The sequence below is a fragment of the Barbus barbus genome (genome assembly GCF_936440315.1).
Source record: "Barbus barbus genome assembly, chromosome: 45".
NCBI classification, from domain to species: Eukaryota; Metazoa; Chordata; class Actinopteri; order Cypriniformes; family Cyprinidae; genus Barbus; species Barbus barbus.
The window spans coordinates 810001-912500 of NC_136723.1; the positions used below are offsets into that span (position 1 = coordinate 810001).

Genomic DNA, 102500 nt, shown 5'->3' on the forward strand with positions numbered 1-102500 from the left:
GCCCCCAGGTTTATATGGTTTAAACTATCTGACACAAACACATTTACCCCTGGGCTTTTTCAACTGAAAGAAACTTGCACTGATATATCTTAAAATATGTAAGTGTAATTGATTCGTCTCAAGATGCACATCAGTTATGTTTTTTCTAAGGCACTTTTTTTCTTTCTTTCTTTTTTTTAACCTACTTAAATGTTCTAACTGAGCTATGACCTAATCCTGGATTAATGTAAGGCCTGTTTGTGAAACCAGGTCTCAGTTAGCCTGAGTTTGTATTAAATCTTTTCAACACTGAGCTGATGAATATGTGACTGTACCAATGCTTTCAAATGGCGCTTGAGTTCATTGCTGCTGTCGCCTTTCTCTTAATTTAAATTACAGTTACAATATAGCCATATTTTATATAATCACATTTTCAGTGTTTTAAGAGATGTCAGCGAGCAGCTCTAGCTCAGATGATCCAGTGATCCGGATTCTTCTTCTGGGGAAAGCTCATCTGCATGAAGCTGAAGTTTGTGAGGGTAAAACACAGTAAATCACATGCACCTGCTTCTCTCTGATCTGTCCAGATCTACTGGATCCAGATCTGAATAAAGAGCAGCTGGTCTCTCAGCACAAGACTGTATGGACCAGCTGTTCAATCTAAAATTCATAACCTCAAATGTGTTTTGCAAACGCTCAGGCCATGTCAGATCACACACCAAGGATCCTGTGGAAATCAGAGGATTGAGTGTCTGTTCATAAGCGCGCCGTCATATCGCAAGGAGGAGAGTCATTCTGCTCTCAGTGACTGAAGGCTTCACTACAGATCTGATAACGTGTATGTCATGCGTTGTTTCAAATATATAGCTCCTTTAGGTTTGACTATTAATATTTGACGTTATTAAATCAATTAAATGTTGCTGCTTGAGATTTGGCCCTCGTGATCAGATCGCTCATATAATCTGCGTACATTAGACAATTTTCTCAGGATTAATGTAGTAAAAATAAATAAGAGGGAAACTAAGATTTTGGAAGAAACCGAATGTTTTTCGTTGGGTGCTTGTCTAATGTAGTAATGTTGGCCTAGAAGAGACTGGGGTGGTTGTCATTGCATTTGCTTCAGCATCTGAGACGCTGTCATCACACTATTAGAGAACATCAGTTTGCATTTCATGCTTTTAATTCATTTATCAGATGGACTGCATTGTAATTTACGTTATGGAACAAAACCATTATTGACGACTTAACGGTTAAATAGTTTATTAGGCCTCTACTATAAAGAGTAATAAAAAATGAATAATATGTAATGAATATGATGCTACGCAGTAAGTTATTGTTTGTCATTCTTGATGTTTGATCACTGAATGCAGGGAAGCGCTGACAGATTTTCTGTCTATAGGCAGAGTGAGATTAAAGCAATACTTCACCCAAAAATCACAGTTCTGTTCTTCTGTGGGCTTTTCTCTGCTTCTCCTGTCAAACCATGACTTCATGACTAACTTAACCCTGAAGATGAGAATCTTTTGAATGCACATCAGTACACCTTTCCCACAAATGTTTCAATATTTATTGTAAGAAAACACTTTAAAATCTGTCTTTTTTTGTCAGCACTGGCTCATGTCTAACATCACGGTGACGTGTGGAGAGAGAGATCTCTGATCTTCGTTGTGCTTCTGGCATTTCTCTGTTTCTTGCTGCGGAAAATGATCTTTAGGTGAGTCTTTAATTGTGTCAAAGAGAGTTTAAAATAGTGATGAAAACTAAAGGATAAGAGTATCAGAGAGTAAAATATAACTTGATTTAACTCCTTTAACTGAACATGACATCTGATTAAAGGTTAAATCAGTGGCCTAAACTATCAAATCAATAAAGAGAAAATACTTTGAATATAGCAGTGTTCAATAATCGGTTTCATTCTGTTGTCCGAGGGTCTTTCAGCGCAGTTCACGTCTTTCTCTCAGTCTGAATCACTCTGAATCACATCAGCACTGAAGTTTCATTAGAGATGCTATCAATCTGAACCTGCTGAAAAGTGATGCCATTTTTAACAGAATACTGTTCCTTACTTCCTGCATAACTAATAAGGAATTATTGAAGAACTAACAGGTAATGATTCATTAACTCATTACTGTTAACTTCTAAGGAAGATGTGTTAACTAATCAGTATGTAATTTTATGATTGTGTTAAGTAACAATTAGCTGCTCCATAACTAATGTATTCTTTAATACCTCCTGAAGAACTACTATTAATTATCTCCTAGTTCAGGTTCAAGAAAACTAACTATGAGGTACCTACTAATGAACAGTCATTCAGTCATTGTGACCCTTTCATATAAATGTTATTAGCAGTAGTAGCCGTATGGAAATGCAATACATTAGAGGTTTTGCCTGTGTAGTGAATTGTTTTGTGAGTGTTTTGTAAAACGTTGGAAAATACCAATTTAAAATGAGGGGAAATATCATTATCAACAACGTTGTTTGCATTGCGCTCCTCTGTTACTTGATCTTTTTATTTTGGGGCGTCAATCTGTTAAATTACTTTGTTCTTGTGAGTGTGGACCATAATTTCTTATACAGTCTTCTTTTGTCGTTTTATTTAACATTCGTCACCGATGGGGAAAAGACACAAACGTTTCGGCTACAAAGCCTTCCTCAGTGTGTAAAACATCCCTCCACCCACTTTTCAAATCACCAATTATGTTGACGTCGTCACTCATTAACCAATGTTGAATCACCACAATCATTAACACATTTCCTTTTAACTACTAGACAATTTTAACAACTAGACATTCTTCCATCTTAGAAACATTGCCAAGCTTCGAAGCATGCTCCCTGTTTCTGATGCAGAAAAGCTAGTTCATGCATTCATGAGCTCTAGACTGGACTATTGTAATGCACTGCTAGCTGGTTGTCCTGCATCTTCAATAAACAAGCTACAGATAGTCCAAAATGCAGCGGCTAGAGTTCTTACCAGGTCAAGAAAATATGATCATATTACCCCAATTTTACAGTCTCTGCACTGGCTACCTATTCAGTTCCGTATCATTTACAAAATATTATTACTTGCCTATAAGGCCCTAAATGGTTTAGCACCTGCGTACCTAACTTGTCTTCTATCACGCTATAATCCAACCCGCTCCCTAAGGTCACAAAACTCTGGACTTTTGGTAGTACCTAGGATAGCAAAGTCCACTAAAGGAGGTAGAGCTTTTTCACATTTGGCTCCCAAACTCTGGAATAGCCTTCCTGATAACATTCGGGGTTCAGATACACTCTCTCTGTTTAAATCTAGATTAAAGACACATCTCTTTAGCCAAGCATTCACATAATGCATCTTATAATCTTGTACTGCAGTTATATCTGATCAAATGTGCATTATTATTATTCTTTAGCTTGGGTTGAACAAATCATTTTTGCTTAGATGGAACAGCAGCTACGCTAATTATGTCTCTATTTGTTTCTCTGTTGATTAACATCCCGTGGTAACTAGGAATGACAGAAGCTTCAGTCTGGATCCAACCCTTAAATGATCTGAGATGACCGAACACCTGAGAAAAGATGATGCCAACCCCTCAGAGGACCTCAGAGGATGCCAACGCTCAGACAACATACAGAATTACCACATTTTGCCATAAGTTCAATATATTAAGGTTCTGCAATATATAAATATATTGTGGAAACTTAATTTCCTGTAGAGCTTCTTTGTAACGATTTGTATCATAAAAAGCGCTATACAAATAAACTTGAACTTGAACTCCTGGGCCAAATACTCAATGTCCTCAATTTCTACACAAGAAACGATACAACAAATGGAACCATATGAAGGTAAATTTGGTGCAAAACAGCTGAGTGTCTGTGACAGCAGAATCTGTAGAGAACACTCACACGTGTATCAGTAAACATGAAGCACAGACAAAAGTCACAAACTTTGATTATTTCTCTCTCCCACAAACACAACCCAACAGTTACACGTTCTCAGATCCTTCATTGCAGAAACACAAATCCAGAAACTCGTACTCTCACATGTTGTGCTATTATTGCTGCAGTGAATCTGGATAGAAACACATTCACACACCTGCAGTATCTGAATTCCTGCAATGAGATTTGCACACTTGTACAATATTTACTTATTTCCCTCCGATGCTTTTTCGAGCACAAACACAAGTACATAAGGACAACTGCTTGAATCTGCTGCTAGAGTCTTAACGCTGTTTTTCACCTGCAGATGACTAGTTTCTCCCTTCAGAACCACATATCTGTACAGATGCACAATCACTTTTGCTCCATTTGTCAGAGACAACAGAGCACTCTTCAGAGATCAGAGGATTTCAGACAATCAGAAGAGAGACACTGTATCCGGTGTCTGTTATTTTTTATAGTTCATGTTTTTATGTTCAAGTGTGTTTTGAAACATCATTACGGTGATTACATCAGCTGGTGAGTTAAGTTATAACATCAGTTTACAGAATTAATCAGGGAAGCAGAATAATTCTGCATGCCTTTTTATCTCAGGTTATGTCAGATGTTACATAACAGCGAGCTAACGTGAAAATAGTAAAGAAAAATGAGTTAAGACACACCGCTGTTATGTGCATCTTTTGTATTTTATTGTCAGGTTTTAGTCTGTTGGTAATGTCTCTGTAACGGAGGTGTAATAGTCTTTTCTTGTGATTGAATCATAGAGGTGTTAATAACAGGTGAGTAAGCTGCCATATATTATCAGAATTAGACACTGGCTGCTGCTCAATAACCCACAGAACGGCTGTAGAGGAACAGACTAGCCATATATAGGAAGTTTGGCTAACACATATTATGAATGTTGTTTATTTTAATATAACCTGTAAGATCTGTTATTGTATGGTAGTTCTCTGACCATAAACTACAGTAACACTGACAGGATTGACTCTGTTACAGGAGATTGCTCCGAGCACTAACAGGGATGCTGACTGTGAGGGGCAGAATCATCAAAAGGACAGCTGTCAGTTTTATTTAAATTAGGTAACTCAAAGTACATTTGATTTTACATTATATTTACATTCCTGCATTTGCCAGATGCTTTAATCCAAAGCAACTTGTGCTGCATTATATACACATTTTGAGTTAAGTTACCCAAACAGTATTTTTAATTACTGCTTTTTTATTATTATTTTCTAGTTTGTGCTCTGGATCATGACATCTGCAATACATTCCAGTTGGAGGCTTCTTCTGTGATAGCCATCATAACAGGGATAACATCAACTGGTAAATTAGCCGAATTAATTAAACTAGTTAAAGGTTTTTTTGTTTGTTTTTAAATCGCTATCCATTCCCTGGGAGTCAACCCCATTATTCCAGCAATGTAACACTATGCTCTCAATGTCAAATGCAGAAACATTAAATCATGCATTCATGACCTCGAGGCTGGATTATAGTAATGCTTTATTGGGTGGTTGTGTCTTTTAATGCTGGTTCAAAATGCAGCAGCTAGAGTTCTTACTAGAACCAGGAAGTATGACCGTATTAGCCTGGTTCTGTCAACACTGCACTGGCTCCCTATTAAACATCGTATAGATTTAAGATCTTGCTAATTGCTTATAAAGCCCTGAATGGTTTGGCACCTCAGTACTTGAGCGAGCTCTTATCACATTATAGTCCTTACCGTCCGCTACGATCTCAAAACTCTGGCCATTTTATAATACCTAGAATATCAAAATCAACTGCGGGCGGGAGATCGTTTTCCTATTTAGCACCCAAACTCTGGAACAATCTACCTAACACTGTTCGGGAGGCAGACACACTCTGTCAGTTTAAATCTAGATTAAAGACACATTTCTTTAACCTGGCTTACACATAATACACTATCACATTTCTATAATTCAAATCTGTTAAAGGATTGTTAGGCTGCATTAATTAGGTCAACCGGAACCAGGAACACTTCCCATAACACACGATGTATTTGTTACATCATTAGAAGAATGGCATCTACGCTAATATTAGTCTGTTTCTTTCTTATTCCGAGGTCACCGTAGCCACCCAGATCCAGACTGTATCCAGATCAGATGGTGGATCAGCACCTAGAGATGACCTCTACAGCCAGGACACCTAGATGAGCCCCAGAGACTGATCCCCAGTGAAGACCCTGGCTGAAACCGCCTACTTCTCTACTATATAGTAGGGGAAACGCAGTAGGTGAACGAATAAGTATGTCCGAAACCTTAGTATTCATAGACGAGTAGTCGAGAAGTTCCCGGATGTCCTACTGCTTCAGCCCAGATTCTTGAGTGTTCATCCGATGGACACTTTTCTATCCCAGAAACCCCGCGTGAGAGGATACGTCATCATCACGTGACGGAGATCAGCGACGGTGTTTACAAATGTGAGTATTATCGATCAAAAACATCTTAAAATCACATTTCTTGAGCTACTGTATAGTAAATAGTTGATTTGCTGAAGGTGTAGATGCTAGACAGTAACGTTACAGTATATTTGTAGAGCTCCAGTAAACACAAAGTGCATTTACATAAACCTTATACATCTTAAAGACCATTAAATGTCTATTTAATAAGAGACAAGAAAATATTCTAAAAGAATATTCAAAGGCTCTCAGTGAGCTGAAAACCTTTCAGTTACTGAAATGAATAGAAATTACACTTAAGATTTAAAATCATTTTTCTTTTTTGTCTGACTGGTTTATATAGGCTGACGGCTATGAGTTGCGGGTCAGGACAACAATGTCTCAGTCCAGTAACTGCTTCAAATCTTGTTTATTGATAGTGCATGAATATTGTGTGGTTATCGTGACGCACACATATGCACAATCGATGTACACTTTGAAGATATAATTCACTCGTTTCCTCTCTAAACTATATAATGCACAGCCGAACTCTCGGTGTTCTACCACTCACTTTTCCGCTCCGTCACCTAGCAAACCCGAGCGCGAACTTTTTGCACAGTCCATTTCAGTCTGAATGATGGGCGTGTTCGGGAAAGTCCATGTTTCGGGGGGATACTTTCTACAGCCGCCCCCAAATTCACAGTGTGAATTTGATCTAGCTAGTCATTAAGAGGGGGTAGACGTATAATTTTGGCAACAGGTCGAATGTAGGTTTTGTCTTTCACCTGTATCTCTGCAGATCTGATTCTCTTATCAGTTCCAGGAAAGACCTGAACGATCTTCCCCACTGGCCACAAAGCACGTGGCAGTTGTTGGTCTGCGATCATAACGGAATCACCAGTCTGCAGATCAGTTCCCTCTGTTTTCCACTTCTGCCTAATCTGAAGGTTTGGTAGGTAGTAACGGATAAAGTGCCTCCAGAAGTGGTCAGCTAGGAGTGGACTATGCTTCTATCTCCTACGGCTTAAGAGATCAGAATCGTGGTTGTTACGTTCCACGTGTGTTTTGTTTTCACTGATCTGTATACGTTGGTGTAATTCGCACGTGTTGGCCATTATGCTCATTGTCTCTTTTTTGTTTCTAGCTCACTATCTCTGCTCGCAGGATTGCTGTGATTGGCCGAGTCGGACGTCAGTCATCATTGAGGCGACGTTCGAGAACCAATCAAAGGCCGTTCAGCTGGTTTAAAAGGGTGGCGTGTTCATTCATGCTCTCTCTCTCTTGTAGCGTGTTGAGCTTTGTGTAGTGACCCGAGGTTCTGCAGCGAACTGAGTTGTGTACTATGTGCTTTGTTTAGATGTATTATGAGTACCCGTTATGTTTCAGTATCTGAAAGATTGGTTATCGTGTGTTTACTCTCCATCATACAGAGGCATTACGATGATCTATGGGAAGATGAACGGTAGGTTAGTTTGCCGCGGTATACTCTGCCCGTAGGGATGTTTTTTCCTCTGTTATACACACTAGGTTAGAGGTGAGCGCCACTCCTTGTACTTTTGTTGTGTATTTAGGTTAGTTAGCGCCGTGTGCGCGAAGATTTCGGTTTCCTTTTCACATTTTACTTTGGTTAGGATTAGGGTTAGCTTAAGGATTGTTTTGTTATATTTTGTTTGTTTTTACTTTGGCGCCACTTTTGTTCTCTTCCCAATTATTAATGTTTATTTATTTTTCTTACATTGTACATAGTGCATATCATTGGTATTTTTACTGGATCTAGTGGCTTCGGCTTTTATGTGAATAAAAATCCAGTAATTGTTTCTCTTTCAAAGATTGTCTGTCATGTTCTTTTACGCCTCTTCACATCTAGCAGCATATTAATATATAAATGTTACGGTACATTCTCTAGACTCTAAAAGTTTCTAACAGTGGTATACAACTTGAGGTAATGAGGCGTCCCGCCGCCCCATCAACAAGATGTTTGGAGTTATTGGGTCTGAATCAGCAATGGCTGAGGAGGTGTATGTAATGGGTTTGGAATTGAGAATACCTTCTATTTCTATAAGGACTGTCCTCAGTACTTCTTCGCTGACTGTCTGGGTGCCGAGTGTAACTTGAAGTGCATTCTTTATAGAACGTATCTCCCTTTCCCAACATCCACCGAAATGGGGTGCACTGGGTGGATTGAAGAGAAATCTTATCTGTTGGCTGGCGAGGTGGGTTTGTAGTTCAGGATGAAGGGTCATGAAAGATTCCCTTAATTCCCTTTCTCCTCCTTTGAAATTGGTACCCTGGTCTGCCAGGAATTCATAGGGTTTGCCACGTCTGGCGATGAATCTCCGTAGAGCCATTAAGAAGGAATCAGTGTCCATGCTGGTAAGTATATCAATGTGGACTGGACGTGAGGTCATGCATTTAAAAATGATTCCCCACCTCTTTTCGTGCCTGCGTCCCACCTTTATAGTGTATGGTCCAAAACAGTCTACACCTGTTGAGTAGAAGGCTGGTTGATGGATTCTAAGCCTGGCGGGAGGGAGGTCTGCCATTCTGGGAGGATGTGGTTGGCCTCGCCACTGTTGACACTCTGTGCATTGCCGTTGGTGAATTTTGACTGCTGCTCGTCCTCGTAGCACCCAGTACTTTCTCCGAAGCTCAGCAAACACCCTTTCGGGCCCTGGGTGATGCAGCCGGTGATCATAATCTTTGATTATCAGTCTGGTAATGGGGTGATGTGGGTCAAGAACAATAGGATGTATGGCGTCTTCTTCTGACTCACTGTACCAACGAAGGCAGCCGCCAACTCTTATGAGTTCTGAGAGATTGTCGAATTCAGGTGCTAAACAGAGCAGTCTGCTGGTTTTCGGCAGGGATTTATTTGATCTTAAACACAGTAGTTCCTCTGCAAAGCAGTTGGTTTGAACTTGGCGCAGGGCTGCCAACTCTGCCTCTTTGTAGTCATCTGCTGTTGGTGTATTGTCATGCTGAATATAGGTTTTTAGCAGATCTGCTAGGGTTGAGTACTGCTGTGGGTCTATGGTTGGCGGAGAGGTGGCTGTTAAACCACAAAAGGCTGACTTTCTCAGTTCGTTGTCATGGTTAGTGGTTGTTAGTGGCTGCATCTCTGACCATCTATCAGGAGTTTGGCTGAGAAATTTTGGCCCGTTGTACCATCTGCTTTCTCATCCTATGTCACGAATAGATCTGCCCTTTGTGATGTCATCTGCAGGGTTATCCTGTGATGGTACATATCTCCAGGCATCAGACTCTGTGAGTTCCTGTATCTCTGCCACTCTGGTGCCCACGAACATTTTGAATCGACAGGATTGTGACAGTAGCCAGTTAAGCACAGTTGTGGAGTCAGACCACAGAGTGATACTATGGATGGGCAAGGTTAGCTCTGTTCTCAAAACCTTAGCAAGCTGTGCGCCAGTCAGTGCAGCACATAATTCCAAGCGAGGGATGGTTTGCTGTTTTTTAGGAGCTACGTGGGATCTGGCGGTAATGAAGGCTACTTCCACTCCTCTCTCTGGGTTTTCAGTTCACAAGTATGCTACTGAACCATAGGCTTGTTCAGAAGCATCGCAGAAAACATGTATCTGCCTTAGACTGGTGGGATGATCAAGCTCTTCACTACAGTAACACCTTGGCCAGCTGATGCACTGTAGATTGTCTAGCTCGTTCTCCCAGGCTTTCCATGAGCTTAGCAGTTCCTCAGGCAATCGAGGGTTGTCCCACTCTCTTTTCTTGTCCCATAACCTCTGCACAATCACTTTAGCTCGTGTCGTGAATGGCACAATGTAGACGATGGGGTCATACTGGCTGGCTAGGACATGATATACAGTATGCTCCGCATAGTTAGAAGGGGGTGGTCTGTGTAGCGGGGTTTATAGGAGAGGGTGTCTGATAAGCAATGACCAAGAGCTTGACCAAGAGTTGACTCCTGTGCGTTCTGATGACCTTCACTAATCCATTGGATGCTGCTTTGAGACTGTGCCTCGACTGGCAGTTGACTGATGACTGATGGATCGTTGCTCGCCCACTGTCTTAGGTCAAAGCCTCCAGAACTTAAGAGGCTGCGGAGTCTGTTGACAAGGTCTTTTGCCATTTCACTTGAGGAAAAACTTTGAAGGCAGTTGTCAACATAGAACGATTTCTCCACTGACACCCGTGTGTCCACTGTCTCACTGTGATCCTGAACATGCTTCTGCAAAGCGAAGATAGCACTGCAGGGACTACATGTGGTTCCGAAGGGAAGCACCTGCCATTCATATACTTCTGGAGGCTTATCTTTCTGTAAATCTCTCCATAAGAATCGCAGCAGTGGTTTGTCTTCAGGTAGAAGGCGTACCTGATGAAACATACCGCGAATGTCGCTGCTAACTGCAATAGAATGTTCTCTGAAACGTAGTAGAACTGCCAGGAGAGAAGGACTGAGCGTTGGACCAGTTAGCAAGAACTCATTCAAATTGTGGCCTTTGTATGTGAATGAGCAGTTAAATACGACCCTGTTCTTCCCGTTATGCTCTACCATATGGTGTGGTATGTACCAGATTTCGCTGGATTCTTCCACTTGTTCAGGGGTAAGTTTAGTGATGTATCCAGCTTGCTGTAACCTGTTCATCTCTTCCTGGTATGCTGCTGCTTGATCAGGTTTCCTTTCCAGACGATTTTCAATTCCTCTTAACTGTGGCAGCACAGCTACTTTGGGTGCATGAAGGCATGGCATATCCTTAGCCTGCAGTAGGGGAGTTGCATAGCGCTGGACTCCATTAACTTCTTTTCTCACTGTTTTCGCTTGAAGAAGCTGGATGGACTCCTGGTCTTGTCGTGACCTTGTCAGCACTTTCTCATTCTGATACGGGAGAATATCCGTTTTCCATAGTTTCTCCACATCAGCATACAGGTTGTCAATGGGTCGCAGACTGGTGAAGAGACACTGCTGAGGGGAAAGTCTGGTGATTATTTCTTGTGCTGGACCCTGTAATGTCCAGCCGAGGCGGGTTCTCACAGCAGCAGGGCCCCCAGATGGGCCTAATCGGACAGGTTCGATGGGTGTTATGAGATGAGGGCAGTCAGAGCCGATAAGAATGACGGGTTTCACCTTCTGAAGGTTCTGTAGTGGCAGGCCAGCAAGGTGCTTGTACCTTTTCTGGAGTACTTGGACTGGGTGTGTGTGCTCTGCTAAACCCAGGCTGTTAGCTGTGAATGCACTCCGTATCTTGAACACCTTTCGAGGGTTATCTATTGAAGACACCGTGAAGGTCACGGCCGCCCCGTGGATGGTCTGTGTCTCTTGCCTGACTGTGCGAAGTGCTAATTCCTCTGGCTGACCCTTTAGTTTCAGCTTCTGAACGGCATCATGAAGAATAATGGTCCGCTCTGACCCATCATCAAGCACAGCATATGCCTCCATAGCTTTGCTGCCATTTCTGAGTAGAACTTTGGTCACTTTTAACAGGATCTTACTGTCACAAGTGGGACGATCAACATATAGTACCGCACTGGCTGGAACGGATTCTTCCGTTGTTTTGCTTTGATCATTCACCTCATGTAGTGCCACCAGGTGCTTCCTGTTACAGGTTTGACAGAGGGATTTCAGAGTGCAGTGGGCTGCCTGATGACCACGTCCACAGCGCCAGCATCTATTTTTGACTTTTAATCCAAGTCACCTTCTGTTCTTTGGTGAGTAGCTTAAAGTTCTCACAATTGTTCAGGAAATGCCTGTTGCTATCACAATATGGACAGTAAGCATTCGCCCTTTCTCCCTTAGCGGCAACTGGTTTGTGTTGATCAGCTGGTAGTACTGAAGTGGCCTTTGATTTCTCTGTTCCAAGGAGAATGGCAGTGGGTCTGCGGGTTTGCTTGAAGTCTCTCCTTATTTCCTTTCTCTGCACTGATGACACTTGTCTGGATTGAGGGGTGTAATCTGCGTGATCTCCCTGAACCCGGAGCTCAAATTCAAGTCATTCTGCAAAGTCTAGTAAGGTAGGAATGGTTACGCCAAGAGGGTGTGTGTACCTCTTAAAACTGGATCTGATATCATGTGGCAATTTGCTCATAAGTCTGGAAACATGTGACCCACACTCCAGCTCGATTGTTCCTTTCTGACCTAGCTGTTCCAACATACTGACCAGAGAGCATACATGGAGCCCAAACAGACGGTGGTCCAGCTTCAGGTGGTCTGTAAGTATCTGATAAAGTGCTCTGTTGCATCCTCAGGCAGAATATTCTCTAAAGCTATCCTCAATCTTGAGAATTCTCTAGGATCAGGAGATGTCAAAAAGGGAATGGTTGGAGCAGGTCCTCTGTATGTTTTATGTAAGAGTGAAGGCTGGTTATACTCTTGTCTGCGATCAGGGCGAGCAGGTGGCATCCGATCATGTGCTCGTGCTGAAGTCTCAAACTGATAAGACGGAAGGCACTGAGAGAATGGAGGATCTCTAGAGTGGAACTCTTTGCTGTGATGTGCTTGTGACGGTACTCTCTCATCAATTAAGGACGCAATGTCCATACTCCTGAAGTTCTCAGTTAACTTGGGGCTATCATCGATCACAGCTGGCTGCAGTTCTCTCGTGGAAGCAAGCGGTGGCGCCCTAATCCGGGGGGCTGGCTTTGGGCGGTATGGTTGTGAAACTGCTGGGCTCATCCCGGGAATAAAGGGCTCTGAGGACAGCACTGGTGAAGTTGCTGGCTTAGATGGAGCTCCCCATTCTGCTTTAAGGCTTTGTAACTCATGGTGTAACATGGCATTCTGCCAGCGCATCTCCTTTAAGGTTGAGATGATCTCTGGGAGCTGACTGGTTTGTCGCCGCAAATCTGTATTCTCTTGTTGCATTGCATGCAGCATAGATTTGAGCTCTACTTCCTCTTTGCCTCGTCCATGCGATGTCAATTCGTCTCTTAAAATCCATTTCTCCTGCTCTGACTCTTGGCTGACAGAAGTCGATCGGGTAGGTCCTGCAGAACTTGGAGACTGTACTCGACTTTGACTAAAAGCTGGGAGTGGCTGTCGATGCACTAGTGGTTCACCAAGCTCATAATCCGTTAAATGAGCTGGGGGCTGAACCCGTCGTCGTGGACGCACAACAGGTTGTTCTTCCTCTGGCTGGGACATCTCCGTAGCAGATCAGCATCCGGCTCGAAGGACCATGTAATTTCTCTTTTTTGTCTGACTGTTTTATATAGGCTGACGGCTACGAGTTGTGGGTCAGGATAACAATGTCTCAGTCCAGTAACTGCTTCAAATCTTGTTTATTGATTGTGCATGAATATTGTGTGGTTATCGTGACGCACAATCGATGTACACTTTGAAGATATAATTCACTCGTTTCCTCTCTAAACTATATAATGCACAGCCGAACTCTCGGTGTTCTACCACTCACTTTTCCGCTCCGTCACCTAGCAAACCCGAGCGCGAACTTTTTGAACAGTCCATTTCAGTCTGAATGATGGGGGTGTTCGGTTAAGTCCATGTTTCGGGGGGATACTTTCTACATTAAGGTTTCGTTTATTTTAATGATTGTAATTTCAAACTAAGCTGTTACAGCGCTTTTCTGATTCTTGATTTCTGTGCATTTGAGGCAGAGCTTTTGTGCTGGAGCAGCTGACAGCGGGATTTGTGGGAAAAACACAAATATAAAGCCTGACTGCAGCAGTGAGGGACGTGATGGACGGCAGAGACAGGTTAAGCAGGACACGGTGGTCTTCATCAGAATAATGCTGCAGAACTGGCTCAGCCGTGTTGAGATGCAGTAGGATGTGGGTCACTGCCTGTAAATACATGATTGTTAGAATAAAGCTTTTTCATGTGTTGTTGACTGGTTTATTTATTGTCATGGTTACTTTTATTTACATTTTACTCATTTGTTCATGTTTCCTGTTGTCAGTAAATAAAATATAATTGTTTCATTAACATATGCATTAATTCATTACTTGACTGAAAATTGAGATGTATTCACCTTGGCTGCATTTGTCTAGAGTACAGTCATGCATAGCTATGGCATATGAAAAAGCAAATTACATTTAGCTTGTTTTACTAAAAAATATCATTAATTATTGGTCAGCATTTATCATTATTATTGTTCATAAGTGTTGGGCAACCAATGCATTCTGAAGGAATCTTAATTTCTAAGTAGTAATATTTACATTTGTGGAGTAAAATCAACAATCCTCTCCAAAGGTAAGATCTTTGAGCAGCTGATTGACGCATGGAGGAAAACATGCTAGGTAGGGTTGTGGATTTATTGATGCTTTGAGATGTTTGTGCGCCTGTCGCTCTTATTTTATTTTTATTATTATTTATTATTACTGCAGAACATACAAGCTCAGGGAAAGATGGTAGTATACAATGAACAATCATAATGACACAAAAAAAAGAAAGAAAATGAATTGGTTTGCGTACATCATAGTATGAGATTATATACACCGGGACAAAAAGATTAAATATATTTGAATAATCATGAAATTAATATAATCATAACGCATTAAAATTGCATTTGTTTTTGTTATTTATAAGCCTCAGGGATGAAACAGAGAGACATTCAACAAGAAAAAGAGGAAAACAAAGGAGATATAAGCCAGTTTTGCATGTGGATGAACGATTTTGGTTTTTTGTAATAAAAAATAATTTCTTTAAGGGTTAAACTGTAGGATTATATTAGTTGAGTTAAAAATATAAAAACTTACACCCACAAGTTGTTGGTTATACTACAATCATAAGGGCAGCCGTTTCTTCAACAAGACCAAAAATTAGCAAATTTCATCAGCATCAAAATATTTACAGATAGATGAATTAAACCTGTCGCTCATATCTTTTGTTTTTGTGCTTGTTATAACGTCATAGATCACATGATAACGTCAACATGGCAGATCTCATTCATACTCAACGAGATTTGGCTGTAGAGTACGTACTCTTTTAGCGCTCGTTAAGTACTTCTTGAAAATAAGTACCTACTCATTGAGTAGCCGGTTTCAGACGCAGCCCCTGTCTCAAAGACGGCCATCGTGACAAGACCACAGGAACCAGAAGAGTCCTCTGCACAATCTGATTCTGCTGCAGCCTAGAATTAAACAGCTGGTTTCATCCGGCCAGAGGAGAACGACACACTATTTCCCTGTTTAATTCTGTAAAGCTGCTTTGACAGTCTGCATTGTAAAAAGCACTATATAAAATAATGGTGACTTGACTTTGATCTACAGGAATGCATTATAAGGAATGGATTATAAATTTAATGATTTGTGATGGATTATCAACTAATTATGCACCTTCCTTGTAGGTGCGTTCAGAGAGTATATCGTATTTTTAATTAATCTCAAAGTGCATACAGCACAAATCTGGCACTTAGGGCAAATTCTGTAAACACTTGTTTGATTTATTTTTCTTGTGCTTGCAGGTTCATGAGAATCAACACTGGTGGCACCAAATGCCATTCAGAGTCACAGATCAGATGGATTTCTGGAAAGAGTGCGCAAAGACAAAGCATCAGCCTGAATGCCCTTGTGGTGTTTCTCATCAGAGAACAACTTTGCCAAAATTACTGAAATTTAACACAACAACACAAACTATTTTATTTCTGTGAAGTCTGTTTTGCCATGCTGCAGATACAGTCCCCTGGGGACTGAGGTGATGGGGGACTCATAATTATCTACAGTATGTAATTAACTGGTTTATGTTTTATGAAGCCTCTGTGAGTTGAAGCAGGGAAGGGCAAACTTGGTACTGGAGGGACTGTCCTGTAGTTCAGCTTTAACCCTGATCAAACACACCTCTACCAGTTAACTTCATTAGGACCAGTGTTGGGCTAGTTACTCAAATAATGCAATTAGATTAGATTAGATTAGATTAGATTAGATTAGATTCAACTTTATTGTCATTGCACATGTAAGGTACAGGGCAACGAAATGCAGTTAGCATCTAACCAGAAGTGCAATAAGCAGAGGTACAGGATATACAGTGCCTACAATGTGTTACATATGTACAGAAATATACAGATAAGGCAGTAGTACTATGGACATAATTTACAAGTTTTTAAATACTATCAGTATGATATACAGATGGGTGATATGAACATACTATACAGATGGATTGTGCAGTAAATGTATGTACACTATGAGCAAAAACTATGAAAATAATTACAAATGGATATGAATAAGCTATAAATTAAGATATATAAACACTAGTGCAATGAACATTGAAAGTGCATAGAAATAAAAATTTACAGTACATAGTACTCAGTGTAGATTGGTTGTTTTTTTTTGTTTTTTTTAATCGATTTAATGATGGGGAGGGGTGAAGAGTTTGTAGTGGTGTGTGAGGGGGGTATCATTGGGCAGAGTTTAGTAGGGAAACAGCTGTAGGGAAAAGCTGTTCCTGAGTCTGCTTGTCCTTGTTCGGAGGCTCCTGAAGCGCCTCCCAGAGGGCAGTAAGTTAAACAGTCTATGGTCTGGGTGAGAGGAGTCCTTAAGAATGCCGCGAGCTCGACGTAAACAGCGTTTTCTCTGGATGTCCTCAATGGCAGGGAGTGGTGTCCCTGTGATGCGTTGGGCGGTTTTCACCACCCTCTGTAGTGCCTTGCGGTCAGCAGCTGAGCAGTTCCCATACCAGACTGTGATGCAGTTGGTCAGGATGCTTTCAATTGCACACCGGTAGAAGTTCCGCTGGATGGTTGGAGACAGGTGGTTCTTCTTCAGTGTCCTAAGGAAGAAGAGGCGTTGGTGAGCCTTCTTGACTAGGCTGGATGTGTTGGTGGTCCAGGTCAGGTCCTCCGAGATGTGGGTTCCCAGGAACTTGAAGCTGGAGACACGTTCAACAACCATCCCGTTAATGTGGATGGGGTCATGCGTTCCACTTTTCTTCTTCCTGAAGTCCACAATAAGTTCCTTTGTCTTGCTGGTGTTGAGGAGCAGGCTATTGTCAGCACACCATGCAGCCAGGTGCTGTACCTCCTCCCTGTAGGCAGTCTCATCGTTGTCTCTAATGAGGCCAATCACTGTGGTGTCGTCAGCAAACTTGATGATGGAGTTGGATCCATGCACAGGCCTGCAGTCATGGGTGTAGAGGGAGTAGAGAAATGGGCTCAGCACACAGCCCTGTGGTACGCCGGTGTTGAGTGTGATGGTGGTGGAGCAGGTGAGGCCTGACCTAACATGCTGAGGTCTGTTGGTCAGAAAGTCCATAATCCAGCTGCAAAGGGAGGTGTTAACACCCAAGTCTCCAAGTTTAGTGGTCAGCTTGGAGGGAATGACGGTGTTGAATGCTGAGCTGAAATCAACAAATAATATCCGTGCATATGTGTTGTTGTTTTCCAGGTGTGTGAGTACCGAGTGCAGTACTGTGCCTACTGCATCCTCAGTGCTTCTATTGCTTCTATAGGCAAATTGGTGTGGGTCCAGTGTGGGTGGGAGGCAGTTCTTGAGGTGTGCCAGGACCAGTCGCTCAAAGCACTTCATAATAATGGGTGTGAGTGCTACGGGGCTGTAGTCATTCAGGCACGTTGGGGAGGAGTGTTTCGGCACTGGCACAATGGATGTGGACTTAAAGCATGTTGGCACCATTGCTTGGGTGAGTGACAGGTTGAAAATGTCTGTGAAGACCCCTGCGAGCTGCTCTGCACATATCCTGAGCACACGTCCAGGAATGCCGTCGGGGCCAGCAGCCTTGTATGCGTTGATCCGGCTCAATGCTGTGCAGACATCTGTGGAGGTGAGTTTGAGGGTCTGATGGTCTCCTGAGAGTGTGATCTTGGTGGCTGTCTCCTTGTTGTTGTTGTCAAAGCGAGCATAAAAGTCATTTAGCTCGTTAAGGAAGGAGACGTCTGTGACCATTGGAGTGGAGTTGCATGGCTTGTAGTCACTGATGACCTGGATGCCCTGCCACATGCGCCGGGGGTCAGAGTTGGAAAAATGCTCCTCTACCTTTAGCTTGTAGCAGTGCTTGGCCTTCTTGATGCCCCTCTTCAGGTTAGCCCTGGATATGCTGTAGGCCTGAGCGTCATCTGATCTGAAAGCAGTGTTGCGGGCTTTCAGCAAGAGCCGCACTTCCTTGTTCATCCATGGCTTCTGATTAGGGTACGTTGTGATCTGTTTCTCTGTTGTGACACTGTCAATGGAGGTATTGATGTAGTCCAGTACAGAGGTGGTATAGATGTCAATGTCCGTGTGAGAGCCACTGGCAGCCTGAGAAGCAAACATACTCCAGTCTGTGTGTTGAAACTTGTCCTGAAGTACAGACTCTGCTCCCATTGGCCACACTTTGATGGTCTTCACTGATGGCTTCACACGGTTGATGAGGGGTGAATACTTGGGGGTGAGAAACAAAGAAAGGTGATCAGACTGTCCGAGGTGGGGGAGGGGAGTCGCGATGTAAGCTCCAGCGATGTTTGTGTAAACATGATCCAAAGTTTGTTCTCCTCTAGTGTGGCAGGAGACATGCTGATGGAATTTGGGGAGCACTGTCTTTAAGTTGGAGTGATTAAAATCACCCGCAACAATAAATGCAGCTTCCGGGTGTACAGTCTGTTGTTTACTAATGGCCGCATGCAGTTCGTTCATAGCAAGCTTGGCATTAGCATCCGGGGGAATATAGGCTGCAGTTATGATGGTGGAAGTGAACTCCCGCGGCAGATAGAAAGGTCTACACTTAACCATGAGAAACTCTAGGTTAGGTGAGCAGTGTTTTCCAACAATGTCAGAGTTCGTACACCAAGCTTTGTTTACATAAATGCACAATCCTCCGCCTCTGGTCTTGCCGGAGTCATCTGCCGTTCTATCTGCTCGGAGCGTGTAGCGTCCGGTTAGATCAATAGCATTATTGGGTATGTCGCTATGTAGCCATGTTTCAGTGAAAACCACGACATTGCAGTCCAAAAGTTTCTTACTATGGGTGATGCGAAGTCGTATCTCATCCATTTTGTTCACCAATGACCGCACATTAGCGAGGAAAATGCTGGGTAAAGAGAGCCGGTGCGGTGTTAGCTTTAGCTTAGCTCTTAGTCCTCCACGCTTCCCCCGCCTTTGTTTACGATCTCGGCGCCGCCTGTGAGCACTTCCGCCCGGCCGAGCAGAGTGCGTTGCAATATATTACTCATTACTAGTTACTCCTTTCAAAAGTAATATTTTTACTTTCTGGCAACAGTAATTAGTTACACTACTAGTTACATTACTGTTTCTTCAAGCCCCACAGAAGTTGTAACTGTGTATCTTACACATAGAACTATTCTAGAATGTTACTAATAACATATTTCTGCCTCATCATTTGACCAAAATCCACATTGGATCGCAGTCAGAAGTTATTACAAACACTCAATAGTGATTAATACAACACTTCTACTTGAATGTCACTATCAATCTCATTAATTGTCACGTGCAGCTTTAAGCTAATTGTAAGTTCTCCATTACATATTTCATTATGTATTTGATCAAATCACATAAGTTTGTAAGAAATGTTAGATTTTTCAAAAAGATGTTTAATTATAGTAATATAATGTAGCACATGCTGATCAGAGGGATGTAATTCATCATTCAGATTCCTGGGCACCACCATCTCTCAGGACCTGAAGTGGGATATTCACATTGACTCCATTGTCAGGAAGGCCCAGCAGAGGTTGTACTTTCTTTGCCAGCTGAGGAAGTTCAACCTGCCACAGGACTTACTGAAACAGTTCTACTCCGCCATCATTGAATCCATCCTCTGCACTTCAATAACTGTCTGGTTCAGCTCAGCGACCAAATCTGACCTCAGAAGACTACGGAGGGTAGTCCGGACTGCTGAGCGAATCATTGGTACAACCCTCCCCACTCTCCAAGAACTGTACTTATCCAGAGTGAGCAAAAGGGCTGGTAAAATCACTCTGGACCCCTCACATCCAGCACACTCCCTCTTTGAACTGTTACTGTCTGGTCGACGCTACAGAGCTCTGTGCACCAGAACGACCAGACACAGGAACACTTTCTTCCCTCAGGCAATCCATCTCATGAACACTCAATAAATAAACGTGGAACACACAACTATAATACATTATCCATTCACCACACTCACTTATTTTATTTTTCTCATTTCTAATTTGCACATCATACTTGACCTGTACATACATAGTCGCCTATATTATATATTGTGTTTTTTTTTTTTTTTGCTGCTTTGTACATTGGTTATTGGCTATTTCTTGTTATTTTGTTTCATTATCTGTGTCCTGTCCTGTTACTGTCTTTCTGTTGCACTGTGGAGCTTCTGTCACTATAACAAATTCCTTGTATGTGTAAACATACTTGGCCAATAAAGCTCATTCTGATTCTACTACTAGTTACAGCAAAATGTAATATTATTACAGTAGCTAAGTTACTAGTATCTAGTTCCCAACACTGCACTACTAGAAGGATACAGGTAGGTGAGTTTTATCAGGGTTGGAGCTAAACCCATTTAATATTTAAACTATAAACAAATATACTGTACAGTATAACAGTGAGTTATTTCAGAAGAAGAAAGAAAAAACCTTTATTGTTTGCCGCTCTCCGCTCCGGAAGAAGTTTTTTCCTCTCTTCTGATTGTCTGAAATCCTCTGATCTCTGAAGAGTGCTCTGTTGTCTCTGACAAATGGAGCAAAAGTGATTGTGCATCTGTACAGATATGTGGTTCTGAAGGGAGAAACTAGTCATCTGCAGGTGAAAAACAGCGTTAAGACTCTAGCAGCAGATTCAAGCAGTTGTCCTTATGTACTTGTGTTTGTGCTCGAAAAAGCATCTGAGGGAAATAAGTAAATATTGTACAAGTGTGCAAATCTCATTGCAGGAATTCAGATACTGCAGGTGTGTGAATGTGTTTCTATCCAGATTCACTGCAGCAATAATAGCACAACATGTGAGAGTACGAGTTTCTGGATTTGTGTTTCTGCAATGAAGGATCTGAGAACGTGTAACTGTTGGGTTGTGTTTGTGGGAGAGAGAAATAATCAAAGTTTGTGACTTTTGTCTGTGCTTCATGTTTACTGATACACGTGTGAGTGTTCTCTACAGATTCTGCTGTCACAGACACTCAGCTGTTTTGTTCTTCATAGAAAGGTCCTGAGCATCACAGAATCACATTCAGTTTCCTCATCAGAGCTCTCCTGGTTTTCTTCCTCTTGCTTGTCCATGTCTCTATCATAATCTTATTCTTCCATGACTTCCATCACACTACAGTACAACTGACGAACAAAAGACATGACCAATTCAAATCCAATCACTTTATCACAATACCATGAACACAAGGGTACAGCTGGCGAAAGTCTTTTGTGCAAACATATTGAATATATAACACACACGGACTCAATACAAGAGAACAGTATATGGTAAATGTTATACTACCCAGAGAACGTGTTATGAAAACAATAAGCACAATAATCACATTAGTGCAATCTGAAGCAGAATAACTGATTCAGAGTCCAGTCAGTGTAAGTGATATAAGAGGTGTTACTGGCAGGAGTTCAGTTCAGTCTGCTGGGGTGAGCACTGCTGGTGAAAACAGGCCATGGCTCGGGTGGCCGGAGTCTCTGATGGTCCTCCGTGTTTGCACCTGGATGGATGATTCATTCAGTGGGGACTCGCACTGTACTATGGGTATTCTCTAGCCATAAGCCGTTGAGTGTACATTAGTTGCATATTCGTTTTTGCAGTGCATTGTGGGATTGAATGAGTGCACTCGAGAACGTCCATATTTAAGAGTATAGGGGCCGATGGTCATCTAGCTTTAAATGCCTGACCAGTAGTGTTCTCACACACAGATCTGATCATATTTGCTATCCCTTAACCCTCATACAAAACTTTTACCATATTTTCAATTTCAATAAAACCGTTTGTTTTGAAGCCTTTCAAATTCCATATCAGAGGTGTCCTCATAAACCATGTTTACATCATAATAGCAATACACACTTCTCTTTATACAGTCTTACTGCAAAACATTTCATTCTTCTCCACTGGATCGAGTCCAGTACGATGGTTCTCCTGATATGAAGTTTTCTGACTTGTGAAATCTTTTATTAAACCTTGTGGTGTAGATTCTCAGACCTGCTCAACTCTCGCCTCATTAACTCCGTCTTCTTGACTGAACGGCACTGCTGTTCCTGCATGAAACCTAGTGCCAGTCCTTTTTATAACGCTTTATATAATATGGATTGCATCACAGTCAGGGAAATAACAGCAATAATGCTGAAACATTCAACCATTTTTTCAGATATACAGTACACAAATGGTTGCCAAATGAGAACTGTTAAAAAAAAAAAAAAATGTAAACCAAACTTTTTGAGATGCAAAGGCTTTACATGTAAGAATTATTAGGCAAATATTCTGAGCACTTATTTCATGCTGTATAACTTAGAAAATGTGATTACAGGTACATAGGACAAATGACTAAAAACCTGTATTACTTGACAAGAACAGCATACAGTAGAGATTTCAATTAACAGCTGAAAATCTTCTTCTTTATTCATCATTGTGAAAGTGTCAATTAACTTGATGACGGTATAATTGATCCATGATTTCTGAAGCAGGTTCAGTCCCTCCAGTGAGCTTGAGTGGACTAAGACACTAGTTTGGATGAAAGTATACATCACCATACTAACGGTAAACTACAGTAGCTAGTGCTTTAGCATGCACTGTACAGACTGAATGGAGAGATGCGCACCACCAACAGAAACTGATTATCATTTCACTTTATTTATATATTGCAATAAAGATGTACAAAGCATTGATACCCTTAACCGTTAAAATGTTAGAAAAAAGCATACATGTGACAAATAACAGTACAGTATATCAAAACATTAGTGTTCCAGCGCCATCCGTCGATCAGATCCACCTCACGGTTCAGCAGGAAACTCAAACCACTGCTCAAGACACATCTTTAAAAGGCATATAAAAGATAGAAATGTGACCAAACACTGAAAAATGAGACCAAAGATGAGAACCTGCTGACTAAACCCAAACAACTAAAGAAAAATAATTCACATAAAACTACTGTAACAAGAAAGAAAAGAAAAAACCCCTGAAATAAATATATTTCTCATAGTAATTTGCTGTTATTATTCCACTCCTTTGATTCATCTGGTTAGGTTAAATGATATTTACAAGTTGGTAAGGAAGTATAGTGTGAACTAGAGCTGGAACTGGCTGACCTCGATGTGGGAACTCGTTTGGACACGCAGCAATAAGCTAACGAGAGAGCATGAAACAGACTTTGGCAACACAATCTGCAGGATGAGAAACGCCATGACATGCCGAGGACAAAGAAAAGCTTCTCCAGAAACACCAGAGAGGTGCTTTTACAGCTCCTCACCGAACGGAAACCTACAGCTGCAGCTAGATCAGGGAGAAACACTCTTCTCTAGATCTACATATAATATACAAGTATCTTAATCATTCAAGAGAACAGGTGATTTAGTCGTGGTCCGGTGACGAGTGCTGTGGCCACACTAACATACAAACACAGAACAGGTAAGACTGTACCGTCAGCGTCACTCACATGCAGCGTACTTTAAATACTACTTTATATTGAGAACTATAAATATGAATAATATATTCATTCTAACTATATCACGTGGAGTATTTCTCAGGTACACAGACGGCAGGGCCTGTGACAGCACAACAGACCGAGCCTGTGAGCAAAACTAGTGTTAGAAACAAAGTCAAAGCGTGACGAAACCAAGACCTGGACGCGCCATATTCAGCCAGAACGCGATGGACACGCAAACACTTACCCATGAGGCTAACGCACCAACACTCCGCTTAGCTATAGCTCGAAACTAAGGCATGATGGGCCATACGACAAACATCCCAGCATTCAATCACAAGAGTCAACCGGACAAACATTCAGGAACAGAACAGAGCGAATCCGCATCGGTTTCTCCACGGCTCTGAAGAAAAACCGAGCGAGTCTCCAACGCTAACGATGAACCCGGCACTCAATCCTGAGTTTAGATGCACGATTTCAACGAGTCGCACGCAGTCCATCTGCATAGAGGAACACATCCGTTTCATTCAGCACCAAATACATTCTTACAGCTTCAATCCACACACTAACACATCTCGAGATCTCCGGTGAAACGCACTGAAACAGCCCGACCTCCATCTACAACTCCAGACTGCTTTATAACACGGACAGAGTGTGAAGATGGGAGGACTTTCTGGTCTGGAGAACATTCTGCTTCAGTCGATCAACAAGCCAGAGAGTAAAAACAATCATCCCCTCATCTGTTAAGGCAAAGGTCTGGTCTGTAGCAGGATCTGTGATTTAAGGGCTTCGCTCTTATTTGGTTGATTATTAGTTTGTCTGAAGGAGAAAGAGCTGTCCGATCCTTTCAGACGACACTCATCAGCCTCTCTCCATCACACCAAAATCCACTCGACTGCACGCTAGGGAAAACTAATATAGTTCTGTTAAAGTTAGGACTTTTTTACATCAGACTACTTGAAAGATGATTGTAAATCACCCTGTAGTTCAGGTCGATCATTGAACACGGAGGGACGCTGCGCTAAACTCCACAACTCATTCAATGCTTAAAAGGAAGACGTAAAACTCTGAAGGAAACAAAGAAAACAAACGGAAAAAATCTGTCTACAAAAAAGTGAAAAAGTGTTTTCAAATGCGGCACGGTGGAAACCTCAGTCCACTCGCGTTAAAATGTGATAAAATCAAGGAAGATGTACATTTAAAACCCAATAAAAACAAGCAGCCTACATCTATTTCGTTATAAATCACCAGTCAGGGAAAAGTTTAAGAATTTAATCTGATTGCACAGGAAGGCACATCCACAAGGCTATAAAAAGTGTTGCAAAGAATCGTGTTTTTCTTCAAAGTGAGAAAATAAGAAATGAGGTGATTATTGCTTCATCAAGAGCAAATTATAAAAGAGAGGGAAAAAAAAAAAAATCCACAACTCAAAAAGTTGTGACAGTCATAGTAATGATAACAATGATAACAACAATCAGTGTAACAACGTGTGCTCAGAAACCTGTGAGCTGAGGACAATAGAAACCGCCAAACGATGATCTTTCCTGTAGAGCGCTGCGGCATGGAGTCCGTTTGTTTCAGCTCTGTGAGAAACGTCTATCAGCATCATTAAAATCATCATGGTCATCATCATCATCAGTCTGAGGTGCTGTGCTCGTCGGAGAGCGCTCTACGAGTAGAAGGTGAGGACGCTCTGATGGTTCCCGCGCACCAAGAGGATGGGCGGCAGGTCTTTGGATAGTGTGTCCAGCCAGGCCATGTAAAGAGCGCTGGAGACGGCTCCTTTCCTGGCCAGCGGCATGCTCCTGTTACACCACAAACACAATATCAGAGCTGGCTGGAAACACCTCTCAAACATCACTTCACTCTCAGGACACACTGAGCAGTGTGATATAACAGTCTCTCTCTGACAGTCACAGCACTTGACCAGTAGGTGGCAGTAAGTGACAGTCTTTAAGAGTCACTGGTGTCTGTAACTTACATGACGATGAGGTTGGCTGTGCTCGAGTGCTCCTTCAACAGCTCGTTCAGTCGGATCTGACGGTTACTCTGAGGAAACAAACAAATCAATTAACAGGAAGACTGAAGTCTCTGTATCTGTTAGCAGCTGAGAAAACGAGCTCTACAGACAAGCATTTGGAAACCGGAAACAGAGCATCTACATTGCTCATGACTCAGTGGAGTGAAATGAAGGTGTCTAGCTAGTCTTGGACTTAGCAGAAAGAGTGACATTTTGTCAAAAGACAGAGCAGCCGTAGAGCCATCAGCCCTGAGCAAACATGACCTCAGTGAGAATCGTGTGCTGCTCTGGTGCTGTTGGATACGCTCAATCACTCTGCTCTTCAACAGAACTCACAGCAATGTGCTACTTCCCCTGGTTCTGTACTCATCTTTAAAACTTTGCATTCATCACTTGTGGGGTACCACAGGGCTCAATTTTGGGTCCTTTTTTGTGTCCTCTCTTGGCAAACAGCCAACTTTATGCTCTTTTCTAAACCATTACTCAAATGAAAAAGTGAGATATTTAAATCCTATAGGAGTCAGTTCGGAGAGCAGTTTAAGATTTTACCATTGATTTTAAAGGATTTACATTAGAGATGTATGATTTTGAACTAAGTCACTAATGTCTTATAATATATAATTTATTCTGTTAAGTGATCATGATTTCTGTTTTGGCAAAATTGCCAATGAGGAGTGTATTTCTAACAGCACAATGTGCCTCAGTGTTGCTTTACATTGCACTGCATGTTTTGATTAAACAAGCAACATCAACACTAGCATTTAAAGGTGCTGCAAGAACAACACTGAACTGCTGAACTGCTCATCATTGTGTGACGAGGGCCAGACTGAGAGAAGAGCCAGGCTGATGCTCTTTCAGTGGGACAGGACCTGATGAACACGCTCCTGGTTTTTATCCTAATAACTGAAATGCCTTCCTCAAATGATCATCCGAGAGGTTCACATATTTTGCCCAGCAACAATGTTTTTAAATTTATAGAGTAGGTTTATTTGGTAATAGATGATGAAGAGTCCCTTTGTCTGGTTGTGAAGCAAAGGCTCACACTCATTGATTTAGCGAAGCTTAAAAGAGACTCGCTTATGGTAAAGACAAACCGTTGTGCATAATGCAAATTCTGTTGTTTCTGCACTGGCTCCATGGCTCCAAACACCACAAAAACACTCTGCTTGTATGATCAATTTAGTTTTAGAAAAGCCGTTTTATATTTTAGAGAACAGAATGGAGGCAATAGTCTGGAAACACAAATATTCCTCTATACTCGTTTTCTTTTTTTCCAAGCTTATTCAGACCTGGAAATTACTCTAATCAAATCCCATACCAGCGTGAGAGCTCCTGTACTCATGTGCTGTGCTTTCTCAGCATCTCTGCTTTGATCGATCATCTTTAATGTGCTTCATGAATGAATGTGACTGGAGGTGTGTGTTGAGACCTTGGCTTTGTAGAGCTCCAGCTCATTGTCTGTGATTCTCCAGGGCTCTTCGCTCTTCAGCTTCTCAGCAGCTTCCTGCTCCATGTCATCTTCTCTCAGCTTATATGGCTCGATCATCTGAGCAAACTCTGTCAAACTGAACAACAAACACAAGAGGTCAGTGCTGAGAACGCTGAAGTGGAACCTTCCCTCAGAAACATGCTAATAGTGAAAATGGACAAAATGGCGCCGCTGATGGCAGCTATTGTGCGTTGCTCCTCAGTGTTTGTATTGTTTTTGTTTGTTTTTCCTGTTTTTTGTTTTTCAAATAAGATCAGCTTTACCAGGGATGATCTGCTGAACATTCGGCAGAACACACCACAAAATCTTCTACCGGTTTTTGATTTTTCTGACGTTTTGCTGGACATTGTAGTTGGCGGAGCCGTAGCTCTGGTCAAACACTACAGGAGGCGCAGACGGGGAAAGAGAGCCGGCGCGCTCGTGAAGCTTCGTCAGCGCGGATTTAGAACGGCGTTACCTAGCATCCATCTGGCGAATCTCCGCTCTCTACCCAACAAAACGGACGAACTCCTTCTGCTCTCCCGGACAAACAAGGACTTTTCTAACTCTGCTGCTCTATGTTTCACGGAAACCTGGTTGAATGGCGACATACCGGACAGCGCGATCCATCTGCCTAATTACCAGCTGATCAGAGCAGATCGGGACACAGAATCAACGGGGAAATCGCACGGCAGCGGGACGTGCTTTTACATCAATGAGAGGTGGTGTACAGATGTAACTGTGTTAAAGAAGATGTGCTGTTCAGATCTAGAAACCCTCTTCATTAACTGCAAGCCGTTCTATTCGCCGCGGGAGTTCTGCTCGTTCATTCTCGTGAGTGTTTACATTCCACCGCAAGCGCACGTGACCACAGCTCTACAGAAACTCACTGATCTGATCACAGAGAGTGAACAACAACACCCGGACTCTGTTTTAATCATTCTCGGGGACTTTAATAAAGCAAATCTCTCCCGTGAACTGCCAAAATACAGACAGCACATCACATGTCCCACCAGAGACAGTAATATATTGGATCACTGTTACACAGCAATAAAGGATTCATATCACTCGGTTCCACGAGCAGCTTTAGGACTCTCTGATCACTGTTTGGTTCATCTTATTCCATCCTACAGGCAGAAACTTAAGTCTGCGAAGCCTGTATTAAGATCTGTTAAAAGATGGACTAACGAAACAGAGCGGGATTTACAAGCCTGTTTCGACCTGACTGATTGGACTGTTTTTGAAGCTGCGGCAAATGACCTGGACGAGCTCACAGAGACTGTAACATCTTATATCAGTTTCTGTGAGGACATGTGCATTCCTACCAGGACTCATCTATTCTACAACAATGACAAACCATGGTTCACTGCCAAACTCAGACAGCTCCGTCAGGCCAAAGAAGATGCTCACAGAAAGGGGGATAAAGTCTTGTACAAACAGGCCAAATACACACTGGAAAAGGAGATCAGAGCGGCAAAGAGGAATTATTCTGACAAGCTCAGGAACAAATTCTCTTCCAGCGATCCGGCTTCAGTGTGGCTAGGATTAAAGGACATCACCAGCTACAAAACACCACCCCCCAGCACTCTGGAGAATCAACACCTGGCAGACGACTTAAACGAGTTCTTTTGTCGTTTTGAACGATCACCCCACACCCGCCCAGAACACCCCTCCACACAACCATTCACACCTCCAGCAACCCCTCTCTCCCCCACATCTACAATTCAGATCAGCGAAGACGATGTGTGCCAGGTCTTCAGGAAGAACAAAAGACGGAAAGCACCTGGTCCAGATGGTGTGTCACCAGCCTGCCTAAAAATCTGTGCTGAGCAGCTGGCCCCCATCTTCACACAGATCTTCAACAGATCACTGGAGCTGTGTGAAGTCCCCTCATGCTTCAAACGCTCCACCATCATCCCCGTCCCAAAGAAACACAAAATTACTGGACTTAATGACTACAGACCTGTGGCACTAACGTCTGTAGCCATGAAATCATTCGAAAGACTGGTTCTGGCTCATCTGAAGGACATCACTGGACCCTTACTGGACCCCCTGCAGTTTGCCTACAGCGCAAACAGGTCTGTGGATGATGCAGTCAACATGGGACTGCACTTCATCCTGCAGCATCTGGACAGACCAGGGACTTATGTGAGGATCCTGTTTGTGGACTTCAGCTCTGCTTTTAACACCATTATCCCGGAAACCCTTCAAAATAAACTAACTCAGCTCTCCGTCCCCACCTCCGTCTGCCAGTGGATCAACAGCTTCCTGACAGACAGACAGCAGTTAGTAAAGCTTGGCAAATTCACATCCAGCACTCGAACCATCAGCACTGGAGCTCCTCAGGGCTGCGTACTCTCCCCACTGCTCTTCTCCCTCTACACCAACGACTGCACATCTAAAGACCCCTCTGTCAAGCTCCTGAAGTTTGCAGACGACACCAAACTGATCGGCCTCATCCAGGACGGTGACGAGTCTGCTTACAGACAAGAGGTTAAGGAGCTGGCTGTCTGGTGCAGTCTCAACAACCTGGAGCTTAACACGCTCAAAACTGTGGAGATGATCGTGGACTTCAGGAGAAACCCCCCTGCTCTCCCCCCACTCACCATCATGAACAGCACTGTGACTGCAGTGGAGTCATTCAGATTCCTGGGCACCACCATCTCTCAGGACCTGAAGTGGGATATTCACATAGACTCCATTGTCAGGAAGGCCCAGCAGAGGTTGTACTTTCTTCGCCAGCTGAGGAAGTTCAACCTGCCACAGGACTTACTGAAACAGTTCTACTCTGCCATCATTGAATCCATCCTCTGCACTTCAATAACTGTCTGGTTCAGCTCAGCTACCAAATCTGACCTCAGAAGACTACGGAGGGTAGTCCGGACTGCTGAGCGAATCATTGGTACAACCCTCCCCACTCTCCAAGAACTGTACTCATCCAGAGTGAGCAAAAGGGCTGGTAAAATCACTCTGGACCCCTCACATCCAGCACACTCCCTCTTTGAACTGTTACCGTCTGGTCGACGCTACAGAGCTCTGAGCACCAGAACGACCAGACACAGGAACAGCTTCTTCCCTCAGTCAATCCATCTCATGAACACTCAATAAATAAACGTAGAACACACAACTAATTCATTATCCATTCACCACACTCACTTATTTTATTTTATTTTCTCATTTCTAATTTGCACATCATACTTGACCTGTACATACATAGTCGCCTATATTATATATTGTATATTGTGTATTTTTTTTTTTTTTTTGCTGCTTTGTACATTGGTTATTGGCTATTTCCTGTTATTTTGTTTCATTACCTGTGTCCTGTCCTGTTACTGTCCTTCTGTTGCACTGTGGAGCTTCTGTCACTATAACACATTCCTTGTATGTGTAAACATACTTGGCCAATAAAGCTCATTCTGATTCTGATTCTGATAATCGGGGTGGGAATCCTGATCCAAATCATGGAGCCATTTCAAAATGATCTAATGTTTTTTAATCGATCACTGACGTCAAACAGAAGATCGAGAGTTATGAAATCAGGTGTTAAACTGTGATCTGTGGCAGACAGGTCACGCGCCTCTTCTGAACTCTGTGGAAGCGGATACTTGCTCAGAGGTTTTCTAAGTAACTGCCAGGCATTGTCTGTGCACATCATCCAGCCATGGTTAAAACTAAACTGAGTACATTCAGATTTTTCTAAGAATTATTATGTATTTCTGAATGGATTTTCCCATGCTTTTAGCTAACAAATGAATGATTATGCAAAATGCAAAACTAGCCCATTCCACAAACAATTAACCGTGCAGCAGTGTTGAGGAGGGAGCTCATGTAATGAGATTAGTGTGGTGTGTTCATACCCCTCGGAGTTGGGCTTCGTGTTGATATCACCCAGGACCGTGATGTCAGAGAAATCGATCCTGAACTTGCTGAGCAATGTGGCCATGCTAAGGACAGAACAGAGTCTCATTACATATTGCATGCATTATTTATTATTGCCTGATAAATATTAACCACTGCCTCCTTGCATTGAACAATTATACGGTTCCTCAAATGCTCCTGAAATGTTTTGTGCAGACGACTGGAGGATCCAGCGGCTCACAGACCCATGAAACTGAATCTACACACGTGCAGCTGAACATGCTCACGCTTTCTATGAAGACCTCGCTGCTGGAACACGTCTAATTATAGCTAACAAAGGCTCTGGCAGCAGCTGCGGAGGACAATGGGAAACATTTGTGTCTCACACACACACACAATACCTCCACGTGCATTCAGTGCGAGCGTGAGAGAGAGACCTGGCATACTAATACCATCCACAGTCCGGCTCATCTCAACTGTCCGAGAGCCCAGGGCAGGCTACATATGTTTTGGCATTGTCTAAATTTTTTCCTTCAGCTATAATTCTGAAACAGAGTCATTACAGCATTATTTAATTGTATTACGGCTGCAGTACGTACACTCTGCGGTCATGGTCGATTCGGTTGATCTTGCCTCCGATGAAGACGCGGATCTTACAGTCCTTCCATTTCTTCTTGTTGGTGATCAGATAGGGGATCAGTAGAGTCAGACCTGACGCAGATGAGGTACAGATTACAAACAAGAATCAGCCTGGTCTAGCAGCAGAGGATGCATCACTGTTGCAGTAGTATAAATCACATGTACTGTACCAAACATGAAATAACAGATAGCAATATAAACATCATAACTAGAGGCAAGTTCCTGAAGGAAAGGCCTTAAACACTGACAGCTGTGACGTAAGAGCAGATGAAATGCTGCAGAGCCACTTCACTGCTGTCATGAGAAGCATGAGAACTAACACAACGCTGTCTTATAGCCGCTTTAAAAGCTATAAAGTTAAATAGAGGAAGACAAGAGCTCATAGAGATTTGCCTTGTAAAACAGGAAGCTCTGGCCTTCTGCTCACATCGCCCTCAAGACACTGACGCTCGCGTCTAAAACAGCCTCAAACCTCCACACTCATCTGCATCCCACCCAGAAGCACATCATTCAAAGATAATAAAGTATATGGACATATTTAATAAGTTAGCTAGTGTGATGAAAAGTGTGTTTAAAACAGAAATACTGTGCTGTCAGAACTCGACAGCAGGCGTTTCTCAGCGTGAAAGACACTCAGGACAGCTACAGAATTGGCACTTGGCAAAAGATAACCATTTGTACTTGTTTTTTTAAGTCTTGTCAGTTCAAATGTGTAAGTGATTGTAAAGCGCTGAAGTGAGAGGAGAGCTCAGCACTCGTATGCTGTCTGACAGGTTTTATGTGCTCTCCGAGAGAGAGAGAGAGAGAGAGAGAGAGAGAGAGAGAGAGAGAGAGAGAGAGAGAGAGAGAGAGAGAGAGAGAGAGAGAGAGAGAGAGAGACAGAGAGCTGTCTGTCACACGGAGGAGCACTGAGAACAAGAGTCCTCTTCACAGCTCACAAACAAGTGGCCACAGTAAAAACATGTATTCATGTGTAAACAGCCAGATATGTCTGAAATGACTGAACGGGTGACCGATATCAGACGTGTCAGTATACTGAATATGTGCATTAGGTCTTTACAGCAGCAGGTTTATTAGGCTGCTGTCACTTTTTGTTAGAAAAAAACTGAAATTTCATTGCTAAAAATAATAAATTGTATGGCAAAGCACAAGACTGACATACACTATATGGACAAAAGTATTGGCACCCCTTCTATTCAACAGGTTCGACTATTTTAGTAATTTCCATGAGCACCAATCTTAATGTTTTAGCATATAGTGATATTGTGTGCTTCTAATTTTATAGCAAGTTAAGACAGGACCTTTTTCTATTCTAACATGACATTGACTCAATAAGTCATTTCTTTTTGAACCTTGCCTTATACACAGAGGCAGTGTGGAAGAACTTGACTGGTCTGCAGAAACCTCTGGAGTGACTTTAAATGCTTGAGGCAAGAACTCATCACCAAACACCAAAGACTTGTACATATGGGTACAGTCATGTTAGAAACTTCCAAAACTGTTGCAACAGAGATGGAAATACATTTTTAAATACATGAATTATGTTTCCATCTTCGTTAACAGTTTTGGAAGTGCCTTTTTCTGTTCTAAAGAAGGGGGTGTTCCAATACTTTTGTCCATATAGTGTACATGTATCATTATCATGACAAAAAAATGAGTTACGATCGTAAAATGTAAAATAACGTTTGGGGTGATGTTTTATTCATTTATTTACTCCAATTGAAGGCCCTATGACCCAAGACAGAAACGATAGATATTACTCAATTCACGACAAATGCAACAAACTTAATGCTTTTTGTCACACAGAAAAGCACTTGATTGTCATCATTTCCTCACCCTCATATCATTCCAAACCTGTATGACTTACATTCTTCTGTTGAACACAAAAGATTTTGTAGAATGTTGCCAAACCATTTTTATTTCCGTGAATTTCTCAAATTATGTTCCACAGAAGAAAGAAACTCTTACAGGTTTGGAATGATATGAGGGTGAGGAAATGATGACAGTTCTCATTTTTGGGGGAATCTCCCTTTAAGAACTTTATTGTTTGTAAATAATATGTACCTAATTTATATAAGACACTGATATTTATCTTCAATCAGGCCCTTATTGAATTAACATTTTACTTCAATTAAAATTCATTAGAACTAAACATCTAAAGAGAAAGAAGTATTCAGAGTTTAACTTACGAGTATTAGTAGGATGGTGGTCACAAGAAGTAAAACCATGGTCTTCATTACCATGGTTATATGGTTTTTAAAATAATTAATAACTATAAAATTTGTAAAAAAAACAAACAAAAACTAAACATGAAGAAACTACACAAACCAGCTGCTACGAAATTAAAATAGCTTATTCCCCAATATGTAATAGTACCATTTATAATAAACACACAGTAATTTAATGAAGTTAATAACTGTACAAATAGCCTATGGTGCTGAATTGACAAGCCTATTGGCGTTTTCCAATTTACCTCATTGTCCTGGCTGTTTTCAGCCAGCATCACTACAGAACCTTTAATATTCTCATATCACACGACTGTATAACAATTCTGTGTCACATCTGATCAAGCGTCTTGCTGTTTGTCTCTTATAAATCGTGGCAGAAGCGCGGCGTTGTTCGGTGACTGATCCCGCTCTGCGGCTGGCGGATGCATCAGGGAGCACTGCTTCGTGCTTTTGGAGTATTTGCTTTATGCGGTTTCGCTTGCGCTGTAATTTAAAAACAGCGCCTAATATCGGGGAGGACTCCTTCGTTTCGGCCCACTATTTGAAGGGAATGTCCCGATGGCCAGTAGGCGATCACGGGTCCCCCAGACCTCTGGGCCCTATGCACTCTGTCCCTATCCCCCACTAGCGACGCCCCTCTCTTGAAGATGCAATTGCATGGGTTGAGGTCAAACTTTTCCCCCCACAGGCAGCTCTGGGGTTGTTCCAGAAAAAGGCTAAACCCCTTACCCCGCTTACATTTCTGGAAGCATAAATTGAGGTTATTTCTGAAGTACCTTTCAGGGTAAGTGTTTTCAGTTTAGCGTGGCTCAGATGTGACAGCAGAGATTATGTGTGAGTATTTTCACCATGTTGCATACTATCCCCCATTACATTTGCTTTTCCATCATATTTTGGAGAACAGAATGAATTTTCCAATACAACAGAACCAAATCGTTTCCACTGACCTCCGTCATCAAAGAGCCACCAGACGTCGATGGTGCCCTTGCCCTGCTTCTGCTGGAACTGCTGACTGGCGTCCAACAGCCGCTGATCCGCCACATTCAGGGGAACCGTGGGGCTCCTCTTCTCTGAAACACAAACACACACTCAGACCGCAGACCCATCTCTCCCAACCCCTCAGACCCATCAAACACACAGAAGAAGGGAAAGAGACTGAAGCACAGTCTTCAGTGTGAGAAGCAGCCCTGCAGGAAGACACCGAGTATTAGATCACAGACAGGAAGTGACATCGCCGGAGCTGAAACACACGCTAGCACACGTAAAGGTCAGAGGTCAAATCAGCAGAGACACTCATGAAAGCAGTGCATCCTAAACCGCCAGCGAGAGAAAGTGCATGCAGGTCAGAGACAGACGAGAGTGAGAGAAATGTCCTGCCTTTCTTCAACAGCGGCCGAGTGTAGGCTTTGCCATCCTCATCCTCATCTGGATCATGTTAGAAAAACACAAGAGGTTAGAGTCTGCTAGCACTGCAATGGGAAACATGTGCGTCAGTCAAACACAAAGAGACGCTTGTTCTGCTGCAGTTTACACACATGCATTAACACACACACTGATGACATCACACCGCTCAAACGACAGGACCGCTTCACCTGACTGCACGGAGGACGATTACCCAAAGAACATTCGAGACCAGTGACCCATTAACTAACTGTAGCTGGAACTACCTGCGACGGGAGGAATCTGCTGGACACTGTAGGAAAATAAACTGGCCAGATCTCTTGAGCTGCAGAAGGCATGGGGTCACATTAGTGTTGAACTGCTCAGGAAACATACTGACACTATACCAGAGAGACGTGCTGCTGTAATCATACCAAAATATTACAGTTCAAAGTGGAAAAACACAGTAAGATGGCGTCTCTGAGCACAACAAACATCTTACTGTTTCATGAACATCATGAAATTAAATCATGTTTTGGAGGCTTTTTTGGGGCATTTGGTGCATGTCAGGTGTTCTAATAATTTTGGCCACTGCAGTATATGACTGAAATCTGATCATACTTACCAATTGTGTGTTATAAATAAATAAAAGTCATGTGAATACGAACGTAGCTTGTACAGATTTGTAAAAATCATATTTCATGTCAATGTCTTTGTAAATAAAGGTTGTGTTGCAAAGTGCGAGTAGAAAATGATAATAGACTGCTGCGACCGGCGAGAGACGGAAACACCTCCTGCTGGAAGACATCTGCAGAGCAAGCCGTGTTAGCTTAGCATAGTCACACTAGCACAACATCACTGCTGTAGAAACCAGTGCAGATACATTGAGTGACCACCAGCTGAACACATACCATGTGGATCAGATTCCAGTCAGATACAGAGACTTGGGCTGAAAGAGTGACTGCTCAGGACATCAAAACACGCTTCAGAGATAAACTTTCACATGTTCTATCATGTCGAGTGGTTTGGCAATCTGGAAAATACAAGCCACTGAACTCTTCAGGTGTGGTCTAGATCAACGGTTGTGAACAGGTACACATGGACATCGAGATTTTAATTGATTCTCATTTTTACAGAAAAATATACAGATTCTTAAAATCCCAAGAATCGATTAGTCTAGCCTTTTTTTGAGTTAATGAACAGAACACTGAATAAACGACAATGAGCTTTGTTATTTTTGAAATGAAACTCAGATTTCACATTCTGTCCATTGTATTGCCATATTCTACAATAACAGTCCTGTTCAATGTGAGTGACAGATCTGAGTTTAAGCGTGCTCTGCGCTTTAATAACAGTTTCAGCACGATGTAATCACACAATTAGTTTCACCGCGCAAAAGACGTCTGTATACAGCTTGTAAGCAATACTGTGTGTCCGGTCACGTCACATTTATCAATACTGTGACCAAAAACTCGTTAGTCAGCTAGAAAAACTTACTCTAGAGAGGAGCAGTTCACTAAATAGCTATATGCACCATATAAGAGTCATTATCATTCTACTGTGCAACAATATGTGTTTGAATAAACCTGTCAAGCTCACTTCAAACAAAGCAACCAGTTAAATATATTACATATGTTTATAAATATTTATATTTCAAAAAACCAATTGGAGTAGAAAAATTATTATGTAATTTAAATAAAAACTTAGTATTATAACTTCAATATTATAAAAACTTAAGGGTAATTTAAGTGTTTGTATACAAATCAGTTCATTTTAACCATCAATATTATAATCATGTAGTACCAACTGACTCTTGTATGTTTTACTGCATTAGTTGAGACATTTGTTTTTTCCTGAGAAAGTTTGGCATGTATTGTGCCTGATATACACAAAATAATCCAAACTGAATCTAAATCTAATCGAATCACAAGCTTGTTAAGCTGTTCTCTCATGTGCCTGACCCCTGCTGATCGTCGCTTGCGGCTATATTTGTTTTTTATGGTTGTTTTCTCAGCCTTCAGAGGGCCCTCCAGTGTCAGATGGAGCTGAGAGGTCGGTACTTCAGACCTCGGAGTAATTAATCATAGACGCACTCGTGGCGTTCCCAGCCTGGGCCCTTCGGAGAGCACGCGTCGCTTGTGCTGTGCTGGGCAGATCTATTCAGAAACACATGAGATGGCATGTGAAGGGTTTCGGATGAGAGCTGGCTCCAGAAGCACACGCTGGATCAGAGGGCCACAAACAACCACCTCCCCTTGGAGCAGAAACATTTCACAAAACCCCTGGGAAATACACTCATCTGCCTTTTCACTTCCAGCTTTTTCTAGAACAAGAGAAAGCACAAGCAACCAAACTCAAAACACTGACCTTTCTGGACGGCCGGGCTGTTCTGGGCACTGGTGGCTTTGGAGGAGGGTTTGGACGAGTCTCCATCCGAGTCTTTGGTCATGTCCACTGAAACCACCACATCCTTCATCGCTGAAGAGTCATCTGCAGGAACAAACGGAAAGTTCAGCACCGATCTGAGGTCAAGGTAAACGCAAATTTAGCATGAACGGCAAGTCCACTTGATGACCAACAGTAAACGAGCTCATTTCATCCAGCCGAACACTACGGTCCACCATGTGTTTCACAGGCTTTAAAGGGTTAAATACTTTGTTCCCATGACAGGGCATGTAAAGCAATATTCTACTGGTGTAGTTTGTCACTAGTGAACGGTGATGCCTTCATGATAAAGCAACAGCACTCAGAAGCATTCTTCAAATTACGCTCATTCTTTAACGCAGACTGGTTAATGCAGTGGTTTGTGTACTGTACCTTGGCCTTGAATGTGAGAGATATCGAGTCCCTCTCGCAGTCTGAGAATGACGACACCGTACTGAAAATCAAACGCGTCGCTACACACACAAATAAACAAGCGTTAATGTCTCACAGGATGAAGACACACACCATCTACTTCAAAGCTGCTTTCCCCTGTTGGCTCATAAACATCAAGCAGACGCTCTTCAGCTGTACATACACTACCTGAACGCATCATGGGAAAAAAGGAATCAAAATCAATGACAGAGCACAATACATGCGTGTTAGGAGAACACTTTTAGGCTTGGAACAGCTTGTCATGGACTAGATCTCTGACAGTGACTGTAGTTCTACTTCTACTCCTCTGGAATCTCATGGTGCATGGATGACTACCAGGTGTCAGGCAAACAAACAAACCAGGCCATCACTGTATGAAAGCTGCTGCCTCACTACTTCAATAAGACTGTTATTAATAGCGGACTGATTTCAAACAGAAGATGAAACCCACTGCATCAGGTTTATGTAGGTCTCGACGTCCTTTATATCTCCAATGCGCCAGTCGTTCTTGAAGCCGAGCACCAGCGTGTTGGGCCTCAATCTGCCCAAACCAGCCGCCTGCGGAACACACACCGGAGTTATTTACATGCACCAAACAACCTAACCTCAACCCTCACAGAAAGTGCTTTGCATTTTTTTAATAAAACATTTGGTATGTTTATGTAGCCTTTCTGAATTACAGCGACAGTTAGCATATCCAATAATGCAGAGAAACGTAGGTTTTGCGAGGCCAATTTTGGCCCCGTAATGTAGGTCATATCAGCGCACACACACACACACACACACACACACACACACAGAGAGAGAGAGAGAAGTAAATATTTCCAAATGGGTTATAAAGCAGAATTCAGCTGTGAGTGGATTATGGCCTCACATGCACTAAGCAGGAAGTGAAGAAATCAAAGGACAGAGAAGCCTTTTCAGGCTGATTGGTGCTAAGATGCCTTTGGCCTAGAGCTGGGCGATAAATCAATAACAATAGCTAGCGTGATATAATTTTCCTCAAAACGATATAAGAGTTCGATAAATGTTTGTTAATTGTTCTATAAAATGTTTATGAGGCAAAGGTGGAACGAAAGAGCGCGACTCGTTTGAAGCGTTTATCCGCTCGGGTCAGAGGTCAAACAGCAGAGCGAGATGTGTTCCTCTCTGAACTCAAGCTGAACTCCGTGAGGACTGATGTGCAGATTAGGTGAGACTGTACAGATGTGTAGAAATAAAATATCTGTCCCTGCAGCACAGAAGCAGTCATGAGTAACACAGGTATATCTGTAGCAATAGCCAACAATACATTGTATGGATCAAAATTATACATTTCTCTTTTATGACAAAAATCATTAGGATATTAAGATCATGTTCCATGAAGATATTTAGTACATTTCCTACCGTAAATATATCCAAACTTCATTTCTGATTAGTAATATGCATTGCTAAGAGCTTCATTTGAACAACTTTAAAGGAGATTTTCTCAATATTTAGATTTTTTTGCTCCCTCAGATTCCAGATTTTCAAATAGTTGTATCTCAGACAAATATTGTCCTGTCATAACAAACCATACATCAATGGAAAGAGTATTTATTCAGCTTTCAGGTGTATGAATCTCAATTATTGAAAAATTGACCCTTATGACTGGTTTTGTGCTCCAGGCCAGGGTCACATATAAACCCCACCCCACACTCACTCTCTCTCTCACACACACACACACACACACACACACGCACGCACACGCACACGCACACGCACACACACACACCTGCAGCAGGTACTGGGTTCCTTGGCGAAGGTCTTCTGCCACCACAGGAGTGTAAAACGCCTTGGAGTTGTTGTTGAGGAGCCACCTTTGGTAGCGCAACATATCACTGTTCATCTCTTTGAAGTTGGGCCGCCGGGAACTCTGGGAACGAACACACACGAGTGCAGAGATCAGCTCACGGTCTTATTAATGGAAATGACGTTGAAGAGCGTGGTCCACACAGACGGGTTCATTCTACACGCAGTAATCACCACACACACTGTTCTAACCACACACACACACACACACACACACACACAGTGTACTCACCACACACACACACACACACACACAGTGTACTCACCACACACACACACTACTCACCACACACACACACACACACACAGTGTACTCACCACACACACACAGTGTACTCACCACACACACACAGTGTACTCACCACACACACACACTACTCACCACACACACACACTACTCACCACACATACACACACACACACACACACACACACACACACAGTGTACTCACCACACACACACACACAGTGTACTCACCACACACACACACACACACACACACACAGTGTACTCACCACACACACACACACACACACACAGTGTACTCACCACACACACACACTACTCACCACACACACACACACACACACAGTGTACTCACCACACACACACAGTGTACTCACCACACACACACAGTGTACTCACCACACACACACACTACTCACCACACACACACACTACTCACCACACATACACACACACACACACACACACACACACACACACACACAGTGTACTCACCACACACACACACACAGTGTACTCACCACACACACACACACACACACACACACAGTGTACTCACCACACACACACTACTCACCACACGCACGTGGCCGCACACCATCAGACCCACGTTCTTGGTGAAGGAGTGGATCAGATGCAGAAGAGCTGGACGTGAGTTAGGAGCTCCGGTCATCACCAGACACTGTGGCCTAGAGGAGACACACACATTCATGACCTCCAGGGTCAGCGGTCCAGTCCAGAGCACAACTCCAGCTTCAAAGCTAAAACGTTAAGAATACAGGGTTCCCACTCTTCCATGAACACCAGATTCAAGGACTTTAAAGCACCATTTATTTAATATCAAGCACCGGTCATATTCACACCCAAGCATATGTAGCGTCATTAAAGACCTCGTACAGTTTTTGAATGTGTAGGTTTCATAAATTTAAACCATTTTGAGCAGTCGTGTTCAAAGGAATCTTGAATTTCTCAAATATTGATAAAAAGATATATTCTTGCATCAAACTGGCTTTTGCTGTAATTCTTGTAAAAGATTTTAATTTTGAAATTAATAAAAAGTGGTTAAGCGGGGCTTTACGCTTCCTTTTCTTTTTAGGAGTACTTGTGCTAATTTAAAAACACTTTAGGAGCACCTTCTAATCAAACTTTCTGATCAAATACCCATCACCAGATCATATTGGACTTGTTAAAGTGATTTACAGGGAATTTTGTTTTTACCTTTGTATTGGTAAATTATCTTTCAAATTCAAAAAAATCATATAAGCTTTTATTTGTAATTAAAACAACAACAAAAACAAGTAGAATAAGAATAAGCTACCAATCAAACTGAATCAGTATTAATGGTTTGTACTACAGAGGTGGCACAGAACACAAGTGGATTTTCAGACGTTTAATGAGGCTCAGAGCACGCATGAGTGCAATAAATTCAGAACTTCATGTTGAGGGTAATGTATTAAATATAACATTCTGAATAGAAATATTAAATTATTTAAATAACAGAAAGGATACTTTAAAATGAAGGGAAAACTGCCAGTATTTGATCACTGAATCCTTCATTCAATTGATCAGTGCGACCGGCTGAATCATTCAGGAACGAAGCAAGTCTTCATGAACGGATACTTGAATCTGATTGGTTTAAAATGCCTGTTCATTTCTCGCATGCATGGATCTGGCCTGAAGGCTGTGGGTTCGTGGCATTCAGCTTCTGATGTTGTGTCTTTTCTGAAATCTTTGTGGAAATTGTTTGGTTGTTATTTGTTTATCTATTAATGTTGATTAATAGGTTTATTGTTGTTATTTATATTGTTTTGTTTATTTATTTTTTGGGGGTCTGCCGGGGGGTGGGTGTTGGATTTGTACGGCTGATTTTTGTTTTGTGCTGCTGTTCCACAAAATGAAACTCAGTGGACAGTCGTTAACAAAAAAATGCCAATTCATACAGAAACGAAGCAACACTGTGTTTGAATGGAGATGCGCAGCGGCTCGGCTGTGACTGACGAAATAGAGCACAATCAGGCAATGGTGTTCAGACAATGCAAGTCACGTAATACTAACTTGATGCATTAAATCAGTATCACATTAGCAAACTCCCTTAATCATTGAGAGCGGTCACTCTCCACTGTTCGTCGTGATCTCACAAAGTTCCATTATAACCAACGCAGCTCTCTACACTGCACTACGAAGCTCTTATTTACCCCCTGTACGAAGCTCTTATTTACCCCCTGTACGAAGCTCCCCCTGTATGAAGCTCTTATTTACCCCCTGTACGAAGCTCTTATTTACCCCCTGTATGAAGCTCTTATTTACCCCCTGTATGAAGCTCTTATTTACCCCCTGTACGAAGCTCTTATTTACCCCCTGTACGAAGCTCTTATTTACCCCCTGTACACAGCTCTTATTTACCCCCTGTACGAAGCTCTTATTTACCCCCTGTATGAAGCTCTTATTTGTACACAGCTCTTATTTACCCCCTGTACGAAGCTCTTATTTACCCCCTGTACGAAGCTCTTATTTACCCCCTGTATGAAGCTCTTATTTGTACACAGCTCTTATTTACCCCCTGTACACAGCTCTTATTTACCCCCTGTACACAGTATTTACCCCCTGTACGAAGCTCTTATTTACCCCCTGTATGAAGCTCTTATTTGTACACAGCTCTTATTTACCCCCTGTACGAAGCTCTTATTTACCCCCTGTACACGGTATTTACCCCCTGTATGAAGCTCTTATTTACCCCCTGTACACGGTATTTACCCCCTGTACACGGTATTTACCCCCTGTACACGGTGTTATAGCGGGAGGATCCCGGCGTTTGAGCAGTGAGTGGATTCTGAGTAACATTGTGTTCAAGGAATCAACAGATATATCTGTGATACATTACTCACCGCTGCAAAAACACGTAAGTACGTTAGAAACCTTTGAAGCTCCCTCAGCGCAAACACAAATATGCTGATCGGGTCAGTCGCACTGGTGCTGCTAAATGGGTTCATGCAGGGCTGCGCAATGCCTGATTCTGATAGAAGATAAGATTCTCGCGCTACCCCATCTACACCCCAATAATTAGCACCGTTTCGTTTGGTTCTTGACAGCACATATAGGACCATTTTTGAAATGGCACCATTCTACTAAACAAATTTATTTCAAGCACTTTCAAGGACCTGTATTTGTTTTCAAGTACTTTCCAGGCCTTGAATCCATGTGTCTGATATTCAGGTACTCTCAAGAAGCGTGGGAACCCTGGGAATAAAACCGGATTACGTAGAGGGCGAAGCGTTTGATGTTTGAAGCGAAGGTGCTGTCAGAAACACACTGCTCTCAGCATGATTGAGTCGGAGCACATTGCCCTTCATCAGTGTCACAGCAGAAGACCTCGCAGTAAACCCACAGCGCTAGTCAAACGGTGCTCTTTCCCCTCGGATTATTGACACATTCTTCATTTTACAAATCTTGACTACATAGAAACCCTGACAAAGATTTTGTTCAAAAGTTTGGAGAAAAATTAATACTTTTATTCATCAAGCATGCATTAGATTGATCAAAAGTGATGGCAAAGACATTTCTACTGTTGAAATAGATTTTTGCTATTCTTTTGAACTTCCTAAAAAAACTAAAAGTATCACACACAAACATGCAAAATAATAATCATCATCAGCACAACTGTTATTAAAATATCAGTTGTTTTAAATTTTAAAAATCACAATATTAGTGTTTTTATTTTAAAAAAATTGGAATAATTGCAGATTTACATGTTTTTATTGCAGGGTTCCCCTGGTAAATGTGTTATTGGGGTCACTCCAACCCACGGACATGAATAACTCACAGCACCGGTGTTAAAGTACCCAATTCCACGGGAAACCGCAGACCTGGCAACACAGCCCCGGTCACTCACACATGCATTATCTTACCAAAGTGAAATGAGCATTTATTATAGTTCTGTAATTATTCATCGACAGGGAGTAGATGCCTGAACATCATCTCTAGAGCTCAAACATGAGCGAAGCGTCTAAACTCTGAATACAACACACTTCTGGCCTGGTTTCCTGTCTGGACGCGTCGCCGCTACCACAGAAAATGGATTCATCGGAGCTATGAGATACACGTTTCTGCTTAGATCTGTGTGTTCATGACTTGATAGTATGATAATGTTTGATCCTCAGTCAGCAAGTGTATTCCTAGTAGGCATGTGACCATATCAAAGTTTATATTGCCATTAATCGCTAATGCTTTTATCACGGTGTACGGTATTATCACGGTGTACGGTATTATCACGTGTACGGTATTATCACGGTGTACGGTATTATCACGTGTACGGTATTATCACCGTGTACGGTATTATCACCTGTACGGTATTATCACGGTGTACGGTATTATCACGGTGTACGGTATTATCACGTGTACGGTATTATCACGTGTACGGTATTATCACCGTGTACGGTATTATCACCGTGTACGGTATTATCACCGTGTACGGTTTTATCACGTGTACGGTATTATCACGGTGTACGGTATTATCACCGTGTACGGTATTATCACGTGTACGGTATTATCACGTGTACGGTTTTATCACGTGTACGGTATTATCACGTGTACGGTATTATCACGGTGTACGGTATTATCACCGTGTACGGTATTATCACCGTGTACGGTATCATCACGTGTACGGTATCATCACGTGTACGGTATCATCACGTGTACGGTTTTATCACGGTGTACGGTATTATCACGGTGTACGGTATTATCACCGTGTACGGTATTATCACGTGTACGGTATTATCACGTGTACGGTATTATCACGTGTACGGTATTATCACGGTGTACGGTATTATCACGTGTACGGTATTATCACGTGTACGGTATTATCACAGTGTACGGTATTATCACGTGTACGGTATTATCACGTGTACGGTTTTATCACGTGTACGGTTTTATCACCGTGTACGGTTTTATCACCGTGTACGGTATTATCACGGTGTACGGTATTATCACCGTGTACGGTATTATCACGGTGTACGGTATTATCACGGTGTACGGTATTATCACGGTGTACGGTATTATCACGTGTACGGTATTATCACCGTGTACGGTATTATCACGGTGTACGGTATTATCACGTGTACGGTATTATCACGTGTACGGTATTATCACGGTGTACGGTATTATCACCGTGTACGGTATTATCACCGTGTACGGTATTATCACGGTGTACGGTATTATCACGTGTACGGTATTATCACGTGTACGGTATTATCACGGTGTACGGTATTATCACCGTGTACGGTATTATCACCGTGTACGGTATTATCACGTGTACGGTATTATCACCGTGTACGGTATTATCACCGTGTACGGTATTATCACCGTGTACGGTATTATCACGGTGTACGGTATTATCACGGTGTACGGTATTATCACCGTGTACGGTATTATCACGTGTACGGTATTATCACGTGTACGGTATTATCACGGTGTACGGTATTATCACGGTGTACGGTATTATCACGTGTACGGTATTATCACGGTCGAAATTTAGTTGCAAAACAGTGCTGTCAAAGTATAACAGGTTTAATCACTTTTTTCTTATAGCAAAAATAACTGAACATTTAAATACAATAAAGCAATACACAAAAATGTATAAAGTAACAAACTTCACACAGACTACAGAGCAAAAGAATTATGAAGCCCAATGATTATCACTTTACAATAAGATCCCATTAGTTAACGCATTAATACGCTGGCTACACAAGTTATTAATCTTTGTTAAAAACAACTCTTAGTTCGTGTTAGCTTGGGTTCATTAGCAGGAGCAACTTTTGTGTTATTAAATATTGAAATGAACATGAATTAATGAATGTTTAGAAGAATTTGTCATTGGCAGTTAATGTTAACGAATGAATTACATTAGGGCTTCATTAGTTAACATTAGTTAAAGTGTGGCCGAACAATACAGAATCAAAACCGTTTCAAACAATATCTAGGGATTAAAATGAAAGCAAGTAGCCTATATAAGTCTAAATATTTAAGTATTTGGCTCTGTGATGAACAGCGAATACACAACCCTGAATGGCTTTTCAAACCATTTACACAGGAAACTGAGTAACAGCTGCTTTGTTTCCAGGGTAACCGCTGCATTTCTGCTGTTCAGCGCCATCTGCTGTCAGAGAGCGGCCCAATTCACCCACTTATACTACCGTATGCCCTAAAAGTATGCACTCTTTTTGTGAAGAAAACGTACCTACTTTTGAGCATGTAGCAGAATAGTAGGCAAGCTTTGAGACATACTACGGTGTCTGTAACGGACGCTCTGTTGCTTCGTTACATGCATTCTGTCACGGTTTAATCTGCACTGTCAATCATCTCATCACAGTTAACAAAACCTACATCCTGTTTAATGTAACTTCCTTCTGGAGAGAAATAAAGAGGCATGTTGATCTGCCAGTCACGGGTCTATCATGCCGAGGACTCTTCATATGTTTGCATAATGATGCATTTCAAAGTTAATGACTAAACGTATCATTATAAAAGCTCACAATGTTGCTGCAGATGAAATATAACGTGCATAACATTAAATAACTATGTTTAACCAGGTTAGATGTTGATTATTTATCACTCAAAGCCATTTCTCTGCCTGTCCGTCGGTCTCACATAACTGCCATGAGGTGCTGTGCATTGTGACCAGTTGATGGGAAAAATATTCTTAAAATGCATTCAAAATTATTTGTAATAAATTCTGAATCATTTTTAATAAAATTATTCACGGTATTTTGAAGAGCCCATGATAACAAAATCATGCATATTCATTATCACACTACCAAATACCAGCATGTCTGGGTGGTGATGGCGCAGTGGATAAGACACATGCCTTTGGTGTGAGAGACCCGGGTTCGAATCCACTGTGAGACACCAATGTGTCCCTGAGCAAGACACTTAACCCCTAGTTGCTCCAGAGGCGTGCGACCTCTGACATATATAGCAATTGTAAGTCGCTTTGGATAAAAGCGTCAGCTAAATGAATAAAATGTAAAATGTAAATGTAAGTGTCTAATTCACAGTTTTTCCTCTGTAACCCTTTTTCAAGTCAGCAAATGTATGACATCCAGAAATTTAAAATCTCTACAGATTATACTCCAGTCATAAAGAGAGTGAAAACAAATGAACTCCACCTACACTTCAGAACAAGCCAACACAAAGAAAACCCCCTGAAACACTACACAGAGAGAGATGTTTAGAGACACACACACTGACGGAGGCTGCATTACCTGTAGGTTTTGATGTGGTCAGCTACTCTGCACAGCTGCAGACTGTGTGTCAGGGCCTGATGATACGTCAGAGCTTGAGTGGACGAGCCCCAGTTCACATCTGTAAGACCACAACAATCTCATGAAGCACTGGTGCTGCGCTCGAGAACAGCTGATGTTTCTCTCATTCTCCAGTCCAGTTCACCTGGCTTCTTGTAGCTGACGTAGATGTAGAGGGACAAGACGATGACGTTGGTCAGGAGGGCCGCCCACCAGTTGATGATGAACATGACCACACAACACAGGATGGCCCCGGCCAGAGACGCCCACATGTTGTAGTACTTGAAGCTGGGCCTCCATCCTGACAAACACGGAGCAAACGTTCAGAGCCTCCAGTCAAACAGATCTGCAGCAGTACGGGTGAGGATTAGGCAACACAGGAAAAGGTCAAAAGACCCTAAATTACACCCCACAACGAGAGCCAGGTATTGGAACGGAGCAACTAAACAGTTGGGATAAAATCAACAATAGTTCTTTGTGGTAGGAAAGTGCTAACTGTGCCGCTCTGCCACGTTACGTAACAGTCTGGGACACAAAGGGTGTGTGACGGGACGCACCGCACAGAATCAGAGCGTCCACAGCCTGCTCAAGACATTTCATACCAGACTGTTAACAGTGGCACAGCCTCTCCATGTCCTTACCCACAGATTACACAGCTGAACCGGGTCAGTTTCACAAAAGCATGAAAACAGAATTGATTACATGAAGTTAGCACCAGTTAGCATACATACGAGCAGTTACCACAACTAGGAAGGCTTCTTGAACACAGGACATGTACTAGAGTAATGGGATTTAGTGGAGTCACGGTTACCTTGTAATGCTACAGACACTACATGACGTAAAGGGTACAGAAGCGCTTTAAACGAGCCACATCTGAGAGCGAGAGCTACACGTACCCTTTACGTTCATGCAATCGTGCAGAGACTCGATGTAATAAAGTGTCAGAAGTGAAGATATCTACCTGCTGGTCTTCTAGAGCTTTGGTATTGAGGAACAAACAAACCTCTTTACACAAAGAACAAAGAAACATGTAAAACTTCAAAAACAAGCAATACAGTCAATAACATGATGTCATCCAGAAATGAACAGACTTTCTTTTAAATGAAAAAGGTTTGATTAACAGCCATGGGGACAGTCTCTACAGTAAAACAAGAACGTCTCCTTATATAGGAACTGTTCCTTTGCCAAGTTTGGCAAACACTGTAAAGGCCCCGATATACTCTAACAGTGGTCTCAAACTCAGTTCCTGGAGGGCCACAGCTCTGCAGACTTTAGCTTCAACCAGCTATAAATCCCACCTGCGTGGAGGTTTCTAGTACTCCTGAAGACCTCGATTAGCTGGATCAGGTGTGTTTGATTAGGGTTGGAGCTAAACTGTGCAGAGTTTGAGAAATCAAAGAACAAACTGGTGTGACAATTTCAAACAAAATCAGGTCAAAACAAGGTTCATTCTGTGAGCTTAAAAAAGCTCAAGGTGAACTTGAACACCGTGAACAGACACGAGTAAAAACACTGGAGCTGTAGGTCTAGCTGAACGTGACACTGACGCTGGGTTTACTACGCTGAAGTGCTATATTAATAAACGTGATGTGACTGGAGTGCTAGTGGCACCACATCTACATCACATGGATCAGATGTGTTCTGAACTGCTGCTCTCACTGCGGTCACGTTTGCTGTTTTTGTTGTTAAGGGGCAAGCGCACAGCACATTTACATATTCATCTAGTATATCGCTGAAAAGGCATCTTCAAACAATGAAAAAGAACGTGGCTATGAGTATATCGGGGCCTCAAGATGTCCACCGAGCATGATGGGAAGCCACTGCATTTTACCCAGCTCAACCATTCTAGCCTGCTGCTGAAGTTATGGTCAATTGTTTGACATGGTCACATCAGTCCTAAACTAGCCAGCCTCTACTGAGTATCTGCAATCCAGTTACCCACTTTATCAAGGACTTCATTCATGTGCTGGTTTAATATTTACTGCCACACTAATCAGGTTTTTAGAGACATAACCTTATAATTTAGCAAGAGGGGTTCAAATGTGTGCCAATATAAATGGAAAAACACTTTGCTTCACGTCCTGTGGTGGATGATCAGCATTTCTGAGGGCTAAGCACCTGATTTCACTGACCCTCCAATGAACAAAACTTGAGTTTGAAAGCCCTTTCTTTAACCTGGTCATGGACAGTGGCAGATACCACACTCTCTGCTCTGCACATGACACCAAACTCAGAGTGGACTCATCAGGTGCGTGCGAGGCTGAGGGCTGGCGTGTTACAGACCATCCTGACACTAATGATATTTGAGCGCTCGTCTGTGGAGACGTGACCCAGCTTGTCTACAGACTTCATCGCACAAGTGGAGGAACGTCTTACCGGGGGAATTGGCCAGCGACGCGTGAAACACTGAGAAGTTGATGAGAGCGTACGATGCCAGGAAGAAATTGGAAATGATTGGAGCGATGACGTTCAATTCCGCTGGAGAAATTAAAAACAAGCATGTGTCAGAGCGAAGTGACCTCAACCCATCCCATCGTTTTATTCAACAACAATTTCTACCAATTAAAAATAATTCTATTTGTCGAAATCCTACCAATGAGAATGAAGGCCAATCCAATGCCAAAGGTGAGGAAATATCCTCGCAGGGGCTCGTTGTTCTTGCCGTAGCCCTTCCCGAAAATGGCAATTCCAGGGTAGATATTGTCTTTGCATAAGGCCTGAGGAAATGGAAGAATCCATCAAACCAGCAAGACCTGTTCTGACATCACTGAGCGAAACCACACATGTTAAAACACACAGCGGTCTCTGACATGCAGCGGATGAGATGCCCACCTGGAAGACTTTGGGTGCGCTGACGAGAGAGGCCAGGGCGGAGGAGAGGGTCGCCGAGAAGATGCCCGCTGTGATGAGGGGACCGAAGCCAGACACCACACTCATGACCTGCAGAACAAGACCTTCAGTCACATCCTTCACACACAACCACAGCCTTCCTCTTCCAATCTTCAGGCGTCCAGTCTTTAATGCTGTTAGCATTATTATTCATTTTACTGCCATTTCAGCATCTAAGGCTATTTTCATGGCAAAAACTAACAACAATCACATCAAATAAAAATCAAGCAAACACAAAAATACAGCAGTTAAAATTATACAAGACTTTTTAATAAAAATAAAAAAAATATTTTCTGGTAAAATCTTACTAAATAACAGGGTTTCTGCGGGATTTTAAGGATCAAATTTAAGACTTTAAGACCTGCACTAATAAAATTAATACCATATGAGCGGGGTAATGCAATATCTATAGTAACATTTTAAACCGTAAAATAACTGTAAAAAGCTAGTTTTACAGTTCAGATACAGGTTTTCACAAAAACAAAAAGTGAAGAAAAAAGACACTTCACATTTCAGCCTTTAAACCATTAAGAAAATCTAAACAGTCAAATGTATTTATTATTATATTAATTTGAAGAATTAACAATTATATTAAATACATTTTACTGTTTAGATTTTTATAATGCATTATGTTTTTATATCCACCAGTTCACATTTACAGCTCTGCGTCTTTGCAGGGTAAAAACATAGGTCGTTTTCACATTGGTCTGAACAAAAACAACAGGCTTGTTCAAAATTAAGCCATATGGCAATTCTGGTCTTTCCGTCCCCAAATCTAAGACTTCTTGAAATCATAATTACGACTTTCTTGTACAATTTAAGAATTTTTATGGCCTTAAATTTGATACAACTAAATTTAAGACTATTTAAGGACCCGCAGGAACCCTTAATAAGTCCCTGAGTGAGAAAACTTCATAAAAAAAAAAAGTTTTAAACTTCCATTAAAACCATTACATTCCAATAAAATGTTTCATTTGGCCAGAGTCTCTGCTGTGAGCCAAATGGAAGAGTTTTTGCGTTATGCCTTAAAGTGATGCTCAGGAAGCTCACTAGGTTTTGGACGAAAGTGATAATGTAGAAAAGGCCACGTCTGCTGTTGATGTACCTGGAAATCATTGTGAAGGCCGAACTTGCAGGCAGACTTTCCTCCCTCAACTGCAGGTTTGCAGAAAGTGAAGTCATAGCCTAACTTACAAGCCGCGTCAGTGCAGTTTAAGCCACTGAGAGTCACATTACTCTCCATTCCTCTAGCATCCCGCACGATGCAAGCACCTTTCAACAAATCAATCAATACATAATACAAATCAATCAATAATGCAGTAGTAATCAAAATGATATGTAATTCTGAGGGAGTTTACCTGCGGAAACGGCCACACCCATGTACACGAGGCCTGTGATGAGGATAGCCAACAGCGTTCCTTTTGGGATGGCCATTTGAGGATCCTTAGAGAAATGAAACAATTACAGAAAATCTTTGCAGAGACTGTGACGAAGAATAAATAAATGTGTTGAGGAAAGGATTGCTGACACTCACTGCTAGATCTCCTGAGATGTTGGCTCCAGCCAAAATGCCCGTGGCAGCCGGAAAGAAGATGGAAAACACCGAGAAAAACGTCTGCCCTCGAAAGTCTGGGCCAAAGTTATCTGCCAAGATGCCCGCTAAAAAAAACAAGATGTCCGATAATAATGTAGTTAGATAAAGAAAGCACAACAGGACCGAATAAAGAGAAAACTACCAAACATTTAAACTCAGAACTCAAGTCACATAAAAACATTCCCAGTGGCCTTGGACAATCCTGAACTATTGTTCTTAATGGCTTTTCCCTTAAAGACTCAAGTTTTCATTTGGATATCAAGAGGAGATTAAGTGATATAGTTAAATTAAATGTTTTTAACATTATACCAAGAAAAACTATAGCAAATCTCAGAAGACTAGGCTTCATAGTTTCCATCTTTTTAATTTTTTAAAAGGTTTCATTCTCTTGCCAGTGAGTAAACACAAACCATGTTTAATCAAATACAGTAGAGTTTGATTAGACGCACACCCTTTTACATTAAAAAAAAAAAAAGTTCATAGTAGTTTATCAAGTACATACAGCTTTGTTTTCTTTCTGATGCCCACCGTTTGATAAGTGCTGGTCTAGATGAGCTCATTCTTACCATCATAGCCGAAGAAGCCAAATTTCTCCTTGGACTCAACAGGGATGAAGGTCCCAATGAAGTAGTTAAAGATAGCAGTGACCAAAATGAACAAGAGGAATATTTGAGCCTGTGAAACAAAATCATTTTGGCAAATGGTGAATTCATAAGGTCAGCACTGGCTGATGATCAAAGAAAACTGAAAATGCACTAAATTTCCTGCCTTGGCCTCCCACTCCATTCCAGCCACTGAGATGCCGAGCAGCAGGATGACTGTAATGGTTCCAATGATCCTGACATCATTAATCGGATCGAGCATGAGCACATCGGAATTCTAAAATGGACACAAACTCAAATGATTATTCGGTCTACACACCATCATTTTGAAGCAAACAATGTATGAGAACAGATTTGCGCCTCTTACAATGAGCAGCTCAACTACAGTTTCTGCAAAGCCCACGACGTACATGGCCACGGCCACAGCATTGGCAAAGGCAAAAATCAGACCAATGGAGCCGCCGAACTCTGGGCCCAAACTTCGAGATATTAAGTAATACGCCCCACCTGAAGAAAAGATATTAAACAGATCACCTTTCTGAAAAGACCATTCGAGGCTGATTTATCGGTTATCCTGTTGCATCATTAAGAGACCCTTTAAAATATTCTGAAAATCATACCATCATGATTTCATGAACAGGAGCAAACAAACACTTGCACAAATTCAATTCATTGCTAGGACCCACATGTCTTTTGAAAGGGAAATGTGGCCATACATGCATTAATTACTCACACATTCAGTTATGTCATTTTGGTATTTTATCCGAGAGTGTTCATCATTTGGCAACTTTGGCCTCATTCTGCAGACGCAAGATTCTAACAAAAGCTGCACAGTCTTCCACTTTGTTCTTCACGTTAACTGCATTTTGAGAGCTTTCTGAATAAACGGTTGAATCATTCAGGCTAATTTGACTATTGGCAAGCGGGAGTAAAAAGTAGAGCAGTGCGTGTTGTGGATATAGCAGTGGTAGACCAATCCATCGTGTGTTTTAATGATATGTCCCAGTGATATAGTGAAAAGAGGAAGGGGCCCAGCACCGAACCCTGAGGTACGCCTGTGGATAAGATCATAATGGGTCAAATTACCAATAACAAAGAAGTACTCTCAGCTACGCTGAAACATCCTCCCATATTCAAGCCTAGTCTACAGATTTTCCTAATAATCAGGGGTGAGAAATGTGCACAGACCGAATATAGATCGACTTGAGTGAGTGTTTAATGCTATATCTTATTTATAAAAGGGTTTGTGTATTAATAAATGACTGGAATACCAGAGAAGATTAGGCCTAATCTGATTAACGGCTACACACCTCAGTGACGGGAAGCATTAGCACAAACACGCATCAAAAATCCTGCACGCAATGCTGAAAAACGAAATATGTAAAGTAGTGAATGTACTGTTCTGATGAGTGTGAGAAAGCAGTTCTCTAAACTAAAAAGAGGTGCAGTGACAGCTATATATCATTGAGGACCTCAAACAAACCCAATCCTACTCACACACACCCTCCCCTGACTGGGTCAATAACTAACGCCTGAGGTGCTCATGGAAGAATATTGATTTGCTTCCACACTGAAACAAAAACGTTATCTAGTGCCATCATCCTGCTCTCAGATGAAGGTCTGTAGAGAGGGACAGCTATCCATTTCTGACTTCCAGACTGCCAACGAACAAAAACACTGCGATCTTAAAACACTCTATTGAATTTCCCCACAGGCTGTGAGAACTGGAAGCATTACGCTGAGTACCTTACTGCCCCTTCATCCGCCATTAGTGTAGTGCTAGAACAGTTGGATGCGTCTCACTGATGCACTCAGATAGGAGTTCAAAAACACTATGCCACCAAAAATGAGAAAAACTCATGTGAAGAACTCAGGAACTCTACACTATAGGGTTCATAAAACGAGAGTCTGTATGTAAACTTAAAGTTAACCAAAAGCAAGTAATGACTAACAAAAATTGATGCTACCAAAATCTCTTTTGGCAATCTGTCTATTTTCTCTTCTCTCCTCATCATGGGTGCATTTCTGGCCTGTCCTCAGCTGTGTTCACACCCTCTACAACCTGCTGTTGTACTAAATATCCACATTTGATTGAGGAAATAAAGGCTACTAAAATGATGGAAAGAAGACTTTAACTTGTCCTTTCAGTATTCGCTTGTCATTTTGTTAATAAGAGCTCTTATTAAATATACTACTCTGGTCTATAAAGAACAAAATGACAAGGCAACACTCAAAGGACAAGTTCTATCATTTTTATGCATTTTACATCTGCCCGTAGATGAGCTTAATGTAAACCCTGTTAGGTTCACTTGTGTACAGTAAACAATTGGATGTTTGTGGAATATCAGCATTTATCCACATTGTTTCATTTGTGTGTAACAGTTCTACAACAGGCACCCTTTGAATGGTCTTTGCACAGTTTAAATAATGCACACGGTGCTAATGCACTTTTTTTAATTACCTCCTCGTACAAAGCCATTGGTGGCGATCGCAGAGGTCGAGCAGCCCGTGATGGTAGTCACAACAGTTGCCATAATGACAATGATGCAGGAATACGCTGTGGAAATAAAAAGGTGAAACGACAGTGAACGTCTCCACGACTCATGGTTATCAGGTTCAGCACTAAACTCTAGTCGTTTGCAGCTGGCTTCACACTGTATGCAGTACATTTCCAGTGTTGGAGCTGCTAAATGACAGCTAATGAATAAACAGCTGACCGCTCACAGCGCCTCACAGCCACATTCAGCATGAGCATGAGAAATGACTGCAGCTCGATGGAAACAAGAGTTTGCTTGTGAATTGAAGTGCTAATTCACACGGCCGACCAAAGTCAAACCTACCAATTCCAGCCTGGCCCACGATCCATGTCATTCGAATGAAGAGCATCACACCCCATATGTTTAACATGCAGCGCACCTGCACAGAGGAAGGATGCAGTTTAGACTCATGCTGACAAAAACATCAAGGACCAAAGCCGTTTCTCAAACCTCATGACAATGAACGCTGGACAGGAACCCATCAGTGTTTGAAGGAAGGCTGCGGGCTGAGGCTAATCGACGGCATGTGTGGCGTCACGTCCGTTACAACAAAATGTTTTTTTTACTGAAGGTTGAGCAGAAGTTTTCTTCTGAGGTAACGGACATTACACCACAAAGCCTGTCGATGGAGAACCCGGATCAGTCCTTCAAGCTCATTTGAACACAAACCGGTTTCAAAGATTGATTTGAGTTCCTGCCATTGTTTGAAAGACACTTTGGATGAAAATGAATTTTCACTTGTCGACACTATGAGAAGCTGTTTGGTGTCAAAAGACTGCGAAGGTGAAAATGAGGACAATTTTAAGGACAAGGAAGACCTGTCAAAATATTGACCAAGAGACAAGAAGCAGAGCCGATCTGTGAACCATAAAGCTTTTACTGGATTCACATGTGTCAGCGGGGAAGCCGGTCTGTACTGAGCAAAGCCACGGCTTGTTGAGAGTATTAGCATATTAAACATTACAAGAGCACGAGTTTAACATACAGCCTCTAATAGGAGTCTCGACAGGCAGCAGATATAGCAAACTAATAAAAAAACAATCACCCACAGCAGAAAAATCTCACTCATCGCCCACGTTATATTCATTCCCATCTTGGATTTTGTGTGGGTGCCACAACTCTGAGACAAATGACTTTAACCGCTGCCGAGTTCTGCTGAAGCATGTTTGATCTGAGGTGGACTCCTCTTACCAGCACTCCTTTGATCCAGCCGAACTTCACCACTCCTTTAGACTCGGAGGCTTCTTTAGCCGCGGCCTCCTCTGCAGGAGTCAGCTCCTCACCGTTAGCAAAGCCATCCTCGAACGGCTCCTGCAATCGCAGACAAACACATGCATGAATACGTCTGACTGAGTGTGGAGTAACATACAATGAGGAATCACTCAAGGCCAAAATTAAAACGTTTGAAAGTAGAGTAACATTTTAGCATTGTTATCTTCAAGTAAAAGTTTCTCATGTCATAGTTCATTTCTATTATGCTGTAGTCTGATATAACTAGGGACGTCCTGAGCTGATCAAGGATCAGGGCCGATCAAGCATTATTTTAACTGATCGTATCGGCTCTCCTGAGCCCGATCCCATCAGCTGTCATGCAGTTGTGCAAATTTTCCTTCCAGTAGATTTGCCAACCGCCATTAAAGGGGTCATATGATGCGATTTCAAGTTGTCCTTCCTCTTTGGAGTGTTACAAGCTGTTTGTGCATAGATAAGATCCCTGAAGTTGCAAAGACTAAAGTCTCAAACCCAAAGAGATTCTTTATAAAAGTTAAGACTCGTCCACGCCCTCCTAAAACGGCTCGTTCAAACACGCCCCACATGTCGACGTCACGGTGTGGGAAGATTTTCAAAACACCGCCCAAATGAATACGCAATGAAAGGCGGCGGAACTCTTATTCTCACTGTAGTGTTGTTGCTGCCGCCGGCACCATGTCCTGGAGACGCTGTGTTTCGCTGTGAAAGCAAAACTACTTTGCTTAGGCTTCCAAAAGAGGACACAACTAGAAATCAGTGGTTAAGCTGTATTTACAACACTGTTCCAGAACAGTTCAACCCAAACAGAGTGTGTGCAGCGCATTTTACGGAGGACTATTTCCTGAAACTGGAAGAGTAGCCTACAATGCTGGCTTGCACAAAGACTTTCTATAAAGTGGGGCAATTCCAGCTTTGCAAGGACATTCTGGTGCTTCTGACTCACGGCCTGTAAGTAAGTTTTCTTATTTATCACTGACGATTCAATCGTGAGTTTTGAGCAGTGTGGAGTAGTGCTTGTTTGTCGTTTCTCCGATCACAAATGCAGACATAGTAATGTTTACGCGGTGTGATATGCAAAACAGTATAGTCATTATAATCAGTAATTATGTCCTCACTGGATGCAACAAACGCCTCGTTTATAATGGGTTTTATTGTTTTTGTCTCGTCGCGCCGGGACACGGCATGACAATATGGTGAGGGGCGTAACATTTCTGTCTCACGCTTGAGGTATTCGGCCAATCACAACACACTGGATAGCTGGCCAATCAGAGCACGCCTCGCTTCTCAGAACAATGAGCTTTGACAAAAATCGGTGCGTTTCAGAAAGCATAGAGGAGCAACAATAATGTACAGTATGTGGAAAATGTGTTTTTTGAACTTTAAACCACATAAACGCATTGCATTACATCAAATACACAAAATATTGTTCTTTTTAACAACGTCATATGACCCCTTTAAAAGAAAAAGACGCTCAAATGTGCGTGTTCAGCCACCATTAAAACCAAAAGTAGTAGTATGTGTGCGTAACTAGTGAGGGCTGTTTTATCATGTCACACACGTTTGAGCTTCTGTGTTCAGTGTATTTGATGTGCACTTTTGTAACAATCACATCAGACACAGATGTTGTTGCCATAATGCATTGCTATGGGTTGCGTCTTGCTTTGGATTTGATTGACAGACTGGCATTGTGACAGCACAAGCTTCATGCTTTCTAACCCTATTTCCACTTTATGTAGCAATTATTCTGCTTATAGTACATATAAAATACAAGAAGTTTACATCAGTAGACCCATGTTCCACCAATGTCTTTATACAGTTTGTGCACATAAATACAGAGAGTGTATCTTGTATACACACACACACACACACACACACACACACACACACACACGTTACTTTTACTCACTGCACAAACATTGGATTGATTTTAATAGTTTTAATGTACTTGAATTGTGCATCAAACACTGAAACATACAAGTATCAGGACTCTATATTGGCAGATACTCAATATTCAGTGACTCAGATCGGATTGAGGGCACAAAACACCCAATTGGGCTATTCCTAATAGAACCATACATGATGTACAAGTGGCTAATGCAAATGAGCTGTAAACATGAGAACAGTCCTGAGCTGGAGACAGCAGCACAGTTGCTGTCCTTGCATCTGTGAAAGGTCAAACACAGGAAGTGTCCCTCCTCCACAGAAACAAAGGCAGCCGGCCATTACAGCTCCTGGGAAATAAACGACCGGCCTGGCAACCACACAGAGACTTCACAATGACAATGTGAGGAGTTTACAACATCCTGTCCAGCACACAAAAAGCTCTGGTTTGGACTATGTGGAAAAAGCCAGCAGCGGCTCGATGCGAGCGCAGCAGCAGGGGGCCGTATTGATGTCTGTTAGAGGCCTTCAATGGCAGCGCTGCACGCAGAGGACAAAAGTACAGGAGAAATCTGTCATAAAGATCCCGACAGAAGGATCCCCCTTCACTCCACACCAGCGCATTTCTTCAGGATATTCATTCCGCTGAAGGGCACGTGAAGCTCGTGTCCTCATCCCTGTCCTTGACCTAATGAGTGAGTGTTGATGGGTTCATCGGTGACATGGAGTGCTGTGTATTGACGGCCGGTAGCTGCAGTACTGTATTACACGCCTAATGACTTGGCAGCACTTTACTAATATTTTCCCCTTCATAAAAGGCACAACCTTTAACCCGTGATGAATACCCTGCTGAAGGTGGGCATTTAATAACGAAAGGATTCTTAACCACACATTGTAATTAATGGTTATTAAAGCCTAATCAAACAAACTATTCTATGACTAATAATGACAGCAAATAAAGTGACCTAATTCACAGCAGAATCTAACAAGATAAGTCCAGATCATTTCAGTATAAAGCATTATTTTATCCTCGGTTTTAATTGCACTTGATTGCATATTTTCCATTTTTCTATTTTAATGGGTAAAGATAATTTTGGTAATCCAAAAGTATGTCTGATTAATAATGAAACTTGTTAAATTGAACGGCAAATAATTAAACCATTTATTTTTGTTCTTTAGAACTTCCCAAATTCCACGTCTGCTGTTTTTATTCACAGCAGTGATGGGAAGGAAGAAACAGGAAGAATGCAAACCGTATACCAGCAGCTGAATCGGGTGATATTTTAAAAAACAGCAGTCACACTGTAAAAAACAATTAAATACAACGAGAAAACTCAAGTCGACCGGCTTCAGCAGATTTGTGTGTTCTCAACTTGTTGTATTCAGTTTACACAACAAAAAGTTAAGAAAAGTCAAATCTACTGAAGCTGGTTGCCTTAAGTTTAAGTTTTTTCTTTTTTTCACAGTGCAGCTGCTAACTTTTGCACTTAGAATAAATGACACAAGTCTGACTTCAAACTGCAACGAGAAGTGCCTTCTGAGAGGTTCAAATGACCAAATACTGTGTCAAACAAAGAGACACACACACACACACACACAAAGTGTTTTCTGGCTCATTTCTGCTCCTCACTGCATGGAGTGATCATACCTTACTGTATAATAACCATGAAGACAACAGACCGGCGCTGCTTTACACATCTCTCTCATAAAAATGTCAACTCAAGTTAGGAAAGTTAATTGGCAGCGAAGTCATTTGCTCTTTGTATGGGTTCCTGCTGAAGCAGGATCTGAATCCACAGCACACATTAGCTGATTATTCAGTCAGACTGAACAGAACGGATCAGGACCTGTAGCATCGGTCAACACGAGCGTCCCGCAGACGTCCAGCGGCACGGACACTGATACAGCGGCTTGCTTTGAGCTTTTCAACAGCTGGTCATGAAGCGGCGAGGCTCAGCGAGGGGCACGTGAAAGACTAGACGTCACACACGCTCATACGAGTGCTTCAGACTCTCCAGAGCTGTAATGCATTTTCTATCCCCTTAAACCTACCACTCACAGAAAACACTGCATTTTTAGATTTTCAGAAACATTTTTTCCCCATAATGTAGGGAATAGCAGGTACACACATTCCCTAAGACACGCGGTTACAAGTCAGAAAGCGTCCCGCTCATCTATTCATCCAGGTGATGCAAATATTACAGAATTTAAGGAACACAAGTTTAAGAAAGAGAAATTTGATGAACAGTTCGTCGACTTTTTTTTGTAATATAAAGCATGCACTGATAAAGCATTCACAACATGACATGAATTAGCAAAGTTAAGAGTAGTTTTCATATTAATGTTGCTTATAACTTTAATAACAGCACTTCAGCTGGTTGTGAGATTACAGCCAAGCTGATCCCTGATTTACTGCCACTTGCTGTCTTTAACACTACAGATACTGGAGAACAGGTCTCATGAACAGAAGCAGCGTAGATGCTGTAGAGCTCCTGCCGCCCCACACAGACTCCAGTCAACCACTACAGCTACTGTACATCACAATAACATCAGCGTGGCCTGCATCCTTCATCAAACCAGAGATGTTGGTGGAGCAGAGCTGTGCTCTGAGAGACGGTCATCTCAGCGTGAGCATCAGCTCACAGACTTTCCTAAACCTCTGCTTCTGTCCGTGCAGCGCCGAATCCTCCAGCAGACTCGATCAGCCGTGGACTGCAGCCTCCAGAGAGACGGTGCTCTGCCACAGTCCTTCAGCACACACACATAACACAGTTACATCAACGTCTCAATCGGAGTCCTGCTTCACAAGACCACTGGACTCTTGCAGAGCTGAAGGCATACTGCGCTCCTGAGATATCAGCCGTGTTTTCCCAGGGAGGGATGCTGATGGACCGATCTGACATATCGGTCATATCGGCTAAACAGAAGGCACATTTTACCCATGCGGCTCCAATGCATCATGGAAAACAATCCCACCACAGTCAGTTTCAAAACCTAGTTTGGCCCTAACATGGGAATGAGCCAGAACCCACTCTAAACAGGAAGTGAGGATCTCTGAGGAGCTCAGGTTCCGCAGGGGGTCCCTGTTATGAGCGTGTCTGTGAACCCAGCGCAGGATCACACACACCTGCAGTACATGAACAGCGCAGCGGTAACGTCACGTGAACAGAAGTAGTGCCACATGTGCGCGCTTTGGGAAATGTGCCGGCTTCCTGTGCATGTTTATTTATCAAGCTACTACCACATACTTTCTGGGGGAAAGAAAAGCCTGTTTAAATGAAAGCGGTGGTCGGAGGCCTGAGAGATATTACTGCAGCAAGCAGAAACAGCTCTCTCTAGTCTTACAAGTCCGTCCTCTCTTTTTCTTTAAGACTGGTCAAAACATTTTCATTAGAATCTGAAAAGACAGATCACCACCTGGACTAAGACTTAGTTGGTCGGACTAATTCTTAAGACACAGTCTCAATATAGCCGCTAAGATTACAGGAGGAGGACAATATCACACACATCTGAAGGGGTTTGCTGTCATTTATTTGTTCAGTGTTGAGTTTAACATACTGTGAGTAACCCTAGTGATTTTACTGCACTTTCTATAACGCACGGTTTCATTGTGTTCAGTCTGATTGAAGTCGGAATCCAAATAAGGTTTTAATCGGTTTCATTCGGGTGTCTGATCTAACTTCAGAAGCAAAAGAGAGAGACAGTAATATGTACAAACCACATTTGCAGCTGATGCTGATAAGACACAGAAAATGAAGAACTCCTAACAAACACACTGTAAGAGACAGAAACGGCCTCATCTGCACAACAGACACATTCATGTCCATGGACTACAGACACGGAAATGCTCATACAAAATTGTAATCGTAATATGCATAAACATAAGCATGAGGACTCCAAGGCTAAAATAAAATAAAAATTAGATGTATTCTGAAGTGAATCCTGATTTTCAATGAGAAATATAATGTAGGGAAGGTCTTGATTTTCATCCTGGAGCCAAAGGGAAAAGCAGTTTCAGATCCAGACGATCATTATATTTGATCCAGGAGCATGAATGAAGCTCAGATCAGAGTTTTCACTCAGATTTACAGAGAGGAATCAAGCTTTCAGGCAAACTGGACACATGAGCACAAAACCTCCAGACGGGACACAGGGAATGATGGGTAGAGTCCTCTGCTGGCTGCATGTGTAGATGTGAATGGAGAGTTCAGTAGCGCGAGGTGAGCATCTCATTCAACAAAGCGGCTCATTGTTGCTGGATCTACTCGAGCCCGATCACAACTGTAACTAAAAACGATTGAAAAGCCCCCAGCAAACCCACAGCGCCCATTTCAGCTCATTCAGTACGCCACATTAAGAGCCAGGGCTCATCTCCCACAATTCATTCATAAGAGATGAAAATAAAAAAAAGGAAAGTATTACGTTTCAGTAAGAGATCTCTTAAAAGCCTGATGGAAGCATTGGTTTCCAGAGAATGTGGCTTTTTCAGGAAGGCTGGGAAACAGCTTTAAAAATAAAATAAACTCACTGGTTTAGACCTTTGTAAAGACTCAACAGCTAACAGAATGTCTGATTTATCTTTGAAGGTAAACAAGGGCTTCAAATTAGTATTAGAGTAAATAAACATGGATGAATGAGAAAATAAAGAGCGAGACATGCTTGATATTGAAAAGGGTTATTAAAAACATAGTAAGGCCTTAATGCTGGTGTCTCTCACACACACACACACACACACACACAGTCAGACAGTAAGAGTACGGTTTATGGATTCAGTTCTCTTTTACAACTGACTGTGCTTGAGCAAAACTGATGGTCAAAAATGACAGCCTCTGTAAATATACACGTAAATACAGGGGTCTTAATCTGAGCAGACAGTGTGTCGGATTCTGTGCATTCAGTCTTAAAGTGACAGCAGCCTACAAATAATGCTGCCTGTGTCAATGATAATCAAACAACAAAGAAAGAAAAACACTGGCTACTCTTGACGGAAAAACTTTGCAAAGTCTTCACTGTATTGATTAAATGATTCTTATTAACAGTGTTTATTTACATATGATTTTTACATTTCTGTAGCATTTCTTCATTGAATGCCACTGTTAAATAACTGAGAAATAAGGTTATAATTACAACTTAATATAATATTATAATCAATCATTTTAATTTATTTCATTTGTATAGTTTGTATAATAAGAAAGTGTTAAAAGTCCGCTGAATCGTTCAGTTAATGCTGACAATGGAGCCAATTGAGAGAACTGAGGAGACATACTTCACTGCACACAGCAGGACAAGGATACCAGAGGACTAAACAATGATCGTTTTAAGTGTGAACAAACACTGTAGCAAAACTAATCCAGAAATGCAACAAGCTTTCTCGTCATGAGGAGTGACTTTTGCTAAGAATAGAGCAGGAAGATTCCAAGCAAGTGTCAACAGAGCCAGCAAAAGCTGTATGAAGAGTGACATTTCATCATCTCACAGGGAGACGCAACACTCGTTTATGCACACAGGAAGTACCTACTGGATCTAAAGCACATGCAGCCTTTCCCAAGGCCCACATTAACAAACCAGACTCCTGGGAAGACTTCATGAGACCAAGTCAATCATTCTGGTTCAAACAGCATGAACAGTACAGTGACAAGTGAAGTTCAGTGGCAGTAAACATCCTACAAGAACTCAACAGAACAGATATGATAGTTTGTCATGAACTTGTGCACTCGATGCTCAGAAAGTGCTAAGAAAGGTCAGAGCAGTAATACTCAAGTTATGGAAGACTTACTGTACATTAGAGGAGTATTCCAAGTTTGCTGACTTGGAACATTCCTGTTTCTTCATGAGTACACACTTGATTAGAGGTGTACTGTATATCATTTTGACTCCGCTTTGCACATTAACATTTTTATACACAAGCCTGAATTTGAGAATAAATAAAGTATAAAGGCATTATGATGCTGCTGCAGTGATACATGAGAGTGCACAGGGGAGGAATGATGGGATACTGCAGTGTTTATATCCATCAGAGGAAGACACTGATCTGACAGACATGTGACCTCACTGATGATGTCGCCTGCAGAAACACAGTGACAGGCGTCAGACAGCCAGTGTCAGCACACATGACAGCTACCATACTGCAGCGCTCAGAGAGAGACAGTCACCATACTGAGAGAGCGACGGTCACCATACTGCAGCGCTCAGAGAGAGACGGCCACCATACTGCAGCGCTCAGAGAGCGACGGCCACCATACTGCGAGAGCGACGGCCACCATACTGCGAGAGCGACGGCCACCATACTGCGAGAGCGACGGCCACCATACTGCAGCGCTCAGAGAGAGACAGTCACCATACTGAGAGAGCGACGGTCACCATACTGCAGCGCTCAGAGAAGGACGGCCACCATACTGCAGCGCTCAGAGAGCGACGGCCACCATACTGCGAGAGCGACGGCCACCATACTGCGAGAGCGACGGCCACCATACTGCGAGAGCGACGGCCACCATACTGCGAGAGCGACGGCCACCATACTGCGAGAGCGACGGCCACCATACTGCGAGAGCGACGGCCACCATACTGCGAGAGCGACGGCCACCATACTGCGAGAGCGACGGCCACCATACTGCAGCGCTCAGAGAGCGACGGTCACCATACTGCAGCGCTCAGAGAGCGACGGTCACCATACTGCGAGAGCGACGGTCACCATACTGCGAGAGCGACGGTCACCATACTGCAGCGCTCAGAGAGCGACGGTCACCATACTGAGAGAGCAACTGTCACCATACTGCAGCGCTCAGAGAGAGACAGTCACCATACTGAGAGAGCAACTGTCACCATACTGCAGCGCTCAGAGAGAGACAGTCACCATACTGAGAGAGCAACGGTCACCATACTGCAGCGCTCAGAGAGAGACAGTCACCATACTGAGAGAGCAACGGTCACCATACTGAGAGAGCGACAGTCACCATACTGCAGCGCTCAGAGAGAGACGGTCACCATACTGCAGCGCTCAGAGAGAGACAGTCACCATACTGAGAGAGCAACGGTCACCATACTGAGAGAGCGACGGTCACCATACTGCAGCACTCAGAGAGAGACGGTCACCATACTGAGAGAGTGACGGTCACCATACTGCAGCGCTCAGAGAGAGACGGTCACCATACTGAGAGAGCGACGGTCACCATACTGCAGCGCTCAGAGAGAGACGGTCACCATACTGAGAGAGCGACGGTCACCATACTGCAGCGCTCAGAGAGAGACGGTCACCATTCTGAGAGAGCGACGGTCACCATATTGCAGCGCTCAGAGAGCGACGGTCACCATACTGAGAGAGCAACGGTCACCATACTGCAGCGCTCAGAGCGACGGTCACCATACTGAGAGAGCGACGGTCACCATACTGAGAGCGACGGTCACCATACTGAGAGAGCGACGGTCACCATACTGAGAGAGCGACGGTCACCATACTGAGAGAGCGACGGTCACCATACTGAGAGAGCGACGGTCACCATACTGAGAGAGCGACGGTCACCATACTGAGAGAGCGACGGTCACCATACTGCAGCGCTCAGAGAGAGACGGTCACCATACTGAGAGAGTGACGGTCACCATACTGCAGTGCTCAGAGAGAGATGGTCACCATACTGAGAGAGCGACGGTCACCATACTGCAGCGCTCAGAGAGAGACTGTCACCATACTGAGAGAGCGACGGTCACCATACTGAGACAGCGATGGTCACCATACTGAGAGAGCGACGGTCACCATACTGCAGCACTCAGAGAGAGACGGTCACCATACTGAGAGAGTGACGGTCACCATACTGCAGCGCTCAGAGAGAGACGGTCACCATACTGAGAGAGCGACGGTCACCATACTGCAGCGCTCAGAGAGAGACGGTCACCATACTGAGAGAGCGACGGTCACCATACTGCAGCGCTCAGAGAGAGACGGTCACCATTCTGAGAGAGCGACGGTCACCATATTGCAGCGCTCAGAGAGCGACGGTCACCATACTGAGAGAGCAACGGTCACCATACTGCAGCGCTCAGAGCGACGGTCACCATACTGAGAGAGCGACGGTCACCATACTGAGAGCGACGGTCACCATACTGAGAGAGCGACGGTCACCATACTGAGAGAGCGACGGTCACCATACTGAGAGAGCGACGGTCACCATACTGAGAGAGCGACGGTCACCATACTGCAGCGCTCAGAGAGAGACGGTCACCATACTGAGAGAGTGACGGTCACCATACTGCAGCGCTCAGAGCGACGGTCACCATACTGAGAGAGCGACGGTCACCATACTGAGAGCGACGGTCACCATACTGAGAGAGCGACGGTCACCATACTGAGAGAGCGACGGTCACCATACTGAGAGAGCGACGGTCACCATACTGAGAGAGCGACGGTCACCATACTGCAGCGCTCAGAGAGTGACGGTCACCATACTGCAGCGCTCAGAGAGTGACGATCACCATACTGAGAGAGCGATGGTCACCATACTGCAGCGCTCAGAGAAAGACGGTCACCATACTGAGAGAGCGACGGTCACCATACTGCAGCGCTCAGAGAGAGACAGTCACCATACTGAGAGAGCGACGGTCACTATACTGCAGCGCTCAGAGAGAGACGGTCACCATACTGAGAGAGCGACGGTCACCATATTGAGAGAGCGACGGTCACCATACTGAGAGAGCGACGGTCACCATACTGCAGCGCTCAGAGAGCGACGGTCACCATACTGCAGCGCTCAGAGAGAGACGGTCACCATACTGCAGTGCTCAGAGAGTGACGATCACCATACTGAGAGAGCGATGGTCACCATACTGAGAGAGTGACAGTCACCATACTGCAGTGCTCAGAGAAAGACGGTCACCATACTGAGAGAGCGACGGTCACCATACTGCAGCGCTCAGAGAGAGACAGTCACCATACTGAGAGAGCGACGGTCACCATACTGAGAGAGAGACGGTCACCATACTGAGAGAGCGACGGTCACCATACTGCAGCGCTCAGAGAGAGACGGTCACCATACTGAGAGAGCAACGGTCACCATACTGCAGCGCTCAGAGAGCGACGGTCACCATACTGCAGCGCTCAGAGAGAGACGGTCACCATACTGAGAGAGTGACGGTCACCATACTGCAGCGCTCAGAGAGAGACTGTCACCATACTGAGAGAGCGACGGTCACCATACTGAGAGAGAGACGGTCACCATACTGAGAGAGCAACGGTCACCATACTGCAGCGCTCAGAGAGCGACGGTCACCATACTGCAGCGCTCAGAGAGAGACGGTCACCATACTGAGAGAGTGACGGTCACCATACTGCAGTGCTCAGAGAAAGACGGTCACCATACTGAGAGAGCGACGGTCACCATACTGCAGCGCTCAGAGAGAGATGGTCACCATACTGAGAGAGCGACGGTCACCATACTGAGAGAGCGACGGTCACCATACTGCAGCGCTCAGAGAGAGACGGTCACCATACTGAGAGAGCGACAGTCACCATACTGAGAGAGCGACGGTCACCATACTGCAGCGCTCAGAGAGAGACAGTCACCATACTGAGAGAGAGACTGTCACCATACTGAGAGAGCGACGGTCACCATACTGAGAGAGCAACGGTCACCATACTGAGAGAGCAACGGTCACCATACTGCAGCGCTCAGAGAGCGACGGTCACCATACTGAGAGAGCGACGGTCACCATACTGAGAGAGCGACGGTCACCATACTGCAGCGCTCAGAGAGAGACGGTCACCATACTGAGAGAGCGACGGTCACCATACTGAGAGAGCAACGGTCACCATACTGAGAGAGCGACGGTCACCATACTGAGAGAGCAACGGTCACCATACTGAGAGAGCAACGGTCACCATACTGCAGCGCTCAGAGAGCGACGGTCACCATACTGCAGCGCTCAGAGAGAGACGGTCACCATACTGAGAGAGCAACGGTCACCATACTGCAGCGCTCAGAGAGCGACGGTCACCATACTGCAGCGCTCAGAGAGAGACGGTCACCATACTGCAGTGCTCAGAGAAAGACGGTCACCATACTGAGAGAGCGACGGTCACCATACTGCAGCGCTCAGAGAGAGACTGTCACCATACTGAGAGAGCGACGGTCACCATACTGAGAGAGCAACGGTCACCATACTGCAGCGCTCAGAGAGAGACTGTCACCATACTGAGAGAGCGACGGTCACCATACTGAGACAGCGATGGTCACCATACTGAGAGAGCGACGGTCACCATACTGAGAGAGTGACGGTCACCATACTGCAGCGCTCAGAGAGAGACGGTCACCATACTGCAGCGCTCAGAGAGTGACGATCACCATACTGAGAGAGCGACGGTCACCATACTGCAGCGCTCAGAGAGAGACAGTCACCATACTGAGAGAGCGACGGTCACTATACTGCAGCGCTCAGAGAGAGACGGTCACCATACTGAGAGAGCGACGGTCACCATATTGAGAGAGCAACGGTCACCATACTGAGAGAGCAACGGTCACCATACTGCAGCGCTCAGAGAGCGACGGTCACCATACTGCAGCGCTCAGAGAGAGACGGTCACCATACTGCAGTGCTCAGAGAGTGACGATCACCATACTGAGAGAGCGATGGTCACCATACTGCAGCGCTCAGAGAGAGACGGTCACCATACTGAGAGAGCGACGGTCACCATACTGAGAGAGCAACGGTCACCATACTGAGAGAGCAACGGTCACCATACTGCAGCGCTCAGAGAGCGACGGTCACCATACTGCAGCGCTCAGAGAGAGACGGTCACCATACTGAGAGAGTGACAGTCACCATACTGCAGTGCTCAGAGAAAGACGGTCACCATACTGAGAGAGCGACGGTCACCATACTGCAGCGCTCAGAGAGAGACTGTCACCATACTGAGAGAGCGACGGTCACCATACTGAGAGAGAGACGGTCACCATACTGAGAGAGCGACGGTCACCATACTGCAGCGCTCAGAGAGAGACGGTCACCATACTGAGAGAGCAACGGTCACCATACTGCAGCGCTCAGAGAGCGACGGTCACCATACTGCAGCGCTCAGAGAGAGACGGTCACCATACTGAGAGAGTGACGGTCACCATACTGCAGCGCTCAGAGAGAGACTGTCACCATACTGAGAGAGCGACGGTCACCATACTGAGAGAGAGACGGTCACCATACTGAGAGAGCAACGGTCACCATACTGCAGCGCTCAGAGAGCGACGGTCACCATACTGCAGCGCTCAGAGAGAGACGGTCACCATACTGAGAGAGTGACGGTCACCATACTGCAGTGCTCAGAGAGAGACGGTCACCATACTGAGAGAGCAACGGTCACCATACTGCAGCGCTCAGAGAGAGATGGTCACCATACTGAGAGAGCGACGGTCACCATACTGAGAGAGCGACGGTCACCATACTGCAGCGCTCAGAGAGAGACGGTCACCATACTGAGAGAGCGACAGTCACCATACTGAGAGAGACGGTCACCATACTGAGAGAGCAACGGTCACCATACTGCAGCGCTCAGAGAGCGACGGTCACCATACTGCAGCGCTCAGAGAGAGACGGTCACCATACTGAGAGAGTGACGGTCACCATACTGCAGTTCTCAGAGAAAGACGGTCACCATACTGAGAGAGCGACGGTCACCATACTGCAGCGCTCAGAGAGAGATGGTCACCATACTGAGAGAGCGACGGTCACCATACTGAGAGAGCGACGGTCACCATACTGCAGCGCTCAGAGAGAGACGGTCACCATACTGAGAGAGCGACAGTCACCATACTGAGAGAGCGACGGTCACCATACTGCAGCGCTCAGAGAGAGACGGTCACCATACTGCAGCGCTCAGAGAGAGACTGTCACCATACTGAGAGAGGGACGGTCACCATACTGCAGCGCTCAGAGAGTGACGGTCACCATACTGAGAGAGCGATGGTCACCATACTGCAGCGCTCAGAGAGAGACGGTCACCATACTGAGAGAGCGACGGTCACCATACTGAGAGAGCAACGGTCACCATACTGAGAGAGCGACGGTCACCATACTGAGAGAGCGACGGTCACCATACTGAGAGAGCGACGGTCACCATACTGAGAGAGCGACGGTCACCATACTGAGAGAGCGACGGTCACCATACTGCAGCGCTCAGAGAGAGACGGTCACCATACTGAGAGAGCGACGGTCACCATACTGAGAGAGCGACGGTCACCATACTGCAGCGCTCAGAGAGAGACGGTCACCATACTGAGAGAGCGACGGTCACCATACTGAGAGAGCGACGGTCACCATACTGCAGCGCTCAGAGAGAGACGGTCACCATACTGAGAGAGCGACGGTCACCATACTGAGAGAGCGACGGTCACCATACTGAGAGAACGACGGTCACCATACTGCAGCGCTCAGAGAGAGACGGTCACCATACTGAGAGAGCGACGGTCACCATACTGAGAGAGCGACGGTCACCATACTGCAGCGCTCAGAGAGCAACAGTCACCATACTGAGAGAGCGACGGTCACCATACTGCAGCGCTCAGAGAGAGACGGTCACCATACTGAGAGAGCGACGGTCACCATACTGCAGCGCTCAGAGAGAGACGGTCACCATACTGAGAGAGCGACGGTCACCATACTGCAGCGCTCAGAGAGAGACGGTCACCATACTGAGAGAGCGACGGTCACCATACTGCAGCGCTCAGAGAGAGACGGTCACCATACTGAGAGAGCGACGGTCACCATACTGAGAGAGCAACGGTCACCATACTGCAGCGCTCAGAGAGCGACGGTCACCATACTGCAGCGCTCAGAGAGAGACGGTCACCATACTGAGAGAGCGATGGTCACCATACTGAGAGAGCAACGGTCACCATACTGCAGCGCTCAGAGAGCGACGGTCACCATACTGCAGCGCTCAGAGAGAGACGGTCACCATACTGAGAGAGTGACGGTCACCATACTGCAGTGCTCAGAGAAAGACGGTCACCATACTGAGAGAGCGACGGTCACCATACTGCAGCGCTCAGAGAGAGACTGTCACCATACTGAGAGAGCGACGGTCACCATACTGAGAGAGAGACGGTCACCATACTGAGAGAGCAACGGTCACCATACTGCAGCGCTCAGAGAGCGACGGTCACCATACTGCAGCGCTCAGAGAGAGACGGTCACCATACTGAGAGAGCAACGGTCACCATACTGCAGCGCTCAGAGAGCGACGGTCACCATACTGAGAGAGCGACGGTCACCATACTGAGAGAGCGACGGTCACCATACTGCAGCGCTCAGAGAGAGACTGTCACCATACTGAGAGAGCAACGGTCACCATACTGAGAGAGCGACGGTCACCATACTGAGAGAGCGACGGTCACCATACTGAGAGAGCGACGGTCACCATACTGAGAGAGCGACGGTCACCATACTGCAGCGCTCAGAGAGAGACGGTCACCATACTTTAAGTTTTTGTTCCAGGCCTTGCGGCCTTGACTCTCCATTCAACAAAGGATCCTCGGATCTCAGCAGATCTCTTTCTTAGCTCTTTTCCCCTTTCTACCTGGGAAGAAACTCCCAATTACCACCGAGCCAGAATAACATCTTTTGGAGTTAATCACCGTTCAAACCCAGAAGAACTTGAACTCCAACACCACCAAACCTATCAAGAACTTTCATCCGAGACTGCATCCGGACACTCCTTCAACGACCAAAGGCATTGCAAGCATCGTACATTTAACTAAACGGAACAAAGGTTTAGTATAAGCTATAGACCCCGTTATAAACGGCTCTGATGGTTTTATTGAGATGGTTAACGGAGTCTTTTCATAGCTTCATTCTCTGGTTTCATCCATCAACTCTCATTAGCCCTTTCCCCACGTATGAGTGATTGTATGTTTGTTTGTTTGACTAGTTTGCATTAGTGTTTAGTTAATAAAAGTGTGCGCAAATTACGTGAGTTTCTGGTTCTGCCTTGCAAATTTAATGTCTCTTTACGATTTTGACCCTCGCTACATGCCCTAATGCATTAATAGGAAAGTATTTTCTGTGGCCAAGGAAACATCCTTTCTTAGAGTTGACATGAACTTGCACTGAATGTTCGCTGGACGGACAGATCAGTTGATGGCAATTTAATTCTGCTACAGTTAATACTGTCAGCTGATATAAATAATTGTAATTAATCAATTAATTGTAATTATTTATATACAAGTCCCTTTTGAGCTTATAATTTGCTACATCGTTCTGTTGTACTGTGGACCTGTCGTCACAAAAACAAATTCCTCATGTGTAAACATACCTGGCAATAAAAGTCATTCTGATTCTGACACTGCAGCGCTCTGAGAGTGACCGCTCCATACTGAGAGCCACGGCCACTTTATTACAGCATTTAGAGAGTGACAGCCACCATACTGCTGTGTTAAGAGAGAAGTAGCTCCAAAAAATATAACGTTTTTGTCATGTTCTGACCATAAAGAGTACTTTAAAAAGGTTTCTACAAATTTCACATAGGAGCACAAATCTGCTGTTAAATGTTAAAGAAATAAAGGTTTGAAATTTTTGATAATTATTGATATTGAATGATATGAAAAAATGTTTTGTAAAATGTAAACAACACTATGTTTCTACTCTAACTCATCATAGAAACAAACATTCAAATGTTGGCTGTAAAAATTCTTCATGACAGTTATTCAAACATACATTAAATAAAAAGACAAGTCAAGTAAAATTTTAATATGCAATGTAATGCATGTTAATTGGAATGCTCCTCTCTAGAGTTATTTTTGAATAACTGAACGTCTTTCCTGTCTTAAATGCAAAATTCACAAGCTGTTTGAGAGGCTGACTGAGCGATTACACGAGAGACTTCAGTAAGCTATACTGTATCTTTCAACATTCAGTTCACTTGTGCTCTGTGCTGCTTGATAAACTCATGTTCGGTTCATCACTGGCGATCTCATCTGAAGCTCATTTAGCTGACGAATCACTGAGCTCAGGTGTGATACAGGTAACGTGTGTCCACTGGGACGCTGCCTTCCTTGCGCCCACAGGAGGAGCATCACTATGGAGACGGGGCCGGAGGCGTCGCGGGACCGGTGCTCCTTCAGCTGTTGTTTCCAGCCCGTCCTAGCATGCTCTTACGCTCTACTGACACCAGGGCAATCATTACATCACAATCACTAAATAAATCACGCTGACATTCTTCAAGGACCTCTGCGATGGATGGAACTCGACATCTGTGACCATCTTGATGAAAACACCAAATGGACAGTCAACTGATTGCCATGAAATTGCCATGCCTGACAGTGCTAACCATTTGCAACGCGGTGTTGTGGCTATGAACAAGAAATATTAACAATCCAAGAGTTAACCTGTTTGGGAACCACCATTTTTGACTAAAGCCATTTGCAAGCAAAGGCAATTTGAACGAAACCCCCGTTGACACGGTCTTCCAGTGCCCTTTGGGTCTGTTGTTTGGACATGGCTCATAAAGCCAGCCACTTCATGGAGCGAGTAAAGTGGGCAGCTGTGGGTCACAAGATGGTGGACTTATTTACAAAATACAGCATTGGGATTTCAGTTTATTTTGGTCTTGTTTTTGTTTGCCGTTTTTCTAGAGCCCTATGAAATAAGTTTTATTTTTTTTCCGTTTAAATTTTTCTGGACTTCTTTTTAATGGTCAAATGAAATTTTATTAATCAAAAAGCATGTCTAATTAATTAAAATCATGAAACGTATACAATTTAACATTAATTTATTACAAGTGTAACAAAAATGAGATGTTTAGGGCCGTTTGAAATGTTTATGTTCTTTTGCCCCTCAGAAATTCTGTGTGGTGAATTAAAATTTGACTGGTTATCAGATGATAAAACATTGATTTCATTTATATTTTAATTAATGAAAATTAAACGAATAAAAGGGGATTATTTCTTTAAATTAAAAGTTTTATTATTTTTCCACAGTAGTAGTATTACGTATGTTCTACTAAATATGAATAATATAGCCTATTTCTGGCACAATGTCTTTAAGTTAAACCGAACTCTTATTTTGACGGGTTGCCGTGAATAGTTCTGTGTGTATATGATATGAGGCTAGTTTTACTCAAATGAAATGGTAACGGATGAGTTCTGGAGGTGTTGCTCATGTATTTATGTCCTCATTGAGACGCAGAGATCACCGAGAGCGTCAGTACGTCTGCTCCATTCACACAGAGACGCGCAGAACATGCAGGATTCAGATTTAAATCCACTTTTGCAGCTTAATATTTACAGATACTAGTCCATATCGCGATTTGATTTAAGTGTAATGACCTGCTTTTGATTCATTCATCCAAACTTTGACAAATTCCGTGTTAAACTGTAAATTCTGTTTTATGACTGGATTCCGTGCTTCCTGCGTCACGGAGATCATAGGGCCCCAGAACACAGACTCTTCGGTCCCGAGGCCACAGGGAGACAGACCCGTGTCGCTCCTCTTTTCCTGTGATTGTCACAGTTCTCCTAATAACACCAATCCCTAACATTATTCGCACCCAGCTTTGGCAAAGCATGGGTCAAACTGAAGGGTGATATGGCTCAGTGACCTTCTCAAGTCTGAAGAGCGGTCTGCTGCGCTCAGCTCATGATCCGGGGCTTTAGCATCTCACAGACTAAAGTGTTCTCATTTTACACTACTGTAGTATAAAGTTAAATAATACACATTAAATATTAACTTGCATAAACATTTATTTTATGGTGGAGTTGTTTTACGGCAATATATTACGGCCTTAGGTATAATAATTTGTATTTATTATTATTATGATTATTTTCTTCCAGCTGTCTGACATCCTAAAACTCCGACACAAGATCAAACTAAAAAGAGGTCCGAGTCCAGGTACAGGTCAAAGCAAAGACCGCTTGCTCTGTTCAATCTGCAGACTGAAAAAGGTTTGGAGCTCTTCGTTCTGACTCTCAAAGCACAGCAGATTGATGCATTTCACTTCAGAAGGTGTGCTGCAGCAGAGGAGTTAGAGATCTTCAGATGAGTCCACAGGCTCCAGGGCTCACATAATCGCTAGCACGACGTCCCGGGACGGTGTTTTCCAGTCGGGCTACCAAAATATATCACTGCCTGCCCGATGGGCCTTAAATACAGGGCTCCACGCAGCGTTCCCTCTAAACTGAGCGCTCTTCTTCCACCGCGGACGCGCAGGACAAATAATGTGCCTCGCACACACAAAAATGAGTTGGGAAGCCATTTGATTGAATGCCGCAGTAAAAGGGAAAGAATACCAAGTGTCGGGCAAACCGCTCTAGAGCTGATGTCACGACAGAGTTAGAGCCGGTTTCATAGAAAGAGAACGATATGCACCAAACGAGTCGCTGTAGAAACTGAATACTTCAATGGTTGCTCAACACGAGAGCCAACGCAATCTGAAATAAAACATCGTCATGTATTAAAGAAGAGCGGCTTGATTAAGTGCTGGAAATAACAGAGGATGGGCAAAGAACGGGACACACACACACACACACACACACACTTTTGATTACGAGTCTGACTCTCTAACCATTAGGCCACGACTTATTATCAGCGTTGAAACTGTTGTGCTGATTAATATTTATTTGGAACCTGTGTTTCTTTTTTTCTTTGATTAATAAAAAGTCTAAAAGAACAGCATTTATTCAAAATAGAAATATTTTCTAACAATATAAGTCTTCACTATCAATTTTATCCATTTAACACATCCTTGCTGAATAAAGCTTATTGAACTTTCTTTAAACTTTTTTGATGCATCTTTAAAAAAAGAAAGAAAATTTCTGACCCCAAACTTTTGAATAGTTTATATTGTAACAAAATCTCTATTTTGACTAAACACTGTTCTTTTTAACTTTTTAAAAATATCACAGGTCCCAAAAAATACAGTATACAAAATAAACTAAAAAAGCAGTAAACTGTTTCCAACATTGATTATAAATCAGTATATTACAATGATTCTGAAGGATCATGTGACTCTGAAAATACTGCTTCACAGGAATTACATTTTAAAGTTTATTAAAATAGAAAACATTTATTTTAATTGCAATAATTTCACAATGTTATTTTGTGAAATAATATTCAGTATTTTTATCAAATAGACACAGTCTTGATGAGCATAAGAAACCTCTTTAAAAACTTTATTGATCCAAACGTTTGAACTGCAGTGTATCGTTCAGTAAAAATGTTTCTCTTTAACCTAAAATATACATCATTTAGTGACATCAAGGGTCAAATCAGATATAAACAGCACATTAAAGTTACACACTGTTTGTGTGTGTGCTGTACAGGACTGGTGTAATGCTTTTGCTCAGGTGACAGAGATGTCTGACCGATAGAGAAGTTTTGCTCAGAAAGAAAAATAATGAGGGAGTATTGCTCCCACGGGTCCTTAAATTTGATCCAGCTAAACTGAAGAGTTTAAGGCCTTAGACAGCTTTAAATACGTTAAATGGAATAAGAAAGTTTTTCAAACTGCCTTCGATTAAGAATTCTGCAGATACCTTGTAAATAGTCAAATAAAAGTCTTTCCTTGATATTCGCTGATATTTGTGTATTGAAAATGTTTTGATTGACATTTATGGTCTTTATTTTATTTGGGCTAGTTAAATTAATTTTGGGGCTACCAGAATCTGAAGAGTACCTGCCGAAGGGATAGCAGGGATTTAGAAATGTTACGAGCCCTGGGCTCAGTGTCCGGAGAAACAGCAGCTGATTCACAGAGACGTCTTCAGCTCGTTCCACGTGTGGCCACTTGTCTGAGCCGATCGGTGTCTCTTTAACAGCTTCCACCGCACTTCTCACGCATTTTACCTTCTCGTGACAGAAGCAGCAGACGGCACATTTGCAGATTCCCTGAATTAGTTCACGTTACTACACTTTACACCAGCAGAAGTCAATCCACATTACAAAACAGGGAAGACATTACAATAACGGTGTAAGTTGGCCAAAACTCAGCGTTGAGCTCTGACCGTGCTTCTCTTCACAGCTGCTGTCTGAGGCTCGATACGACAGAGACAAGAGCAGCATCGGCCCATCACAGCATCAGTGTTTCCGCTCGGGCACACCTCTGGAAATACAGCGTTCCTGACAGGACAGTCTCATCGAGCGTCAGTCACAAAAACGTGCAGCGCCAAACTCCTGCAGCGTTATTCAGCAGAGCCAAAATTAATCAATTTAGTTAGTGTGACAAAACGTGTCGCTCTAATGAAACCCCAGACGGCGATGTCCGGCTCACACATCAATACCTGCTCAAACTCACTGCCAGCAGCCAATAAAACACTTTCCATTCACTCATGGATCTGCTGTACAGTACCTTCAACAGGAAAACGCTTCGATCTGCTAGTACCATGACTTTATCACGACATTACTAGTGTTCGCTTTACGTAACGTGTCAAAACAGACCGCTCGAATGGAAACACATGCATCTCACTGGATTGACAGAGGGCAGAAAATAAGGGAATCACATCAGCCACTTCATGAAGATTATCTGGACGGGATCAGATTAATAGACAACCATTAAAAGGACAAACAGAAGAAAATAGCTTTGTAAAATCCCCCACAGGTTAGCTCCATCCCAACAATACAAACAACTGAACAGATGTATTTATAGCAGCAGTAAACACTGGAGTCGTGTTGACTTGCTGACAGCTGCCACACACACACACACACACACACACACACACACACGAGCAGCAGGATCACACATCTGCTCACAACACACTCGCCTTCCTGCAGGTGAAAGAAAAAGCTAGTGACTTCGAGCCGTTTACACACTAACTATCTGATCCAAACACCAGGTGTAAACGCATTCTGACACCATTCAATCACTCTGAGCACTTCAGGAGGCGCTTTAAGATGCCTTGGGCTAAGTCTAAATGCCAGTATAAACCACACACACAAACTCTGCTCCTCCCAAAATTGGTTAAACAAAAAAAACAAAGAAGCTGTAAGAGCATGTTATAACGGCTCCAGTCAGACAGCACACTTCTGCAAACGCTCGCTGCAGTGGCACTCAGATTCAGAGAAAGAGCCAATAAACCCAGAGCGAAACACAGCATTTACATCACATTTACATATTTAGCATTAGAGGAAGTACTAGTGCTGGCCGAGTTCACAAACAGCACAAACCAATCACTGTCATTCCCTCTGTGCTTCCCCTGGACATGCATGGGGACTTGGGGCAAAAATGACACTAAATTGGACAAAAATGCCCCTGCACAAACAAATTAAATCTATTACGTTTGTTGCCAACAAAGTGAATATGAATAGACCGTGTCGATTGTAGCATTAAATTAAGATCTGCTCGTCATTTCATTTTAGGTGTTTTTAAACTGTTGCACATTTAAAGCAATCGCACACAGTTCTGTTTATCTTGGGAATGCAGTGGCCAATCAGAGGCGTCCTCGCTGAAACTCCTCAGCTCCCAGTGGGCACGCTTCTGACTGAACCCTCTCATCATAAACAGAGCAGATCTACATGCACTGCAAGAGTCATTTCACAGCGTATACAGCTTGTGATTAGAACAACAGTTGTTGGGTTTTTTTGTGATTGCTTAAACTCCCGATAGATCAAAGTTAGTGATAATGTCACTTTCTATATACCTATATTCACTGTTACCGTGGAAAGGAAATGTTAATTAGCAATTTCTGATGTTTTCATTCAATTGTAATCAGGAACAAATTCAGTCATATTAAACATTTTATTAGCCTGCATGACACCCCTGTCTGGTTCTTGCCTAAACGGGTTTATGATACATCTGGCTGCTTCTTGCCTGGCCCTGGAGCCGGTTCACCCTCCGATGTGTGCTTCACTCACTTCACTCAGTCTCATGATTACAATTACTGCCGCAGAGGAAAACAAGTGCCGTCAAAAACGCAGCACACATCCAAGCCAGCACAAGACATGTTTTATTCATGCTCCGCTGCTGCAAAACACTGCGCGTCACCGGTTATCTGCTGCATCTGTTCTTCAGAAAGCCACCGAGTGCTTCGCTCTGGAGCTGTTTGGCTCAAATGAGTGGAAACTACAGTTAAACACTTGTGCGTCATAACTCGTCTCAAAGAGGCTTTTCTAAAACTTGGCATCAAAGCGTCTTACAAATGCACTTAACTAGATAAACTGCCAAGTCATAATAGCCAGTGTCGTCAGAGAGCGGAATCGCAGAGCCGGCAGCTAAAACTGCTCCCAGACTAACTAGAGCCGCGCCAGGCCTTCACAGCAACCAGCTCCAGGACGCTCACCACAACTGAACCACTTCCACTGTTACAGCACTTCAACACCACAGCCACGGTCAGTCTCAACAGGCCTTTACATCACAGAGAAACTGAGAGCAAGACTCACACACACACACACACACACACGCGCTCTCACGAACGCGCACACACACACACACACGCGCTCTCTCACACACGCTCTCTCACACACACACACACGCTCTCTCACACACGCTATCTCACACACACACACACACACGCTCCCTCACACACACACACACACACACACACGCTCTCACACACACACACACACACGCTCTCACACACACACACACACACGCTCTCACACACACACACGCTCTCTCACACACACGCTCTCTCACACACACGCTCTCTCACACACACGCTCTCTCACACACGCTCTCTCACACACACGCTCTCTCACACACACGCTCTCTCACACACACGCTCTCTCACACACACACGCTCTCTCACACACACACGCTCTCTCACACACACACGCTCTCTCACACACACACGCTCTCTCACACACACACGCTCTCTCACACACACACGCTCTCTCACACACACACGCTCTCTCACACACACACGCTCTCTCACACACACACACGCTCTCTCACACACACACGCTATCTCACACACACACACACACGCTCCCTCACACACACACACACACACACACACGCTCTCACACACACACACACACGCTCTCACACACACACACGCTCTCTCACACACACGCTCTCTCACACACACGCTCTCTCACACACACGCTCTCTCACACACACGCTCTCTCTCTCACACACACGCTCTCTCTCTCACACACACGCTCTCTCTCTCTCACACACACACACACACACACACACACACGCTCTCTCACACACACACACGCTCTCTCACACACACACACACACACACGCTCTCTCACACACGCTCTCTCACACACGCTCTCTCACACACACACACACACGCTCTCTCACACACACCGGAGTCCAGAGGAAGAATGTAAACACCGCCTGGCCTTGTGTTTTCACAACACAGAACTACATGTACAATGATACAGTGAAGAGTCTGATCTTAAGATTTCATTTCCTACCATCAGCGTCCTCACAGAGGTCAAAGGTCACAGCGCTGCATGTTGACTCTGAAGTGTAATAGAGCATCACCACAAAGAAAAACATTTGATAAGCCAGCGTTTTCTGATCTCATCTGACATCTGACAAGATGAGAGTCATTCAACCAATCAGAAGACATCTCAGACCAAACTACGAGCCATGTGACTAGTATCTGACACATGCTTTCAATAGCAAACCTGAACTAGTGTCAGACATACAGCACTGACCAGCTAAACTAGTGTCAGACATACAGCACTGACCAGCTAAACTAGTGTCAGACATACAGCACTGACCAGCTAAACTAGTGTCAGACATACAGCACTGATCAGCTAAACTAGTGTCAGACATACAGCACTGACCAACTAAACTAGTGTCAGACATACAGCACTGACCAGCTAAACTAGTGTCAGACATACAGCACTGACCAGCTAAACTAGTGTCAGACATACAGCACTGACCAGCTAAACTAGTGTCAGACATACAGCACTGACCAGCTAAACTAGTGTCAGACATACAGCACTGACCAGCTAAACTAGTGTCAGACATACAGCACTGACCAGCTAAACTAGTGTCAGACATACAGCACTGACCAGCTAAACTAGTGTCAGACATACAGCACTGACCAGCTAAACTAGTGTCAGACATACAGCACTGACCAGCTAAACTAGTGTCAGACATACAGCACTGACCAACTAAACTAGTGTCAGACATACAGCACTGACCAACTAAACTAGTTTCAGACATACAGCACTGACCAGCTAAACTAGTGTCAGACATACAGCACTGACCAGCTAAACTAGTGTCAGACATACAGCACTGACCAGCTAAACTAGTGTCAGACATACAGCACTGACCAGCTAAACTAGTGTCAGACATACAGCACTGACCAGCTAAACTAGTGTCAGACATACAGCACTGACCAGCTAAACTAGTGTCAGACATACAGCACTGACCAGCTAAACTAGTGTCAGACATACAGCACTGACCAGCTAAACTAGTGTCAGACATACAGCACTGACCAGCTAAACTAGTGTCAGACATACAGCACTGACCAGCTAAACTAGTGTCAGACATACAGCACTGACCAACTAAACTAGTCACATGTTTTCATTGCTTGCTCACTAAATCAGTATCCATTTGTGTTAGTAACCGAGTAAAGCCTGTGTGTGTTTATTAAACCCGTGTTTTCTCAGGTCTGTGTGTTCAGCAGCAGCCCGCTGAAGGACTGTGTGTGTCGGACCTTGTCCAGCTCGTCGTGCAGCTCCGAGAGGGTGGGTCGGATCAGCTTCTCGCCCAGCGGAGCGGCGGTCTGCCGGTAGAAGTCGATGTTGGGCACGGCGTCGATGGTGTTGTGTCCGAAGGTGCGGAGGTAGTAGGTGTTGGTGTGGGTGTCGTAGTGGTGGTGCTGCTGGCCGCCGGTGGAGGAGTGCAGGCTTCCCTCGCTCATCACCGTGTCCCCGTTCTGCGCGCTATCCGCCGGCGCCGCGTCCGGACTCGAGGCCGCGAAGTTCACGACGCGAAACCGGCCCTTATTGGCTTCCTCGCCGCCGGACGCGGGGTCCCGGAGCGGCTCGGCGGAGTATTCGGGTGGGGAGGAGTCCGAGGCGGCGCACTCCGACACCAGGTCCACCTGGAAGCGGCTCTGGCTCGGTGTGGGACCGGCGGGCTTGAGCGCGTCAGGCTCGGGCGCGGAGAGATGCTCGCTCGCGGCGGGGGGCGGAGGTGACGCCGACATGACAGAAAAAAAGCCTCCTCAGAGCCAATAGTGTCCGGTGAAGTGCAGCGGAGCCGGTGGAGGAGACACTGATGCTGTAGGAAGACTAAAACAACGCGCCGCGCTTCTCGCAGCGCGATGCGCACATGCGGATGCAAACGGAGAACAGCGGCGCGTGCGTCCAGCCAACAACTCCTGACAGCTGACCGCGTGTAAGGAAATATCCGACGCGCTCCAGAGGACGCTAACGATCTCCGTGAACCGAGCGTTCCGTGGATAGCGTTCGCCGTGATGCTGCGCGACCTTGCCGTTGCCGCAACTCCGCGTCTCGCCGCTTTATAGGCACTGCAGCAGCGGCGATGCTGGGCGGCATCGCGAGAGGAGGCGCTCTCGCGAGATTTGCCCGCTCCATCAGGGGTGGAGACTCACACACACAGGCAAACGAGAAGTTGAGCACCTTGCATTGCGACATTACGACGAAACATAGGAGAGTATCTACATAAAACGCATATAATAAACACATAGTTTAGAGTCGCTGTATCCTATGGACATAGATCCTGCTACACGTGTCATAATATCTACAGAAATGCGTGTTTTCTTTTCAATTAGGATCATTTGCGCTCCAAAACTACAATTTCATATCATCATATTTTTTAACAAAATATCTGTAAGAAAAACACAATAAAACGCACTATATAATGAAGGGAGATTTGAATTTAATGGCAGATTGCCATAGTGCAACAACATGCCTCCTTTAGCAATATGGTGATTGTAAAAATAATATAGAAAATATTCGTCCTGTCTGTAACCATAATGAAGACAAACAATAGAAAATGTTGAGGTTTGGCTGAGTCTGGTCTCATTTCTCAGAGTTCACACAATACTCTTCTTTAAGGAATGCTGAAGATGATCTGATAGGTGGTCGGTTGATTAAATGATTAGCTGTTTTCCCACAGATTCAGTCTAGTGAAGCATTTCCACAGATCCTGAGAACACAGAAGAAATGTGTCTAAACATCATTCACAAAGCATCTTCAGGATAAAAGTAGCTCATAACTCACCGATTCAGGAGAAAATCCTAAGAATAGTGCGTGTCAGTCCTAAATGAGCTCTACGAGTATTTCACAGAGTGTTTTAGCACTAAATCTAGCTCCTGAATCTGAGAAACATTAGGAGTCGTGAAGAGGAGAACTATCCTCAAATAGCTGTTTCTGGAAATCTGCCTCGGAACGTAAACATTTTAGAAACATTTGATGATAATGAGCTTTTAAAAAGGTATCACCTTTGGTTTTGGAGGTTATCCCATCTCCAGATTGTCCTTTGATTATATCTTGTTCTCATTCACCAGCTGGCCCAGACAGCAGTGTTGGTCCAGATCCGGCCCACATCCGGCCCGCATGGATTTCACACGGGATCTGGCCCAACAGTATTTGCTGTCTGGGGGGGAGAAGTAACAGATGTTCTTGTGTCTAGTTTGAGTTTCTGTTACGTTTGCATGTCTTACTATCAGCCAGGATTATTCTACTCTGTTCATTAAAAGGCTGTTTATATGTATATCCACTAATTGTTTACGAGAAGCACGCATGTAAGAGGCTGACAATTAGCTGAACATAAACTTGTTTGATTAGCGACTCTAAGCCTGCATTTTAAAATCTTTATTTGAATATGGCAACATAATATCATGCTCTACTATATCTCTATCAGCCAATCACTGCTTGCATAGTTAATAAGCATGCAGACATCATCCATAGCAACGAGGTAAACCCCGCCCCCTTATTTACTGTGAGCTGAAGACTTCTCTCTATTCCTCAGTAATAGTGTGTCTCAGCAGCTTTGTGAAGAGAGCTCTTAGCTAAAAACCTTTACTGCTATTTAGGAGAACTCTCAGTGGTGAATACGGGCCAAGACGATCTGTACACATGATTTTGTTATCACAGATTCAGAACTATTCATACCCACAGATTCAGAAAATGAACCCTCATTTTTACAATCTGTACTCTCAGTTTTGCTCTCTGTGCATAAATTCAGTAAGATATGTAAACCCTTCTGTCAGTTTAGAAATGTGTTCCCTCTGATTAATCAACAACAGCCTAAACCAGGGGTGTCCAAACTACGGCCCCGGGGCCATCTGGGGCCCGCTATCACCCGCTGGGGCCCGAGAGGGATTTAAAAATGATAAGAATCTGCAGAGGTGTGCAAGCTACGGGCGTTTTCATCCAGTCCGTGAGGCAGTTGCTCCAATATGCAATATCAGTAAAATCCAATAGATGGCGCTGTAGCCTGTAGTGCAGTATATAACCCCTGATTTACACCATCCCGCCGCTCCAGTCGCTCCAGTCGATCCAGTCGCTCCAGTCGCTCCAGTCGATCCAGTCGATCCAGTCGCTCCAGTCGATCCAGTCGATCCAGTCGCTCCAGTCGCTCCAGTCGATCCAGTCGATCCAGTCGCTCCAGTCGCTCCAGTCGATCCAGTCGCTCCAGTCGCTCCAGTCGCTCCAGTCGATCCAGTCGATCCAGTCGCTCCAGTCGCTCCAGTCGCTCCAGTCGATCCAGTCGCTCCAGTCGATCCAGTCGCTCCAGTCGATCTAGTCGATCCAGTCGCTCCAGTCGATCCAGTCGCTCCAGTCGCTCCAGTCGATCCAGTCGATCCAGTCGCTCCAGTCGCTCCAGTCGATCCAGTCGCTCCAGTCGCTCCAGTCGATCCAGTCGATCCATTCGCTCCAGTCGCTCCAGTCGATCCAGTCGATCCAGTCGCTCCAGTCGATCCAGTCGATGCAGTCGATCCAGTCGATCCAGTCGATCCAGTCGCTCCAGTCGATCCAGTCGATGCAGTCGCTCCAGTCGCTCCAGTCGATCCAGTCGCTCCAGTCGCTCCAGTCGATCCAGTCGATGCAGTCGATCCAGTCGCTCCAGTCGATCCAGTCGCTCCAGTCGATCCAGTCGATGCAGTCGATCCATTCGCTCCAGTCGATCCAGTCGCTCCAGTCGATCCAGTCGCTCCAGTCGATCCATTCGCTCCAGTCGATCCAGTCGATCCAGTCGATCCAGTCGATGCAGTCGATCCAGTCGCTCCAGTCGATCCAGTCGCTCCAGTCGCTCCAGTCGATCCAGTCGATGCAGTCGCTCCAGTCGCTCCAGTCGATCCAGTCGCTCCAGTCGCTCCAGTCGATCCAGTCGATGCAGTCGATCCAGTCGATCCAGTCGCTCCAGTCGCTCCAGTCGATCCAGTCGATCCAGTCGCTCCAGTCGCTCCAGTCGCTCCAGTCGATCCAGTCGCTCCAGTCGATCCAGTCGCTCCAGTCGATCTAGTCGATCCAGTCGCTCCAGTCGATCCAGTCGCTCCAGTCGCTCCAGTCGATCCAGTCGATCCAGTCGCTCCAGTCGATCCAGTCGCTCCAGTCGCTCCAGTCGCTCCAGTCGATCCATTCGCTCCAGTCGATCCAGTCGCTCCAGTCGCTCCAGTCGATCCAGTCGATCCAGTCGCTCCAGTCGATCCAGTCGCTCCAGTCGATCCAGTCGCTCCAGTCGTTCCAGTCGCTCCAGTCGCTCCAGTCGATCCAGTCGATCCAGTCGATCCAGTCGCTCCAGTCGATCCAGTCGATCCAGTCGATCCAGTCGCTCCAGTCGATCCAGTCGCTCCGCTATTTCTGACGGACGCCGCGTTCAAGCCGCACAGAAAATACAAAATAAAAAGTCAAAATAGCTATATACACTACAAAACTGGCACAATAGTAAATAAGTTACATGTTTTAAAAATGTGAAAGTGTTCATTTGTTTAGAAAAATGCCTTGTATTGGAACTGTTTTAAAAATGCTTAAAAGACTTTCCAGTATCAGAACAAACTTGATGTGGCCCTCGAGTCAAAAAGTTTGCCCACCCCTGGCCTAAAATATTAAAAAGTATATTTCTATTATATGTTTTAAAAATAAACAACTCTGAAAATCACAAAAAAATATTCTCAGAGTATTGTAATATAAGTAGAGTTAATCAAGTTAAACCCATTCACCGACAGAAAATATATTTGAACTTTCCTAACATAGTTCCAGACATTAATGACGCTATCGGCTATTAATAGAGTTATAGAATGGAAGTCTGGGGACAAGCTGTAGACTGAAGACACATTTAAACAAACTCCTATCATAGCAAAGAGGTATACGGCAGAATTTCAAAGCTCAAGTCCCTGCTCTCCGAACAGAATTAAAGGCCAGGCAGGGGATCTGCTTCATAAACATGTTTTGTTGATCGTCCGACAGAAATCACTAAAGTGCTCTACATTTATTTATGTGTATTTATATCATCTGTACAAAGAGTGGGACCATAAAATGCTGGTCCAATCAGATGATTCAGTCCAAACATTGCGACGCCTGTCAGTGTATACTTATTTTATTGTTGTAATATTCTGCACTGTGTTCTGTGATGTTTGTCAGCAGTGAATGAGCCATGAGCCGGTCTCTGAGTGTGGTCATGTGTCTGGAGGAGGCGGGGCTTTGGAGACTGATTTGCAGGGAGGAGGGGATCTTATGCTGTCAAAGCTAGCTTGCTATTGCTAGCCTCTCACCTACCCTACCTTGAAGCCACCGCTCCGTTTCTTTTCTTAAAATCTTAAAGGGTTAGTTCACCCAAAAATGAAACTTAGACTGAATGTATGTTTTATTAGACTTAAAATTAGACAAAAACGAGAAAACTGACTGTGTGGATGACGTGCGTCGCGTGCGCCTCTGAGATATGCTAGTCTCACAAGATTGTTTACAGGAGCAAAGGAAGCAAAGTCTCCTTACTTTAGCAAAGGAAAACCAGTCTCCTCTTGGCTTATGTTGAAATCCTCCGACAGTCTTCTTTACAAATCCTTGTCTTGTGCTTCTAGTTCGTGTTTTGTTTTGCTGTCTCTCCTCCGTGTTTCCGCTTCATCATGAATCACCGGCGCATGCATGTATGACAGTCAGCAGAAGTCAGAAAAAAGTGTTTATAATGTTTTAAATATGGATATTTTTCTCACAAAAACGCATGGATTCGCTACAGGAGGCCTTTATTCACCCCCCGGAGCCGTGTGAGGCATGTTTTATTATGGATGGATGTGCTTTATTTGACTACTTTGGGACCGCTGAACAGAAACACCAGCCTCCCCCATTATCAAGCTTGGAAGAGCAAGGACAATTCTTAATGTAACTCCGTTTGGATTTGTCTGAAAGAAGAAAGTCATATACACCTAGGGTGCTTTTAGGGTCAGTAAAACATGGGTCATTAATTATGAGAAGATGCTTCGCTGAATTGCTCACAGCAGCATGTGCTGATTTGCGATGACAGACACTTCAAGTTCATGTGAGATTGTGTGCATTAATTACAGCGCACCATGCCCACTTTTGTAGCATTTTTCAAAAAGTGGTTTCCCTAAATTATTAGCTCAGCATTTTCACTATAGTCTCACTATAATCTTGTTGCTTGGGAAATTACCTTTTATATGATTGAAATTACTGGATACTAAAATTTATTTAAATGTATTTCCATGTCATTTGTTTGCCTATTTAAATGCCATTTTCCCTAATCGTATTAAATACATGCGTCATATTTCATATCAAATTCTTACACTTTATTAATAATTTCAGTAATAAGACACTATAGGGCTGTTACCAATCAAATTAAATCAGTATTAACAAAACCTCTTTCCACTGCAGGAGAAACAGAAGCACCTGATTTAAATGCATTTAAGATAGTTTAATGAAGCTGAAATGTAGCATGAATGCTTTTACACTGCAAAATTACAACAGCATAAATATGAGCTTGGTGTTTGTTTTAAATCATTTTTAAAATATGAAATGTTGGAAAAAAGATGCAAAGATTAGCTACTTTTAAATATGAAAGTAAACCTCCAGTAGGTGGCAGCAAGTGACTGTCTAATGAGTGAGTCATTGAGGGATTCATTCAGACGGCTGATTCATTCAAGAATGGAGCAAGTGAAACTCCCTGCATTAAACATATCTGAGAGCACATTTCACCTAAATGTAGGCTTAAGATCTAATTTAGCTAATGATAAGTGACAGTCCTGGGGCTGTTTTATTACTGTAGGTGTTTGACATTCATTTCCCCATGATTATTCTGCTATTGTGTTTCTGCAGTCCAGCTCCAAGCTAGAAATGCTACAGCTGCACATGATCCCGTGAGATCCAGGCAGACAAGCAATGCTCAGATCAGAAATCTAACTCAAATAAGGACAAGTTTATTAAGGAAATAAAGATAAGAAAAGTATCAAGTACATGTGACAACTGTAATAGCAAATAGGTTTCAAGATGTTGAAATCTAATCCAAGTGTTGATCCAATCTAAAGAATTGTATCTTATAGATGAAGGTTGTGAAGATCAGAGTATAGGGAAAGAAAAGCCCAAAAGAAGTTCAGTAGAGGAAGAAGCAGCTAAAGTCTTCTGAATCTATACATTTATATGCTGTGCCTGACAGAAAGGGACTAAGGAAAGCACCTGCGACAGTCCTGTGTACTTCTCAATCAACCAGTTAATGATGTAATCAAGACTAATGCACCCTAGCAGATCTTACTCGGTCACCATGGTCCTTGGAAGGAATAACTTCATAATCAACTGTGGTTTTAACTGCTTCAGGGAGAATATAGCGAAACAAGCATCACTCAGGTTTGCAGACACTGAGGCTTCATTTAGGAACATGTGACACACGTCAATCATATCTAATGTGTAAAAGCTGTCACAGGTTAAGTCAAAACAACATGATGTGAACTACACATTCAATTCAATTCAAGTTTATTTGTATAGCGCTTTTCACGATGCAAATCATTGCTAAGCAGCTCTACAGAAAATCAAAGTTTCAGTAGCTTATCAGTGGTGACTATCTCAAGTTGATGTCCATATGGCAGAAATATGGCAAAAATCAAGCCGTTTGTAAATGTCATGTAATCAAACAGACGATGAACACTATTGCAGCAGTGATTATATGTTGCGATCAAACTTATAGCAAAATGTGGTAGTTCTGTATGTTGTCTGAGGCTTGGCATCATCTGAGGTCTTCTGGGGGGTTGGCATCATCTCTTCTCAGGTGTTCGGTCATCTCAGATCTTTGTAAGGGCTGGATCCAGACTCAAGCTTGTGTGATTCCTAACAGAGAAGGTAAGAGAGACAATTAAGCACAGCTGCTGTTCCAACTAAGCAAAGAATGATAACGTGCATCTGATCAGATATAACTGAAATACAAGGTTATGAGATAGATTATGTGTCACCCAAATAAGGTTTACCTTCAACAAAAATGCTAATTGAACTATTGAAAAAGACTAGATTAAATGAGCAAATGTGAGCACAAATACATGATTATGACTTATGATTAAACAAAAGTCCAATACAAACAATTAAATAAATAATTGAATATCTGAATTCAAGCTAAATTAAATAAAAGACATGAATAACAGAGAATATGTTTGAATAAATTCAGATACGAATCGTTTTGAATTCACCGGCAGCATGAGAGTAACTTGACATCTGAAGATTTTATAAAAGAACATGTTGATTTCTGAACACATCTCAAATATACGGATCATTGAGGAAATATTAAAGGGCTGGTCTGGTCAAACTCAGAAGGGCTCAGGGCCACTGATGACTGAGCTGATGATGTCACTTCCTGCAGGACGATGCCCTTCAGCAAAGGATTACACAAGTGACTGTTAGGATGGAGTGATTTTAACCCTTTAATGATCTCCCTGTGTCTTATTGAGAAATGTCTTGAACGTAAGCTCGGTTCAGACGTCTTCTGTGTGGTTAAACCGTGGGCTCTTCCCGTCAGCTTCCTTACAAAAACACCAACAACAAAATCACTGCAGACATGTGCTATGGCTTTGCTGGGAATTTCAAAGAAGAATATTTTTTTGGACACAGTATAGTTTCAGAGGTGTTGTGGAACAGAATTCTGTAACTTTATACAACAATAAACAGTCTAATAAGAGTAAAATAATGACACGTTACCATCATTTTTGTTTAAAATAGTTTTTTTAATATGTAATTAAGCCTGAAAGATGGGGAGATGTCATTTAAAAAGTCTCTGCACCCTTTTTTCAAGAATATTACTAAAAGCACTGCTGACTGAGCTCTGATTCCCATCTCTAGCATGCAGGCTCTGTGTTGACATGATGCCTCGTGTGGCAAAGCCTTTCAGAGCTCGACTTCAGCTGCAGACAGAAGCCTAGCGAGGGAAGACGGATGCACAGAAAGTGCTCTGTGAGGCACAGCAGCCGTGGCTGGAATTTACAAGCTGTTAAAGTGAACACTCAGATGCAAATGCTGGCAGGGGTTTAAATGTGATCAATAAAACTCTTGGACTGAGGTGATTAGTAAAAGGTTACTCCTGTCCCGGACTGTTGTTCTGTAATGTCTAACCCTGCGCCACATTCAGCATGGGGCACACAGTACCTCACACAAACCATGTAAGATTTTACATTTATAACCATTCCTTTTGCAAATATTGCAAAAATTCAGTGCGAAGTTACAGATACCTGTATCAGTTTGGTACTAAAATTATAAAATGATACCATTATGATTCAAATGATTTGATTACCCGTTCATAAAGTCATCAGTCACTTGCTTCATTCCTGAATGAATCAGTCCGTTTGAACCAAATGGCTCAATGGTTAATTCATTATGACTTATTGCCACCTACTGGTGGTAATAGTTTCATATTTAAAAACATAATTTCTACATCATTTCATATTTATCTTTGTTAACAACTGTTTTATTTGGTTTTCTCTTCAGAGGTATACAAGAATACAAAACACGTAGCAAATATACAAACCTAAAACCCACGTCTGGTAGACTTCAATAATATAAAAATAAAACACAAACACAGACTCTAGTTACCAAATAAATAAAATAAAAATAAGGGAATAGATGGCTAAAAAAGACAATGCAGGTTTACAAAGATGAAAAAAATTGACACAGTATCAAAAGCAGCATGCCATATATTCAGTCTTAGCATGGGATCCATGTATACGTCATAATTTCATATGTCTATATTCAAAATTTGTTATTTCATATCATACAGTAATCTCATAACACCATTTACTGTGTGTCTGTACTATTGCTGTAAATGCATTCATGCCAGCTCTGAGCTGCATTAAAGGGGTCATATGATGCTTTTTTATAGATCATTATTTTGTTTGGTGTAACAGAATATCTTGACATGCTTTAATGTTCAAAAAACACATTATTTTTCAATTACTGTACATTATTGTAGTTCCTCTATGCCCCGCCTCTCTCAAACACGTAATTTTCTACAAAGTCAAGTCAAGTCAATATTGTTTGTATAGTGCTTTTAACAATGCAAATTGTGTTAAAACAGCTTTACATCGGCTTTGTCATGAATCAAGATTCAAGAGTTTTATTTGTCACATACACAATTATACAGAGTATAACCAGCAGTGAAATGTAGGTCAGGTCCGCTCCAAGGACAGTGCAATTATATAGAATACAAACAAAAAGAATATACATAAATATAAAAAAAGAAAAGTAGAAAAAATTAAAAGAATAAAATAAAAGATAAAAAATATAAATATGAATGTGCAGGTCAGTATGTTGTTGACTTAATAATATAAGCAGGAATGTGCAAAAGAATGTGCAAAGAATTTGTACAGGGTATTTAAATAGCAGCAATATGAGGTAGAAAAAAATGATGAGTAACTTATTGATATGGTGATATTTACATGGAGTCATGTGATGTTATGACACAGAGTTAGAGTTTAGGAGCCTGATGGCCTGGGGGAAGAAGCTCCTCCTAAGTCTCTCAGTTTTTGCCATCAGGCTACGGAAGCGGTTACCAGATGGAAGCAAAGTGAATAGATGGTTACCAGAGTGATTAGAGTCCTTGATGATTTTGACAGCTCTATTTTTGCAGCGTTTGAGGTAGATGTCCTGCAGAGAGCGGAGAGCAGACCCTGAGATGCGCTCAGCTAAGCGCACAACTCTCTGTAGTGCTTTGCAGTCCTGATTGGAGCTGTTTCCATACCACACTGAGATGCACTGAGTCAATACACTTTCTATGGTCCCTGAATAGAAAGTTTTCAGGATTGCTGGTGAGACCCTGAATTTCCTCAGCTGTCGCAGATGGTACAGTCTTTGCCTGGCTTTCTTGACCTGTGTTTGGATGTGTGTAGTCCAAGTCAGGTTCTCGGAGATGTTTACCCCGAGGTACTTGAAGCTACTCACCCTCTCCACAGGGGTCCCACTGATCATAAGAGGAGTGTAGGGCCGCTGCTGTCTCTTCCTAAAGTCCATGATCAGCTCTTTAGTTTTGCTCACATTCAGAGAGAGACAGTTGTCCTGGCACCATGATATGAGTCTCTCTACCTCATCCAAATATGCGGTCTCATCGTTGTTGGAGATGAGGCCCAGAACCACAGTATCATCAGCGAATTTGATAATAGATGTGGAGCTGTGAGAGGACACGCAGTCATGCGTGTAGAGAGAGTAGAGCAGGGGACTCAGGACACAGCCCTGTGGGGCTCCTATGTTCAGAGTGATGGAGTTTGAGGTGAACTGGCCAACCTTCACCACTTGAGGTCTGCCGGTGAGGAAGTCTTGAATCCAGTCACAGAGTGAGGAGTTTAGGCCGAGGTCTGTGAGTTTAGATGCCAGCTCGATGGGGACTATAGTATTGAAAGCTGAGCTATAGTCAATGAATAGCAGCCTTACATAATTCCCATTGTTGCTATCCAAGTGTGTGAGGGAAGAGTGGAGGACGTGAGAGATGGCATCGTCCGTAGATCTGTTTGGGCGATAGGCAAACTGAAGAGGGTCCAAAGTATCAGGTATGGAGGAGCAGATGTGGCTCTTAACAAGTCTCTCAAAAACCTTCATGACTATTGATGTGAGGGCAACTGGACGATAGTCATTCAGGCAAGAGGGTTTATTGTTCTTTGGCACAGGGATAATGATGGATTTTTTGAATGAGGTGGGAACCACGGAGGTAGCAAGGGACTCATTAAAGATGGAAGTAAACAAACCAGCGAGCTGATCAGCGCAGGACCTCAGAACACGGTTATCCCATCAGGTCCGGCTGCTTTCCTGATGTTCACTTTCTTTAGAGCCCTCCGAACCTCATCCTCCGACACGGTGATTACATGATTATCGCTGCTCTGCCTGCTGCTTCCTGACGCGCTAGTCGGCAGAGTCGCGCTGCCGCCGTTGCAATTCGAAGTGGCCGTAGGTGTTTAACTCATCGGCCAGCAATGGATCTGCTCTCACCTCTGTGGAGGATTTGTTTCCAAAGGCACAGATGGTCCTCAGTCCCTGCCACATCCGTTGAGAGTCCTTGAGCTGGAAATGAGACTCAATTCTCTCTCTGTATCTGTGTTTTGCGGCTTTTACTGCGCGTCGGAGAGCATAGCACGATGCTTTGTACTCGCTCATATTCCCGGTCAGAAGAGCCTCATTGTAAGCGGCAGTGCGTGTGTTAACCGCAGCACGGATTGTTCTGTCCACCCATGGTTTCTGGTTGGAGAATGTCCTTATAATTATTGTTTCTGTAGCTTGCTCGTTTAGCGTGTTTACAAAGCTTAATGCTACATCCGTGAACTCACTGACGTCAGATGAACTCGCCCGGAACATGACCCAGTCGACGTCATCAAGAGCCGCCTGTAGCATAGCTTCTGAGTGGGAGGACCAGCACGTTACTACTCTCTGCACCGGAGGTTCCTGAACGAGCCTTTGTTTGTATTCCGGTGTGAGCCGGTAGTGAGCGGGCTTTGTAGACATTCTTACATCTAGTGTATTCGGTGCTCTAGTTGGACAGGATATATGTTGATAAAAGGTCGGCATTACCTGCCTGAGGCTGGCTTTGTTAAAGTCTCCCGCGATGATAAAGGCAGCGTCAGAATGTTTGTTAATGTAGCCGCTGAGCACATCGTGAAGCTTAGACAAGGTCTGCCTGTGGTGGAATGTAAACAGCAGTAACAATGATTGATGAAAACTCCCAGGGCAGGTAGAATGGGCGGCAAATAATGGAAAGATGTTCCAGATGAGGCGAGCAGGAACGTGACAAAATGGAGATATTCCTGGGATTACACCATTTCTTGTTAATGCTGAAACACACTCCCCCGCCCCTGGATTTACCGGTCTCTGCTGTTCTGTACATCCGTAAAACAGAGAAGTTATCACTCAGCATTACAGCAGTGTCTGGGACCGAGGGCGTAAGCCATGTTTCAGACAAACAAAGGATGTTACAGTCCCTTATGTCCCATTGAAAACTTATCCTGGCTCTAAGATCGTCCATCTTATTCTCCAAGGATTGGACATTTGTGAGCAGAATGCTTGGAAGAGGAGGATTATGAGCCCTTTTCCTGAGTCTGTCGCGAATCCCAGCGCGTTTCCCGCAGTGTTTCTTGATCCGTCGCCTCGGGGGGTTATTCGAGTGGCCATTGTTCATCTCCGCGTTCCGAAGAATCTCCAGTGGCCACGATGGATTCGTGGATAAGGTGTCCTGGAACAGGTTAGTGTAGCGGTTTCCAATGTCCAAAAGTGTTTCTTTGTCATAAGTGATCAGTGTCGACGTTAAATGTGTAAAAAGATAAAGCAAAAGTAAGTAAAAAAGTAAATAAATGCACATTCTAAGACAGAACCGGGCTAATGTGGTGTAGGAATAATTAATATCCCACATTATTATTTTTATTATTTATTTTAGCTTTTAGGGAATCACTCTTAAGATTCAATTTTCATATGATTAATTGATATTAATCAGAATGTCCAACTTATGCCTTGTTAACGACTTGTCCAGCAAGCATTAATAACAGCAAGTTATCTCTTAACACTTTGTTTATTTCATTCGTGGCCAACGATTAAAATAACCAAATAGTTAACTTAGTTATCTATTTCTTAGGTGAGCGTAGGTAAACGCGATCTTGGGCAAATAATTATGATCTGCAAAATCACATAGCACAGACAAGAGATTTCTTAATAAAATCAAAGTTTATTCACTACTCTAACACACTACTGACTAGACAACACAAAACAAAAGACATAAACACACACATTCGTTGCAATGAATTGTTCTGATCTGAAGAGAGTCTTAGGTTCTAACTTAATGCTCGTTTCAACCTGAGGGAAACTCATAGACACAGAAGTATTTTATCTTTACTCTTAACAGATAGACATATCACCAGTTTCCATTAGATTCAAGGGATGTTATCTTACTGTCTGTGTTCCAAACGAGTTCAGTTCTGTCCGGGTCTGCGACGGACCGTGGGCGGATTGGCTGCTCGTGGTTCGTCGTCACTGGATTACTCTTCAGTGGTTGGATGGCTTCGTGATGACCAAACAACGCTCTCAGGAAGTCTTTCTTAGCTCTTAGCGTCAAATGTTGGTTTCTTTGAAGTTTAACTTTGATCGCTGTTGCAATGCCCTGCCGTGATGTTAGAGGCCAGAAGCGCTTTGCAGCGTGAGCAGAACGAGAGACGAGCGAGGCGTGCGTGAGCCTCCTTTTCAGTTTTCAACTCCAACCCAACTTTCAGTTGTGCATCTGATTTTTAACGGGCCAATTTGGGATCCGCCTCCGGGCACTTGATCCAATCAGATTCTTCCTGTGGGGCGTTTGATCCAATCGCAAGTGTAGCTGTGGGGCGGAGCCCCGCCCTGCATATCTGCGTGTCTTCTATGCATAAATTGTCCGTTCAATTATTTAATCACATGAAACTTATTATCAGCAGATTTCTATTCATATTATGATGATACCTTGCAGAGAAAAGATCATTCTCATTCATCATAATATTATTCATGAGATTAGCTTTCTAACGAAACCAAACAGTAGCCGTTTAACATGCACAAAAATACAAATATCCTTTATATTCAATTTCGTAGTTAATGCATTGATTAAACGATCCTAAATTCTAAATAAACATATCGTGCATGTGAAAATTCACAACTAGTGATCAGGAATATATTCTGGAAAAAGATTACATAAATTCAAAATAACACAACCAGCTTATAAATGTCACAAACAAAAACATCCTTTAATATATATGTTTTAACTCTATCGTATATAGTGTTTTTGTTTTCGAGTATACTTTGTTTCAGTAGCAGAAACCAGTATAACTTTTGCTCCCTTTTAAACACACAATATCCTTAAGCCAAGCTGTGGCTCTCTTTGTCTGTTTCGATAGCACCCCAGAAAAGGCACGTTTTCCTGGAATGTGCTGATATGCAAGGTCGTAAAAGTCTTCTTCAGGATTACTTTTTGAATTACGGCGCTCAGCGGAGTCAGATTCAGGGGAGTCTCTGGCGCCACGTAAATTAGAATACGGGAATATGAGTTCTTTTTTCTTTCAAAATGACCAAACAGGAATTTTTTTTGTTAGATCCTGGTTTTATGGCCCAGGAGAAAAAGATGTCCATTCCATACGGCGTCAGGATGTCTGTTGTTAGATGTGTGCGTTCAGACTTAAGACCAGTCCTTCTTACAGTGGTCATACTTCCTGGTTCTAGTAAGAACTCTAGCTGCTGCATTTTGAACCAGCTGGAGTTTGTTTATTAAACGTGCAGAGCAACCACCCAATAAAGCATTACAATAATCTAGCCTCGAGGTCATGAACGCATGAATTAATGTTTCTGCATTTGACATTGAGAGCATAGGTCATAATTTAGATATATTTTTAAGATGGAAAAATGCAGTTTTACAAATGCTAGAAACATTTGCTATCAAAAAGTACGTCTAGGTTCCTAACTGATGATGAAGAATTTACAGAGCAGCCATCAAGTATTAGACAGTGATCTTGGTTATTACATGCAAAAGTTTTTATTCCAATAATTAACACCTCTGTTTTTTCAGAAAGAAATTGCTAGTCATCCAGTTTTTGATATGAACTATACATTCCGTTAGTTTCATCAGGTTGCAAAGAAATATAGAGCTGGGTATCATCAGCATAACAGGGAAAGCTAACACCATGTTTCCCAACGATATCTCCCAAGGGTAACATGTAAAGCGTGAAAAGCATGGGGCCAAGTACTGAGCCTTGAGGTACTCCATAATGCACTTGTGATTGGTATGATACCTCTTCATTTACTGCTACACATTGATGGCAGTCAGATAAGTACGATTTGAACCATGCCAGTGCACTTCCTCTAATGCCAACATAATTTTCTAGTCTTATTTAAAAGAATGCTGTGGTCGATAGTGTCAAACGCGGCGCTAAGACCCAGTAGCGCTAATAGAGAGATACAACCATGATCAGATGATAAAAGCAGGTCGTTTGTAACTCTAATGAGAGCAGTCTCAGTATTATGATAAGGCCTAAAACCTGACTGGAAATCCTCAAATATATAATTTTTCTCTAAGAAGGAGCATAGTTGTGATGATACTACATTTTCTAATATCTTTGACAGAAAAGGGAGATTCGAGATCGGTCTATAATTAATTAATTCTTTGGGGTCAAGTTGTGGTTTTTTTGAGAGGCTTAATAACAGCCAGTTTGAAGGTTTTAGGGACATATCCTAATGACAATGATGAGTTAATAATATTCAGAAGAGGATCTATTACTTCTGGAAGCACCTCTTTTAGGAGCTTGGATGGAACAGGGTCTAAAATACAGGTTGTTGGGTGGAATGATTTAACAAGTTTATACAATTCTTCATTTCCAATAGAAGAGAATGAGTGGAATTGTTCCTCAGGGGATCTGATACACACTATCTGATGTGATAGTGTGTCTGACAGCTGCATGGTTACAATTTTATCTCTAATTGTTTCGATCTTGGAAGTAAAGTAGTTCATAAAGTCATTACTACTGTGCTGCTGGGTAATGTCTGCACCTGCTGATGTTATATTTTTTGTTAATTTAGCCACTGTATTAAATAAATACTTGGGGTTGTGTTTGTTTTCTTCTAAAAGAGACGTAAAGTAAGCAGATCTAGCAGTTTTTAATGCTTTTCTGTAGGATAGGGTACTTTCCCGCCAAGCTATACGAAATACCTCTAGTTTTGTTTTCCTCCAGCTGCGCTCCATTTTCCGGGCTGCTCTCTTTAGGGCATTTTAGTCTTTTGTGGTAGAAGTGATGGTTCTACCATATTTGTAACAAGGAGTTGGCTTTACAGCTTTAGCTATATGGAATATACATGAAACTAGATAATGATCTGAGATATCATCGCTCTGCTGCAATATTTCAACGCCACTGACATCAATTCCATATGACAGTATTAAATCTAGAGTATGATTTCGACAATGAGTAGGTCCTGAAACGTGTTGTTTAACGCCAATGTAGTTTAGAATGTCTATGAATGCTGATCCCAACAAATCTATTTCATTATCAACATGGATATTAAAATCACCAGCAATTAGGACTTTATCTGCAGCCAGGACTACCTCAGATAGAAAATCAGCAAATTATTTAATAAAGTCTGTATGGTGCCCTGGTGGCCTGTATACAGTAGCCAGTACAAACATCACAGGGGATTTATCATTAACACTTGTTTCTCTGGATAACGTTATATGAAGCACAATTACTTCGAACGAATTATATTTGAAACCCGACCTCTGAGAAATACTGAGAATATTGCTATAAATTGTGGCAACACCTCCCCCTTTACCTTTTGGATGCAGTTCATGTTTGTAACTGTAATCTTGGGGGGTAAACTCGTTTAACATAGTGTAGTCATCTGGTTTTAGCCAGGTTTTTGTCAAACAAAGCACATCTAGTTTATGGTCAGTGATCATATCATTTACAAAAAGTGCTTTTGTAGAAAGGGATCTAATATTAAATAAGCCAAGCTTTATCATTTGTTTATCTGTATTATATCTGTTTTTCATTTGTTGAACATCAATTAAATTGTTACTCTTACTTTGGTTTGGATGTTTTCTGTATTTTCTAGTTCGGGGAACAGACACAGTCTCTATAGTGTGATATCTAGGTGAAGGAGTCTCTATGCGCTGAGAATTAATTGACTTCTGTGACGTGAGGCGGCTAGCAGACGGTCAGTTTAGCCAGTCTGTCTACTTCCTGACCTGGGCCCCAGTTAGTCAAGTATGAACTCTAAGACTATGTGCCATATTTCTAGAGAGAAGAGCGGCACCACCCCAGGAGAGATGAAGACCATCTCTTTTTAACAGGTTAGGTCTGCCCCAAAAATTCTTCCAATTGTCTCTGAAACCTCTGATGTCTCTGATGTTATTCTGCGGGCCAGAGCATATTACAGTGTCTGACATCGTACTTGCAAGTACACACACCTCTTTAACATTATATTTAGTGATCTCCGACTGGCGAAGTCGAACAACATTAGCGCCGATGTGAATAAAAATCTTACTGAATTTACGTTTAGCATTAGCCAGCACTTTTAAATTTGCCAAGATGTCAGGCGCTCTGGCTCCCGGTAAACATTAGACTATGGTGGCTGGTGTCTCTATTTTCACGTTCCGTACAATAGAATCGCCAATAACTAGAGCACTTTCATCAGGTTTCTCAGTGGATGCGTCACTGAGTGGGGAGAAGCTGTTTGATGTTCTGATCGGAACGGAAGAGCGGTGTTTTGACCCTCGACTAGACTGCATCACAGTCACCCAGCTGCCCTGCTGCACGGGCTCTACTGAGCTCACTCCCTGAGCTAGTCGCATCCAAAGCAGTATCTACAGCCCTCACATTCTTACTGTCCTCAACTAAAGTTTGGATGCGTGTCTCTAATTCTGAAATCTTCTCTGTCAGCCTAACTATTTCCCTGCATTTATCACATGTGAGTCCCTCATCGCCGACAGAGAGAGATAGACTGTACATGTGGAAAGCGGTGCAGGTGATGATGCAAGGAGAAGAAGCCTTTACTCACCGTGATTGTAGAGTAATTCTGACTCACCACAGTAGTTTTATGGACTCGTAAAAAAGGAGCAAGAGAGAAAAGAAACAGTGCGAGAGAGAGAGAAGAAGTGGTAGAAAACATGAATGGAGATGCGATTGACAAGCTAATAGACTAACAGAATGCTAACGTGCTGCTAATAGGCTAATGGAATGCTTACGCGCTGCTACGCACAGCGCTCGCGGTTTAGATTAAGAGATTAAAGGCGGATGATGTCAATTAGTCTTAAATCAGAAATATGGTGAGAATTAAGTTATACTTTAGCGATATAAACAACAGACAGAGAAAGATAGAGATTTCTTCAGATAAACAATGCTACACGGAGCTACAAACAGCAGCATGGCAAGCAGGAACAGGAAGAGATCTCAACAGGAAGCAATCTGTGTCTTATTGTGACACAAAGCCCCTCCTTCCGACAAGTGCAGTCTGCTCTGATTGGCCATCTGACCCAGTGCATTGTGATTGGCCGAACACCACAAGCGCGCGTCGGAAATGTAAAGCCCCTTACCATAATCGTGAGCTTCAGCTTACAAAGAAAATATAAAGACAGTTAATAATGTTGTTAGTTTTACCATCAGTTCAAGCCCGAGAGGGGAACAGAGTCACGTGACAGACACAGTGATGATGCTCGTATATATTTGCACACAAGCCACGATTAAGACAGCTGACTCCACTGTGATGTGAGCCTGTCTCTCTCTCTCTCTCTCTCACACACACACACACGGCACATTACATGCAAACTCTGCATTTGAACAGTCAATAGCAAATACTTAAACTAATAACAAAACATACTTACAGTTGCTGATTCAGAAGCGCCAGATTGTCATTTTTTTGAAGATAGCCTTATACAGCCAGCCTTGTACTCTCCTAGTTTCACAAAACGGTCGTCCATAAAATGCGTTGCACAAATTCGAACATTTGGGTTGTGCTGTTGTGTTGTAAACAAATCTTAACCAGCGATTCCTAATTGCATCTAAGGCTAAATAAAGTGCTTTTGCTTTAGCATAGAAACACACATCGTCTCCCTGAGATGGCTGCATCAACACTACTGCGGTTACTGAAGCCATGCCTTGTTTCTTTGCGTGAACATGTGGGCGGCATTACGCAAATATTTCCACATCATGATGTAGACGTGGGGTGTGTTTGAATGAGCCGTTTTAGTCAGGTCTGGATCAGCCTCTCTTTTAAATAAAATAAATCCTTTTGTGGGAGACTTTGAGCTTAGTAACTCTGCAGATCATATACATGCACAAACAGCTACATAACACACTAAAGACAAGGAAAACAAGAAATCGCATCATATGACCCCTTTAAATCTAATCTGACCTGATGCCACTTCAGATGCTGATTCTTCTTCAGAGCACAGACTTTGCTGATAGTACTGATTTCATTTCTCTCTCTCCACATCAGATGTTTACTCCACTCTGCGTAAGGTGAATGCACGGAAGGCAGCTGGCCCTGACGGAATACCTGGTCGTGTGCTTAAAGCCTGTGCGGAGCAGCTAGCTGAGGTCTTCACGGACATTTTCAATCTGTCCCTGGCCCAAAAAACTGTCCCCACTATCTTCAAAACCTCCACCATCGTACCAGTACCGAAACATTCCACTGCCTCGGTCCCTAACGACTTCCGTCCTGTTGCACTCACCCCCATCATTGCCAAGTGTTTTGAGAAACTGGTTGCATCCCACTTAAAATCCTGTCTCCCTGCTACACTGGACCCATTCCAATTTGCCTATCGCCACAATAGGTCAACAGAGGACGCCATCTCAACAGCACTTCACTCTGTCCTCACCCACCTGGACAGTCAAAACACACATGTGAGAATGCTGTTCATAGACTTCAGTTCTGCATTTAATACAGTAATCCCCTCCAAGCTGATCTCCAAGCTCAGCCAGCTTGGAATCAGCACACCCATCTGCAATTGGATTCTAGATTTTCTGACTAACAGACCTCAGTCCGTTAAGTTAGATAACCTCTCCTCCTCCATCATCACCCTGAACACCGGCGTGCCACAGGGCTGCGTACTGAGCCCTCTCCTGTACTCCCTCTTCACCCATGACTGTGTTCCTGTTTATGGCTCCAACACCATAATCAAATTTGCAGATGACACCACGGTGGTAGGTCTGATCAAGGATGACGATGAATCAGCCTACAGGGATGAGGTGCAGCACCTGGCTGTGTGGTGTGCCACCAACAATCTAGAACTAAACACCCAGAAGACAAAGGAGATCATTGTGGATTTCAGGCGGACTAGGAGTCATGCACACACACACA

General features: G+C 43.2%; 1 protein-coding gene across 2 annotated transcripts; it reads right to left on the bottom strand.

The window, feature by feature from the left end:
* Window positions 1–22950: 22950 nt before the first annotated feature.
* Window positions 22951–82779, bottom strand: LOC306864204 (solute carrier family 12 member 2-like). 2 transcript variants are annotated; one of them, XM_079408028.1, is made up of 27 exons: window positions 81932–82779; window positions 56397–56516; window positions 55509–55584; window positions 55130–55225; window positions 53036–53175; window positions 52835–52945; window positions 52633–52741; window positions 52007–52131; window positions 51831–51915; window positions 51578–51744; window positions 50416–50523; window positions 50177–50300; window positions 49960–50061; window positions 47729–47884; window positions 47545–47644; window positions 40866–40977; window positions 39965–40105; window positions 38663–38769; window positions 38173–38252; window positions 37723–37845; window positions 35353–35400; window positions 34923–35045; window positions 31708–31819; window positions 31108–31194; window positions 27212–27347; window positions 25744–25811; window positions 22951–25567 (listed from the first exon to the last, which is right to left on the bottom strand). In XM_079408028.1, the coding sequence occupies exons 1-27, from the start codon at window positions 82424–82426 to the stop codon at window positions 25432–25434; spliced, it is 3387 nt and encodes a 1128-aa protein (XP_079264154.1). In that variant the 5' UTR covers window positions 82427–82779; the 3' UTR covers window positions 22951–25431. The 2 variants fall into 2 exon arrangements, with proteins under 2 accessions (XP_079264154.1, XP_079264155.1); XM_079408029.1 differs by lacking the exon at window positions 35353–35400 and having other exon boundaries at window positions 81932–82735.
* Window positions 82780–102500: the final 19721 nt, after the last annotated feature.

Bases quoted from the DNA above. Each gene is read 5' to 3' on its own strand.
- LOC306864204 (XM_079408028.1), bottom strand. From the start codon at position 82,426: ATGTCGGCGTCACCTCCGCCCCCCGCCGCGAGCGAGCATCTCTCCGCG. The intron at 55,585-56,396 runs GTAAGAGGAGTC...TCCTCTGTGCAG, and splicing joins GCTGGATCAAAGGAGTGCTG to GTGCGCTGCATGTTAAACAT. The intron at 40,106-40,865 runs GTGAGTAGTGTG...GTTCGTTCCCAG, and splicing joins TGTGCGGCCACGTGCGTGTG to AGTTCCCGGCGGCCCAACTT.